Source organism: Bacillus rossius, chromosome 1, assembly GCF_032445375.1.
Source record: "Bacillus rossius redtenbacheri isolate Brsri chromosome 1, Brsri_v3, whole genome shotgun sequence".
NCBI classification, from domain to species: Eukaryota; Metazoa; Arthropoda; class Insecta; order Phasmatodea; family Bacillidae; genus Bacillus; species Bacillus rossius.
In genome coordinates this window covers 331,062,814-331,173,329 of record NC_086330.1, presented here as the reverse complement: position 1 = coordinate 331,173,329, position 110,516 = coordinate 331,062,814, and the positions used below count along the sequence as shown (strand labels likewise).

Below are 110,516 nucleotides of genomic sequence, written 5' to 3'. Positions count from 1 at the left end.
CAGGCGTCCCGAGTGGCCATAATAGCTCGGGAGGCCCTACTGCGTTAACCCCTACCTCTAGCCACAAGGCCGAACCCTCCCTGAGATCTCGAACCCAAGCAATAAATACATAAAAATAGTAAGAGGTTGACGCCGCCGTCAGTGCTCCCTCTGAGAGCACAGGCCGTTATGTGTCCTCAACACCTAATCAGTGCCGCGCCTCGAACGCGCCCGTGCGTGCAATGTAGTGCAGTGCCCCGAACGGCGTGACGTCAGTCACGGCCCCCTACGTGTGCAAAGCGCCCGGCCTGGTGTGGGACTGCGCAACTAAATAATTTGTCCATGCATTCGATAAAACAAGCAAAAACTAATACTTGTAAAATAACTAATAATTAATGTTAATTCAATAATCATTTTGTAAACTGGTATCAATCACAAAACTGGCCAAAATCATCTTACCGCGCTCCGCAGTTTCCCACGGAATTTCCCCCCTCCCTGGCCAAGGTGGCCAGGGAGGTTAGTCAGTCGTCATCGGTGACTCGCCAGGGCCGGCAGCCCCGCGCACGGGAAGCACCCACCTTTCGCGACAATTCATCATTAACTACAATAGGTAATTATAGTCAAACCGTTTCAACAGCTTCCCGGTCGGCCCTAACCGGCCGTATGAGATTTCGTACGGTCTTTAAATATAATGTGTGGCTCGCCACCGAGCCTTTCATGTGATATGTAAGTTAAATAGGCGACCCGCCGTGGCGCCTGCACCTCACGCTATCAAAAAATCCCACGGGGAATTAGTTCATCGCCCACGCGGGGCGGCACTGCGCCAAACGCGAGAATAAGTTTACGGACAATTCATCAACTGGGACGTGCGACGGTCAAGGACGTGATATCCCGCCGGATTCCGCCGTGCCCGTACCCAGCCTAACGTAGCCCTCGCCACCACGGGGAGTAGCCGCCATTGTGTGACCACCTGAGTGGGACACCCGGACCTGGTCCGAACCCGGGACTAGCCCTAGTGACTTTAGTGTATTGCTTCTGTGTTAGTAACTTTGTGTAACCCACCGTAAGCGTACTTCATATCACGCACCGCCCAGACTCTCTCGGGCGCAGAACCAGGCTTGCCGCTCACCTGAGCATTCATCTCGCCTCTCGCCGAGTAACTACCCCTCTTAATGTACTAGCCGCCGGGCCACTGAGCGACCGTAACGAGTACCGCCAAGAGAGGGTGGTGTAGGTGGAGCATAGGTCGACGATGAAGCGGCCAGTTGCGTGAGAGTGTCAAGTGTAACGTGTGCGACGGAATAAACCAGTTAAAAGTACGTGTGTGTTTTTACTAATACGGCGTCCTGGGAGGCCATAACAGCCCGGGGAGCCCTTTGCCGACACGTCCCTGCCTGCAGCCACGAGGCCAGGAACCCCGCCCTTGAGATAAAAATTAATCAAAACATTTCTAATTCACGTAAATTCAAATCAGGCAGCGGGGACGGCGTCAAAGTAGCGGGGACGGCGTCAATAGAATGGGCGAATCAAAGCTAGATCTCAAATAATTAATATCGATACTTTACTTATGAAAAGTATCAGAAGTAAAAATAGTACTTATAAAAGCATCGAAAGAAATATATCGATAACTCAAGGAATGGACACAAATCTATAGAATTTTCAAAAGTTAATTAAAATAAAGGAAAAAATTAATCAGAATCAAAGTTATTTCTATAATCTAAAAATCTGTCTTAGCACAAGTTCTGTCATCTTGGAAAATAATGTTTTTGAATCAAGGGTTTAGCAGTTATTTACAAATATTAATTCGCACAAACTCTGACATCTTGAAAATGAATTGTTTAAAATATTGGGTCTAGCATGCATGACGCCAACCGCCGGTGCTCCCTCTGGTCCGCAAAGGTCGTTATGCCACAACAACACTTGCTCCTAAGTGCATCGAACACGCCCGAGCGTTATGTCCGCCGAGTGTGTGAAAGTGCGCCGCGACAAACACCAAAGCGACGTCAGCGCCCGGCCGGGTGTGGCAATGCGCCTAATTAATTATATAATTATTTTGTCAAATTAAAACAACTAAATTAATAACAATTTAAAAGAGGGTTCATGTAAGGAAAATTATGTCTAATGGTTTTATAAGCATATATTGTGTAACTTGTCTTGACGACAGTCGTCGTGCCCTCATAGACTTAGAGGCCGTTTATGCCCACCGCCGGGTACCTGAGGGGGGGCTATTTCCCCCTAACCCCTCTGTGCAGTGCAGTGAGTGCTCCATGCTAGGGACGCACCCGCGTGCGCCCTATCTTCGCTTCTGGACCGCTCAAGGACGGACATCTTTGTATAATTATTTGTAAAAACTTAACTTGTAATTGTGTATTCAAATAGGGTAGTTATGTGTTTTGTTTGAATTGTGTAGCTTTGTACAGGGGCTGCGCCTGGCCCGCAGTGGACACGCGACCCTCCGTGCCGCTTTCCCCCCTACCCCCGTCCCCCCCTCGCACGGCGCTGCGGCCGCGCGGGGCGGGGAGTCGTCAGTCGCCGCTTGGCTGCCGTCAAGGGAGGTCCTGTGTCGCTGCGCTCCGCGTGTCCGTAGGCCCTATGCCACGCGCGTTGCTAGCGTCGCTACCGTCGTTTCGGTTAGCTCCCACGTTCGACATCTTCAGTCGCGGAGTAGTGCACCTTCGTGGTTGACCTGCAATTTGCGTTCGTTCACGGCGCAGCGGGGGACGTGTCCCGTAACATCGTTGTGGGTCAGGCGCGCTCAGGGAAAAGGACGAAATAAAACATCTTGTAGACTAACAGCGGACGTTTCCTGGTTCAATCTCCACTGCCGTACTCCTGCCCTGTTCATCACCTCCCCCTCTCCCCAGCTGCCGGTCCCAGCCACAGTAGGCACGAACCCCTCCTCTCACTGAGTTAGTCGGCCGAAATAATTACAACCTAAATTCATAGTCGCACGTCGGGGATCGGGAAGGAGCCACGGCCTGGGGACAACAGTCTTTAAGTCCAAAACTGGCCGGGTCGGTTTTCCCGCGTTTCACGTGGTTAGGCGCGAGGCCGCAGGGCAGCCTCGAGCTCAGTTACCGTTGGGAGCTCGCAGGGGTCGGGCGCTCCGCGAACGTCGGGCCATCAGCTCTAGCATCTCTTCAACATTTCAGCAATAGTGTAAGTGTTGTAAATCTTTTAATCTGCTCGGCGCCGACCCCAACCCAGTCGCACGATATTTCGTGCGACTCTTAACTTATTAAATCCTTCCCATCAGGGAACTTTATTTTCATACGTATTTCCATGTCCAGTTTAAGGACCGCGTAGTAGTGGTACGCAATTTTCGGCTCATTAGCCAATTAATCGTCATCGTCGTAGATCCTCCGTAATAAGTGTTGAGAATAATACTGACTAACTTTCGCCTTTTAATTATCATCATTTTAAACATGTAATTTGTAACGTGTGTTTTATCTAAATAACTTTCATTTCCAAGGGACTTTTACGTGTACGTCTCCAGCTGGCGTGTCCACGTAATTTCAGAGACGTTAATATTTTGACGCCACTCCCGCTGCCTGTTTTAGTTTTTTAATTAAATATTAACGTTGTAAAAGATCTCAGGGGTTTTAACGGGGGTTCAGCCTCGTGGCTGCAGGCAGGAGCGCGTCTCGGTTCGGAAATTACCTGGGCTGTTCAGACCACCCAGGACGCCTTGTAAATGAATGGTAAACGAGTTACAGGGCACTGCACTTTATTCAGTATTGATACACTCATTCGTCCCGATACTGGCCGCGTCCGTTTTCGGACCGCTGTGACACGCGTATCCCTGTACGTAACGGCGCGCGCGACCAAGATAGATTGCAAAGTTATATCGATAAGCTGAAACAGTGGATTCTCATCCCTATGAAAGGTTTAGCAGATAAACACGAAACTGGTGTTGCCACAACTTAGGCTGACTGGTAAATACGTAGAAAAGTTCCTATGTTCAGGATTGTTTGCAGTCTAGCCTGTACGAAATATTAACGTCTCTGAAATTACATGGACACGCCAGCTGGAGACGTACACGTAAAAGTCCCTTGGAAATGAAAGTTATTTAGATAAAACACACGTTACAAATTACACGTTTAGAATGATGATAATTAAAAGGCGAAAGTTAGTCAGTGTTATTCTCAACACTTATTACGGAGGATCTACGACGATGACGATTATTTGGCTAATGAGCCGAAAATTGCGTACCACTACTACGTGGTCCTTAAACTGGACATGGAATTACGTATGAAAATAAAGTTCCCTGATGGGAAGAATTTAATAAGTTAAGAGTCGCACGAAATATCGTGCGACTGTGTTGGGGTCGGCGCCGAGCAGATTAAAAGATTTACAAAACTTACACTATTGCTGAAATGTTGAAGAGATGCTAGAGCTGATGGCCCGACGTTCGCGGAGCGCCCGACCCCTGCGAGCTCCCAACGGTAACTGTGCGCGAGACCGCCTTGCGGCCTCGCGCCTAACCACGTGAAACGCGGGAAAACCGACCCGGCCAGTTTTGGACTTAAAGACAAGTTACATAATATATGCTTATAAAACCATTAGACATAATTTCCCTTACATGAACCCTCTTTTAAATTGTTATTAATTTAGTTGTTTTAATTTGACAAAATAATTATATAATTAATTAGACGCATTGCCACACCCGGCCGGGCGCTGACGTCGCTTTGGTGTTCGTCGCGGCGCACTTTCACACACTCGGCGGACATCACGCTCGGGCATGTTCGATGCACTTAGGAGCAAGTGTTGTTGTGGCATAACGACCTTTGCGGACCAGAGGGAGCACCGGCAGTTGGCGTTAAATGCCCCCTCCCCCACCCAACGAGGCCGTTATCCTCATCAACACTGCTCCTCACACGCATGGAAGTGGTGCACTGGTTCGACGCACTCAGGAGGTCAGGCAAGGTGGGAACCTGGGCGTGGCATACCTAGTGAATCTGTTTATAATTGAATTAATGGTGGTTCTGGCATAACCCATCTGGGGGGTGTGAATCGTGAGCTCTGGGGTCTTTTGTTTGTATGAGATTGCGAGCCTATTAACGGGCCGAAAAATGGGTGTAGGACCTCCCTTGCCGGAGCTGGAGACGGCCCTGTCATCCCTCGGGATTCCGCCGCCATGATCTGACCCAGGAAGTAGTCTCCTAAGTGTGTTGGTACCTGTGGAACACGGTGTGAGACTCTGATAGGAAGTAATATTGGTGTTGCCTGTTCCTGTCGCCTCCCTGGTGTGCGCTAGTCACCCCCTGGACACTTGCATTTCCCTGTTTCTGGATGTTTATGGTGACGTAATCCTGCAGATGGACCGGAGGGCATCGTGCCCGCCTGGAAGATACTGCATTTTCACTAACATTAATATCTAAAATTGTCTGGCTCTCCCCCTCATCACTGATCCTGTTAACAGCTGTGCGCCCTTTCCCAGAGCTTGTCGAGCCTCAACTGTCGGCTGCGGTTGTGAGCAGCACGTGCGGGTCATTAACCGCCGCCGCCTCTGCGGATACCGCCTCTGTACCGTCTCCCCCTCCCCCTCTGACGTAGGCTCCTCAATGGACATGGTAAACGTGGACTCACTCAAGCTGACGTCCAGCGGCCACAAGGGCTCGTCGACTTCGTCCTCCCTATTGTTCGTGTCCTCATCGTCCGGTTGCCAGACAAGGTGAGTCTCCTCCTCATCCAGAGAAGTCGGGTCTAGGTTGGCCATTGGCAAGATATTGTCTGCCGCAAGAGGAAGGATGTTGGGTGGGGGGCAGTTGGGGACCGGAGAGTCCATGATGTTTGTGGACCCGGCTGGAGTTCCTGGTGCGGAACTCCCCGCATCTGACACTCGTGTAGGTGCAGTGGAGGTTGCGTGGCCGTCGTGGTGTCCGTGCGGACTAGCCACGTCCGGTTCGGGCGAGCCCAGAGTCGGGCTCGGATGTGTGTCTGGTGGCCTATCATTCGGGGGTCCCACCCCTGCTGGGGCCGGATTAGGTGAAGTGAACATTGTGTAGCCGTTGTGGCGTCTGTGCGGGCTAGGTACGTCCGGTTCGGGCGAACCCTGAGTCGGGCTCGGAGGTGTGTCTGGTGGCCTATCATTCGGGGGTCCCGCCCCTGTTGGGGCCGGGTCGTTTACTGCGAGACGCAGGTCATCTCGGTGCACTTTGGCTGGTCGCCCGCTGGGGGTGCGCACGGTGTATGTAGATGGTCCGGTTCGCCACAGAATTTGGCGGGGTTCAGACCACTTGGGGCCAGCCCTGCGCAGAAGTTATTCTTTCCGGAAGACAAATGGTGTTGCCGCACATACACCCACTGACCGGGTTCAAGCTGAGCCGGAGGGCGGGTGGATTGCGGTGTCTTTTGAGCCAGGAATTGTGTCTGTTTTACGCATGCCTGCTCCCTCATGGCTGCGATCTCCTCCCCCCATAGGTCCTCGGTAGCCGCCGCGGCCACCCGACACTCTCCAGGGAGGGCCAGGTTCTGCCCCAGGAGTAGCTCGGCTGGAGAGTGGCCTGTGACCACATTGGTACGTCGGCGCAGACAATACAGCAATTTGGGCAGGTGTATGTCCCACTTTGAATGGTCCTCCCTGAGGCGGAGGCGCAGCTGAACCTTTATCTCCTGGTTCCTCCGCTCGGTGGGATTCGCCTGAGGGTGGTATGTAGGAGTGGTATGGTGGAAAATCCCCCACTGGCGGCATCCGGCTCGCCAGCGCCCCCCGGTGAACTGGCATCCATTGTCTGTTAGAAGTACCTTCGGGAAGCCGAATCGTGGGTAAACCTCCGTTTCTAGGAGGGACAAGATGGTGCCTGACCTGACGTTGGAGACTGGGAAGGCCTCGACCCAGCGGGTGAAAAGATCGGTAATGACAACCAAAAATCTTTTCCCGCATGACGTGCGGTGGTACGGTCCCATGATGTCTAAGGCTAGTGTGTGAAAGGGTTCATTCGGTCTGCGGGGCTGCTGCTGCTCTACCCCGTCGGCTCGCCGCGACTTGCGCTGCTGACACAGCTGGCACCTCCGCACGTAGTCGCGGACGTCCCTGGCAACACCGGACCAGTGGAATTCCCGACTTAGCGCCCCTCGCGTTTGCTCCGCGCCCGGGTGGCCGGCCAGGTCGTGATCGTGCTAGAAGTTTAGGATAGCTGAACGGGCCGCCGCGGGTACGTACGTTCTCCAGGCCTCCATGTTCCCTGGTACCCGTGTCAGCAGCTACCCGTCCACACATCTGTGGTACGGCTGCACCTGTTCCCCGCACCTGGCCACCCACCCCCTTGCTGACTCGTCGTCGTGCTGCGCCTCCAGCATGACACGATGTAGGGCCGTGAGCGTGTCCGGGGGAGACGTGTCTGGATCTGTGTTGGAAGCGGTGGCGTACAGAACTGCGGGTTCGCCTGTCCCCGGGGTGTGCGCGGGGTGTCCTACGGGCGGTAGCAGCTCCTCCCAGCTGCCCTCGTCGTGATACTCGGTGTTAGGATCGCGGTGTCGTGATAGCTCGTCAGCCAGTTGATTTTCGCGCCCTGGAACGTGTTCGACGTGGAAGTCAAAGTTTTGGAGTGTCAGGGCCCACCGCGTGAATTTCGACTTGCGGCCCTGTGCCGAGTCGAGCCACTTGAGACACTGACTATCAGTACGCAGGGTAAATTGCCTACCCTCCAGGTGGTGTCGGTAGCGCCCTACCGCCCACACGACCGCGAGGCACTCCTGCTCATTGACGTGATAGCGTCGCGCCGCTGGGCTGAATTTGGCGCTCGCGTATTCCACTACGCACCGTTCCCCCTCCAGACATAATTGGTACAGCACCGCCCCCATCCCCTCCTGACTAGCGTCCATTTGCAGGAACACGTGCTCCTCGGTGCGGAGGCGGGCGAGGGTGTAGCACTCCCGGAACAAGCGCTTCACGTCAGCCAGCGCGCGGTCCGCCTCGTCTGTCCACCTGAACCTGTTCTTGGGGGAGAGAAGGGCTGTCATCGGCGCAGTGACAGTGGCGAAGTGGGGAATGAAGCCCCTCAGCCAATTGAGTAGGCCTATGAGTTGCTGCAATTGTTTGCGGGTACGTGGTGCGGTCTTAGACTCAATTAGGTCGAGTTGCGCTGGTAGGGGTCGGCATCCGTCCGCGCTCACAATATGACCCAGGTACTCTAGTTCCGTAGCGCCGAAGTGGCATTTGTGGGGCGCGCAGGTCAGCCCATGTCTGGCCAGCCTGAACATAGGAACTTTTCCACGTATTTACCAGCCAGCCTAAGTTGTGGCAACGCCAGTTTCGTGTTTATCTGCTAAACCTTTCATAGGGACAAGAATCCACTGTTTCAGCTTATCGATATAACTTTGCAATCTATCTTGGTCGTGCGCGCCGTTACGTACAGGGATAAGCGTGTCACAGCGGTCCGACAACGGACGCGGCCAGTATCGGGACGAATGAGTGTATCAATACTGAATAAAGTGCAGTGCCCTGTAACTCGTTTACCATTCATTTACAAGGCGTCCTGGGTGGCCTGAACAGCCCAGGTAATTTCCGAACCGAGACGCGCTCCTGCCTGCAGCCACGAGGCTGAACCCCCATTAAAACCCCTGAGATCTTTTACAACGTTAATATTTAATTAAAAAACTAAAACAGGCAGCGGGAGTGGCGTCAAGCAGTTTTGTTTAATTAACTCTGTCGTAGTCGCTGATATCACCTCCATGCGATGCTGGTCTGCGCTCAGTACTAGGGTCGGGGTTCCGGCCTTGTGGTGCGGGGAAAACACTTCTATCAGCACTACAAATAAAAGTTTGCCAGTTCGGGTACAGCTTGTTTAATTAATTCCTCACACAGTCTCTTTACATGGGGTTACCTGTGGCAGAACACCCGTCCCTCCAAGGAGTGATGCTCGGCTGCACGTGTTTCGGTGGGCAGGCGCCTAATGCGGACTGCCCCCCGTGGTTTCGTGATACGTTCGTACGATACACTAGCTATTGCTCCCTCTCGTTGATAGCTGTGATGAAGATACGTTAAGATGTTGGTGACTGAGGCGTTAAGTCCGTCCCGCTCCTGTGGTGACACGCTCGATGGTATACGCAATGTCTAGACACTAAAACCCTTATTTACAAATATGAATAATTACAATTATGTTTTTGCGATGTATCACACATAATCCTGTACTCCCCACTGCTCACGCTAGGTCTCACCAGTCGCTGCTCCGACCTGGTCCTCCGCGCACATCCGCCTCGGCCTGTCGCCAGGTATGTTCTATGGCCCACTGCTCCTCTACGCGCGCATCGCCCCTCTTTCGCCCGTCCTTCCACCACTCCGCGACATGTGCAGCACTCGGAGTGATTCTGGGTGTTGGCCTCGGCTCAGTCGCCCGGTGGACAATGATGTGTAAATATTTGACATACTTATGAAAAACATATAATTATTATTACAAACGAAATATTACATAAATAACACTAATGTTTATTACATATAGGTATGTTCTGGTTGTCCCGTCGTAATGGTTTTATTATACACATAAACACAATAGCACTTAACACACTGCATGGGGCAGGGGTGGATCAGGGGTTGGCGCAGCATAACGGTCTTTATGAGCAGGGGAGACACTTGGGTCGACATTAACTCCTTTGCTACACTGCTGTCAGTGCTGCTGTCACTGGGCATACTTAAATCTTTGATCTGTGTTTAAGGCAGTTGACCATCGGTATGATTTTGCTTATAGTTATATATTTCTCACCAGACAGTTCCTTGGAACGTATTTAATTGGTTTAAATGTTAAGCAATAGTTTAATATTCTATACTTCTAAAGCCGAGGGAGCGAGCTTTTGTGCTTAGCATCAAAATTTGATATACAATAGGAGACAGTTTCATGTACCTCTAGAGCATGTAATAAAAAGAATTCTAGCGGGTCTTTGCAATGAAAATCAACTTAAGAGGGATCCCTGATTGTTGTTTCCTCAATAAATCACTCTGAATGACACTTGACTTGAAATATTTCAGAATTGATCCTACCTTTTGATCAACAATTTGAAATCACTGACAGTCATTGTCGATTCAGCAGGAAGAATTAGTGTGTATGTGCAAAACAAGGCAAGTGCTTATTTTTATCTAGTACTTTTGTTTTACTTGCTACCATACTGGCACAAACATCATACCGATATTTATATATTTTATTAATATCAATATTCATAATGGATAAAATTTTACATGGGTACCAGAAAATTGTTAAATTATTACCAGAATTTCAGAAATATAAATATATAACTATTTTATCACTAATATAATTATCTATTGAATATTTAATTGAAAACCATTGACACAGGTCCGGCTGCTTCCTCGTCAAAGCTATCAAGTTTTTTTGCGGAATGGGTCTCGGGTGTGGGTCGGCCAAGTGGTGGGAGGCAGGGACGTGTCCGTAGAGGTGATCCTTGGGCTGTTTAGGCCAGCCAAGATGCCTTACACTTCAAATGATACACTCTGCTACATGAAGTGTTTTTTTTTATTACATATCAACCTTTACATGGTGCTATCCATCCCCTGGACGCGACTATTCGATGTTGATGAGCTCTGCGCGGGCATGGCTGTTAAGTGATGACCCCGCTTATAATGGTGCGAGAGGGAGTTTGATGGAGAACAATATGAGGTGGACGTTGCTGCTGTGGTGGCGCTAGGCGTGCTATGGCTGTTAAGACTTGCGCAGTGACGCACGGCCGGTGGGGGTCATAACTCACGTTCTAGATGAGGCTGTGGAAATGGCGCGAAGTTGACCTCTCAACGTTGCGCGAAGACGACCAGCCTCTCCGAGCTCCCGATGGATACTCTCGATTCCATGTAGCGCGGCGCTATAGCGGGCCTACTAATTGCGAGCCAAAAGTGCAGCACGCGTGGAACAGACGCTGCCAAGTTTAGGACATATTCGCACGTTGAACAATCACATTAATAAGTAAAAACATTTGAAGAATTATATATTATATAGTTTATGTCTGTGGGAGAAAACATGTCCCCTTGAATGCAGTAGTCCAGCGGAAGCACATTGCCACACCCGGCAGAAACCTTCCGCCGATGTGGCCGGTAATGGTGCTAGCTGTGGGTCGTTCGGTGCACTCACACTCTTTGCACCATGTTGCACGCGCGGGCGTGTTCGTGGCACATGGATTTGAGAGTCATCGATGAGGCATCGCGGCCTGTGCGACTAAGAGGCGCACTATCGGCTGGCATCACCATAATAGTTATCTAGTAAATAAAAATTGGTTGTCTGTAAAGTCGGTTTATGGACGATAGTTTAACGTGACGTCATAACAAAAAATTGATGAAATTATTGCATACTTTTATTAATAAAACTGAATCATTTTTATTGAATTATCACTATTTTGTATGGATACAAAGAAGGAGTGAAATGAAATCTACAATTTAATTGATAAATTTACTTTTATTTGATCCCATTAATTCAAATACCTATGTTTATTACTTTAACGAAGAGATTATTTTAACTATAACTGTTATACATGTTTGCTAATTCACTTCTTCCAATCTGTGTTATTCTGTTAAGGATAGGACGATGATAGAAAAAGTAGAAAACGAATTGGAGTGTTTCAAGTTTAATGTGTCTCGAAAAAGTCAAATCAATGGTTGTTCCAATCGAGTGGAAGAGAGATATTTACGCTACGGACTCTGCAACAATGCTAGGAGGAACGTGTTAGCAAAGAGCAATGAAAATGTTACATTGAAATGCATGAAAACAGAATTACGCCATGGACTCGGTCACAATGCAAGGAGGTTGAGGTTAGCAAAGAGCAATACAAAATGAGCGAAACAGGACAATGGGTAATGGGACACTTTTTCGTGCGTGCAGCCGGCGTTTATCTATTTATTAGACGTCACGTCAAAATAGCAAACATTTTGATGTGTAGGTGTGACAGCTGACAAGTTGAATATTTAATTCGATATTTGTTGGGAGATGAGTGTTCGATACCTGCCTATATCTGCCAAAACGTACTCATAAGAGTAAAAGTATCAAATTATGAGTATCGAGGACAAACATAACGGTATCGAAAAAATGTACTCGATACAAAAAGTATAGATACTATTTCGATTTCCCTAGCCAGAAGTGGTGAAAACGAGTTGTGGGTCATAAGTGGCGGGTACGGCTAGTAGTGATCAGATGGTGGTAAAAGGGAAAGCAAGAAATCAGGAGTAGCAGAGAGGAGTAGAGACCGACAAAGTGGTGAGCGGTTATCCCTGAACATTTGAAGAGGGGGCAGAGTTCTGGAAGCAGGTAAGATGATCAGTAATGGGTAAGAGAAGTTGGGGAGGGATGATTATGTAGTAGTGAAGGATCAAAATAACACAAATACGTGGCCGTCCGTGAGCGGTCCTTAATCAGACGTAGGGTGCACGCGGGTGCGTCTAATACAAGAGAGGGCGCTGAAGAGGCATAACAGCCTGAAGGAGCCGGGAAGACACTTGGGTCGACGTCAATATGTAAACATCAGGAGGCAGTTAGGCATTTGGTGGATGATATGAGGGAGGATGTAATACAAATAAATCTGAAGAAAAAACAGGTGAAGCTTTCAAGGTTCCTGATGGAAATAGCAATAAAAGAATCTTGGGTGCTTGGAAGAAGGGAATATTATCCGGGGAACAGAGAATTGGTGGACAAGTAGGTGGAGGGAAGGAAGAATTGTTGATGATGGAAGAGTCGGACAGGGCTGGAAAGTGTCTTGAAGGTGACGCCAACCATTAGTGCTCCTCGAATCCGGACAGACCGCTATGGCACGTCGCCGCCTCGCCCCGAGTGTGTGCGACGTGAACGCACCTGGGTGCAGGGTGGTGCAACGCCTCGAACATAAGCTGCCCCGCCTAATCGACTGTCGCCCGCGCGATAGTCGACCACGGGGGGTACCGTGAGGTGACCTCATTATCTGGACATTGTAATTAACTTTCAGCTCTCTTGAAAACAATCTTAATTGTGTAATGACTATGGTTAAATGTTATTGTAATTCTGGACTTTAGCGCGATCAGGTGGCGCGCATGGCCCGGAATTACTTTTGCACACGACACGTTTTCGCGGGAGTGAGGCTGGGGAGTCGTGCGGACACCACAGCCATCGCCAGATGATCACCGCTCTCCAAGGAGACTAGTCGCGTGTCGCCCTCGGAGCCTCTCGACCTCCGCCCTTGCCGTCCCTACCGGAATTGCTTGAGTTTTTAAACCCGTCAGCTCCGAGCCTCACGGACATCCTGGCTAGTCGACCTGAGTACACCGTTAGCCTTACTTAATTTGTGCTCATGACCGGAACTCCCCGTGTTACGTGGATCCTTGAACTGTGTTTAACTTCAATGTAGTGTTAGGGTACTTAAATTCTGGAACTGTTTAAGATTAGTGTAGGGTTAAGTGTTCATGGAACATTAGGGTAGCGCAGCACAAGTCCATCAGAAACATGGCCTGTAGAGCCCCACTCCCAGTAAGCGGGCCATGCACGACACAGCGCATGTATAGCGTGCCTTGTAATAAAACACTCTAAATTGTGCCTCCGTGTATCTGTTACAACGCCCGTAGCATAACGTCCCTGGTGGCTAAAACAGTCGGGGGTAACTCTGGCAGAACGACCCTTACTGCCTGCCGGCCACGTGGCGACGTCACGCCCTGAGCCAAGAATCTCGGCCACGCACTAGCACGATGTAGTTAATATTGCTAGTTGGCCCCCAAAAGCAATACCACACCATTAATATCACCTCGGCAGAAGGCAGAAGGCGTCACAGGGTAGAGAGCAATCTAGAATGGAAGAGCAAAATCTTTAGGGGGTTTATTGGCAAAAGTGCGATGAAGTAGTGAAAATGTGAGTATGGCAGTGATAAACTATAAAAGTGTGTACAGGAAGTTAGATGTGTTTTGGAACATACAGAGCGGATGTTTTCATAGCGGTAGAGACGGGGTTGGATGAGGGATTTGGGGATGGAAAACTAAGGATGTCTAACTATGAGGTATTTAAATGGGACATGAATAGAATTTAGGGATGGGCGCAATTGTGTGTTTGTGGAATGGACTTATTGGTAGGATTGAATGGGTGATTGATCAAACATAAGTGTTAGAGTTGAGGGATAGACGATTGGAAATGCAGATAAGATTGCTGGCAGTGTATATACCTCCTTGGCAAGGGGAGAAACACAGCCTTGGTCTCAGAAATTGCAATCACTTCTGCTAATTGCGAGTTGGTATACGATGCTGATATTTGTGTGATAAGGTGATAAGATAAATAAATAACAAGTGAATTCAACCGCGATGTTTAAATAAAGAATTTATAGTGGGTTTATTCTGATATCTTCCTCAGCCCATAATTCAGCTTGTGCTCAGTGACAAGGAATCTTCCCCCACCTTCATTTTTAATATACCCCCCCCTCCAAAAAGTACATTGCACTCCCACATTGTCCTCATAAAGTACGATTTCGTGCCCCTTTCTGTTCACACTACAGATTAAGGTCGTCGCTCAATACAGATTTTGTATCTTCCACTCATATTGTCTCTATGATTATATGTGTTATAGACTATGGTGTTGACATTCTGACGGCTGACGGGTTTCTCGATTTAATATTACGTACCAATAAAATGGAAGTTGCTGCGGATCTTTATGATAATTTTATGTTGTAAGATTACTAATATGTGAAACTTATTTTATCTCTCCATTTTTTGCCCGAAATATGTTTGATGATGATTTTTTTTTGTTTATTTAGGTACATCACACCAGAAAAATTTTATATCGAAGCTGTCTCGGGATCGGAGATTCTTGTGATTGACAGGGTTAACCAAGAAATTAGTCTTCAAGGTATGGCTTTTGTTTTTCATACAAAACTTAACTACTGTTAAAATACAGAGGGGTGACTATTGAGGGTTAATGGTAGCCGAATTGTCAAATCACTTTATTTGAACAAGAAAGATTTTGATTCCCGGAGAAGTAACATCCTAGTTTTCTTGCTATTAGAAAACATTACTGACGTTGCCATGTGCCTTTGAATATTCTCGTAGCAGTCACGTTTTCATTTCACCATGTTTAATTATAACCTCTTGATAGAATTGAATTGACTATTACGCTTGCAATTGGGCTTTCACCCGTTGGCAAGGAGTTCTCCTGTTTCACTGACCCCCCGCCCTTAGCATTCTCCTCAGATCCTTTGCATCTTTCAGCTCGGTAAATATTTACTTGGGCGGTATTTCCGAAAAAAAATGTTAAAAATCCGAAAATACCTTTATTTTATGCTCTTCAACTTCCTCTTTTCATTAAAAGTGGCGGAGGTAAGAAATTCCAAATACGTTAGGAGATATCGAATTTTTAAATTTCATCATATGTAGTTGAGCGGTAATTGCAAAAAAAAAATGTTAAAAATCCGAAAATACCTTTATGATATGCTCTTCAACTTCCTCTTTTCATTAAAAGTGGCGGAGATAAGAAATTCCAAATACTTTAGGAGATATCGAATTTTTTAATTTTGCAATACAAGACCTGTGGAACCATTCGAGCGGCGCCATTTTTGTTGTTATTTTGCCGTGTGATCGTGAGACGTGAATACGTGAATCGTGAATGCGTAATTAATAAAATGGTTGATTAGGTCAGGTCAGTTACATTATTAATACTTTCAAACTAAGCCGACATTAAAAATTATTTTGTGAATTAATTTTAATGGCTGTTTAGTTTTAAAATATTTATAATGTAACTGACCTGACCAAACAAACCCGGACAAAGGGTGAACAGTAAACTAAAATGGTCGATTAGGTCAGGTTAGTTACATTATAAATACTTTCAAACTAAGGTGATATTAAAAATAATGTGAATTAAATTTAATTATTCCTTAGTTTTAAATTATTTATAATGTAACTGACCTTACATAACAAACCCGTAACAAAGGATGTACAGTAACAACTGACGTAAATTTTTTTGTTACTTATTACTTGCGCAACAATATCAAAATAACAAATAAGACTTTAAAATTAGAAACGTTAAAAACTCACCTAAGTTGGAGGCAGTAATTAAACACTGTTTTAAACAATAATTGAACTAAATAATCAAGTATTAGTTAATTTGAATTCTGGCCTATCACGAACAATCACGTGACATCATTAACCAATAAAAAAAAATACTCGTACGTAAACAAGAAACAATGGTGCACGCACGCCACAGGAATGCGCTGGTTTTGTGCTGAAATTTAAAAATTCAATATCTCCTAAAGTATTTGGAATTTCTAATCTCCGCCGCTTTTAATGAAAAGAGGAAGTTGAAGAGCATATAATAAAGGCATTTTCGGATTTTTCTTTCGCAAATACCGCTCAACTACATATGAAGAAATTTAAAAATTCGATATCTCCTAAAGTATTTGGAATTTCTAATCTCCGCCGCTTTTAATGAAAAGAGGAAGTTGAAGAGCATTATATAAAGGTATTTTCGGATTTTTAACAATTTTTTTTCGGAAATACCGCCCAAGTAAATATTTACCTTCAGCTCTACCATCTCTTCATCCAACCCATTCCACTCCCTTCCTGTCCTGCCAAGAAAAGTGTTCCTACCCCTTTTCGTTTGCCTCCAGACCCTTTGGAGCTTTCATCCGTGCTCCCAGCCTTCCTCTCCCTTTATCACCTTATACAGTCTGACTTTCCTTTCCACCCTTCTCCTCCCTTGTAATGCTTCCCACCCTAGCTCCTTAATTAACTCAGTCGGACTATGCATTTCTCCCTTTTGCCCTTCCCTTCACTTCCACATACCCATTACTAGAGACCTGCAAAATTCACGGATTCATTGACCTCTAAGATAGACTCCACAGTACTTTAAATACTCGCGGAAATGACACCTGTTCATTGGCTACTGATGCGTGAGACGTCTCAACTAGGCTGTCCATAATTCGGCAATTTTTTGGTTAAGTGTTTCCCATTGGCTCACAGTTCCCCGGATAAAATGTGGGCCAATCGCAGAAAAGGTACGAAGGTATAGTTGTTTTGATTCTAGCCTATCGCGAAATGAGTCCGCGAATTTTGCATGTCTCTACCCATCACCTCGTTGCTCTACGCTGCACCTTTTCCAGCTCCCTTACCTCAGTCACTAGGTAGGGGTCCCAGATCACAGCCCCATATTCCATCACTGGCCTGACCATTGTGGAGTATGCCTTCACCCTTATCCTCCTCCCTGACCCCTGCAGGGTCCTGCCAAGCAGCCCCAGTGCCTTCCTACCCTTACTCACTACCTGCTGAACCTGTTTTGCCCATCCCAGGTTATTTTGTAGGGTCACCCCCAGGTACTTATCCCCTTTGGCCTCCTTTATTTTCTTCCTCTTCCTCATATACACTTCCCTTGTTACCTTCTTTTTCCTTGTGAACCTAACCACTTTCGTCTTTTCAACATTCAGCGACATCCCATTCTGCTTCGTCCATTGTTCCAGTATGCTCAAGTCACCTTGCAGAGGAACCCCTTCCCCAACCACCTTGTACACTACGCAATCATCTGCAAATACTCTCACCTTGACCTCTATCCCCTCTCCAGTATCATTCATCATTATTGTGAACACCAGGGGCGCCAACACACTCCCTTGCGGAACTCCTGACATCACTTCCCCCTCTTCAGATCTTTCCTCACCCACCTTAGCCCTCTGCCTTCTATCCTTCAGAAGTCTCCTATCTGACTAACCACCCTCTCATCCTCCAACCAACATCTCTACTTTCTCTATTAGCCTTTTGTGAAGTACTCTATCGAATGCCTTTTCAAAGTCTATGAAAATTGCATCCATCTTCTTTCCCCCCGTCCACTACTTCACCAGATCCTTCAGCAACCCTGCCATCTGTGTTTCACACGAGAACCCTCTCCTGAATCCATGCTGTCTATTGTCTACACAACCTAGGTCATTCATTACTCCCACCATATAACTGCCCACCAGCCTCTCCATTACTTTCCCTACACAGGACGTCAGGCTGACGAGTCTGTAGTTGGCCGGGTTAGTCTTATCCCTACCTCCCTTGTAAATTTGCACCACTGCCACTTCTTTCCATTGATTTGGCAACTTCCCCTCCTCAAGGGATTGTTTCAACATACCTCCTAACCTCCCAACTGAAGGTGACTGTTTCCTATCCCGTCCGGCCTAGGTACTTTCCTCCCTTTCAAACTCCTGACCCACTTTCATCATAAATTCCACCCTGTGTTAAACCCCAAAAATAAATTCTCAGATTGTAGCTATGTTGACATCTATCACAACTTTTCTCATCATTCTACCAAGGAGCTGCCAAAATTGATGTTGAAAAATTTAAACAGTCCAGCTTTCGATAACAGTCTTCACAGTATTATCAACATGACATGCCTGTCTACAATTTGTAAGTTTCTGAAGGCCATGTTTCACCTGTATGGCATTTGGTAATCTGCCTTCCTTTTTTTACTTTGTGAGCTTCGTATTTTAAAGCTTCGAATGTCACATGTTTGGATCTGGCATTCACTGGTTAGTCAGAAAGTACAGCATAAGTTTAATACAAATCTAAAATACTTATTAGATTTCCTAAAAATACACCACAGATTTTGAATAGTATCAAATTTGGTTGCATGGATAATTTGTATAAAAAATTCTAATTTGAATATGGCCTGACACTTGTTTACTGTTATTATTATGGATGCCTGAAGTTATACTGTATTTGAAAATCTATTCTGTTACCTACTTTTTTGTTGCTCTTTATATTTTTAATTTTGTGGGAATCACTATGACAGTTTTTAATATGATTTTTACTAAAATTAATTCATAGAATGTACATAAGTTAATTTTTATGTTTCTGAATATTTGCGTTCATTCAGTAAACTTTTTTGATCCGGCATTTTCGGAACCACAGCCATGCTGGATTATCCAAAGTCAATATAGTTTTAATGGGAATATCAAAGAAAAATTTGTGCTTGGAGTCCACACACAACAGAAGTGAAATTTTTTGCTTATTATATCATTAGATATAGGAAAGATAATTCTCTTACTCTGAGGTCGCAGATCAAAAAATATGTATGCAAGTATGCAAGTGCTAAATTATGCTATTGCGCAAGAATGCAAGTGTACAAGTATGCTGCATCATTTCTACCTATACCTAACTATTCCCCTCATGTGATCGGAATTTTCGTAACACTCAAAAATTGTAGCCCCCTCAACAAGGAAATTTCACTTCAATAATTGATACACAGTCCAGAGGTATTTAAACAAGTTGTAATCAGCTGCTCTTTAAAAATAAAGGAAATGCAGATTCAGATTCAGATACATAATTCAGATCTCTTCTACAAAAATTAATTTTGGAAATGAATCGCTGAAATGTAAAATGCAACCTGATTGAAAACAAGAAACACCATACTGAAATGAAGACCGACTGTAGTGATAAACTCTGAGCAAACTAAAATTGCAGTCAGCTCAGTAATGTCACCTGGCAATCAAAGTGAACATGAGAGGTTTATCCCTTGATCCTGGTGGCATGATCCTGTGGTACATGATGCTTGCAGTTTTACTTTAGTACATATGTCAAAAGATCCTGAATATTACAAAAACTCGAATGTCACAACTAGTGGTGAAGAGTCAAATCCTTATTTTTTCGAATCCAAATCATGAATTCGTATCCCAGAGAGTACCTCGAATATACCTCGCAAATCCAAATTTAGATGTTAAAGGCCAAAAATAAAATAATGTACAATAAATGAAAAAAAAAATTAAATAAGGTGTTGAAATATTTTACTCTTTAAAAATAGTTGTTTGACTAGTTAAGTTGCCGGAATCCATACACATTTTAATTTTATTTAAATATTTACATTTTAAAAGTACAATATCCTGGGGCATGGCAACAGGATAGGTATGAAGAAAGAGATTTACATAGTAAACTTCAGAGGTTTTTATTATGTCCAGGATATTTCGACAAACTAAATTAAAACAGCAAGCATCATGTACCACAGGATTAATGTACATAGGTAGAGACCTGACAGAATTGGTGGACTTATTTCTTGATATGGTAAAATACAAATAATTATACATAAGCTTCTGCTATTGGTTTACTGTTAATTTTGAGGAATCTTGGCCAATTTAAGACGTTCAATCAAAGAAGTATTGAATCAAGGTTATCCAGTTGAGACACCTCACAAGCCAGCAGCCAATAAACAGGCGACGTTTGCCCGAGTGTGCAGAGAATCGTGGAGTCCAACCTGGAGGTCATTGAACCGGGAAATATTTCCAGTCCCTATGTATAGAATAATCCCATCATGATAGGATGAACTTGGATACATGATACATAACTTTTACTATTTTCATCGGATCACAGCACGTGCCAAAACATAGAATGCTGGATTAAAAATATTTTACTGTGTGTTGTTACAAACATTTTTTTTTCAATGTGCATATAATACCATTTTATATATGTTGTTATGGTCTTCATATGATTCATGTATAAATATTAGTTTACCTTTGGCTCTTCGTTGGAAACATGACTGATAGACTAGCAGTCTCTCTATTATAATTTGCACAAAATATTTTTTATTTTTGATGGAAATTTTGGGTCAGCTTCATTGAAAATCTGAATAATTATGTAATAGGTAAGGGATTTATGAATAATTAATTTGTGCATGGAGAATTTGTTATATAGTACTAAATTGTGTATTCTAGGATTTTTTCAAGGAAAAAAATTTTAAGCACAAGTTCTAGAGCCTTAAAATATATTAAGCAATAAACATAGTAAAAAATGGTGTGCAGTGGCATGTATGGTGCATTATTTACATGGATGAGGACATAATAATATTGGCACATTTGGTTGAATTACGACTATGACACGAAAACATATCATAGTTTTCAGGAGCACATTAAGAATATACTGTCTGACAATCAAAATCCAACAGAAATTTTGTTATTGTGAATCAGATTTTCTTTCATGAATGTTGCAGAATTGATAAAATTTTATGCAGCGCTCAGGATATGCAAGATTTTACACTTTTTATTGTGCTTAATGATTTGGAAACATTTTAAAGATGAACATTATTAGTTTACAACAATGTTGTTAGTTTTTTTGGTTGTTTTTGACTTCTCATCCACCATGAGTTAATTAGAGACGATAATGCACTTCACAAAACAGGAATATTGACGAAAGAATCAGCCATTGATCAGCTTTTGCCTGGCGTGATTTTGGGATATTGTGGAAAACCTAAATCAGTGTATTCCGCACCAGTATTGAAACTCGTGTTCTCTGGAATGCGAGTGCAGTGTTACATACCTCCTCATTCCGTACTGGTACAATTACTCACATGATTAACAGGGACGGAGCCAGGGGATAGGTCCGTGGGACCCCTTCCTTCCAGGAAAAAAAAAACTAAGACAGAATAAAAAAATTGTTGCAACTTAGCTACACAAGGTTACAGAGAGAATAGTTTGAAATTATTATTGTAATCCTTAGTAGGCTACTATAATGCAAAGAAAACTTACTCATAAAAAAATTATGAAATGGTTATGCTGGACCCCCTTCTTCACAGAATCCTGGTTACGGCTCTGTGCTTGGTGTACTTGTATTGTCCCCGACCCATTGCAGCCAACCATGGACAGATACCACCAACATCGAGCAGCAAGCCGATATGCGGCATAGTGGGGATCATCAGGTTGGTAGCCGGCCCCTACCTGGTGGTCATCACGAAGAAGACTAGGGTGGGCGTCATCAACGGACAGGCGATATGGCAAGCCACGCAGACGGAAATGTTGTCGTATCCCCGGACCGTCTTGCATTTGACAGAGAAACAGGTGAGTGTTAAGTCATGTCTTCTGGAAAATCTACTAATATCTGAATGAAAGGTTAGTTAGGTAGGATCAACTACATTTATAATAAGTAAAATCTTTGTTGAAACTGTAATTTTTCCATTATATATGTAGCTGTCCGAACAGAACCACTTAGTTATTATTCACTTTATTTCTCTACTCTACTTTACACATTTACCCTCAAAATTGTTTTGTATTAATTGATTTATATATATATTTTTATTTTTTTATAATAACGAAGATATGGGGTAAGCTGATGTTCATTTTTATATTTTTCTGACCTACGTTGTTTTGAAAATGGATAGATATTTCAATAGCTTGTTAGCAGTCAAATGAATTGTAATTAACAGTTAAAATATAAAGTTATTGGTGGTGTTTTTCTGAAAACTATGTAAACGTTAGAAAATGGAAATTCTGTTTTGCAAAATCAAACCATCATAATGATCTCTTAGTTTATTTTTGAAAAATATTTATCTGGAAATCTTAGAAAATTTAAGCTTGTTTCAAAATTATGTGTTACAATGCACCCAACAACATCTGTGGATTGCAAAAATGTTTATTATTTCAACTTAAGAGTGATGGACTATCACCATTGGCCAGCGAAACATGTGCTGTCATCTATTCTCTCGCTCAGTTGGGACAAAAATACAAAACTTTACAAAACCATTAACGATATGATAGACATGAAAACTTGTTACTGATGTTTGTTAACCTGAACCATTTTCACAATTTTTGGGGGGAAATAAATTAGCTGTTGTTTATCCAACCATCTGTTGCATGATTTGTGGTGTAAACACGTCATCTGGCATTCGTGTAACTCCTTTGGGGCACACATTCATCAGTGCCTAAGCTCGTCATGTTGCGATGCAGTGTGTCCAAGCTATTGTGAAACTGCTTGAGGGGCCCGCCTACCCGGACACACATATAGTGTGCTGAGCTTCAGGAAAAACATTGCAATACAAAAACTACTTAAGATGTCCAAGTGGGGACTGTTTAAAAAAAAACAATTAAGAATTCGCTGAGGGCCGATAAGTAGTTTGAATTCCAGATTAAGTTTTTTAACTGTATTTTTAGAAAATATAAAATGTCTTAAAGCTGTGTTTCCAGAGTAATTTTTAGGCATAAAACAACCGGTACAGATTCTTGAAGCACTTTAGGGACTTGATTGCACCTAAAAATTCAAAGTTTTCGTATGCACGACGATAAGACTGCGCGCCAGTTCAGAGCCTTGCACTTAAAGCCAATACTGCGCTAGAAGCACCAGCGAGCATTGTGCTTATCATCCCGCCTCACTATACAATGATACACCCCTGATGAGGCAGGCCCCTTAAAGCTTGTTCTCACAACATGTTGGTTGATATACTTTTTTTTTTTGGTCATCATCTTTATTTACTGGCTTTTTCTAGAATTTAACTCAATACTTCATGTGGATTTCTTTTTGCTACAATTTTTTTCAACAGACATTCACTTAGTGTAATTTCATGGGTGTAAAATGTTGCGAAAGTCTTCATAATTATCATCATATGCACAATTTTTTAATATTCATTATATTGCACTTGGTGAATATCTGTTGAAAATATTTGTGGCAGAACAAAAAAATGCAATTTAAGAATTGAGTTAAAATTTTAGAAAAACCCAGAAAATAAAAGTAATGAAAAAATAAAACTAAAAAAATAACATGGCATGTGCACTTGCATTTGCACTTTTGGAACATACTGATCAGTTTATTTTACTTTTTTTTAGCAATCCTAATGCTTCTCTTTTTCTCTGTAACAAGTGGCAGTGTGAGGGATGTGATGTGTTACAGATGCTGCAGAACAGGCAGTACGAGGCCATGATAGACCTTGTTCTGAAAACGCCACACTTCTACTTCTCGTATTCCTTTGACCTCACCCACACACTGCAGAGGTTGCACAACACAACACCGGAGTTCCTGCAGGTAGGTTTGTTACACGTAACTGGTATTAAGCCTGTGCGAAGCTTCGACAAAACGAATCAGTCAGAGCTCTTTCTTATTCAGTTAAGCTCTTATATTCAATTTGACTTCGCCAGGAAATTTTCCATTAGTTTTATTTGAAGCTTTCTGCAAATCTTCGTGTCCGATGTGAATCTTCGTGTTTGTTGCAAAGCTTTAAAACGTTTGTAGCCTAACATTTGCTCATGAAAATATATTTTTTTTTGTCTTTTGTGTATTGTTGCTTGAATAAAGTTGGTTACTTAAGAAGGCACTCCATTATCTTTTATGAATTCTCAATATTAATATCATGCAATGTTATTTTATAATATTTATTGAATGATTTTATACTTGGATTAATCACTTAATCAGTTCAAAGTTCAAACGATTATTTTTTTACTTCAATCTTGTATTTTATAAAATATAAGTATACAGCTTTGCTGAAAACAATTTTCACAATTTGATTCTGCTTTGCAAATATTTTAAACATTCTATTTGATATTAGCTTTGCATCAAAACACTAGTATTAGCATAGGCCTAACTGGAATGTTTTGTGACCACGATGGTCAAGCAATCAGGTCGCTGTTCTCCCTTTAGAACTGTTAGTTGTCCAGAAAAAAAAATTTACTTTCACAGAAACTCACAAAGAAATGCTATCTACTTTATTTTTTATACAAATAGAGCCAAATAAAACCTACACAATAGTCCTGCTAACCCGGACCCTCTTGTTTGGACATCTGGTTAATCCATATAGGATTAAAAAAGAAGTATTTACTAATTTTCAATGTCCTCGTTTGGATATGATTACGATTATTGGCATGCACATCTTGTTTTCCAGGAACTGACTAACTCTTTACAGCTGTTCTATAAAGTCTCTCTATCTCTCTCTTTTTTTTTTTTTTTTTTCTCTTTGCTTTACTTAAATTACGTGCATTTCAAGGCAAATGCTGTTTAACCTGCTCAGAGGTCTGGTCCTATCTGGTCTGGATTAGCGGAACTCTACTTTACATTTTGTCTTTCTCTACCTCCTAATGGCTCAGTTAACATTTGAGAATTGGGTACGACCCATTGTACCCTATACTAACTGATGGGAACAAAAACTTGTTGTTGAAACAGTACCTACCAATCTGCAGAAAATAAGTAATTGTAGCAACAGATCAACATATTTAGAATTATGTAAATCTATGGAAATTTATCTGATGGAATATATTGATATATTTTTTCCAGAAGATTTCTTGAACAGATAATTTTCCCTCTCATATCTCTATCTCCCACCAAGGCTGGTGAGCTTACATTCTAAGAGCTTGGCTTGATGTTGCTGTTAGCTGTTGGGGAGTTGTCTCAGGGTACTCCTGTTTCCACAACCAATACATTGGTCTCTAATGACCTTGATGTCCGCGAGACATTGGAACAATAATTCATTCATTCATTCATTCATTCATTCATTCATTCATTCATTCATTTAGTTATTCACTGGAACACCCTGCTTATTTTCATAATTTCATTGGGTTAAATAAAGTGCTCTATCTAGAACATGTCTGTTAATTGTTATACTGAGGATTGATCTTGCAAGTAAAACAAATCTGCAGATTTATTTGTTTATTTTGAGCTCTTTGGGTGAATTTTGTTTCCAATAATTTTTGATAACCCAACCATATGGCACTTGGCAGGTTTGTTTTATATTTGTCTTGCAATGATTCATATTTAGAAAAGCTGCTGCTATGAATGGATGTGTTTTATCCTGTTATGAACAAAACTCTATACGTACTGTGATAAAACTCAAGTTGTCGTATTATATGATGAGAATTACATGTCTTTTGTTTTTGAAGGCCATTCTGGACTTCTGGTAAACTGCTTTTGCATAAATGAATATCAGTTGCTAGAATTTATTTTTGTCAGGAATTTTATTTAGTCAGGGAAATTACTACTGTGCTATAAATGAATGAAAAATTCCTCAGAATTTAGTATATTATCATAACTCAAATTCTGAAAGTGATTATGTACCTAGTCGAAAGCGATGGAGGTGAGGCACTTTCTAATTTCAGAATCTTTTTTTCCTTAGTGCAGTTTTTAGTAAGTAGTTAGTTTTCATTGGAACTGCTGTGTGTAGCGAAGAGGCTGAACATCCCTCTCATATTTCAACGAACATTTCAATCCTTTGTCACTGTAGTCACCGGTACAGGTTTGGTTATCTGTCTCACAGAGAGGGGAGAAATGCTTTCCTGTTGTGGTATTTTGACCAGAGTCACTACAGGTCACGAAAGTGACGAAACTTTAGCAGAAATGGACTGGTCAGGAAAGTCCTGGAAAAGTCTCATAATAAACAGTAATGATTTCGGAAGTCACAACACTTTGATTTACAGCAGTTATTTGATAATTTGCATATTTTTTGTTGACAACTCCTATACTGTTAGTAGCCTCTCATTTAGTGTAAATAGTTTCCCATGTATATAATTTGGAAAGTATCTGTATAGGTGAAAAGGTTTTATCTAACATAATTATCATGTTTCTGTGAATAGTATAACTACTTTGTGTTGTGTTAAATCTTGATTTTTGATAAATGTATATAAATGACCCTGCGATATATAAATAAGGTTTTAAGAAATTTTTTTAAAAGGGCCTATGTAAATCCTTAAATTTTTTCGCAAGGTATTTGTAAACATCCTGTTGACACAGTGTCTTATGGGTATGCTTATGACCAGACTTAGTATATATAGTATGTTCATACTGTGTTCTGATATATAGCATATGTTTAAGATGTGTAAGACTGATGCCAAACCTTTGCCATTTTTGTATAAACTGTTGGTTATCAAGGCAAATTTATAAGATTAGTGAACAGGAAATTTTTTTGTACATTGTAACAAGTGGGTTGTTGTTTCCCAGATGCCGCTCCACGAGAGAGCAGACATCAGGTTTGTCTGGAACGCCCACTTGATGCGGGAGCTGTCGAGCAAGCCTGAGCTATATCGCTTCTGCCTGCCCCTTCTACATGGATGTATCCTTTTTCTACACATTCCCAGCAAGTTCTACGAGATATTGTGTGCCACAACAGCCACAGCAGTGGAAAGTATAAATATTTATTTTTAAAATGTTTAAATGTTACCTTTATTTTAATGTGCATTTTGATTCACTTGATTTAAACCATGATTGGTTAAGTTTGGTCGGTACATACATTGTTTTTTTTTTTTTTTTTTTGAGCAAAAATATGAAATTTTATTTTTAAGAGTGTTACATTAAATTACATATGTGGGGACTGGTGGTTTTTTTTTCCAGTGGTGATCTCTTCTTCCTAACCCACTCATTCCATCAATCCTCGATTCTCATCCATCACCGCTCATCCCCGAGACCTGGAGAAGTCTGGGAATTCTGTTCGTGGGTTTTCCTGGATGTTCTGTTGAATTTATTGACTCGATAAAAGTGTTTAACTGAAGATATTTTAGTCTTTAATGTACAATTGCTCTTAGGGCCCTTAAAATGTTTCAGGTACCGGTAGCCCTCCAAGGCTGTACCCGGATGCATACCTGTGAGTGATGATGGCATGGAGCGAGATGGTGTATTGGAGAGACACTGGACTCTCATTCCAGATGACCCGGGTTTGAATCCCGGTCCCGTTTTACAGTGGTTTCTCAAAATCACTCCAGCCTAATGTTGGGATGGTTCCTCGCTATAGGCAGATTCTTTTACCAATATTTCTGGTCCATTTCATTGTGTGTAACCATCTCTAAAGATCTAGCTGTCAACACAGTATGAAGCCCAACTTGAAAAATTTATTAATTATATTTGTTGAACCTGCAAAGATGTTAATGGTTTAGAATGTTTGAACCAGGGTTGGCTGTTTTAAACTTGGGTTTAAAACAAGGGGTTTATATAAAAAAAACTTTGGTATGTATTTTTAAATATCTTTGAGTTTTTTTTTAAATGAAAGGCTATTATTTCACTCTAATAGCAACAAAAGTTTGCTCATTAATTTTTCTTGTGGTTTGCAGGAACAAAAAATTTAATTCTAATCAAGATCTTATTATTTAAATTATCTGAATAAGTTTGTCAATTCTACCCAGTTAAATACTCCTGTAAAATTAAATTAATTAGCAAATTGTAGATAGCATGTAAAATAAAGGAAAAAAGTAAATTTATTATTTAAAAAAAATTCTTATTTTGTGTGAAATCCCTTACTTCTGTAAATTCCTATTCTGTGGGAAGCATCCATTCTATGGAGAATCATTTTTCATCATCCTTCTGTGGTTAAGTCCCAGGCAGATGTGAAGATTTCAGTTCTTTGATGTTATAACTTTTCTGGTTCAACATGAGTAGCAGAAAGTGGGATGTTGTATGACTTTCAATTGAACATGTACCAAAATAACTAACGTACATAATAAAAAACGATGATTTAAACCAAAAAAATCTGGTTCAAATTTAAAAAACCAGGTTAAAAACCTGTTTTTTTTTTCCAACCCTGGTTTGACGGGGAAAAAAATATTGTTGAATTTTGAGTTAATTTGCTAGCTATTTACAGCAAACCAATCATGGACAATACTCTGATTTCTCCAGGTTTGGTAAGAAGAAAATTTTCCCGACTACTGATATTATTCAGTCACTAATAACTATCAAAAATTCAAATTCAAAATTGCAACTCACGGCCATACCACACTTCACTATTACAGTAGGCAAGAACAAATTATTTTATCACACTACTGTTGATAGCACTGAAGTCAATGTGCATGGTCGAAGTACTGATGTAGGTTTTTATGAGAAAAAAAATTAATGGGAGGAAAACTTTTTGTAACACTTAGATACAGGTTGGGAAGAGGGAAGAAAGGCTATGTACATGGAACCAGTTCAATTCTTAAAATGTCTGTTCTGTAATTTTAATTAAATATTCCCTGACTATCTATGAGATTACTTAATTTTTTCCCTGACATGTCCCTGTTATTTAAAATCCCCTGACTTTTCCAGATTTTCCCTATTGCTAAGATGCTAACCACGAATACTATTATTTTTGTACATGCATGCCACCTCAAAATTTTTGTGAGTAAAATGTAATTTGTGCACTGAACATGTTTCCGTTAACAAGCGTCTTAAGTCATCGCCAGCACGCAGGTGTCCTTGAACGGCTGTGTGTTCACTTGGAGCGTTGTGTCGCGCCGATGCTGCTTCCGGGCGGGCACACGCTTCTTCGCGCGCGGTGTTGACTCGGAGGGGAACGTTGCCAACTTTGTAGAGGTGGAGCAGATTGTGGAGTACAATGGAGACAAGGGTTCGTTTGTGCAGGTTGGTAGGATGTGTGTAGTGCCCACACATTTTCTGTTTCATTTCCATAGATTTACAGGATGTCTGCAGGTCATGAGAAAGTTACAAAACTGAAGGAATAATCATGGAAGACCCGTAAAATTCACAAATTAATCAGTAACGACACTGGAAGTCACGAAACTTCAATTACCAGGAACCATTTGCTTTTTCGGAGTGGCCCCCAATCACTAAAATTGGGAAATTTTGAATTAGCTGTGAAGGTTTTTCATTCCGGGAAATCCACGATTAATTGGGAATTTTTGAAAGCCCTCGAAATTATTTGTTTTTCTGGCAAGTTGAAAAGAGTTAAGTTGAAAAACTGCACCTAAGTACCTACAAACTGCATTATTTATTCTTTTTTTGAATGCTTTTACATCTTAGTTGAAAAACTACTCGCTGTGCCTACAGACTGCGTCACTTTTACCATTTTTGAATGGTGTTGCACTGGCTAACTTGGGAAGTGGTTGTGACATGTGATATATGTCCCAACTAGAAGGGGGGAAGGGGAAACGGTCACTCAGTTTCTTTCTTCTCTCATGTTCCTTTTTGAATTATACTTCTGAAGATTTCACCGGTAATAGTAAACGGAAGCTACCACTGAAAACTAATACCATGATTTGATACTTGAAATACTTGAGTATGTCATTTGCAGAATAAAACAAAAAAAAATAATGTTGAACATGAAAAGAAACTAGGTTAGCAGATGGTGTCATAGTGCTTTCCTTCCCCCCCCCCCTTTTTTTTTTATGAGCCTGTAGCTATTCCAAGACAGCACAGATGGGAACGAACATAGAACGAATGTCTGTTTGTAAAAATTTTACCATTACATTCAGTTTTAACTTTCAAGATATATTTGTTGTACAGCAAATATTAAAGTGATTTTCCGATAGTAAATAGCAAATAGTAAAAAAAAAAAAACAGTATGGACAAGTAGGCAGGTATAGTTACAACTCAAAATTCATATTGTGCAGATTACTATGATTTATGATTCCCTATGAAGAATTTAAAGCGATGAGCTAATATTTATCCATTTCAGCTACCAAAATTGCTGATGGGAAGTTTAATTGTTTATGTTTATAATTATTATTATGTGTGAACTTTTTTTATCCATGGCAGCTGTAAAATAATTTTATTTGTGCCTTTATGCTGTGCTGTATTATTTATGCCAATATGGTCTTTTCTTTAAAAAATGTTTTGTCGATTACTACTGTCATAATTTAAACAACATACAAGAGCTGCTAAATTGTGTTCAGGAAAAACACTTACCACAGAAGTAATATAATCTTACACGAACACATTTTATTTTAATATTATTATTTTATATATAATATGACATCGTCCGGGGCTACGCCCAGCTCGATATGCCATCACACCCCACCACTCCACTCCTTCCCTGGCGTTTGAATCTCCCGCCGACATGTGTGTGTGTGCGTGTGAGAGCGCCGCGAACCACAGGAAGAGGGCGCAGTAGAATCAGTGCTTCGTACCCCTAAATTATTAGTAATTGGATGCTTGTAATTCGCTTTTCTTTTTCACCCCTGTTATTTTTATAATATTTGTCATTTCAATAATTAACGTAAAGTTTAAGTGTATTGATGAAATATCCTGCAGGCCGCCAGAGACGTAGGCTGTGTTCCAAATAATCCGCACTCGCACTTGCACTCACACTTGCACTCGTGCTCATTCTCACACCCACAATTCATTGCGTGCAAAGTGCATGCTCCATGCGTGCTCGCCATTTGGAACACAACCATACTCCCAAGTAAACACACCCATGTGGTAGGTTAAGGTATTATTTGTGTATGAGGTTTCCTACAACAATGTACAATGCTAACCGCTTCATTGACATGTGCGTTGGTTTATCCATCACCTAAATGCATGTATGTATATGTTTATGTTTCATCATGTTAAAATTAACTATCCTAACCTGTACCTCCGGGTCAATTTCCGTGCTATTACCAGTATCATACTTGTTAATCTTTGTTGCATTTTTGTTCCACGTCTTACAGATCACATGAAGACATCGCGTGTTGTTTAATTACGAACAGTTACTTACAATGAAACATGCATTGTTCATTTGCCATTGTTTTAGATCAATAGTCCAGATGTAAACGTAAACAAACAATGGTTACGAGAGTACGCAACGAGCATGCATTCAAACGCACTCGATATGCGCACTCGTTCTCGTGCTCGCACTCGACTATATGGAACAACACTCTCGTGACGTCACTTCCGAGAGCGAGTACGTGAGCACGCATTTTTACCTATTTGGAACACAGCCGTAGACTTGCCGAGGCCATAATGCAAAACCGATCTTCATCCTTTATTTAGAACTATATAATAAATTTCTAATGTAATTCTTATATTTTATAATTATATGTAAGAAATTAAAGAATAGCTTTTAGGGTTTTCTTGAGTAAGCCTCGGCGCAATACGGCCCGAATAACGGTACCCTCCGTTTGGCGCGCTGCGTCATTGTCTAGCCACCCCGACGGCCATTGCTCGCCCAGTCGATCTCTAGCGCTCACCGAGGTAGGAAGCACGCCGCACTCCGGGGACTTCAACTTTGATATTCAACTGATCCGGTAATTCTGTCGACTCGTAAGTAATCTAAAACGTTTTCGTATATCCCCGGGGCCTACCTCGGGAGCCGACTGCTTGATTAATAGCTGTTAACTCCGGTAACGGAACTTGAAACCTTCGCGAACATTCTAGCACGGCCACGTGGTGGCCGGCCTCACCTAAGCCTATTGCGCCGTAAGGCTTTTGACTGTTAAACGACGAGACTAGGAGTGTGTAAGGAGTTATCGTGTCTATGTGTATGCAGGGCCAATAAAAACCCGGATCCGTACCTTGTGTTGTGATTGGCCACGTGTGTGTTACCCGAGTACCTAGGGGCGTGTGGGACGCCTTAAGAGCCCACGGTAGGGATTAAAGCGTGCCCGACGCTGAGAGCGGGCTATAGGTCTGGTTATTACATAGGCAGTATTAGGGGGAAACGAGTCACGTCTCCACACGGGCAACGTCACGCCCTGGGATCGGAGTCTTGCCGGGTCCACGTGCCCCTACACGTGGTGGCGCCCATTAAATTACCGCCTAACATCCGAACAACAACCCCCGGCCACGTCAAATACTAAATATTTACGTAGTAACATTTCATGGAATTCTTAAGGGAAAAAAACCTTAAAAATTCTTAAGAAAAGCCTAGAATTTTATTTTGCCAAAAGAGTGGCCTTCATAAACTGGATTTTGTTTTTGGACTTGTTAGCTTTCTTACATAACAATTGACACATTCCTGTAAATAGTATATTTTTCTATTTTTGTATTAGGTTTAATTTTATTTATGTATTTATGTGTGTATATAGTTAATACAATAACCCTTTGATGTTAAAAGTTTTAAGAAAATTTTATATTAAGGTCTAGAAAAAGTCCTGAAATTGGTTGACCAGGTATTTGTAGATACCCAGAATTAGAATAGCTAAAGAGTTGTATACTTTTTGTGCTCTTTGTGTCACACTTATAGTCATATGTTATATTTTATTTGTTATAATTTTAAGGCTATAGCTTGACTTTTTCTTATCGTCTTATGTGAAATGTTGGGATGAATTTATGATCACTTTTGTTTGGATTATTATGTTCATTGGTGTAAATGAATATTAACATATCTCACAAACAGCCATAGTATATGTTTGTTGATACAAACAACATGAAATCACTACCTTAAAATACAAAACAGTTCAAAAAATATTAACAATCAGATCTATTTGGCATACAAAAAATAATAGCAATGCAAATGCAAAACCATAATTGATTAAAAACTTTTAGTTGGAAGCAATACAATATTCTGTTTAATGTGCAACCCTGCCTTAAAATCTATGTTTTTACCTATCTATCATGCGCATATTCAAATGAAACATTTTTTCAAAATTTCAAAGCAACCTGTGAAGACCTTTTGGAGATTTAAGATTTTGAACAAACGTTTACATTTTTATTGATATAGACTTGTGAGATTTTATGTGTATTTTGGTAATGTTTTTAGACTCGAGGCTCCTTACCATTGTTTTGGCAGCAGTTGCCAAACTTGAGGCTGAAGCCTAAACCTTTGTTGATCACCACCGAGAACCATGTTGAAGCTTTTTCGATGCACATGAACACCCAGATATTCCACTACAGCAAGCAGGTCCTCATAAATCTGGTAGGTCACATCTTGACTGTTACAGTGAAACCTCATCAATAAATATCCAGTTTATACAAAACTCTAATACAAAGTGTTTTCAGAGTCCCTAGACATTACTTAGGAGTTACAATGCTAAGTATTTTGTTTAATACAAAAGTATGATTATTCTGTAATACAAAGTTTTTTTTTTGTTCTAAGGGTAGACAATTACATCTAATAAAAGATAGTTAATACAAATATCCCAGAATAATGTAAAGAAACAGTGTGAAATTTCAAATTTTATTCTTCCAATTTGATAGTAGTATGTCTTTTTGTAGGTAATAATCTTGACTTTTGCTTTATTCTTCTATCTTACATATATTTTAGCCACAGGCTAGCCTTAATTTGTATTTTACAATCCATAAAAAAAGTACATTTGGTGCAGCATAAAATTATGTGCAAATTTAATTTTAATTTTAATTTGTTCTTAAAATTGTATAAAAATTGTAATTAAATTTTGTAATAGTATGGTTAATACCAACCTCATAATTGCAAAGAGACAAAATCAGGTCTTTTCAGGTTTTTATTATTGAGATTTGACTATAGTAATTCATAATCTGGACTCACGATGATCCATCTGGTCTGTCCGTTTTACATCCATTCGTCAGTTATGTGACCTCAAGCCAATCAGAAGGCCCAAAAGGTTCTGTCAGCCTGTCGAAAGCTTCCTAAGCCGTATTTTTCGATGGACGCATGGATGAAATTCCAATTTCCAAAATGTTTGCAACATTTTTGATCTTAAAATGTTTTGAATTTATTTTTATTTGTGTAGCTGCTTTCATTAAATGTTTTTAACTTATTTTTGAACATATTTTTAAGTTTAATGTGTGATACTAAAATGGGCCGAGACATAGAAGTATCATTAATTATACATGGTAAAAGTGAATATATATTAGTATTATCAATATCAGAATGAAATAAATAAGTTTGACGATTCATAAGTGTTTAACTTTCATGATAGTATACCTTTTCAACCGCCAAACGAGAAATTTTCACCACTATTTAAGCCCTCTAGTCTGTTGGCAGCATTAAAAATGGAAAACTATTGGTGATGGATGGACAAAACATATCATTGAGTGTCCACCTTTACTCTAACAAATTCTAATTTTTTTTGTTAAATTTCAATTAATTTAAGAATTACCAATGTTGAAACTATGAATGGGCTTGTCAAATTTTTTAAAAGCACCTGTGTCCTGTGACATTAGATACATGAATGGTAAAATTTACGTATTTAATTAATGACAATAAATTTTGTATTTCAGTAATTTGTAGGGTACTTACATAAAGTATCTGGCTTTGTGTATTTATTCTTGACTCAACTTAAGGTTTCAATTATAGTAAAATTATAGTAGGTTCTGGAAGGTGCTGTTATCTAATATTATTCTCGTATTTCTGTGTTACTTAAATTTAATCTTTATGTAGGCATACATGCATCAATTAAACAAAGAGTTTTGCAGGATTATACATTCTCTTTTCTTTAAAAGAAATATTAATTACATTTGTAATGTGACTAAATTCTGAAATTTTTTTATACCCAGCTTGTACATTTAAGGGTGACAGGGAGAGGAAGATGCTATGTTGGTTTCACCAGTTTTTATGTCATTATACATTTTTAAAGATTAAATATTGACAATTCGCCTTCATTAAGATAGAGATAACATTTTAATAGATTTTGAAAGACCATAACTAGAGGCAAGATTTTATGGTTTATTTTCAGGCCAATTAACATATTACTGAACAAATTTACACTTAAATGTTCTATGATACGTACTAATTTCTCCAAAACAAGACTCATTTGGACTATACATGATGCACTTTTACAGTATAATGATTTGTAATAAGCATGTCTTACTATTCGGAATAAACAAAATAAGTCTTATAAATATTATTATTAAAATATAATTTAATTTAATATTAAATATTAAGTATTTATGTGTTTGAAAAATGTACTAATGTTGTAATGTAATAATGAGTAACTAATAACAGTTGCAAGATTAAAAGGAAGTAAACTTTTTTCCAATTTTTATTTTTCTTAAAATGTGGTACAAATTTCAAGCTAAATAAATTACATTCATTGAATGTAATATTCAAAAGATTACGTATTTATCATTAGAGTTAAGTTTTTATTTTAAATGCTGATTAGTTTTATGATTTTAATTGCATTTCAATAATGCTTTTTTGGTGTAATAACTTGAATATCGGTGTTATATGGTTTATTGACTTACTTTCCGGTTTTTTTTATTTTATCGCAATTCACCTTATAATCTTTTCCCTATCCATAACATATTCTATTGGCAATATTATTACAGTAGTAGTAATTCCCAAAAATTATTTTAAAACTAAAACACCAATGACTTCATATGAGAGGAACATTTGTAGCAGCTATTCATTATTAATGTCTGGCATTCTGTTACATTGTACACTATGCTTCAGTTAAGCTAGTTTTTGAAAATTAAATGACAGAAAATTGTTGTGGCCTAAAATCTTTTGAAGCGAAGATGGCGTCTTTCTGTTCCCATCCAGGGTTTATACACATCCTTTATATCCTTAAAAAGACATATATTTGTCTTTAATTGAATAAGAGCCCTTAATAGTCTTTACTTTTCACAAAGAATCCTTAAGAACTCCTTAATAAAAACTGAATGCAAGTAATGGAAAAATGCAGGCATTTTAATGTTCTTTTATTTCTGACTTGACAGTAAACAATGTTTCCGCATGTGCATTACAATTGGTGAATTTCGGGCCACTTGATTAGATGTTATCTATGAAATATGCTTTGAAATCATTTTGTGTATTTTGTATCTCACCTTTAAAATAAAACTGTGTATTTTTACTGTCTTATTTGAACTTATAAGGAAAATTTAATTAGGGATCAAATTAAATGTTAGGGTTGCATAATTAAGGGATTTCCAGAGTTGATACCGTACTGGACAGTGGGGACTTGACTGTAAGAACTGAACTAACCATCAAAACTATTTTTAATTCATAGATGTTTTTTTCTTGAGGGATTTTGTGACTAAAAAATAGAGTTTTCTTTCACTTGATGGTGGTGAGGATGGTGAAGTAAAGGGATCCGTAAGAAATACTTAATATTTTATTGCACAAGAGAGTACGAACCATGCTAACTCTCGCTGTTAATGTTTAACACTACGGAAAGCAGCAACCATTTTTTGTTTTTGGAGCATAGTCAATCCCTCCTTCCGTAAATATTTTTTTGATATGATATGAAGTACGATGTAAATTAAAAACTTGTCAGGAAATTGTTTTAGGTTGACCACAGAGGGGCAGAAGAACCGTTGGAAAAAGCATATGCAGAAGTGGTCAGCAAGTTGAACAACAACAACATAAGGTGAGTTTGGACGTTTGTTTCTATGCTCATTCACAGTCATGCCAGAAGTAGGTACTACCTCATTTGTCACTTTTCAAACACTGGTTATTCAGTACCTTATCTCAAACCAACTAAAGGCAACAGGAAGTCACTACCCGACTGCTAAATAAATTGCAGTCAAACAGGATAACATATTCTTCAAATATTTTATTATTTCGGGGTGTCTTGCATAAAAAAAAAAAAAAACATTAATAGTCAAGGAATATTTAATTCCTTGGAAGACTCTGGAAATTGTCAGGAAAATGCATGCTTGGTCTGGGATTCTAAATTAAATGGTTATACAAAGATTATTCCCATATCACTAACCCACTAGCCAGTCATTGTTGCAATGCTGTTGTGCCAAGCAATTTTGAGCAGAGTGATATTTTATTGCATGCGGGACCTAATTCCATGTTGCAATGGTGCCTCCGAGTGAGATGTAAGAAAAATGACTTTGTGCATAGTTTACCAGGCTTTTTGTTATTTTGTAATTTTTTTATTTTCTTTATTTATTTAAATTTGTAACATGCCTACAGACAGTCGTAAGATCTTAATGGTGGGCATGACATGTAAAGACAAATACATAGTAATCACTGCAAAGGTATGTACTCCAACCACTCACACCACTCCACAGCAAACAGAACATCTGCAGATGGCCTACACACAAGGACAAGATAATAATTATAAAGACAATAAGTGCATAATCGAGAATGACTCTTGACGCAAGGGTAATTAAAAGTATGTTCAAAGTATGTTAAAATGAAATTTCAAGTTCGTTAAAATTAGAAATTAATCTATCTATAAATTGTATCATTCTTGTTGTATGTACAGTATGAAATTGTCAAACAACTATGGAATTATGGAACTCTTAAGTCCTGTGTTATCGAGGATATATTTACAATGAACTTTTGAAGAAGAATAATTTTTGATAAAGATTGCATCTCAGTATGCTCTACTGTCATAAAGTGAAGCTAATTTAGGCGGTGGAAATTGAGATTGACAATTTTTAAACAGTTTTTTTTTTTTTTTTTTTTCTGTATTTTCAATTTTTGCACTATCAGTATTCTAATTTTGATCTGATTTGGGATATATAGATAGAAAGAATAGAATCAGGGTTAGAAGCATAAAAAGTAATACAATTGATTAAGGCTAGAGTTCTTATAGAACTAATGATTATATAATTCACATGCACATCTAAAATAATGCCAAGATCTTTGAAGATTTGGGATTTACAATGTTGTCCAAATTGTAAATGGGTTATATTTCCTTGTGAATTAAATAATTTCAGTTTTGTTGTTATTGAGAGTTACTTAATTAAGTATACACTAATTGGGTATTTCATTTATATCAGTCTGAACACTCTGAAATAATAAATTAATAAGAATTAATGGTCCTACAAATTATTAGATCATCAGCGAACGATACCCTGTGGAATCACTAAGAATATGAGATGTTGCCCATGAATGTATTAAAAAGTTAAGGGGAGAGGGTACCGCCTTGTGGTACACCATAGCTGGCTAAAGAATGGTTAGAATTACAGTTGCTAATAGAAACAAAAAAAAGATCTGTTTCTCATATAGCTGGCAAACCAGTTTACAAAACTGACTCTGAGACTTCTAGATTTCTATCACAACATTGAAGAATCCATAAGTCATAGATACAGCACAGTTTTAAGAAGTAGCGCAAAAATATATAATAGTTATATAGACATATTACGTGTTTTTGTCATCATAATAATTATAAAAGACCTAAAGAAGTTAGGGAATTCTGTTTATGGGTTTCACTGGACACGCTGATATTTAAATAACACATTGATTACCATAGAAGATAGGTGTGATCTAGCTAATAAAATGCTTGGTTTCTTGCACTCATTTTGTGTCACAAACAAATGGCATGAAATCAAGAAGAAAAGGGAGGAATAGTTGGTTTGTTGTTGAAATAAGAAAATCATAGATGATACTGCCCAGATTATTTAAATGTTGACAACTTCTGCTTTAAACATATATCTTTATGAAAATAAATATTGTGGTCTATTAAACCTCTTAAAGTTGACAATATAAATTTTGTTAAATATTAGTACATACATTCATATTCAGTGTTGAGGTTATTACAAGCACTATTCAGAGCCATGAAGAATGTTTTGACAGAAATTTTTTTTGTTTATGAAATGGTTATTTCAAGTCTTTCAAGTCTCAACACTTTATGCTATTTTTGCATGACATGGAAAGTGTTATTTGTGAAATAAGAACTTTTAACATAATGAGATATTTTTCTGATTTGGCTCAATCATTGTTTATGTTAAATGTGTAAGTTTATAAAAATTGGGAGACCTTAAGTTATCGTTATCATATACGACCTCTAAATTTCCTTGTATGTGAAGTTTTTTCTACAGGTTGTTCGAAAGTTCACCTAAAAAATTTTGGAATGAAATTACTTATAAAAATTCAGGAAGAATATATAAAAGTCAATTACAACTTATCATGGTTTTTAACTTTATTTGAGAATTTGCGTTGGTGATCAAAAAATAATATTCTGATTCTTAATATAATAATTGGGTGTGTCGAAAAATAAATCACCATTGGTATGTTGGGATTGTGACAATGGAGTTAGGAATTGTCAGGAGAAGGCATGCTGTGATGTAGTTGAAGTCACTTTGACCTCATCATCATCATATTTCAGGCCCAAAACATTTCGGGTATGATGCTTGATAACATATGATGATGGTTAGTGAGCATAAATCAGAATCTCAGTTGTTAAACAGTCCCTCCCATACAATACAGTCATTTAAAACTGTTTTGTAATGGAAGGCAGAAGCCATGAACTGATAGGCTGCAACCGGTCACCATGTAAATATGCAGATGTGACCACCCCATTATTGTAAGAGGCCATTTTTTCCCCATACCTTTTCTTTTGTTATTCCAAACTTGTTTGGCTTCCATGGGATAGTTGATTGATGTGCCAGGTTTAGTTAATTTTGTAAGCAATATGTCTAAAAGCTTCCACCATTGAAGTATTAATGTGTGGATCAGCATTAGATGAAGCAGCCCTATTACTAGTAAGGGAAAAAAAGTTTTGGTGTGATTTGTTTCATTTTAATAGAAATGTAAAGAATCGTGGAATCTTGTGCAGTGTATTAATAAACAATTTGTTTTGGTATCCATGTTGTGTTGTGTTGTGTTTGACTTCCTGTTGCAACTTCCACAGCATAAGCGAAGATTTCTTACCACGTCCTGATGTAGTAAGAGGTAACGCTTGATTATATTTTTAAACCAAAGTAAAATGCCTCCCATCTTCCTCTGTCACTCCACCATTCCTCCTCCTTCACTCTGGTCCATTCTTCTCTTCTCTCCTACACGCCTATAACTATCTGCTCTTCCCATTTCTTCCTTGATCTACCTTAGGCCCTTCTTCCTGTGTACTTCAACTCCATCATTTTCGTAGGCAGCCTCATTTTTCATTCTCTGCACGTGGCCACACCATCTCATTCTTGCTTTCCTCATGATGTCATTTAAGTCCTGTACTCCCGCTCTTGCTTGCACACCATCTCGTTCCTGCCATACCATAGCCCACGGAGGGTGAACCAATGACACGTGTGCCAGTGGTGGAATACAAAAAAATAATTCGGGCACGCCAATAATTAAAGAATCTATGTACTTGATCAAAAAAAAATTAAATTAAACTTGCCAAAATTTGATTGGTTGGAGAAAGAAATTGAAACGCAGCTTATTGACTTCCAGTCTAGTTCAATATGAATTCAAAAATTTATCGAATTAAGAGTTGGAATTAAATGAATCAGAAAGACAATCAAGCAATATGAGTAAAAATGCCAATACCAAAATTATGGAAACATAGAATTCAATTCCAGACATATTTAGAAAAAGCTGGCTTTTGCTATCTTAACAATATTTTCATCTACCTATGCTTGTAAGTCATTATTTTCAGAAATGAATTACATCAAAAACTTTCAGCAAAACCGTTTGTCAGGTGACTCCAGTTCAGCTTGCATTTTGCTAGAAGGAACTAAGTATGAGCCTAATATAAGATATTTAGCATCATACCTACTAACCTTTACTTTTATTTAAATAAAAATAAAAAAATAAACTTTTAGATTGCTGTACAAAATTTGAGTTGCAAATAAATTGTTTTTAAGTTAATAGCTTCTAGTTTTATTTTTATCCTTTATTATTATCACTAAGTCAAGATTCTTTGATGGCACCTCATAGCCACATTATAATTTTTTTTTTTCATAAAAAAAATTACATGTTTACCAATACAGGTTTGCCAACCGTGCAATAGCTTAATAATTCCTAGATATTCATGACAAACATATCTCTATGATTACATTCTTGTGTTTACATATAGTAATATTAAATAATTTACAACCTTTTTTTTCTTGTTTCTAAAGTTGCATTATTTGTAGGTAGATTTCTCAACCACAAAAACAGCTATTCTGTAAGTTTGAACAAAATCATTAAGTTTAAATAAAAATCGTTTTAGAAAGCTAGTACATACAAAGCTATGTATAATACTTAAGTTTGTTTATTATTACTCATTCAAGGGGGAGAGATAATTACCAAAGAATGCCATATTGGTTTCTGTAATTTTCAAAGGCTGCCAAGATTTTTTTATTTTTGAAATTTGCTTTCATTAAGACAGAGATCTAACACTAAGATATTTATAAGACCATAATATAGTGTCTTTTGAGAGTATTATTACAGTTGTCATTCCCAATAATGACTCCGCAGGGGAAACTGTAGCAGCCAGTACTGTTAACATCATGCATTCCATTTTGTATACTATGTTTAAACGAAGCCAAATCCTGAATATGAAACAATTATCCTCTCTTCTCCTTAATTGTGTGGGATAAAGATGAGATAACGTCGGCTGTGTTTGATCATCGCCCGCGGAGGGAGACCGGGGAAAACCCGGAGCAGATGCAAGCTGTTCCTCCCAGGTACGAGTCGTTCGACTTCCACCACGAGTGCCGCAAGATGCGGTGGGACCGGCTGTCGATCTTGATCGACCGGCTGGCGCACGAGCAGGACGAGTTCGGCTTCTTCCTGATGACCAAGGACGGCACGCTGGTGGGCCAGCAGGACGGGGTGTTCCGCACCAACTGCGTGGACAGCCTGGACCGGACCAACGTGGTGCAGAGCATGCTGGCCCGGCGCGCGCTCGTCGCCATCCTGCAGGTGCCTACCACGCGACAACACGCATCATCAGGGCCGATAAACAAAGTTTCTTTCAAAACAAAACAATCTGGTTTTTTTTTTTTAGGTTCACAAAAACTTTTTTTTAAATTACTCTGGTTATTTTGTTTCTCGGCATGTTTGAATGAAAGCCATACAACTTCCTGCTTCTTTGCCACTCGTGTTGAACCAGAAAAGTTACAACATCAAAGAACTGAAGTCCAAGCAAATCTTCTGCATAGCCGACCAGGACTTGAACACAGAAAGGATACTTCCCCCACACAAAAAAGAGGATTCTCTGTAAAAAAAAATGGGTGTTATCCATGGAATGGGGATTTCCGGTACAGTCAGGGATTTCCCGCTGAATAGGAATTAACTGCTTGATGCAATTTTTGAGGAGTATTTAGCTGGGTATTATAATTGACAACTTATTTAGATAATTAAATTATAATATCTTTATTAGTATATAATTTTTAGGGATGGGGCGACCGAATCCAATATCCGCCGAATCCTAGGGATTCGAAGGTTCGGCGGGTCTGATATAGGATTCGTCAAAGGATTCGGGAAAAAAATACAGTAAAACTCGCTTACAAGGTCCCGAATGGTAGGTTTTTCTGTATAAAGCGCTTAAATTGCCCGAGGTCTCATTATTTACGCCATTAAATGTGTGATATAATGTCCGTTAAAATTTTTTCTGAAACTTCCTGTCTCAAATAATGGCACACGTAAATATGAAGAAAAGACAAATGAACAACAACATACGAAGAAATATGGATGATGTACCATAACTACAGTACAAACCTAATAGTTATTTTAAGATAATTACCATAAAAAGAACTAAAGATTCTTTGTAGAATACCATAATTACTACAGAAGCATGATAGCTACCATATTTGCACTATAGTTACCGTAACAACTGAGATGTATATTTACCGTGATAGTAATGTATTATTTATTTATGACATATTAAATTAAAGAACATTGTTGAAAAAAAAAGGATGTTAAACTTTGATATGTACGGTTGGCACATGTTGCTAAGAAATAATGCGATCTGAAAGAATGCAGTACAGTACACTCCCTATTTAACGCGGTTGTCGGGGGACATAACTTTTACCCGCATTGTTGCATAACCGCGATGTTTCGATGTGACCAAGGTCAAAAGGCATAAAACACCGCCTGTGTTCTAATAGGTCGGCAAGCACGCACAGTATAGACGGCCCGCCGTTGTGCGGACTTTGCATCCGCAGTTTTCACTAAACGCGGGTGAAAAAATAAAAATAATAAATTTTAAAGATAAATATTAAATGTTGAATTGTTTTTATTTTTCCGTGTGCCGCGCACAGTTTGTCGCACGGCCTACGAGCGCGCCAAACGCCGCCAAACACACGTGCGGCACACAAGCTGCTGCCAGTCTCGTGGTGTCAGCCACAGTATCTGCTTCGTCAGTGTCCGTAACAAGTAAGTGCAGTGTGTGCGGTTACACACGATTCTGTGGTCGAAGTCTTCTAAAAAGAAAGGCCGTAGTGATACTTCAAACCGAATATGAATCGCAAAGTACCGAGTTTGATTGACAAAATAAAAATTCTATATTTACTTACAGATAGCTTGTCTTTTGCAGAAGTAGGCCGCAGATACAGGAAGAAATGATTCTAGCATTCGTACAATAAAAAATAAAGAATCGTCTATCGTGTCAAGTGGTTAAACTTTATTATCCATGCTTACAGTAAATTATAAATGGTCACGTGTGGGAAACAAAAATTGCGCCAATTTAATTTTAGCGCAATCAGTGACGCCGTATTAAAAACCGTGTTAAACTATGTCTTTACTTATTTCACCAAATGCTGTGTCGGGTTGCTGAGTGTGTGTGGCTCGGATCGGCAAGTGTTATATTCCCCAGCCTCTGGTTAAAGGTCGGGAGACCGTTACACATAAACATTTCCGGGACTTGTTTACTACCCCACGGCAAAAGTGGTACAGTATGGTTCACGTAAGTATTGGACCACTGGGAATTCCTGGGCAAAGATTAAAAATACGCTAGCTGATTTACTTTACTATTTAATGTTAAAACATTATACCAAAGTAAAAAGATGAACGTGTATAATACAATGAATTACCCAATAATATTACGTCTGTAGGTTTAAGTTGTAACAAAACATTTATATACAGATGTCCAGTAAAGTACCAATTAAGATTCTGTAGTGGAATTTTAAACACCGGACTACCTGATTTTGCCTTGTACGCAGGAACGCTGCTCAGTCAAGTGACTCATGCTCTGCCTGTGTGCTGCGTGAACACATTCCCTCCCCCAATCCCCCTCTTCAAGTTTCTGCCCGCTCTAATCTCTACCTCTCTCCATATTCTCGGCTCGCCTCTCCCTACCCAGCGCTTGCCGACAACCAAGCCTATCCAACATCAATCCCCAGCCGAGTCACGCTGGATAATGTCGCTGGACGGTGGGATTTATCAGGTCCCCGTTCCGATGCTTCATTTGTGAGATAAAGCGACGTTAAGAACTAGTGTTTCAGAAAATATCACTGGGCTGGATTGGACCATAATTTGAAAACCCTACAAGATAGAGGAATAATGTACGGAGATATCTTGTTTAGAATTTCACTGCGGACATTTTCTACGCCTAGGCTTTTTTCTGCCCGATGCTTGGTTTGTTAGTTACAACGCAAAATTATCCTAATCTGCTGTCAACCATTTATTCCATTATTATTCATTTCTGACTGGGGGACATGGTTTGACCCGCGATATACCCGATTCCGCGATCAATCGAGGCGCGATATACTGGGAGTTTACTGTACTACTACGAAAAGTGAAAATGGTACTCGTGGATTTTTAGGTTATGGCAGTCTCTTTCGTTTTTCAGTAATATAGGCCGAAAATTAACGAGCGTACTGTATCGGAAGTCGGCAGAAATGCCGATTCAACTAAATATTGGCAAAATCGGCTTCTTCTATACAGCTATACATTTAATGACATGAGTAAACATATTTCAGACTTAAGGATATTGAAAAAGACTTTAATTTCCATGTAGGTTTATTGTGTGTATGTTTTTTTGCAAGTGTAAATTGAATGAAGTAAAATGCTTTTATTTTTATTACTTTCAATTGATTAAACTTTAATGACCAGTTACAGATATTTATGACACTAATTTTGAGGTTAAGCAATTTTACTAAAGCATTCCAGCCAAGCATGTTGCCAGCGAGAGTCGCTTCTCTTTTGCTGGAAACACTATCTCCAATCGTAGAGCTAATTTAACTCCAGAACGTGCAGAACAAATTATTGTTCTGCATGATAGATTAAAGAACAGAATTTAATACTCTATGACAATCTCTCTCAGAATTATTGTGCTGAAAAGTGGAAATGTTGAAACAATGTGAATGTACTTTTCAAACAACATGATTTTTGGTGCTAAGTTTGTTGAAGCTTAGTAAGGACTCCAGAAAAATTGACAAGGATGAAATTTTTTCAAAGATATGTTACATTTACACAAACATATACTTGGTTATGTTAGTTGGATGATATCAGTTACTAATGAACCAATGGAAACAGGTAAGATTCAATGGAAAAAAATGTTATTTTTTTCTAGCAGTGCAAAATGTAAACACTCTCTGTAAATAGTTACCCAAAATTAATAAGCCCACTTCATTTTAATACTTTATTCAAACATTATACTAAGTTTAAGATAAAAATAATTTCCCAAAAGTGTAACTGTACCACAAAAGCTCGAGCTCGGCTCGAAGTAAAATTCTTAGGCTCGCAGACCTCTAGCTTATTTATAGAAAAAATCCTAACCGCTAATCTGTACTAAAACTGAAATTTCTCAAGAAAAAATTTTTGTCATTATATACACTTATACCAGAAATGTACCAAACTACATGTGATAAAGTCAAGGGACTTTTAGTGCAAGCAGAATACATCTCACTTACATTAGATATGTGGACATCATCTATTAAAAGATTCAGGTTTGGGTTCGAGATTCGGCAATTCCAGTCGAGGATTTGAGTTAGGATTTGGATTCGAGGAAATCAGGATTCGCCCCATCCCTAATAATTTTTTGTTCCTTTCAATTACAAGAAACATTAATGAGTAAACTTTTGTTGTTATTAGAGTGGAATTAGACCTTTCATTAAAAAAAAATATATTCTATTTAAAAATACATTATTATTTTTTTTATACATATAAAAACCATGGGCAGCGCCCTGTTGTGTGGCAATTGCGAAAGTGGCAGCAGGAATGAGGATTGTCACAACACAGCCACAAACCCAAGGTTTTAAATACAATACTACAGTCAATGGTTTAAAACAGCCAACCCTGTGTAAAATGTTCAGAAATCACATTTCAGAGTACTGGTTTATAAACTATGCAAATTTGCAATAGCACAGTGAAAGTTTTTTTCAACTTCCAAATTTCTTACGTTTTGTTTTGCGTTTTTGTCGCTTGTATTTGAAGAGAAGTGTTTCGAGACCATGGTAATTTTGCCTAGAAGCCTGCTATGTGCTTTTTATTATGTACATCACTTGTTGAATTTTCACACAGTGATAAATAATGTTTATGAATCTAATTATTGAAATTTTTACCCCCCCCCCTACAAATGATTTAGACCAAAATTATTATGCCCAGAGTGGTACATTGTCACCTTTGCTATTTAACATATTTATTGATGATATTGTAAAGGTACTAGAGAAGTTGCAAGGTCTTTTGTTCGTCTACGATTAAAAAATTTATAGAAAAATATCATCCTACCAGGATTGTGTTTTATTCCAAAAGGACATTAATGCTCTTTCTGTTTGGTGTTAATTATATCTAGTCCATCTCAACTATGGGAAAATTACTATTATAACTTTTACTAGAAAATTTTATCCTATTAATTTTAATTATGAATTAGAAATCATTCTCTTACCAAGAGCAAATTGGTTAAAGATTTAAGTCTCACTCTTGAATCCAAATTACCTTTTTAATTATTTTATTGAAGCCATTACAGACACTTGCCTTGATTAAATACATTACACAGTTTGCTTCTAACACTAACTCAATCATTTGTCTTTAGATTCCTTAGTAAGATCTAAATTAGAATATAATTCTATCATTTGGAATAATATAAGTAACTCCAACAGTTCCAAAATTGACAAATTTCAATAAAATTAATGAAAACTATTAATCAAAAATTTACTAATCATAATTTAGCACTAGAAGGAACATTTTAGATGCATGATTTGAGATTGTTTAAAACTTAAGTTAGATTGTAATTATTTGTTTTAACATATTCGCTTCAAGGTTCCTACATTCAATAGTTGCAATTATCGCCTTTCATGTACCACTAGTAAAAGTGACATTTTATACAGGTTAATAAGCAATTTTAACAGAATAAATAGTATTTTTCTCATAGTTGATAAAAGAATTCAGTGTTCTTTATCTACTAGCATATCTTCATATACTCTAGTTAATTATAAGTTGATATTATGTCTTAATGACTAGGATCTGTACAATAATTCTACTAAGTATTTTAATTCTTATATAATCGGTTGTACTATATTGCACTGCAATATGTTCTTTTTATAATATTTAAATCTACTCTAACATGTTTTTTTGTCTTGTTTTGTTTTTCATTCTTTGTTAAGTTCTTTTTAGATTATTTTAGTATTTGTCATTGATGTTATTTGTATCTTTGAAAAGATTTGTTTGGTATGGTTTCTACCACTTTTGCTCTTTGCTGTAGGTAGACATGTAACAATTTAAATAAATAATGAAAAGGGTATTTTTGAATTCCTCTTACATTTGATGATTCTATTAAACATCATTGCAATATTTGAAATAGTTTAAAGTTTGAATGGTTTGTTGTTAGGTTAGTTACATTCAAAATGCTTAATGTGGTTTCTTGGTAGAAGTAGTACTCAGAAAATACAATTTTTGGAATTTTTTTTCACTGGAAAGTTGCTACTTTAGAAAATTACAGAAAGTAATTTCATATATACATACTACCTACCACTTCAGACTGACATTTCTTTGGAAAAATCATGTTTTATAGGTCATGCTTGTAAATACGAGTGACTTAAGCAATCTTGTTTGGACATACAATCAGCAGTGCTCAAAAAAAGCTGCTGCCATTGTTCAATGTTCACTACTCCTTATGCATGTTTTTCCAATAAAATCAAAAATGCTAGATGTATAAAAAACATTGTGTAGTGTTTTTTATGCACATTCATTTATGCTACATTTTTTATCTTGTATTTTTTATTTTGCTTTGATGCACTATTATCAAAATACATACAATATAGAATTGATATATTTTCAGTCTGGGAATCTAATTATTCAGCTATTCCAATGAGAATCTTTTTCCATTGTCACTTACTTAGTTAAAAATTTTCAACTCATAACTCTGTTAACTTACTAGAACAGGTTAAAATGTTAAAATTTAAAAAAAAAAAAAAAAAAAAAAAAAAAAAAAAAAACACATGTTTTAATAGTTCTATTGTGTTGTTTGCTAAAATTGTTTAAAGTACCTATATACTAAGGCCTTTTGTTATATATTTCAGTGTATTTGAATATAACATTTTAATGTTGTACACTCTTACCGTCGATCAGTATTGTAAGGTGCAGAGAGGTATTTTTGTATATAATTTTTTTTAGCACAGCAATCTTCTTTTTTTCAAGTGCTGTGTGTGGGTTTTGCGGTTCCAGAAGCTGCACGTGATGAAGCCTGGGGAGAGGCTGGAGGACCACGCGGTGTTCACGTTCCTCTTCAACAAGGTGTGGTCGGACAACGCGGACGTGCTGAGCGTGCAGTACTCGGGCACCAAGGCCCTGAAGACGGACTTCACCCGCACGGGCAAGAGGACCAAGTGGGGGCTCTTGAACGACGGCATCAACACGCTCGTGCGCTACTACAAGAACAACTTTGCGGACGGCTTCAGGCAGGTGGGTCTCCAGGGCTGGCGCGTACTGAAACATTTTGAAACGACGTACAGAGAAAGAGACCTGAGAAATGGGCCAATGGCTTCCTCCGACGTGACACCTCGCTTGTGATCCGTAAATTTTTGGCCGTACAAAAGTTTCCTGTCTGTCCACATCCGCCGTACTCTCCGGATTTAGCACCATGCGACATCTTCTCAAAAATAAAAACCGCACTAAAAAGAAAATGTTTTGACACCATTTCCGAATTTGAGAGGGCCAAGACGGAGAAGCTGAAGATGCTTTCGAAAAACCTTTCACAAATGCTTCCAATCATGGAACCAGCATTGGAATAAGTGCATCGCTAGCCGAGGAGAGAGAGTATTTAGAAGGAGAAGAGTTTTAATTTGATGTAAACTTATTACTTTGTTCATAATAAAATTACTCACCATATTTTTTTATTACAACTCGTAGGTTGTAATTAAATGTAAATAAATTTTTTTTATCTTTGTTTTACCTGGTACAAAGCCATGTTGGCATTATGAAATTAGATGGGAAATAATAAAAAAAACAGCTGCTTCTAGGCTTGCTATTTGCATGTGATATTCATATTAAAAATATTTTGAGATTTGTATTTGAATTTGATTTGAACTGAAAACCTAATATTTGCACAAGCTTAATTCACACAGACATTGATTTCTTTCCATACTGTATTTTATTATGCTTTTTTCCAAATGTGAAATTGTATTTTTAATAATTGTTTGTAAGATTACTAAGTAGGTAATCTAATGTGTTGTTTTCCTAGGATGCCATTGACCTTTTCTTGGGTAATTACGTGATAGAAGAAGGAGAAGGTGTTATCAAACCATCACCGTTGGATGTTGAGAAGGGCTGGAAGTACATAACAGTGAGTAGTTTCTAAAAATCTGGAATTACAGTTTTGGAATATTGCATTTCCATGTTCCATATATTAAAATTAACTTTATATTAATTATTATGCATAAATGTTTAACAGCAGAGTTTATATAATATTTTCTCAAAAAAATTTTTTACTGGAAAAAAAAAAGGGCAAGCCCATGTCCAAAGATATTTTCTTTTGTTTGGTAGAAATATGGAAGAGAAATAAATTTTTTTTTTAAATTTTTTTATTCATATTGTCACAGAGTATTTTTAATGAGATGATTTTGATGAGGGAGATAAATAATAATAATAATAGTAGTAGTAGTAGTAGTAGTAATAATAATAATAATAATAATAATAATAATAATAATAATAATAATGGGATGACTGGGGGTATCAAATAAAATTCTTTAACTCAGAAGTAACATTATATTTAGGATGGATCATGTTCATGATTACATTAACCCTTTGAACTCCAATGTCTAGGCAGGCTTGTCATCTTTAAAGTTAAATTACTATTTCAATTCATCATGAAGTCTAGCTCTCCAATGCCTTGAATTAGGTATGTGACATTGTTCTATGCAACGTGATTCAAGTGGATGGGAGACATATTTCAAGTAAATTTGAAAACTTTGCTGCGACATATCTTTGTGATAACCATGGGTAGGGTTTGGAATTCAACTTTTTTTCAGATTGTAGTAGTAACTATTACTTCCAACAGATTACACAGTGTGTATTAGTGTCGAAATGTGAACAACCATCCTTTAACTATGTTTGTAAGAAATTAGTTTTATATAATATGTGATTCTTTTCCCACTTCAGAACTGCCCTATCTGCCACCCTTTGTGCCTCTCCCTCCTGGATACGCCATTGCCCTGCTAAACCGTTGTATGCTGATAACAATATCACACCCCAGACCACCTGGCTAGCAAATGGTTGGTCTTGAAATGGACATACATAAATAAACACTTGCATAAATAATTTATTTGGGTGCTGAAAATTATTTAAGTTCCAGAAAAAAATGTTATTGTCATTGATTAGCTACTGAAATAACGTCTCTTGATACCAAACTGATATTAACGTATTTTAATTAAAACTTGTAAAAAATTCACAGTCATCGTGGCAGCCATCTTACGACCACAAAAAACAATACATGTAGAGTATGCAACCTTTCTCACATAACCTCATCGTCGACTCAAAAAATCACATACGTCGACTGTTTGCAGGTACACCTCACACACAGACACAGACACAGAGACACAGAGTCAGAATTGTTGTATAAAACACTGCAGAAGACTGCACAGTGACAAATTCTTACCTTACATGTATGCTGACCTTTCGAGAAGCAAGGCCACACATCATCGCTGATGGGGGCGGCGTAGTGTCTAAAAGTGTAAAATAATACAAAATAAAATATTGTAACAATTAGAATAACACAAATTAATAAATAAATTTTTACAGTAATTGGATGTAAACCATGAATAACGGTGTATCTTCTTTTTGATAAAGTTTTTGATTTTGGGACTTCACGTTACAATTAATCATTGGACGTGTGGGGTTTCGTAAATATTGCCATTGGATTGATTTGCTATTCAGTTTATTACGTGTGGTGATCTTCAGTGCACAGTGTATCCTTTTGAAAGTATGGTGATCACAATTTTAATAAAATGAGCTGGGCTGGATGCACCAACCAATGATCAACGTTTTTCTTTTCTGCAGTTTTCTCAAAACAAAGCACAGGTAGGCAACACATCTGGATGGCATCCATCTCGCCACTGGCCCGTGTAGTCTGCATCGTCTTCTGCACATCGAGTTTACACTGTAGCATCTTGTCTGTCCATGTGTTTTGACATCTCAATGGGTCTAATCCTCCATGTGTAACCCGTGTTTTATATGCTCATCTATTACAGGCCTAACTTCCGTATTACAAATAATCAGGAAGAGAGAAAAAAATTATCTGGGAAAACTGGGGAAAAGCTAGGAATATCAAAACTATAAATATATCATTTGTTCGTTGGATGCTGACTTTGAGGAGTCTTGAGGTTGTGTGTGATTCTGTCCTTTCTTTCATTTTTTTGCTGGTTTACCGTTGACTTCAAGCATACCGAAATGCCCGATACAGCCCCTGGTCCAGTCTTAGAAGTCACACTAAACATGAGTGTTTCATTTTCAGCCCGTTGCTACATTTTTTTATTTAGTGATACTTTTTTTTACAGTTCCCTGTGGTTCTACTTGTAGCTGTGGCCATGTTTGGTGCAAATGTCATCACTCCTTCAGGCAAGTAGCCATTTGGCCACGTAATGTTAGAAATCTATTGTGTTAAATGCTATTATATGTTGAATTTGATTACAAATAAAATTCACAGGAACTTTAAGTTCCTTTACAAAGTCAAGACTTTTAATGGCATTTTTCTTTAGGAGGCTTGATTTTGTCTAAACTTTGCATCAATAAATAAAAATACAATTTTATGGATTGACTACCAATAATTTTAATTTCCATTCTATCTTGCATGGATGAGTATTCACTTTTGTTTATTAATTTTCATTCTGAATTAGAAATCAAGCTTCAGATAATTTTTTATTGATGTATTTTTTTCCATAAAAGTTTTCTTGTTCTGCACATACGCTCGCCCCAATCTAATTAAGATCATTGTAAATGTTGCTAGCATTGTATGTTTAGCATTGTGTGTTGTCAAATAGCTAATGTTTGCCATTAGAAAAGCTTTAGATAACAGTGGGAAGTGACTTAATAACCATCAGAGCTAGTGAAAATAATTTCAAACTTCTGAAAAAAACATGTGTTTTAATGTACTTGAAAATGCTATATTTATTAAATCAAAAAAACTAAATTTCAGAAGGAAACTGCTAAAAAAATTAGTTTCTAATTGGTAGTTCCAGTGTTATAAGGAATGTGAGTTGGTAATTGACAAGTGTTACAGTATTTATTCTCCGTTCACTCTTAGCTGAGTTTTGAAATAAACAAACACCGTCGAATCACTGCGCCGCGTCAGCAAGTGATAGGCTGAATTCATCTTGCGCGCCAAGCACTAGTTGCAGCACACACACTTCAGTACAGTCGGTGCTAATAAAATAACGGAGAATTAATATAACAGGAAAATGGTGCCGTTATCGTTCAGGACACAAAAGCAAACAATGTTTATTTTTTGAATAATTGATAAAATAGCACCGTAACGTAAGACAACAATATGATAGTGTTACGATTTGGTACTCACCTAATCACTATCTGGGAGTGTACTATTACACTGTCAACGACAATATCACTGATACCATCCAATTCCCACATTCTTTCCTCTTCTTTCATTATGTGCCGAATACAGTCGTTCCACTTCTCTGGAGTAATCTGAGACAAAGTTGTGGCTACCAAATCACGTACCTCGCTTAGCTTGAATGTTCTGTTATTGCGTGCCACGTAACCTTTATTCTGACTCCACACGAGTTCGATTGGATTCAAGTTGCAATGATACGGCGGTAGCCTAAGTACAGTTTGCCCCGCTTTCTCGGCGATGTTGTCAATCACATATGCAGTAAAAGATGAACGTACTGTCTGAACTAAATTCAGCAACTCTACTTTCACAGACGTTGCACTGAAGGATATATTTTTTGACTGTAACCACTCAATAATATTTTGTTTTCTCCACGAATGATTTGGCACACGATCACACTTTACACTGTGATAGGATGCATTGTCCATAACAACAACACTGTTCTGTTCTAATTTTGGCAATGTTTTTTTCAAACCAATCCCGGAAATCGTCACCATTCATCTCTTTATGATAATTGCCGGATTTCTTTGACTGAAAAATTAACTCACCGTTTTCCACAAAACCACTGTCGCTACCAATATGAAGCAATATAAGGCGCTGCCCCTTACCTGTTGGATTTTTTAGTCCTGTAGACAGTCCTGAGAGAAAATCTTCTCTCTTCTTCTTAACAGTAGAATCTTTCCAAGACTTGTTTGTAGCATGCCCTTCATTCACCCACGTTTCATCTAAATAGTATATTTTGCGTCCTTGTTGTCAGTAACCACGGATTTTGCTTAAATAATTTCTTCGCCATAGTGAAATATCGTCCCTATCAATTATGACATTTGTTTTGCTTCTCTTTACGTACTGAAAACCGATAAGTTTTAACAGTTTATAAAATGTTGTTCGTCTGAAATTAGGAAGTTCAGGGTCGTCGTTAACACACCGTAGCACTTTGTTCAGCGTAGGTGGTTCATTTGCGAAGAAAAAACTATGCACTTTACGCCTAATAGCCATCTTCACAAAATCATCACAAGTTTTGATAACAGGATACTCACATTTCTTTTTCATCCCGGGAATTGTTAATGTCCCAGAGTCCTGTAATTCTTTCCTTGCACGAAGCACACTGCTCTTCGAAACACCCGTAAATTCCGCAGTTAAACTCGCCATAACGTTCACACGACAATCCGGATATTTGTCTGAAAATGTTTTAAAAACATTCAACACATTAGTTTTCTGTGCACTTTTCAAAGGCTTTCCCGTTCTGTGCTTTACAAAACTTGGCCCGGCGTCAGCCATAACCAACTACTGTGCGCGCGCGAATCCGATATACACTGTTGCGCCGGACATCAACTGTACACTGTATACACGGCGTCTGCTAACATAATTGTAAGTAAATACTTGCTGACACAATAAACTGTATTGGATATTAATGGTGAAACACTATAATGCTATATAACAACAATTGTTATAAACAGGCGGTGTAAAAATACTTACAAATGGTACGTAACCAAGGTACTATTTCTTGCGCACTAATAATGTGCGCTGCGGCCGGCAGCCAATGAAAATGTTTTTTTACAAGAGATTTTGTTTATTCCAAAACTCAGGTAAGAGTGAACGGAAAATAGCCATATTAATGCATTCAGGTTTAGTATTCATTAAGGTGTACTTTCTCAAGGATATTAAGAATAAATTTTTATGATGCAGTAAAATTTACTTGCAAAATGTTTTATTGATATTAATTTTAAGATAGATATTTAAAAAAACATGCAAAAAATAAACGGACACCTTAAATTTTATTTCACGTGGTAAACTTCTCTAGAAGTACCGTGTTTTCTCGCATAATTCGCGGGTGCGCGGGAAAAAGGGGATATGTCAAAATTACTTAAATTAAGATATTAAACATTTAAAGTTCTTTCAAGTATGCAGGATTAGTAATTAATCATTCCAAAAGTTCAGTGCCATAGAATAACACACAAGGGTGCTAGACTTAACCCATTTGGACCAATTTGTAGAGCTTGTTCTCCTTTATTTCATACCATAAATTTTTTTTGTCAATATTTGACTTATCCCCTTATTCCCGCGCGCCCGCGAATTGTCGCACATTTTATTCTAAAATCAAGTTTGAAAAGTAGGGGTGCGACGATTATGCAGAAAAAAATTTTTTGTTAAGTAAAGTTATTCATAAAAACAAAATCAGTTCATGGAAAGTACGTTTATTTAAAAAAAAGGTGGAGTATACAAGAGCACGCCAAACAATTTATATTAATAATTCATTAAACAAAAACCTTTCTTCAACTTTAAATAGAAATACCAAAACTCTAACGCGTACGCAAGCCACTTGAATCTGTGACGTGAACTAACGCATAACTATTGCCGTAGTACACATTTACCACGAAAGAATGCGGGCCATCAAATGTAGTTAACTCGGCTCTCGACAGAGGGCGCGCATTGCATGCAATCGGCGAGATATCGATATTCGACTACGTGCGCGCGCTTTATATGGGAAGCAACATAACCAAACACGAATGATGCCAACTAGCGCTGGCTACATGTTCATAAGCGGTACACCGCGGCGACGCAGACAATCAGATAAAGGAAATAACGTTTAAAAACGTCTTTAAAAGAAAATGTACACGTCAGACAACTTCGTATATCCGTGAATTAAATAAGTAAGTGGTAATGACCAAATTAAATTGTAGATTTATACTTTAAAATACATAGTTTTATACGGAAAAGATACCTACATCGGTACACCGCGGCGACGCAGACGATCTCATAAAGGAAATAACGTTTAAAAACGTATTTAAAAGAAAATTTACACGTCAGACAACTTTGTATTTCCGTTAATTAAATAAGTAAATGGTAATGACCGAATAAATATTAGATTTCTACTTTAAAATACATCGTTTTATACGGAAAAGATACCTACACAAAGCGCTAGGCATCTACTAGCGGGACCAAAAACATCATGCGAGTTTACGCGAGAAGTTTTTTTATCTCAACATTGACGGTCTAAAATATGGGTGCGACGATTATGCGATAAAAGAGGGTATGTTCTGCTTCAGGAGAAAGCCACCATGTTGCCCAAAATGAGAGTACTTTTTATTTATTTCTTAGTTGCATGCTATATTTCTATCATGTCTAAAACATTTTCCTTGGTGGAGGTTTGGCATTGAGAATAATTAATGTTTAGGTTTTTTTGGGGATAGTACTATACATCTCATCATCATCATCGACAGCTAAGTCATTTAAGCCATTTGTGATAGATACTTTCAGACAAAACAATGTAGAATATTGGGGAAGGCATCACCCAACCATGGATAAGTATCATAAGAATGGTTGGGCTGGAATTCAAACCAAGATATTCTTGAATGAGTCTTGTGTTATACCATTTCGCTGCCAGGTTTGTGGTCTGTTCTGAGGTTTAGCCAAAATATAATTTTGATGAGCCAAAAAAAATGCTTAAGCACTAGCATATTTTAAATGAAATTATAAATGTATGGAAAGCCTTAAATTATAAATGTATGGAAAGCCTTAGGATGAAGAATTGTTACAACTTTGGCTTTTTGTGAGGATGGTGCTAGACTGTGGTACCCTTAGCACTTCCCCCACCCATTTTTCCCCCTAATTCCCTGAGAAGTCAGTGTAAATTGCAATCTTTCATTTAAGGCTAAGATCCTGAGTTTCTCCTGGGCGCGCAGAGAGAGAACAAAACACACGTAGTTCCACAATCCTCGATAGAGAGCACTAGCTGTACGGATGAGCTATGGAATGTTGGGGGTGGTGGTGCAGGAGTAGGAGGAAAGAAGGCACTTTTCTCAGAATTCCTTATCGCCCAGCAGGGTGTCATGTTCTTCAACGAGCCTGAAAAAGGGGGATGGGGGAAGCCAGCCAACTGCCTGCCTCGGAGAGCAGTAAGATTTCCGCTCGGTCTTCTCTGTCAATTCTCCCCAGACTTCTTCGACCGCTCGACCCTCAGCGCGTAAGAGAATAAATATTATTTTCGATACATTTTAGTTCTAAACCCGTAAGTAACGGTATGCAACCCAGTAGAATTATAATAAATATTAATTTTGTGCATATGTACATATGTGAACAAATGTAAAGAACACTTCACATATACGATAAACATATTGTACGTTTTACCGCGGTGGTTTGGTGGCGAAACTTTCAGATTTTGTCTTTTCTGCAAGTTACGCAAGATCAAGTTTTTAGTTATTTATTATAACATATTCGACTAGTTTAACATGCTTATACTAAATATGCTAATCCATGAGATGACACAAGAACTCTCATGCACAGCTGACCACTACAATCAGGGAGGTTGGCCAGTAATGCAGTTTTCCTTCCCGTAAAAAAAATGCTTTGTTATATACTGTATGATAAAGGTTTTGCGCTTCTACAGGTTTTCTTACTTTACACATTTTGTCACAGATATTTGATTGAATATCTAATTAGGTGACTTTCTGTTGTAAATTGGTATTTTTTTATATATGATTAAAATTTATAGTTTTATGTCTGATGAGTGATGATATAAAAGATGACCTTTCTATACAATCAATTTATATTTGTAGCTGAATATATGTCCACAAAATATTGCAGCTTATTGCACTAATTTTAGTTGTTTGAATGTATTATGCATGTAAGTATGTGTACATGATGACAGAGATAAAGAATTTTTTGGTTTGCTTTTTTAACCACATGAAGCTTGTGACTTTCGATGAGACTTTTTCATTTATATCAGAATCTTTGTTATTAGTTGCTCAATGTCCCTGGCATTCGCCATAATTGTTCTTGTAAAAACATGTAGTTAAAATTTAAAAAATAAGCTATCATGTAGTAATTTATTATTTCAATATAAATACTTGCGTAAGCATAACTTACGGCGGTTGCGTCTAGCGAAATAGAGAGTGCCTTCGAGCTATCACTATTAGTGACGTCAAGCATCAAAGGTATTTCTTCTTGCAGGTATTTTTGTACTGCAGGTCTGACCGGCACGAAATAACATGTGTTGTAATTAATAATTTATATTTCTGTAATTAAAATTTGGTTCTGAAAGGGCCACAGACCTTCACCACGAACGCCTTTGCAACCCAGTTAGAAGTGTCGGAATGAAAATATGTAGAGGGAGTAGACTAATCGTCAAAAGTTAATAGAAGAATATTTCAGAGGGAGATAACCAACGATATTTTAGTGCATTCAGATAAAGTGATACGCGAAGAGTGGTAATTCCCCCTTTCCTACACATGAAAATAATTCTTCAGGGTGGACCTTGATCGTCCCAGTGGGGAAAAAGGCGTGCATAAATTAGACCACCGAGGTTATACACTGAAATCAAATGTATAAGGAATTGCTGAACTCGAACCAGAGTCTAAGTGATTAGGAGTGAGGAATACTAGTACAATAAATATATATCATGATGTAGTTTTATGATAATCTATACTCACGTTTTAGACATTGTAATTGCTGCATGCCATATTTACATTTTCAAATTGCCAAATAAAGAAAAAATTGAGAAACAATACAAATTGCTCAGCTTAGCAATAATTAAATTAATCCTAAGTACAAATGGAAATAAAACATTTGAGGACAAAAGTAATTTACTTAAATAACAATGTATGAAAGGAAAAAAAAACATATGTAAGGAGGAATTACACATTTATTGCAAAATAATAAAAAATATAGTCTTTTTCTTATACATGCAAGTATCATTACATTTCATTTTCGGCCACTGGAACACATAATTAGCCAACATTACAGAAGTACATTTTCACTTTTTATCAAGAATACATAAGGTCCTAAACTTAACGTATGAGGCAGATAACATATGCTCAAGATACTTTTATGGAGAAAACATTAGCATTGTAGTTACAATGTAGATTAAGTATATTAAAAATACTTACTCAATTTTTCGTCGATTAGCTTCCTTCCATTTCCTGCTGAGTTTCATCTTCAAAATACGACTCACTTCACTGACACCAGTTTTATCAGTTGACCGTTTTAAAGCAATGTTTTCCCGCTAGAACTCCTGCGATAGTCGGGGCATCTAGCGGGCTAACTCTAAACTCATCGTGCCTGACGTTTAGCGGTGTAATGCTGAACTAACTTATCATTCGTCCATTTCACGAGCTACACGTGTCCGTTAAATAAAAAGTTTTAAACTCAAATTATTTAATTTCTGTACATTATATAAATGTTATTGTGACAAAGAATTGTTAAGGATACTTCATATACATAAGTAAAAGCCTCGTACAGTTTTTATAAATATCTAATATTTAGTTTTAAAATTTTCTTAATTACAATTTAATAAGAAATAAGTTTTTGGGAGAATATTTTTTATCATATTTGAAATTTCAAAGTTTTCTTTACAAAATTATGTTGGTTACGTTTGTTTATCTACAGTGATATTAATGGGATTAATAATTTCCCTGGTGGCTGCAAAACTATGGATCTTAGCCTTAAACAGCCTGTGTTTATGACACTGTCTAGTTCTAAGATACTCCAGGCAAATAATAGGGCGGTTTCTTACTATGTATAGTACATGGCCAATTCCTTTAAAAAATATGCATATTCTGCGTCATGTGTTTATCATTTCTAATGAGCGTTCAGTGGACAAAATGTTGAGCTAAAGAAAGAAAAAGTTAATGGAAGTTAAAACAAGATGCAGAAAAATTTTATTTTGCATCCTGTGTTTAGATTTAACATTTTTGTGCATTGTTTTTATTAATATGCAGACGACGAGCCATATATGTAGACACTTCTGTTTCAAAACAGCTGTTTCTACCAAAGCCAGTATTGCAATAAGCAGTCGCCTCCAACAGTCAAACACGTGACCTGCAGTCAATCAGATGGCCTGGAATATTCCGTCCGCCCGTCAAAAATTTGGCAAACTCATACTTTCGACAAACTTATAGAATTATGTTCTATGGTTGGTTGCACCTGTCAATTGTTATCAGAATACAAGCCAGTGGAGTTTGTTTTTGTTCGTTCAACAGGTTTGCATAGCATTACAACTCTTGAATTTTTCCAAGAATTTGCTTGTACAACATGAAAGGGAACATAACATAAATATACTAACAACATCAAGATAAATCTTTGAGAGAGAAAACATGTGTTGTTGGCCCTACTGATTTAGGAAATTTTTTTTTGACGGAAAAAGTTGTGTTGTAAATCTCTTGGCTAGGTTTACAGAACTGAAGGACGTGACAGGCTATTGTAATTCAGGCCTAATTTGAATGATTTGGTTTTCAGAGTACACAACAGAAAGTCTGCTGTACCTGTTGTTCTGGGGTGCGATGGTGGCCGTGACGTTTGGCACGATAATGATCTACGGTTCGGAGTTTGTCGACTACCCGAAACTTCGAGACATCAGGAAAGCTATGTTGGTAGAGTGAACGAGTCACTGGAGGAAAGTGTTTTGTTTTTAAAAATTCTCAAGTTTATCTGACGTGCATCGTCAGTGTCCACAGTTGTTAAAAAAATTCCATTTACGTAGTCTGTTACAGTTACGTGATCCAAACTTGACTGTTGAAAGAACAGTTCTTAACTTATTAAATAACTAATAACTGTCCATATTATGGGACAACGGTAGAACCTTGATTTTGCATTGCCCTCAATTACACTAGTATTTTTATTTTTGACTCACACCCTATGTTAATAAAACATTCCATTCCTCCTATTCACACCTCAAGGAAATATGGCATCCCTTTAAAACAAACTATCAATGTTTTATTTTTGATTGTAGATACGAAGGTATACTCTTATAGAAGCCTTAAGCTCTTATGTGTGCCAGTGACAATGGCAATCTCATCATGTAATGAATAATTTTGACATTTCTGCTAGTAGCATAAATATAATATCTACTGTTCTTACAATTTTTTTTTTTATTTAGAGATACAAACAATACTGTCAGATGCAGGAAATTAATTTTTTTTTCCAAAGATATTATTCCAAAACAATGCTGAGATGGTTCAGAATGGCATATAGTTTTATAGAAAAACTGTATTAAAGAAAATAAATTATATGAAAATAAGTATTTTTTCTCACACTGCCCTTTAATTACTCCATTTTACCTCTCACTTAAAATATGTGAAATAGGGGTTCTAAAAATTTTGACTCAACTCTTTGTAGATAAAAGTCATACATCTTCGATACATTTTTCAAGTAGATTTATTTATTTTTAGTGTTTTGTCACATGCAGATTTTAATGCATTTTTGTTTTCTTGGACTTCTGTGCCTGAAGTAAAACTGTGATATACATATTTATACAATTTTTGTTATTAGTGGTTGTATTTATTGATTTTGTTTATGTAAACACAGTTCTATATTGTACATTTATGTACATTAAAGAAAATAAATTATTACTTCTACTTACGGAAAGGACAATGGTTATATATTATACCTTGGTATTTTTTAAGTTACATATTATTTAGATTATGTTTTTGGTGGATAAGTAATGTACAATGATTAGCTTTGGTTACCCAGAATAGTATAAATAGGGTGTTAATGTGATAGGTCATTGTTAGGGCCCCACTTTCATGGTAAATAAAATTAACAGATTTCGTCATAAAAATATCTTGATTTCGTCATAAAAATAGTCTCATTTCGTCATAAAAAACTGCTCTCTAAAATCATGGAGAAAAATGTAAAAATACAAAACCAATACATAAAAATAGAAACCATACTACAATCATAATCCTTAAATTATACGAATGATTTTGAGTTCCATAAAAGTAATTTTAACATTATCAGAGTTTAAAAATCATTAAAAGAATAGGCCTACATGAATAAAAGACATGTTTCCAGAATTGACAATTCAGTCTCCTAAAGTATTTGGAATTTCTTATCTCCGCCGGGTTTAATGAAAAGAGGAAGTTAAAGAGCATAGAATAAAAGTATTTTCGAAATTTTTATTTTTTTTTTTTTAATAAATATCGCCCAACTATGAAAATTAAAAAATTCGATATCTCCTTATAAAATTAAGTATTTGAAATTTCTTATCCCCGCCGGGTTTAATGAAAAGAGGAAGTTATAGAGCATATAATAAAAGTATTTTCGGATTTTTAACATTTTTTTCGCAAATACCGCTTAACTACATATTTACCGCCTTCACTTTAAAATTCGAGTGCACGATCGAAAACAGTCACTACTTTAGGCTTTTTGAGCATACAAGGCTTACATTTACAAAAAATATCTTTCATACGAAAGCGTCACGATCTATGTAAACAATAACATAGACTTGCCTTTGTTCTTATTCTCCTCGTGACATGGCCGTAGTAGTAATCTGTGCAGCCAGAGATTAACTCACACGTTTTACAAAACATTTTTCGCAGGCGGTAATTTCATTTTAAGGTATCGATTCTCATATTAAATAAACCGTAAATGGGACCGAGTCGTATGGAAATGTTAAACTGATGAAATACAGGAAGAAAACTATGATTTTAAGCGTAAACGTGATAGCGAAGTATACAACTCGATTCTTGAATCGATACTTTCGAACTCAAAAAACGTCTCGCAAAAGTCGTATTTATACAGTTGGTACCGAAGCCATTATGTTTGTTTTGATAAATGAACGAAGATGAAAAGTGGTTAATAAAGTAGTCTTTAGGTGGGAAATTTGTGTTTAGGAATCTGTACTGATTATTAAATGTTGTCTATGTTGTTATTAATTTAATTGACCTTTCCAGTCAAAAAATCGTGTACAAGTAAGCAGATTTCGGGTCAATTTCGCGAAAAGGGTTTTTTGTGTGTAATTTCGTGTTTTAATTAAAATTGCTAACATTTCGCGTTATTTCGCTTTATTTCGCGGTTCGTGAAAATTTCAGTGCCCTAGTCATTGTTTTACCACTCAAAGTTATTTAAACTGAAACCTTACTAGTAAAAATGTCATTAGTACAATTTTTGTTACTGTCCCTATAAGAGCCCGTCTACAATAGTCCGAACCTGTGTGTGGTCCGTGTCCTTATCCGAATGTGAGTGACGACACATTGTCTTACCGAAAACTGCCCTGTCCACAATTGCGATGTCCGAATGTATTGATTTTAAAGTTGTTACCAGAGCGCAGTAAATGTGCCAAACCAAATGTTTTTTGTTTATTGTTTTGATGCTTTGTAGTTTGAGATTGATCTTATGAAAGTTGTGGGAGTTCAATATTATATATTTGTTCAATAAGGCAAAATGGCTCTTCTTGACTTACAACACCCTTCCATTTCCTTCAGTAACAAAAACAGACACCACGTTTTCAAACGGGAATCGGAAATTAAAATATCGTGAGTGTTCTGTTCTTTTTTTGTGTCCGAAGTACACAGGTTGGGACAAAAAGTTCAAATTGACGAATGTCTTGGGACAAGGTAGGTTCGGACCTTCGCCCACTTGACGCATGACGTCAGAGGGTCACGTGGACCAATCAGCCACGAGTGTCCTTCGGACACAGTTTAGGACATTGTTATTGTAGACGGGCCTTTAATGACAGGAATAGGAGTGGCAATGCTAAGCAGCTTGATATAAAATATTGTTATGTAATATAAAGTTATGTAATTTTTATCCACAGGGAAACAATTACATGTGTAAAAGAAATATGGGTTATTACATCCACAGAGATGAAAAGAATCAGTATTTAGTTTTAACTAAAATAATATCATCTCCTTGGTTTAGTAGAGCATAGAAATAATGACTTAGGAGTTCATACAAACCAATGGTAATTTTTTTTGAAACTTGTGTATTCTGTGGTGGTAAATGGCTTAAGAGTAACACAATATTTTTTTGGCTATCTGAAGTTTATGTAACTAAAAGTGAACACACACTTAGAACCATATATAATTAAGTGCAGGTTTCCTTAGAGTACATTCTGGCACTTCTTAAGAGTGTTATGGATGTAGTATCCAAAAAAATATGTATTTTTACATTTGAATTTTTGTGTGATATGTAATATTTGAGATTGGGAATTCAATTGTAGGCATTTCCTGGCAATTATTACATAAATTAAAAATAGCCTAACTTTACAAAGCTTATCTACTTAAGAGTTCCCAGAATATTGAAAAGCAGTTGCATATACTTTAAAAATCTGCATATTGATTCATAAAATTACACCTGTTTTGAAACAAATTGCAATCAGAGTTTGTAATAAATCTATAAATAAGGCCACTATTTTTGGATTCATTGGGTAGCAAAGTGGAATGCTTCATGTTCACCATCAGACAAGTGTTCTTGAACTTGAGGCTGTTACATTCAAAGAAGTACATATAGTAACCCACCAAAGGCTGCGATCTTTTAACTGACCAGTGACCACACTCATAATACTTGGATTATACAGGTAAGTTGAGTGTAGCGTAAGAGTGAAATTAATCTGTAAAATAATCAAGACTACCTATGAATTACTGTAAATAACTGTTTAGAAGTTTCTGAAGGTACCTACTTAGAATTAAGATTTACTAACAGGAAGTTTTATTAAAAGGGTAAAATTGTGTTTATTAATTCACCAGGTGCTAAATTTTTTTTTGAACTTATAATCTTGGAAATTTTCTTAACAGGTTTTTACTGGAATTAGTATTAGATGAATAAAATCAGTTTAACCACTAGAATAGCTGATGTAGAACTGTGTGACTATACTTAAGATGGCAGCAGTGACTTACAAGCTGCAAGCGATAAACCTCGTGTTCTCAGTACGTACAATCCAAGAAGTGTTAACTGGAAGATGGACCACCAACGAGCAACTAAGTGGTGCAATATGGTACTTCTGTGCTTGCAGTTTTACACTTGCCACTTCACCGTAGTGGTCATTAATTCGCAAAATATATAAGTAAAATATGTTGTTCTGCAACTTACATCCAATGTTTTCTTTCTTATATTACCTTTTTCATTCACTCTTGGTGCAAACTGTTGCTTATTGCTTACCATCTTTTTTTGTGTAATTGTCGCACCTATATTTTAGGCCGTCAAAATTGTGATAAAAAAACTTTTATCGTAAACGTCGCATGTTGTTTTTGGTCCCGCTATTATATCCCGAGCGCTTTGTGTAGGTATCGTTTCCGTATAAAACAATGTATTTTAAATTAGAAACCTAATATTTATTTGGGCATTACCACTTATTTAATTAACGGAAATACGAAGTTGTCTGACGTGTAAATTTTCTTTTAAAGACTTTTTAAACGTTATTTCGTTCATCTGATCGTCTGCGTCGCTGCGGTGTACCGGTGTAGGTATCTGTTCCGTATAAAACTATGTATTTTAAATTAGAAATCTAATATTTATTCGGACATTACCACTTATTTAATTAATGGAAATACTAAGTTGTTTGGCATGTAAATTTTCTTTTGAAGACTTTTTCAACGTTATTTCCTTCATCTGACCGCTTATAAACATGTAGCCAGCGATAGTTGGCGTTATTCATGTTTGGTTGTGTTGCTTCCCGTACAGAGCGTGTGCACGTAGTCTAATATCGATATCTCGCCGATGCATGCAACGCGCGCTCTCTGTCAGGTGCCGAGTTAACTACAATTAATGGCACGCACTCTTTCGTGGCAAGCGTGTATTATGACAGTTACGCGTTAGTTCACGTAATATTGTATTCAAGTGACTTGCGTTCGCATCACAGATTTTGTTTTTCTATTTAAAGTGGAAGAAAGGTTTTTTTTTTAATGAATTATTAATATAAATTGTTTGGCGTGCTATTGTATACTCCACCATTTAAATAAATGTACTTTCCATGAACGGGTTTTTCTTTTATGAATAACTTTACCTAAAAAAAAAAAAATTTTCCCGCATAATCGTCGTACCCCTACTTTTCAAACTTGATTTTAGAATAAAATGTACTACGATTATGCGAGAAAACACGGTAATAACATGTTAAGTTCAACAATACAATAGCTGCCAGTTAGTTGTGGGCCTGATGCACACCAGTAAAATCAACATGTCAAGGGGGAGGGGGAGAGAGAAAAACAGGTTTATGTAATGTGCATAATGGGAAAAGAACTGCAGAACAAAGCAAGATGGACAGATCCAGGTGGGAAAACCGGCCTTTGAAGTGTATCGAGTGACTTGGATGACTGTTCTCCCTTATAACCTCTGCAGTCCATTACCACTAACCAAGCACTATGACTATCATATTGAAAATGGTTCAGATGCCCATATAAGTTAGTACCTACTCCTCTCCCCCTGTGACTACACAACTTGTTCATGTTTCATAATCTTCACAGTTTGCCTGCTTGAAACTGCTTTTAATCCTTCCCTCCTTCCGCCATTCATAAAAACTGAATGCATCATTTTTTTCAAAACTTTTCCAAGTGGTGGTAATAAACAAACCACATTTGTATTACAGAGTTTGTGGTATGAGCATCAATATTTCAGTTTTCGAGTGTTTCCTAAAACCATTCCTGATCAATGGTTGGTTAGTTTTCCTCCATCAAATTATAATTAAAAATATGTTTCAATGAGCTTTTACTTAAAAATGATTAGCTTTTGTTGCAAATATAGGTCAAGAGGAAATAAATAGATGATTATATTGATTCTTGCATTGCAGATGAAATATAATTTCTAGTTTTATTTTTCCATCACAAACTTAGTAGAAAAATTCAAAGAAATAAATCACAGCAACCTTCTACTCAGTAGTGAAAAAAAAATAACCTCCTAGCAAAGGTGGCACAAAAAATTTTACGAATATGATCCTTGCTCTTAACCACATCAATAAAGTTTCTGTAGATAGTGGTCCTTTAGAAGAGTGGATTGTGCAAGTGGTGGTAAAAGTACTAGAATAGGTGGGACTTCAAGTAGTTCCGTACCACTCGGCCCAAACAGACCTGTTCCAGCACGGCTTGCAGGTTTAGGCATCTAGATGAAAACTGTCTTGCAGAATCACATTTGTTGATTTTATGGAAGAATTTGAACTGAACAGTAACTAATGATATTTATAATAAATATTTATAACCACTGGACTGAGACAGTACCGGTACGTTGAAACAGATTGATATTGGAGTGTGTTGGCCGATATTGACAATATTTATCTGAAATATCTAAAAAAAAAATAATTTCAGATACTTGAACTGATACCACTATTTCTAATCTTTATTCTGGAAAAGTCAAGCTTTTTAATTGAGAAAAAAAAATTAATTTAACAGCAACATTAAGACCTTATTTCAAAAGAGGTAAAAAAATCAGTAAAAAATAAATTTGAGCCCACGCCGCTTTCAATTATAAAAATGGTTTTATTTTAAAAATGGTTCACCTCCACAAAATGGACGGAGATATTTCAACTGTCTCAATTGCAGAAATATTCTAACACTCTATATTGAACACACTGCATCTCTAAATGAACATATTTGGAAGCGTACCACTAGTGACATGAGGCCATTGATAACGCAAAGATAATTATTTTCGTGGCCAGCTTCTTTCAAGTAAGGTGGTCTCAAAATATTATGTAGTAGACAGAGTAACAGCGGAAATCCTAACTTTTTTTGTGATGCGTGGTTCGACAAGTGCAAATACTATGGGAAAACTAGCTCGTGACATCACTGGTGACCTTCAGCCCGTGTGTAGCTTATGGAGTCCATCAAGCATTGTTCCCTTTTCTGTGCACCTCGCGTTTGTTCGTTCTTGTGAAAAAATATATTTGTAAATTACCAATATTGTAAACATTATTAAATACCATCTAGACTCCTCGTGCAATTATGAAGTAGTATCCTTCTGTTTGTCTGTTCTGACAAGGGGAAGCTACAACGTTTGGATCGCTGATTTTATTCTAACTTTGTGCACTTTTAATAGTCCATTAGGACAAAATAATTTTCAAGTAGTAAGGTGTACTACTTGGATGTTTGAGAAAATCGCGAGAGAAGTTTTACGGGTTGAATATGTACTGGTGCATTGTGACCATGAATGCAAGATCATTGGATCTCTGGATCATATTTTTTTTATATATATATTACATTTCAGAGGTAATATAATGAAAACATAAGTTCATGCCAATACACACTTTTACCTTTGAATTGTAATATATATATATATGAAAGAATATGACCAGTGGTGAAAAAAATATGAATTAAAAAAAAAACATGAGCTGCACTCAATCCAGAGATCCAGCGATTATGGAGCTTGAACGCTAACCACTTGCCCACCGCCATCTCGCGCTCATGGTCACAATGCACCAGTACACATTCAACACATAAAACTTCTCTTGCGATGTTCTCATACACCCAAGTAGTACGCCTTGCTACTTCTACATTATGTTGTCCTAATGGACTACTAAAAGTGTACAAAGTTTGAATAAAATCAGTGATATGAACGTTGTAGCTTCCCCTTGTGATAAAAATCAGTACTTCGTTAAAAGCAGCAGGTGCAGCCAAGATTCCTTTGTGCCAAAAAAAATTACAAGTATTTTTTTTTACTTTCAATATAACGATTTTATCTGTCCTTTGGGTACAATTATTTCTTTGAATCATGTGTTCCAACCTTTATTAGTAGAAACTAATTCAAAAACTGCAATTTTATATACAATGAAAAAAAAGTAAAATAAGCTTGTTTCTCTGCTTTATGTTCTTGTATTGTAAATTTTGATTGAACAGGAAATTCGCTGCACATTGTACATCTGAAAGCCTGGCGACAGTTGAAAATTTATTTTTGCACACAGTCAGCAAACAGTTATTAGTATTTTGTGCATAACAGCTATAAAATCCCAGGAATTCTGAGAATAAATCACAAGATAGGTAACACATTGCCCTTGTTCAAGTAATTTTAATTGTTCTTAAGATATCTTGTGCTGACGTCGGCCGGGGCTTCGCCCTGAGCCTGGACAGGCTCCGCTCCCTTCCTCACTTTTCCCTCCCGGCATTTCACCGCGAACGTGTGTTTGTTTTGAATTGCGCGCCAGGACCTCCCTCATGAGGGCGCTGTAGAAGCAGTGTGACGGCCCCTAATTATGTACCTAATTAATTATTGTAACCTTTTATTTTTAGCCCCAGTGTTTTTATGTTCAAGCCAACGTGCTCTTTTACTTAATTTAATAATATATTCTAGTTTTACAGACGTTGCGCGGACGAATCCGCACGGACCGGAACTTGACCTCAGTTGTGATTCTTTTAAGTCTCACGTTAAGTATTTACAGAAGTGTTAATGGTTTTTAATTAAGAGTATTTATTGTGTTTTGTAATTAAATGATGTGTTTTGTAATTATCTTCACTTTCGCCGGGGCACGAGATCATTAATTAACGCAACGGTTTTTGTACGGCGGAAGTGCGCCATTGCGAGGGTAGCGTCGCCAGTTCCTCTTCAACAGCCATCGAGAGTAGACGCGTCAGCACCCCGGGGGCCGCAATCTTTGTGCATCTGATCAAGTATTTCTGTTTTATAATTTGTTCCTAAATAATTTCAATCTCTAGCCCTCGGGGCCGCTCTCGGTCGGTGGGACGTTTAACTAAATATTTATATAACTCATTACGAGCTTCTTTGTCGCAGTCCACAGGAGACTGATAGCGCATGGCCACATGGTTGGCCCATGCTTTACCTAAGCTGATCCGTGCCCAGGCTTTTTACTGTTTTAATGGAGAACGTGTAGGGAGGCGTGAGTTATGTCATTAAACCTAAATTTTAACTGAGTCGTGAGTTATATTTTACGTAATGAGAATCCAACCTTTGTACGAGAGTGGCGTGCCCGACGCCTAGAGCGGGCCAGGTTTAGTGTAGATCGACATAAGCGAATCAATAGGGCTGGTAACTCGTCCCACATGGGTCACGTCACGCCCTGAGAGAGAGGATCGGCCGGGTCCACGTGCCCATTTCACGTGGTGGCGCCCATATAAACATCTTTCCCCGTGAAGCAGTGGAGAAGATAGTCCTCAGTGCCTACTGTACTGCTGCTGAAATAATTTTTCATAATAAAGAGGAATAGTCTATGAATAAGGATACTATATTCAGTTTTAGATGGGTAACTTCTTTCACAGGGACAGATTCGCAGGACAGAGAACTAGATGACCTTTCTGAGAGTTGGGGGAAGAAGACTCAAACCTAGTCTGTCTTGCGCTTATATTTCAGCGTAGAGTTAATAGCATCCACTGTTGCCAGATTGATACCTCCTAGCTTGTTATTAAAATTTTTATTTAATATGTTGAAATATTTTTTTCAATTTAGTATTTATTTTTCCAAGACCATAAAATTGTGTTCAACAGTATTATTGTAGTTTTATACATTCTGAAAGAAATATATATCTATTTTAAACACCAATTATTATTTCACAGGAAAAACTATATGTAACAGCTGGTCACTATTAATAACAAGACATTCAATTAATTATGCACTTTGGTCACACACAGCCAAAATTTGTAATAAAACATTTTATGGAAAAAACTGTTTAAAACAGGATGGCATCATGCGTCACATTTTCTTAAATAAATATATTCAGGTGACGCTTGATTAAATACAAAAATGAAGTGTTTATACAAAATTTTCATTCCAAATTTTTCATTTAATTGTAAATTTGTTTTTAAAACTTTTGTACTCTTGACTACATCTGGCAACAGAGTACACCAAAACAAGAACAGCGCTAATAGCAGATATTGTACTTTGAAAAAAGAGTAAATGCCCATCAAAATGCACAGTGCAATCTAAGGGTGAGATTTACTATAGGATCTCACATTTCCCATCAAATTCTTCTTTGTAGATTCCTGCCAGTGTTAAGTTGACTGTGAGGCAACCAATAGTGTAAATTTAATTATTTTGCTGTAATGTGTGCAAGGTGTAAATAAAATAATGGAATAATTTATTAGTTAATGATTAAATACTTGCAGTTATAAAATTTGTATGCTACCTTCTCAATGTAATATTTTGTTATTGTTCTAGTGTACACAACTATCATCTTAGTATTACTTTGTGTTATTATATCGTTCTCTCTCTACTATGACATAACACCTTCCAGAAGGTGGTAAATCTATTAAAAAAAATTTAATTTCTACCTTACCACAAAGGACCAAACAGAATTTTTTTAGTTTAAAAAACCAAAATGTACTATTCATATTTATTAAACTACAATTCACACAGGGTTTTAAGTACAAATAAATTAATTGTCTTGTGCTCTGTAAATCCGATTAAATGATAAAGACATTTCTTAAAGTTATTAGAATACTGTATTCATTCACTGTATCTTAACTTAAGCCTTTTTTTTTTTTTTTTGACTGTGTGGATATGAAAATTCTTGTGTCCAAAAATATGTACGACTATAACTGCATCTTCTACTCGTACTCTTCCTTTCCCCGAGTGGTCGTGATAGGAGCGGAGACGCCGGCACGTCTAGTGCCGCGTCCTGTGGTCCATTGATCGCTTGTACACCCGGTACGCCCACTTCTTGCGCAAGGTGTTGACCAGCTTGTCCTGCAGGACATCCGCGTACGGCTCCTCGTAGTCCGGGCCTTCTTCGTCTGGCAGCGGTGCCATCTGCAAGGCACAAGTCACAGTCTCACTCTCACGCCTCTCACGCAACCAGCCAATCTATGTTTGGAAGTGAAACTAACTTATTTTACAGCCATAGAATAAGTTGAGTCATTGATGTCGTTAGAGCATAATTTAAAAAATAAAAGTGGGGTGGGGGGGGGGGGTTAACGCTCGGAGCAATTAAAGGAGTGTCATACAACTACCTAGTTTTTCATCCATGTTTGTTACAATTGTAAACCTCCATTGTGTACGATACTGGATAAAAAAAACAGGTGATGGTAGTAACACACTTTCATTCATTCATACACACTCACATACCTGTGAAATCTCCTGCAGCCTTGTGCACTTGTTTAAAATATATGTGTGTATCCTTGAAATTTCTTAACACCTTGTACCCATTAAGTTTTACTTGTACAGTGCATAGTGCCCATGCAAACTTTATTTTTAAGTCGTGGAGGAAAAAAAATGCACAAGTCAAGATTGGAAGGTTCCATTGCTCTTAACAGCTAGGAGCTGGATCATTTCACTGCCCAATGGACACACAACACTAGCTCTCCCATTCCCAGATAGCCTCCAGTGTGTGTAAAGCATGCTAACTCGCTGAGAGGCAGCATGAAGTTGGTTTAGTACACAGATTTTTTTTTTTTTTCATTTGAAGGCACGGTCTTGTACCCCATGTAGATTTTTTTTTATTACTTGTATTTAAAGGCTATGCATTTTTTAAATGATAGCTCAATACCTCCCTTGCATTTGTTCTGCAACAAATATTTTCTACAGAGTTCACTTAGTGTTTTGTCACGAGTGTAAAAAAGACGTCCAAGTCTTAAATCACTCGCGCACCTCTTTACACTCGTGATATTTCATTAAGTGAATATCTGTTGAAAATATATGTGGCAGAACGACAAAAGCAAGGGAGAATTCGAGTTAAAATTTTATAAGAAGCCCTTAAATACAAGTAATGGCCATAAAATCAAAATAATTGACATATATGTGAGTCCCAGCTTTAACTCTATGCCACTTGTGGCAAGCACCCTCAGAGAAAATTAAAGCTAAGGAGCTACAAATGGAACAATACCAATATTTCTCGTTGCGTAGGAACATGTTGGCAAGACCCAATTCTTTCCATCAAAATAATAATAGAGGTTTGTGGGTGGTGACTGCTGGTTAGCTTAAAAAAATGATTTTGCATCGTAGCCAAAAATCAATTTTTTTTAGAGTAATATCCCCATACAGCACACAAGAGTTTTAGATACAATTCTGGAATATGACTTTACATTATTGGAACATTGTAAAGTTCCTGTTAGAAATAAAAATACTTATTTGGACACAACATTTAATTCCGTATAATATCACAAATTTTTGTTCGCCATTATAAAACCAGACTAGATAACCCTACTTCAAGCCAGAAGAGAAAACAAAAACATGCTTCAGCTTGTGAATAGTTCCACCCAAAACAAACAGCTGGTGTATAATTCATGATTTCAACACCCATTAGATTATAGAAATGTATTGCAAACACCGTCATGGGTTCTGTTTTAAAATGGTCATTCACGTGAAAAGTAAACCAGCAAATCTCATATCTAATGCCTGTTCTACAATGACACGGGAATGGAGATGGATCACGTAAACATAGATGGATCTCACGGAACGAAGTATCTACAATGGCACTCATGTGGACTCATACCTGCACATATTAGCTCGGTAATGCTTGGCTCTTTCATTTACGTAACTCAGTGCAACCAATAGAAGCAAGGTATTAAGCCATGGTGGTAGCTTTTTTTTTTTACTTAAAAATATATTAACAATTGTTTCAAGCTCAAGCATATCTATTGTTCTATCTTTACTATAAATTTAAATACTCAAGTAAATTTTTTTCTTCAATTAAATTAATTTTTCGTAATCGTGAAGTTACATCTAATTGGTTGCAGTTTGATAAGATTCCGTGCATTTTAGTAGCGACAGACTGATAGTGAAATGTAGGGCCGACTCTTCAGTTTCAACCATCTCCATGTCGCCGTAGACCAGGCCTAGCGATAAGTGCCGTGCAATGAGGTTGGCTCGTCGCGGGGTCGAACTCACCAGCATGCTGGCCGGCTGCAGCTCGAAGTCCAGTCGTGCTGCCTCCTCGTGAGGGTTGTTGACGACTGTCACCCTGTGGCTCTCCGGCCGGTAGTCGTCTCTGTACGCCGTCACTACATACTCTCCCGGCGTCAGCAGGCGCCAGTAGTCCCCGTCGTGAACTGCACATCAGCACGAAAAGTAACGGGATTTGAAAGTGGTCTGGTTAACATGTAAAGGTTCTGGAAACGATCACTAAAACCATAAATTTTAACCTTAAATACGGTGTAGCCTAAAATTTTCTTAAGGAACGACAAAATTTTCTTACCCTTCATAGAAAATATCCATGGGTATCATTAAAATAATTTGGATTTTGAAATAAGTTACTTTTTAGGCTTATCGGAAAAACTGGGTTTTACCAATTTTGAAACGGTATATTAAAAATAATTTTATAACAAAGATAACACATAAAAGTTTTATTTAAAACTACGCCATATGATTAAGTGCTCTAGTTCATGCTAAAATCATGAGCGAAAACAAGAGTTTATAGAATCATAATAATTTAGGATGCTAGGGAAGGATCTATCTTGGCCACATTTATTGAGTGAGATTTCAGAAAGAAAATTTTTTTTAAATAAACTAGGGGCAGCCATACTGAGCCCAACTTGAGACTAGGAACTGCGAGTGCAACGCGTATTTTTGCTATCTTCTTCAGTGTTCTAATAAATATTTTACAAAAATCCTTGCAGAAGTCTTTTTCTTGCAGCTCAGTTGGCTTTGACTTACCTGAAGTGACATCGTGCTGTATGTCGTCATCTCTACCGTCCGTTACGTTCTTGACGTGTATCACGGCGTTGGCGATCGGTTTGCCTGTCTGGGCGTCTCTGACCTGCCCCTTCACTCCTATGTGAGCCTATCGTAATCAATCAATACAATCAATTGTTAAGCACCAACAATAGTTGCAGTGGGCCAGCCAACATCATTACATGGTAACAATTGATCACTCATGAAGTGAGCAGCTTAAATTCTTTATAAAGCTGCTGATAACATCAAATTGCAATACAATTTCCACTGGCTAAAATGTGCTTGGTTTCAGATATCACCTTTAAGAACAGTATACTATGGTTTTGAAAGTCACTGCAATAACACAGAGTGTATGCAAATGAAGACAGAAAATCTTGTCCTTAGCTCAGTGTGCAATATAATTACAGACATATTCATGCTGCGTTTATTTCGGCCACGTAGGAAAATAAAAAAATTGTTCGGATTAATTTCAGTTATGCTTAAGCTCAATTATAAGTCTGTAACCTCACATTTCTTTTTGTACAGTGGAATCTCGCTAATCTGATCTAATTGAAGTCAAGACCTGTTAGGATTACCATATTTTCGGATTAGTCAAAACACTGCAGTAATGCAATAGCATGTAGTAAAATACATCTCTATAAGTGTTTGGTTATCATGTAACATCACCTATAACCTTTCTACAATTACGAAATTACTAATATGATGACAATTGGGTCAAAATTTAGATAATAAAATTTTAAAATACAAGAATTTAAGTTTTTATTCAAATACTTTTACCCTTAACTTGTTTGGACTAGCCGGATTTTCGGAATAACGAGGTAAAATTAGCAGGATTCTACTGTAGTATGTGACAATAATTGTACCAAATTTGTTTAGCAATTCTATGTTTAAATATACTGGTTTTTATCATACTTTTGGTAATAACATTTTACTATCTATTAAATTAGTGATGAAATGGATAGCTGTTTGACCAGATATCAGACGCCAGATAGCCTGATATTCTGCTAAACATTGCCAATTGGCGCATTGTAACGAGCAAGCTCACGTAGGTGGTGCACAAATTATTGGGTGGACTGATGAATTAGGTCTTTTCGTTCACGAGCAAAGTTAGGAAGTGTTTCATTGACTTGTTGAATTGACTGCAAAACAAAATCGTTTGTGGTTATTAAAAAAACATGCTGTTGAAGTTTGAGGTTATTGTAAAAGTATATTTTAATATAATTCTAAACCGATTTAGTGACAAAAAATGATATTTGTAAAGAAAAGATATCTTTTTAAGGGAATATTTTGATATAAACAATGACGATCAAAAGTTTTCTGTTTGTTATGCAATGTTAAAATTTCTCATGGCAGAGAAGGAAAAAAAAAAAGCATGTATGTACCAAAAAAATTGGACTTATCTTTTCTCTTTAGTAGCAGGTACGTACATAATATGAAAAAAATATATGATTCAAGAATATTTTCTAACATTATTGGTGTAAATTTTATATGCTTTTATAGAAAATATAGTTTTTGAATAAACTTCTGACTCACCCATACAATACGATAACAACAAAATCATTTACAGAGTTTTTATTTTTAATCACTTTTCGTAAGGCAATTTCTTAGCAGAGTTTTGTTGACAGTATTCTATGTTTCTAGGTACTTCTGCCATAAAAAATCACAAAAACAAAACATCCAGACAAATTCCGTACACTGAATAAAGATTCAACCGCTGTCGTATCTACTACATTGCCTTTAGCCATACCGGGGACAAGTTCGTCTTCAGTATTGGCAAAAAAACAATTCAGACAGAATCATTCGAAAGGAAGTTGCTTTGGGACGTAAATGTCGCAAAAGCCAAGATATTTAATAGCAAAAATGATTGCACTAGACAATGAACCATTATCCAAAGTAGAAAGAACCGAATTCACCAGACTCCTAGAACAAGCTTGACCCCGCTACAAATTGCCAAGCACCCTGCAGCAGCATGTACAGTGAAAGACTTTTCTGAAGCTGGCTGTGTCTATGAAGACAAATGAAACCGTTTGTTGCCTCTTAATGCAGATAAATTGGTATGCATTCACTGTAATTTGCCCGTAGTGCTGTATGAGTAGTAACTTCTTTGTTGCAAAATGAAAATATGTTGATTATATTAAGTACTTAAACTTTATATTTAGTATTTTTCTTTTATATCCAGAATCCGGCAGGATACTCACTCATGATCTGGAATTTGGCCAGATGGTAAATTTAGGCCGGATACCGGATAGTTACCGAATATCCATTTAATTACTAATTATAACTACTGCTCTATTTGTTGCCTAATGTGAATGACAAATGTGATGTCATTATAGTATCACATATTGTAATATTCTGTACAAAATTAGGAGGATGTCTATTTTTCTTCTTATCTCCCTCGTATGTAGATTAATTTAAATTTACCAGAACTACTGTTGAATGGAACATTTTGTTTAGCTTCTCCTTTTTCCCCCTTTAAGTCTCCCAAGACCATTTTACTTAATGCAGCGTTACTGTAGTAAATGACGGCTATCAAAATATACATTTTTTTATGTATCTCAAAATATAAAAAATACTTATAATGATTAATTAAATACCTCTAAGTTAAAGTTATCTTTTTGGTAATTTTTATAAAGGTTTTTATTGACTATTTGAGCTTTAACTTGTGCTTATAATGTTTTAAACTAATTGTATGCCGAAAACCTAAAGTAATATATACAAACAAACAGAACATGATTCCGAAGCTAATGGATGTAGAGACACACGTTGGGATGCCGATGCATCCCTTGGGAGAATTCGGAAGCAACGGAAAGATACCCGCGTCCACTACGATGCACTTCCAGTGGATTCTTTAGCCAAGGGATCCATTAGGCTGGTATTCAGATGCTGCTATGATAAGAAGTCTTGCACCCACCTGCCAAATGTAGTGAAGCAAGGCGTCTTTGTTGTTCTCCCACTCCTCCTGCAGAGTGTTCCCCGCCGGGTACTTGTCGCAGCCCAGCTCCAGCGTGATCTCAAAGTCGTTGGACGACAGGTAGTTGAAGTCCTGCATTCCTGCAAGCAGCCAGCTCCACGTTCAACACTGCAAGGCTGTCTACTAGAGCTGTAGCAAACCGTATGTATTCGGTACTGAGTAACGGGTGTGCCATCCAGTAACGAGTAACGAAACGTTACACACGAATGCATTTCGTTACTCGAATTTTTCGTATGTTTTACGCATGCGCTCACATATTCGAGGAATTTACGTTACAAAGAACGATGTTTGTTTATTAATAAGTAAAGTATAATTTGGAAATTCGTCGTCCAAGTTTTTTACTGTTTATTAAAGATATTGTGTGTGTAGACAAAGTTTGAGATTGGAACAGAAACAACATAAGAAAGTATTTTTTACAAATTAGAAATATGTATGTTTTTGTTTTTTATTACCGCGTATTTCCACGTTTTTTTTGTTCTTATCTTAAAAGAGATAATATGATAAAGCCGCTCTAATGAGATTTACTTGTTTCTTGGTTAACAAAATCTGTTAACTATCAAATATTTGTTTATATTCTATTTATTATTATTTACGCCACGTCATACTGTACGCGTACGCAATACGACTCAATTCGTTGCTGCAACATAACATAGCATGTTATGCGGTATCAGAAGTAACGAGTACTAATTGTTATAGTAATGAATACATACGGGTACACTTTTTTTCGTTACTTTTACACCTCTACTGTCTACAATGACACGGTAGCGGAGACGGATCCCACGGAACAAAGTATTTACAATGGAACGTACGCTGACATGTACCCGTACGGACTAGACCAGCTCTGCAACGCTCAGGTCTTGTTTGCGTTACTCTGTGCAACCAATAGAAGCCAAGTATCAAGTATTTGGATGTGGTGGTAGCCATGTTTGTTTACGTTTTAAACACTTTTAAAATTGTGTGAAGTACATGCATGACTAGCTTTCTATCGTTACTCTTTAGATTATTTTTTATTATATACATAAATCCTGATGGTGTTATGTTCTCAGAGTTCAAAATTGTATTAAATTAAATTGATTATTTGTAACAGTGAAATTTAATCTCTCTGGTTGCAGGCCACCTCTGGAATCCTACAAATTTTTGCCCATGCAGGCAGCATTATAAAAACCTTTCAAAAACCCTGATAAAAAATATTTACTAATAAATGTAGTAGTTTTTACATAGAACTAAAAGTTTTACTTTACATGCAAAGATATTTCACCAGTAAGATTTTTCATCAGGAACTATTGCAACACTGACACACATGTGATTAATTATTCTTTTCATCCTTATACAAATGTCTTTACTCGAGCATTCTGTTTGAAACACTTTGATCTATCGCAAATACAAATGCATGCTGTGTGTTTTAAAGTAGTATTGTAAAAGGATACAAGTCAACTTAATTAATATAACCGAAAAAGAAGAAAAGTTTCACCCTTCCCAAGAATTCTTATTTTATGTAGTTTGAATTGTTCTTTTAAAGTGAGTTACATGTGCGATTGAAACATTTTAAAATTCACGTACATTGGTAACATTTACCTTAGATATATGCGTTTAGAACAATTTACTTCCTCAACATAGGAACCCCTCACTGAGGGAGCCGCCCAACCTGTGCTTGCAAAACTGTAACAGTGAAAGGTGAATGATAAAACGTAATTCCGCAGGCCCCCTGGGAACACTACAGATTTTCGCCCCGTTCCACCTTACGGGCTTAACTCAAAATTATAAACACCTTTGTTTGCAGATAGTTGAGCAGAGGTGCTGGAGCTGATAGCACTCACCCCCTTGCACACTGTACCAAGCCGCCCCGTTGGTGATGCCGCCCTGCTTGCCGAAGTTGTAGCCGTCGTAGCCGCAGCCAGCCCGGTTGGGGTCCGACATGGTCTTGTGCAGCTTCGCGTACGACTGGGCCAGGTGCCTGCAACAGACACAGACTCGTGTAACCCATCCCGCCGCACGAGACTGGAAGCAGACTCCCGCTTCGCCCTCACACCAGCTCTGTGGCAGCCAGAAGACTGGTTTTGGTTCGTCCACGAGTATAAAAATGCAGTTACTGTATGAATTCTCCTCAAAGTAGGTAGAAATTTTTTTTTATTTAGTATGTACCATTTTACATACAGTTTCAAGAATAATTTTTCTGAAAGGCAATCACACATGTTTTGGTAAAAATTTAGACACACTACTAAATGCTTTTTATGGTAAAGACACTTATTATTAGAGGCAAAATTGTATGGTAAATAGTGATAAAACAAACAACAACGAAATTGAAGTCAATACATTACAAAACACTGAAAATGGAAGTCAATAACCTGCATAACTACCTAGATGTAAAACAAAATGCAGCAAAATTCACATTACATAATTTTGTCCGTTAAAATATGGAATTAATTTAATAAATCTTTAGGTTAGGCTATTATTAAAAGCCTTAAATATAATGTACTAAATAAACTAATTTATTTTTTTCATTTTTTTTAAGTGAATTAAATTAAAACAGTCTACAGCTTATACATCCAGACATGGCTAAAGACCTACAGAGACAAATTTTATTTTGGTTATTTGACATTGCATTTTTTTATTCATATTTATAGAATCAAAATAATAAGACTGTAACAAAAAAATAAAATTTAAATTAATTTAAATTGGAAAATATGTTGAACTTTTCTTTTGTTCTTTTGAACTAAGAAACATTACAGAAGAATATTGAATGTTCAGTTGCAGAATTTAACTTATTCCTATCAATATATGTAGTATTGTTTTATGTACACATTTTAAGTGTCTTACTGCGGATATTTGTAGCAGTAAATCAACGTCATTGTGCTTAAGATTTTCTTATTATTACATATGTTTATTCTTCTATTATTATAATGATGAAATTCAATATTTTTAATGATGAACTTTGCATTATTATAACACCATAAAATCTTGGCTCTACTAATTATGACTGAGATTCCATAGCAGTGAAAAGTAACAGTTTGCAAATGTGTTTTTATTTTAACTCTAGTAATTTTATTATCACACTCAGTGCCGGTCCTATCAAAATTTTTAGGTGGTGCGAGATCTAAAAATGGCGCCTCTCTAAATAAAAAAAAATTGTTAAACTGGTTGCTTAATTTTCCACCAAAAAAAGCAGCCGCCTCAGATTATTAAGCCGAATTACTGCTGTCTAAAATGTCAAATCTTAGAAATGTTCGTTTGACCAGTTTGTGCGATTACCTATATGTGATAGATGTAGTGGACAAATGACAAATAATAATAATAAATATAATGATTGTCAACTTTAATTTATTCTATGTTCCATGCAAACATTAATCAAAAAGTATGTAGACATGTAGTAAAAATATTAAAAAAATACCTAGATAATCACTTTTCTAGCTTCAGCACTTGCAAATTTTTTTATCAAGTCAGAATAATTCAACTTTTGGGCAATAGCATTTTCTATAGACAAAATTCTTTCCTGACACATAGTAGACCGTAGGTAGGTTTTTATAAGTTTTAATTTACTGAAACTTCGTTCTCCTTTGGCAACAGTTATAGGCACAGTTAGCAAGATACGAAGCACTGTCCATACATTCGGGAAAATATCTTGCCAATCATTTTTTTTTATAAGTCGAAGTACTTTTATTGGCTCTCCTGACTGAAGATCTCTTAGTAATGGGTTCAGGCTCAAGTTTTTCAACCAATTCATGACCAGATATGTCACACTTTTCTCCATCGGTTAAAGTGATTTGCAATTCAGCACAGGCTTTTTCCAACATGGATTTTTCTGGAATTATTTTAATGTCGTATAAAAGTGACCATGTATCATTGAATTTTGACAGTTGTTGAAAACGTGTAACCAATGTATTCTCAATTGTGTCTATCATCGGGTAAAAAACGTTCATTTTATATAATTCCTCCCAATCAGTTGGTGTTTCATCTAAGGCTTTGTATTCAAATAACAGTTTTTTTCTTCGCGATCGGACTGCCTTAAAAACTTGGTTTATTTCGGCTAGAGACGCTATTTCTTTAGCTGTAATTAGAGTTGAGGAAAAGCTACGGTACTCTTTCACGAATTCCGAACAGTTTTTCAGTAATTGCGATGCATTTGGTAAGTCTATAGTTTCAGAGTGCATAGCTTTACTTACAATGTTTACTTGAAACAATATATCATACCAAGCCACCATTGTAATAATGAACTCAAATTGCTCCATATTCTGAATAAGCGACAATGCCTCTGATGCTGCAACTGAGTCATTAGTTTCTTCATGAAGATTTTGAAGGGCTTCACGAACTGAAGTGTAGTTAAAGCGAACAGCAGCAAGACTAGAAACTCTACTCTCCCAGCGAGTTCCGCAAACTTTTTTTTAATGATAATCCGTCTATGTGCTTGGATATCACTTCCCATCGTTTGGTTGATCCAGAGAAGAAAACAAATAGTCTTTGGAGAAATCCAAATAAAGAAATAGATTTAACGGAACTTTTGGCTGCATCTGCTATCACCAAATTCAAGCTGGGGCAGCCACATGGATTAAAAAATGCCCGAGGATATAGGTTTAAAATTCTGGTTTGTACACCTTTGTTCACTCCTATCATATTCGCTCCATTATCGTAGCCTTGACCTCTACAATCGTTTATGTCTAAATCAAATTCTTGTACAATCGAATCAAGAAAGAGGCCAGCGAGTTCTGCTCCCGAAGAGTCACTTACTGGCTTGTAAGCAACAAACACTCTCGCACTTCCACTTCTTCTTCATTAACGTCAACGAACCGGAATGTTAGTGACATTTGTTCAATGTGGCTTACATCAGGAGTGCAGTCCATAATGATGGAGAAGTATTTAGCTGACTTTACCATATTCACTATATTATTTCGAACTTCACTTCCAAGTAAGCCAATTAATTCGTTTTGAATGCATTTGCTGAAATAGTGGACATTAGTCTCTTTGTTTACAACATGGCGGAGGTGCTCCATAATCACATTGTCAAATTTTCCTAATAATTGCACCAAACCCAAGAAGTTGCCATTATTAGGGGTGTATAATGTTTCAGAGCTCCCTCTAAACGCCAAATTATTGCCTGCCAAGAAGAACACTATCGACACCATTCTTTCGAGGATAGCAACCCATCTCGATTTCTCATCTTCAATCTGTTTTTGTAATTGTTTGTCTATCCCGCTACAGTTCTTCAACCTAATCGATGCTTGTATCCAACTGTTCAAAGCACGTCGGTGATCTGAGGATGTTTCGTGTGTTTTGAGACGCGTTGATAAGTGCCGCCAGTCGTCAAATCCTTCTTTTCCCAAATTAGAGCTGGGGTTTGTGTTGAGTAAACGACAGCAAAAACAATATACTTTATCTGCAGATTTAGAGTACACGAGCCATCTTCTTTTAAAAATCTCCCCATTTGGCATTACTTTTTCAAAATGCGAATTTGAAAAATGACGGCTGTCACAATTCTTGGGTAATTTTCGTTGTTCATTTCATTACAAACAGGGCCTCGAAGAAGGATTTAATCTTTTGTTGCAGAGTCAATAATAAGCGGCCATTTTGAAATATCATCTAGTTTTCTCTCTTTAAAAGATGATGATAACGATTCATCTGTTACAACTTCTTCTGTAATATTTTGAGATGCAGATGAGGTTCCAGGAACAGCTAATTCTTCTTGAAAATGGTGCTGTGTATCTTCAAGATCAGAACTTTTTTCAAGCGGGTCTTCTTCTATTGCTTGTTGATATTGAAGTTCTGGTGATGAAGGGTCAGATAACTTTTCGACTCTCAAAAATTTTGATAGCAAATTTGCAGATTTTTCAGTTTCGGCTTGCTTTATCCGTTTCCTTTTTAAGTTTTGTGCACCAGACAATTTTTTTGAAGACTGTGACATGTTTTTTAATCTGTAAAAGACACATTTAACCATCACTCGTTACATACATGATATCAGGAAATCAGTGACATAGAATAGGACATACTTGATTTAAAGATTCGTATGTTAACATTTAAATAAGTTAAGATTCTTATCGGAAAAGAACTGTACTAAAATAACGGAGATAATTTCAGAACGATTGTGAACGTTTAGAACAAGTAAACGTTAATAACATTTCAATGCAATGTATATGTATGGAAATTAAGTGTCGCCAACGTCTTTATGTATTTCTTATTCGTTAAAACAAACATCGCCGAACATGCACGAAGACGCCATATTTACAAAACTTTGGATACATTGCTGATAATATGCGATTAATCGGTATCCGCATCTGTGCTCCTCTACTAGAAAGGAACTTATATAAACAATACTTACCTACTTCTGTTTTCTATTAAGAATTCTTCTGTAATAATCTAACGACACATGCACTGTTCAACACAGATATACACTCGCGCATGTTTGAACGACTTGGCAATTCAATAGACAATGCTTGCCTAGCGAAACAAGTGACGGACGAAAGTTAACCCCGCGCCCCATTTGCCCCTAATGAACGACTGGAAATTGGAAGACTCAGGCGCCAAGCAGTTCAAGTAACGGGCGGATGAAGCGCCACTGTAAACTGTGGGACACAGGATGTAAATAAACAATTGCTAGTAATGTAATACGAATGAACCACGTTAAAAGAGCTGGCGTACACATAATCATTATTAATTTGGATTCATTCAATTTGGAGATCTGACACCGTGACTTAGGAGGGCGGGTACCTCAATTCGTCCATTTTCCCGTGAGACCGATCATCACCGTCGTTCGTCTCATGTGTCGGTTGATTTTGGCGCCCCTCCCTTGATGGCGCCCGGTGCGGTCGCACCGCTTGCACCGCCCTAGGACCGGCCCTGATCACACTTGCTTTAATGCTATTTGGTTAATTGAGGAAGTAGCGGGAGTAAGATTACGAACTAAACTTAACCTAATCTTAAAGTTAAAAATGCTATGTACACACCCCTTGCTCTACCCAGGATTTGAACCCAAAACGCAACAGTGCCTGAGGTGGCGCTTCAACCAGATGCGCTTCAGAGACTGTCCGCAGCATGTGGAAGTGATTGCGGATAACCCATGTGGAACAGGAGCGCATGAAGAATTTAATTTGCGGGGGGGGAGGGGGGGGGGGCGCAAAACCACTGTGCCCACTGTTTGCTTTCAAATTCTTTCCTTTTGTTGGTGGGGTTAATAGATTTTCATAAATTTTTTTAGGATTTTAGGGAATAAGGGATGTACATGTCCCCCTATCCCTCCCTAATTTGTTTGGAATGAATGGCTGGCAGTGCTGCGTTGGTGCTTCCCTGCAACTTGCTGCCACTGTTGGGAGGCCAATTGTCGAGAGGACGTACATGTTTGTGTGAAGCTCCACGCGATTAGACCATGCTGTCTCCTCCTCCCCTGAATGCTTGATTTCAGTTTCACTCGGACCTAACATATTTCAACGTCTCGTCTGCATCTCGAGGTCATTTTGAGACAACACACGAGCACAAGGCAGGGACATTGGGAGAATGTATCAACCAGAGGTTGGCTCTAGGAAGATATTTCGGGAGAGGCTATCGTACAAAGGAACTATGCAGTTGAATAGCATGACTTTAAATAAGCCGGAGATTAGCCTTATTTTAATATTTAGGTCTCATACAACTTTTAGTAAAATAAAAATGCAATTAATGAATTTAAGGTTTTATGAAAATATATACACACACACATATGTAAACACTACCAGTGGCGTAGCCAGGATTTGTGTATGGGGGGTGTTAAGAAGCATGGCCCCCCCTTATTAAGGTGGGGGTCCGGGGGTCCTCCCCCGGGAAAATTTGGATTTTAAGGTGTAAAATAATGCTATTTTAGCAGTTTTCGGTTCTTAAATTTAAATATTGTAATGGTAAAAATTTTATTAATTTTAATATGAAATTTGTTTGAGTGATGAATAAGAAATTAAATAAAGATTTGGTGCTAAGGGAGGGGGGGGTTGAACCCTTAACCCCCCCCCCCCTGGCTACACCCCTGCACACTACACATATATATACATATATATGTACACACATATATGTACACACATATATGTACACACACGTACACATGTATACACACACACATACAACCTCCAAAATAAAAAATAAATCAAATCTGAGCTTGGGGAGGGACCCGTGTCACGGCCTGCAGCGAGGAAACAGCCCAGATGTGTCCCAGTGGCTTGCCTGAAGGTGTGGTCGTCCGGGCTGCGAGTGTACTCCGTGACGGCCCCGGAGCGGCTGGTATCGTAGGGGTAGTTGGCCACCAGGTCCCCGCCATGCAAGTTGGCTGACAGCACGAACGGCACCGACATTATCAGCTTCATCACGGCCCGCGTCTCCGGCTGAATGGGCTCGGACAGCCGATCCACCTGCCGTGGGAAACATCATGATGCTATAATGGTAACATCTTCGGGACCCGGTAGATATTAGGGATTTTTTTTTTAATGTATGTACTGAAACAGGAGCACTCAAACATGACCGGGCGCGGAAAGGGCGGAAAAGGTCTGGGGAAAGGTGGCGCTAAGCGTCACAGGAAGGTGCTGCGTGACAACATCCAGGGCATCACCAAGCCGGCCATTCGTAGGCTGGCCAGGCGCGGTGGAGTGAAGCGCATCTCGGGCCTCATCTACAAGGAGACACGAGGCGTGCTCAAAGTGTTCCTGGAAAACGTGATCCGCGATGCGGTCACCTACACAGAGCACGCCAAGAGAAAGACCGTCACCGCAATGGACGTCGTGTATGCCTTGAAGAGGCAGGGCCGCACTCTGTACGGCTTCGGAGGGTAGGCCAGCTGTGCCACACCTTACAATGTATGTGACAGTAGGATGAAAATATAAAGTCTGTTGCCAATAAAATTAATTGTAAACCTTATAAGTCATTCGATGCATGCATATCACGTTCACAGTTATGGTCCTGGTAACACTTAGTTATACTAATGGTAATGTGTACAGTCTAGATTATTTTTTATATTGTTAAATTTGAAAAAAGTGTTAAATAATGCAAAAATAAATTTTTAGCCCACTGGCCCTTAACTTCTCTCGATGGCCCTGACAATGATAGGCAGTACCTTAATGGCACAGCATAGAATAAAAATATTTCACAAGTTGAGCGGTAATTAAGTCTACCTCTTGATAAACAAGAGTTAGCAAGCATAATAATCACAAAATAAACATAATTCGTACTGAAAGTAGGTTTCGTGATATGCATTGGCAAGCAGTTACAGTAATCTGCCTTATTTCCTTGCTCATAACAGGAATAAAATTTACCTAATTACAGAGTATAGTCCACTTGTAATGTTTAATAAAATCAAATATTTGTGAAACATTATGCTATCATTTGACATGACTTTCACTTTATAAGTAGATCAATTTGTTTACCAAATATTGTGTTGTTTCTCATCACAAAGAATCTGTAAGAAGTTAAAATGTACTTCTGCATTTATATGCTATGAAATTATAAAACAATTATGCATATGAGGTATGTATATGTCACCTGTAATAGTCTGGAACCTTTTCGTGTAGATATTTGTGTGTTCCATACTAGTGATGTAACGAATGTCAATTTTAAGCATTCACGAATGCAAATGTGAATACCTGTCGCTGATATTCGCAAATGTGAACATTCAGTTTTCAAATCCTGAGTTGGTATGAACTGTTGGCACGACTTACACTTGCCCTTCCTCACCTGTTTTTCAGTTCCTATGAATAACTATTTTATGGGTTTTTAAAAGAAGTTAATTTATAACTAAAAGTAAAAAAAAAAAAACTTTAAAGTATTTGCATAAAAGTTTTAGAAGACAACTTTTTTAATTTAATATTTTTTTTTGTTTCTTAAAAGAATTTTATTGTAGAACACTAAAATTCAAAATAATATGGAAGTAAAGAATATGTTTTTGTTTGTTTAAATTATAAATATTTTTTGTTTTCTAGTTTTAAGTTGAATTTTTTAAGCCTAAAGCTTTATTACCTACTAGCTGCTCGACCCGGCTTTGCACGGCTATACTAATGGAAAAAAATTAAGCCATATCTCCCATTTACAGTAATGGTAAATAAAAAAAAAACAGTGAAAATTTATTACAATGCTGTATAATGTACCGGAGAGAAAATGAATAGCACCGATGGTTTCCCGACTCGTGCACGCAACGTACAACTGATGTACCCGTACTTCGCTACGGCAGTCTCTTGCGCCGCTCATTATACATGCCCCTCCTTGTGGGTACGCCACTGCCGCGCAATGCCCGTTGCCATGGAGAAGCAGAAGGCATGAACAATGCAAAATCCTGTTCTCATGCAGACAAAGTACCCACTGTTGCCTGGTTTTAACCACCCATGGGATCTAATTTTCGGAAAATGTCATCCTGCGTAACATAAGGAACATTACTGTGAAGTTTCAAGTCTGTAAAATATATATACTTGAAAAAAAGGGCAATAAAAAAACAAATTAAACACAGAGAGAGGAAAAAAAACAATAGTTTAGGTTTGCGATTTAAAGTGATAAAAAGTATTTAAATACTAATTGAACTCTTATGAGGGTACTGATTGCTTTGTTGTTAATATCACATGGGTGTTTTTACTTGTATGGGAAAATTAAGAATGATAAGGCATCTAATGTGTGGCAACAATGTTAATAGGCAATAGGAAATAAACTTCTAGCGCCTGCGGCATTGTCAACACACACTTCGTACCTGTAGTGCATGTTGTATCTAACCCCCTCCAACGCATTTGATTCTAAATTGGACTTTTAGTTAGGATCCCTAATGTTATTGATAGTATAATATAGCCTATAGTCTTCCTCGATAAATGTACTATCCAACACTGAAATAATTTTTCAAATCGGACCAGTGGTTCCCGAGATTAGCGCGTTCAAACAAAAACTCTTCAGCTTTATAATATTAGTATAGATTACTTAGCGTTAAAGTAAAGGCTGATAAAACATTTAATTGCAAATGTACCTTTTTTTTTATAAAAGAAAAAGTAAGTTTCTGAAGAAAATGCTAATAAATTAATATTTTTTTCCTATTTAATATTTTTTTACCTTAAAAAGATATGATTTTTTCTGATATAAATGTGCATGAATTTGGCAAAAGCGAATATTCATTACATCATTAGTCCGTACTTGTACCTTATTTTATGGGAAATAACTTTTTACTCTTTTAAGCCTCAATGTGACACCAGACGACACTTGTCCTTTGTCCTGACCTGTTCCAGCAGGTGGTTGTTGTGTTGGATGTGCGATAACTCGTTGCCAAACATGATGCGATCCAAATCTGGGAAGTTCCGGTTCAGGTCCACGCTGTTGTTATTTGTCCGGCCAATCAAGTAGCCCTTTCCACCCTGCAAACCAACGACAAACTAATTATTATTATATTATTTTTTCATTCAATCATTAATGCCATTTAAGTTTTAACTCACAAACTCTTTGGCCAGTTGTGTTATATTTTCACTGTAGTATCGTTCTCAGTCTGAGGTATTAACATTTTATAAGCTAAGATACATACACAAAACTGATGCACAGTGACATTGTGTTCTTAGAGGAAAATATGCTCAATGAAATACAACAATGGTGAGAGAAGGCCAGCCCACCCCACAAACTGTTGGTGATAATGAGCTTATCTCTCAAGAATCATAATCTAAGCAGTACAGGGAAATTAAATATGTACTTCGCTGCAGATTCAGACAAAGAGTCTTTCAAGGGGTTCATGGGAAATTGTGACCTTGAAGAAACCTCCAGTTCTCAACAGTTAAGAAGATCTCATCGCTCCCCAAGGCCTAAAGCTGCTGATCCAGATTTTGTGACTTGCTTCATTGCAGAAAACAACGAGCCCCTCATACCAGAGGAAGCTTTGACAAGTCCATGAGCTGCAAAGTGGAGGGAAGCAATTGATGAAGAACTATCTTCATTTGTTAGTAATGAAACTTATGAGTGGTTATAATTGCCAAATGATGCAAAGTCAAAATTAAATATTCTGACTCCAAGGAACCTAAATACAAGGCTATACTAGTAGTGAAGGGTTGCGGACAGAAGCTTGGCATAGACTGTGAAGAAACCTTCTCCAAGATACACTTCACTAAGATACCTCTTAGCACTGGCAGTAAAGGAAGACCTTGAGCTAGTGCTTATGGATATGAAAACTGCTAATATACATGGCCATTTAGATGAAGTCATATATGTGCAACTTCTAGAAGAGCTCGAGAGAAGGCCTCCTTGCAAGGTTTGGTGGCTCAAAAAGGCTAAAGTGGAAGGTGCTATAATCGTCGTCTAATGTAAGTCCTTACAGGGATGGAGCTAAGGCAGTTCAAAGCAGATCCTTATGTCTATTTTTAACGTACTAACAAAGGTGACTTCATATGTGCCATAAATATGTTGACGACCTTAAAATATTCACGAATGAAACACAAATTCAGGTGTAAAGTCCAGAGAAAATTATAAACGGAATTCTGACATGATAAACCTCGGTCCTATAGAAAATTGTCTAGGTATGAAAATCAACAGAGACAAAGAAAATGTACAAGTCTTCATTGAGTAGAGGAACTATGTTGACAGCATGCTTCAGAGTTTGGCATGTCGAACTGCAACCCCGTCTCAACCCCAATGGAGGCTGGAACTACCCTCAGGGGGACACTTAGCCAAACGGAACAAATGTAACAGTAACAATGTGAATAATGTGAATAATGGGAAGACCGTAACATACCAGCAAGCTATTGGCAGTCTCCTCTACCTGTCCCAAGTTTCTCGCCCAGACATATCTTGGCCTGTTAATTGCTTATGTCAATTTAACAACCATCCACAAAAATGCCATTGGCTTGTTGTTAAGAGGGTGTTCCGATACCTGAAAGCGACTAGAGACTTTCAATTAGCGTTTCATAAAAAAAAAGGAACCATGAGTTACTTAGCTACAGCGATGCAGATTTGGGGAGTGACAATAATAACTGACACTCAATTACTGGCTGCAGTGTCAAGTTCATGGGCCGACTGGTTTCATGGGCTAATAAGAAGCAAAGAGCAGTTGCCTTTAGCACAGTCGAAGAAGCTGAATACATGGTGCTCAGCTTCACTTTTCAGGAAGTCTTGTGGTTTAGAATATGGTTTGGTGAACTGTAACCCGAACATGAATACAAGCCATCCATTGTGTATTACGACAACAAAGGGGAATACATCTAGCTATAAACAATGTAACCAGCCAAAGATCCAAACAAATAGATATCAGACATCATTTTGTTTGGGAGCATGTCCAATACAAAACTATTGACGTTAATTATTTATCAACAGATGACAATTCAGACATCTTGACAAAGCCCCTAACCAGGGAAAAAAAACATAACCACTTAATCAATATGTTAGGTCTTGAATAATGTCCATTAATGTGTTAGGTCTTAAATGATGCCTATCAATGTTTTAGGTCTTAAATGATGCCTATCAATGTGTTAGGTCTTAAATGATGCCTATCAATGTGTTAGGTCTTAAATGATGTCTTGTGTTTATTGTTTGCCTTTTCCTATATTGAGAGTGCGTTTTTTTTAATGTAATGAATTGAAAGTTTTTTTTTTTGGTACCTATGTACTATCAAACAATTTAAAGGGAAGTGTTGGTTTGTAAATTGTTTAAACCTTTACTTGACTAGTAGTGTATCCGCACTCCTGTATTTTTTTCTCTCTCCCGTATCCGGTTAGTGTGTGTGTGATGTCGCAGCTATTGGCGTTTGTGTGATGTTTATCACGTATAGTAACAGAAAATGAGTACTTTATGACCAATGCATTATTATCTAAACTGCATATACCCAACAAACTTCAGTTAGTTTGCTGAACTATGGTAAGGAATTCTTGTGTATCCCCGTGGGGGGAGTGTGAGGGAGGCAGGAAACAGAGTGCAACACGACGTGCGCGACGGTACCTACCGTGTCTGTGGCGGTCTGCCAGCCGTCCGGGTTCATGCTGGGCAGCAGGTGGATGCGCGTGAGGTCGACGAGCCTCGCTATGTCCGGGTCGCCGGCGCGGTGTCCCTCGCACAGGTGGTCGGCCAGCTTCAGCAGCAGCTCGCGCCCCAGCACCTCGTTGCCGTGCATGTTGCCGATGTACTTGAACTCGGGCTTCACTGCCGGGCAGTAACAACCACCAACACTTCTTGCTTGGACCACACAACGAGCCCGTTCCACAATAGACACCGGATCTCACGGAACAATGCTGAGCTCTTCCTTTCGCGTTGCTCCGTGAGACCAATAGTCGATTACTTGGCGGCAGAGGTAGCCATGTTTATTCATGTTCTGATTACGTGAAAACTGTTTCAAGTACAAGAATATGTAGTGTTATATTATTGCTTTGTGGTTTATTTATAATATATACTAGCTAATGACCGGCATGCGTTGCTATGAGACTCAATTTTTTATTTTATTTATTTGAAGTAGGTACACATAAAAAGCATTTCTATATATTTTCTAAATATTTCTATAAATAGATTTATAGAAACACACATATATATGCATATATGCTTCTTTAAAACTCATATTTATATATATCTACGTTTATATATCAATCCATCTCATCTATATCTTTCTACATAAAAAATATCCCGCATCGTCCTGTCCGCATCGTCCTGTCATTTATCTGTCACAGGTTTTGAAAAACATGCAACAAAGCAATTTGTGAAGAACTTTCGAAGATTACGAACAAAAATTTACCTTTTTTTATTTCTATAGATTAAATAGTGCCTGTACTTGCAATTTTTTTATTGAAATTAATTTTACGTACTCTTGAAATGCAATCTCATTGGTTGCCATTTGTTACGTTTTCGTGCACCGAAAGCAGCAGACGCCATAGTGAAATATTTCGGTAGATCGTTCTCGGTTTCCGTGACTCGTTCACTTTTCCGTAAAATTGTAGAACGGGCCTAAGTTGTAGAGCAAATACATCTGCAAGATGGTGTTGGGCTGCAAACATTATTCAGCAGGAACTTAAGAATGAACATTTCACCGCGAACACAGGCCAAAACTAAATTTGTATGTCAATCTAACACCAAGTGTAGTTTGTAGGAGGTTGTTCGGGGTATGCTGAACCATGCAGGGAGAGGGTCTCATGCATCGTGTGCTCTGTGCAGGGATTGGCCAGCTTTGGCAACGATATGTGACATGACAAACTCCCATTTTTTTAACACTAGACTTAAATCTATATGTGTGTGTGTGTGTAAGTTCGCTTATTTGGCTTAAGTCCGGACATTCTTAGGTGGTGTCGGACAATCATGCTTTTAGGACCATATTATTCCACCTAAAAGTCGACTGTAGTTAGCAAAAAAAAAGTGAGAACTTTACAATAAATAAAGGGAGAACATAGTACAAAAAAGGAGGGTTCACACTTTATAAAACGTTTTGGGGGGGGGGGGGGGGGGGGAATTTGAATAAAATAATGGGGACACAATGAAAAAAAAATACATTTAGCAAAAAGGAAGGTAAGTACTTTTCAAAAATAAACCACGAAATTAAAACTTTTTTTAGGTGAATAGCTGAATTTTTTTTTATAATAGCTTACAAATTCAACTGTTTAACACTAAAAATGTCAACACTTGGGATTGTCAAGGAAGGGGGGGTTGGAGTTTTGGATATTTGGATAGGTTTTTAAAGGCTCTGTGTGTGTGTGTGCGGTGCGTGTATGAACGGATCCTCCAAGTTTTCCACGCTTATAGCTTGCGTGTCCTGCTGTCTGCGACGGTTTATTTAAATGGGCAAAGGATGGATGCTAAGGTCTCATCTCAATTGAGGATTAAAGAAGTTATGATAATGAAGCATTGATGGAATTGGTGGGAGGCAAATGTTCCTACCAACCAACCTCTGTGGCCACTGTGGTCTGTTGAGGGCTAGAAGAATGCAGGCAACTTTTGAGCCGGATTTATAATCTACGCAATGTTGCAACAACGCAGGTACATCACAGTGATTTATGAAGCGCACAAGTCGCAACACGTCACCGAAACTACAACTTGAAATTGTAAAGCAGTAGAAAATGACTGTTTCCGACATTATTTCGTTTATTCATGTTTATCATAGAAATACGTGAAATTTGTCAGTAATTTAATTTCAAAGCAAGGGTTGATGCAGGGACATGTCTCCCCCCCCCCCCTTCCCTTCTGACGAAGTAAATCCAGGAACACCCGTTGTAAAAGCATTATTTTCTTTCACTATGTGAAAGTTAACAAGTGAAAACGTCATGTATATAATAAAATCAACACCGTGGCCTTCTGTACATAAAACGTCTGCGTCTTTTAAAAGTTTGGGAACACTCCACTTAAAACAAGGAAAGCGGAAACGCAAGCTGAAATGCTAGAAATTGAAAGTTGGGCGATGTTTGTGTTGCGTACTTTATAAACTAGTATTTGAAAATGTCGTTGAACCTTTTTGCGTCTTGCGTTATTACTTTTCTTGCGCAGTTTACAAACCCGGCGTATCTACAGCGGCACGCATACGGATACGGACCCGTACGGATTAGCTCGGCAATGCCCAGCTCTTCCGTTTACGTTACTCGTGCGACTGAGGATTTGACCGCGGTGGTAGCCATGTTTGTTTACGTTTTAAATACGTTAAAAATTGTTTCAAGTACAAGCTATCTATACAAGGTCGTCGACAGAGAGGGGCAGAGTGAGCTATGCCCCCCCCCCCCCCCTTTCTAAAGCCAGATTTGGAAGTGAAACTTCTTTGCTGAGGAGAATAGTTAGGTACGCGGTGAAGGAACAGGTAGAGCAGGAGAATGCGTCAGCGGCGACGCCACTCCAACGCATTCACTAGCGGTCGAATGGGAAGATTTCAAGGGGGGGGGGGGGGATAGGTACGTAGCGTAGCATGCTATATTTTAGTTTTAACGCCCGAAAGGTAAGACGACAGGGAGAGGTAGAAATTACTCAGCAGTGATGCTACGGAATTCTCGTAACGTTGCTTGTGTGTGTCTATACTTCTCAGTTTTCGTAGCTGACGTTTTATGCTACCATATGTATTTCATTTTAATTGAAGTTTCTAAAATGTATTCGTGTGGAAAACAGATAGGTACTAATTAATGCGATTAACTTGTATCATTCCATATTTATTTGGCTGAAAATGTTAAGAGGTTGGCTTTATAAGTGAAATTTATTTTTGGTATGTGAACCCAGATTTGAAATATTAGAACGATTTATAGACATTAGTTTAATTTATGTTTGATTGGAGTGTTTTTTTTGTCCTTTAATTTAATTCAACTGGAGATCGTGATATAACATCATGCTTAAATAATTAAACGGCAGCAGCAGGTAAGAATTACTATCAAAGACAACTAGGGAATAAAACGTCAAAAATGGCGCCAAAAAGTGCCAGTGAACTGTGCAAAAAAAAAGGCATTTTTTTTTTTCCATTTGAGATCATACCCGCATCCTTTCTCAATTATTATCTCTTGTTCAAGTAATACTAATAATTTGTCTCTAGCTTTACCCAAAAAGCAAGAAGTTTTACTTCTGTCGCGCGTTGGGCTACCCGTACACATTTTTTTCTCTCGATAATAATGCTACTCATTAACCAGACTAAAATGACTAGTACGGCTCAATTTTTATCCTCTGAAAATGCAAACTGGGATAAACCGTGTCTTTAAACATGTATTAAGAGGACAATTATAATCGTAATCGGTGGTACAAGTGTATAGATAAAACTTTCATAAGTTAAAATCTTAATCTAAGAATGTCAGATTTCGAAGCAGGACTTAAAAGAGTCATCCAGGTAGCCTAAAAATGAGCAAGGATCATCTCTTTATTCTTCCCTGGTGGGTATTCCCCCCCCCCCCTTTTTTTCCCAAAAAAAAAACATGTCTATTCAAAATATATTATAACTTGACCAAAAAAGAGGGGGGGGGGGGGGTTGTTAAGTTATCTTGTAATCTTTTGAGAGATCTTACAGGTTGTCGTTTTTATTACTTTTTACCGATGAGCACTAACGAATTTATTTTAATTTTAGAAGTGTTGAAATACCAACAACGGCCTGTTTTAGGGGACCAGGTCCCGTCATTGTGGATTTTTTCATCTTTATGCTACGAATATAATTTCGAACTATTTATCCTAATGTTTTGTCATGTCATGGCATAAATCATATCTCCTAGGCCTTATATACCTTGTTGTAACCACATATGTGCTAACAGGCTCTAGTCTGTCAACGCCGCGAAGAAAATAACTTATTATTTCACGCGGACGATTACAAATGTCGTGATAATCACACCAGTCCACGAGTGTTGACTTCAACAAGTAGTCAAAGCTAAATGATATTTGTTATTTATTTTTTTGTGTCTGTTGTAATTTTTTTTCCCCCACTTTCGAATGAGAGACTACACCAACATCCTGTATACGCCTTTTATCTGAAGTACGTTTGAATTTTTGATAATTATTGATGTATATTGAACTAAGGTAAGTTTTATACAATACTTAATTTTGAACACGAAAATACTTAACCACCGCCAAAAAATAAAACAGAGAAAAATCTATCATGAATACTTGCCCGATAGACGTGTTACAAATTGCAAAAAAAACTTTGTAAAAACGCATAATATGCATTGCTTGTACAGTGCTACATTCGTAATTGCGACAATCACGATTTCGACACACGGTGCGCATAGCTTCAGAAAAAAAAAACACGTAATTTAAAAACTATTCTAGTAACGGAACGCTCTTAAGAATACGCTCAGAGTGGATGAGTAGGTGTGTTGGTTTTAAACTGTATATTTAGAAAAGTGGAAATGGCTAAAACGTGTGTTTTATGAACATGTTTTAGGCATGAAATGAGTTCAGATCCTTGAAAGCTCTCAAGGGACTTGCATTACATCCGTGAATTCATTTCTCCGCCATTTTATTTTATGGTCACCGCTCAAATCTCATAGTTGCCCAGTCCAGAGGAGATACCTCGCTAGAAGCAACAGCGAGCGTTCACTTTAACTGGCGTGGAAAAGCCCTGACCCAACCACGGGTTATATTCAAGCAGTTCCCAGTGTCCGTTGAAAGAGAGGAGTAACACACTCGGCGAATACAGGCGTGAAGAGTCGTGGGTGGTGCGCTCAAGCAAACACCCCCCCCCCCTCCCCCTCCTTGTGGGGGCGCTGCTTAATGACCCGCCCACGCTGGTCCGCCGAGGAGATAACTCCGTCGCCATGGAGACGAGTGACGCTCGACACGGCCAGAGAGACTGCGGAACCGCCCGGAAAAGCCGACGTAATCAGAAATTAAGTGACGGCAAGAACGCGACGACCCCATTCGCCCCGGACGAGAACTATACGTCAAGCCAAATTCCCCCCCCCCCCTCCCTCCTCCTCTCCAACAACCCTATCCTGGTTCTGCTTGTGCCTTCCGATCCGCCACCCACTCGCTTCTCTTTTCACAAACACCACGGAGACTAGCTCCTACTACACAATCCACGTGATTGTTTTATTGATGCGCGACATCTTAGCTCTCGGCATACGGTATTTGGTAGGAGCGATTTCTTGAATGGAACGGAAGTCGCGTTTAACAATTGCGTGACCACGGTGCTGCCATCTGTGGTTTATGGTGCGAACCAAAGTTCACAAAGTCCAAAGAAAACTTTATGGCATTAACTGTTTAGTCAATTTTAACGAGATGGCCAGTATTTTATATAATTCCTTGTCGAAAATCAGGTCAAAGCTGGTGTTAAGTATTTTTTTTTTCAAGTATTCTTCTCTTTTATCGGTTTCATTATACCTATAGTTTAAACTTTCGGTCTGCAAATCGAATTATTCAGTAGTCGAGGTTGCTGCTCCTGGAACGAATTCTAGTGGCGGGTGCGGAAACTACGTGTGATTCGCGTCAAGAAATGTAGTTGAAAACACAATGTGCGTATATTTATTGCGCTCGGCATTATTTTAAAGAATTATACTTTAAATTTCGTGTCCGAGTTTGGAATTATAAGAGTATTTGCAAAATGATAACACACGAATTTGCTCGTTACCGAGGTTAGATGTTACACTTCTCTGGCGAGTACTGAAAGACTCGTTCGCGTGTATTATTATTATTATTATTATTATTATTTTGCAGCATCCCAGTGCCAACAAACAAACCTTTAAGACGGTTTGGGGCGTAATACTAATTGGACAACGCTGGTTACAAATTATGTAGAGATCTTCATAAATCGACATATTTCTTCGTAAATTTACAGGCACTATGTTAACAACTTCGAACATGAAAACACAAAAAATAACTTTGGGATATTAGGGAAAAAAATCCAAAAACTTAAAGACTCCTTTAAAAACATTCTTATTTCTTCTACGCTTTAGCTTACCCTAAAAGAACATAACTTTAAAGTCTAAATACGGCGTAGTTTCTACGAAAGTCCAGTTATCTGAAATCATGAAGATCTCTGTTTATCCGTAAATCTACCTTAATTTCCAAGAGTGTAGCTAAAGAAGAATGGACAGGTCTCCGACCCCCCATATACTGTACATGTCTATCTACCTAATAAATGTCTTGACACTGACTGACAAGACAACTCACAGCTTAAACCTGTGGGTCTAGAAGAATGCGATTTTTCAAAGGAGTTTCTTAAATAACGTAGGTGAGCACTAAGAAAGGATTTTTGAAAATTCATCCCCTAAATGGATTAAATAGGGGATAAAACTTTGGGAAATCTTATCGGGCACACGGTTAGTTGTGTGAGAAGTTTTGAAATTATTTGAAATAATATATTCGAGGCATCGATTAGCGTTTCAGAGAATTTTTTACGTCAGACATTGTGTATGTATGGATCGTGTGCTTTCGTGCGGCCAGTCTTAAACCACTTATTGGCTCCTCCGTTTACATGCGTTATTCAAATGTTTTTTTTTCTGGGTGTGAGTTTATGCGCAATAAGAAAAATATATCGCTATACTCCTGAACATCTTAATAAAGCAGTTATTTATCTACATACTTGTATTGGTCGTTTGTCTTACAGTACAATTAACTTTTTCCTTAATGAATGTAGGTAAAATGCCATGGATTCATGCCAAAAATATATCTACCCCATTTATAAACTGCACCAGAACACAAAAAACGCGTGACGCAAACATTATAACCACGTTTTCAAAGACCCATTTGTGAACTACGCATTATGCAAAAACGCAACGTAAGCATCGGCCAACTTTCAACTTTTTGCCATTCGGCTTGAGTTTCCGCCTGCCTTATTTGAAGAGAAGTGTTCCGAAAACGTTTAAAGATGCAGGCATTATGTGCATCATTGAAGGCCACCGTGTTGTTTTTAAGCCCACCCCCACACGATGCACATTTTCTGCTATATCGTCTGTTATACCCATGGGAATAAAAGTGGGCATAAAGTTGTTTAGCAGAAAATAAAGATAACTCCGTACACACGATACCTGGAATGTAAACAGAAAACCAGCCACCGCACGCTTTACCACTACGCTACCGAGACATTCAGGCTTAGAGATGGAGGTTGCAATATTTTTTCTTTACGTATTTTAAAATTTGCCATTACTTATTTTTACGATTATTTTAGTTTGCCAAATATATTCTAGGGTAATTTTATTATCATAAAGTTTCGTTTGTCACACCATTACGTTTGTTACGTCCCCTAATGTTTACAAAAGGATCTATATACGGGTTTATATTGCTACACGTGGGTCCGCCATCTTGATGACTTCTGCTTGCGGCTATAACAGAATAAATAAACACGTTCTATTACGGTTTTGGCTAAGACTTCAAGTATGAAAACTTTTACACGCAGAGCCAGACGTCTTGGAAGGGTGCTGGAATGATACCTGCATGGGAGCAGGCGCGCTAACAGAAAATAGGTATGAAAACTGCTAAGGAAATTGGTATCGTGTGGGGCTGGCCTTATTATTCACAAAGTTTTTACTTATTCGTTTTTCAACACAGTGAAAGAAAACACTTAAATAAAAAATTGACGATTTCTTAAGTTCTCATGATAAAAATGAATACTCAAAAGAAGACCGGGAATATAGATATATTTTTTTTTTTTAGTGTGTTCCAATTAAATTTCAATTTGTAGGGTTGGTTAAGTCTTCTGACTTTAGTGATTTATAAACAACCGTGATTTTCTTGCGTTGGTTGCGTGCTGCGTTGTGTAACGTTGCGTCCATTGGGTAGTTTATAAACTCGGCCTAATACATCCATTATATAATGCTCGGTCTCGCACGCCGTGTTGATTGGTTCATTTTCTTTTCATTTCTATTGGTTGAGGGATTTTCCTGGAAATTTATTCTCCACAGCTCTCTTGCATTCTATTTTTAGTTTTTTTTCTCAACAGGTTGTCTAATAACGGCAAGATTTCACACTTATTTATAACAACGATTACTTTCATGACCTATATAGCTCGAAAATAACGTTTAGGAAATATCTGGTCAGCAATTTTGAATTTTGACTACTTCAAATGTAAGAGAAAATTACAGGAAAATACCTCAAAATTAAATTAATGACAATAACCTAAAATAACCGTCTCGATGCGAGAGGCCGTAAGAGGATAATTTATATCTTAATGCTACGTGGATTAATTGTACTTAGAATGTATGGGTCATAGTGTAGACTACATTCTAGTCGATATCGTTCTTAGGGCTGTGAAAAAAATTGATGTTATATAAAGTTGTGTTATAATATAAAAAATAACCATTGATATGTATTATAATTAGAGCTTAGATTATTACTACATATAATAAGAAAAAATAATAATTTTAAATGACAGTTAAAATGATATCTTAGGAAATGACAAAGTGTGTCTGGCAGGGGCTGAGGCTATGTCACGTAAAAAAAAAGTCTCTTGGACTGAGGCTGAACGTGACACAGAGCACGCGTGTGCACTGTGGTGTAGCCAAGGGATTGCGCGCTGTGATGCTGTAACTGGGTCGCGCGGGGTGATGTATGAGAGGAACTCACTACTACTGCTACGCCTGGCAGCGCTGCTCGACGCAACCCACGTCGCAGCGCCGCGCGGCGGGTTGCTCACGCAGCTCAACTGGGGGCGCCCGCTCCGCTCGATATCCACAGCACGCATCGCTAGTTTGCTGTGGGAGGAGGGGGTCGCAGGTAGCTGTGACGTCAGCGACTGGGAACAGTTGTTAGCCGGCTGTGTGACGTCAACCGACGGCTTACCTACACCTGCCAACAGCTGCGCCGCGCGGCCCATTTTTAAAAGCCTCCTTTACGTTCTTCGCCAACGCGACGGTAAAAATGTATTGATGTTGATACCGGTTTAACACAGGGACGTTGGATCGTTTATGAAAATTCCAGGGGGGGGGAATCTTCTTTATTAAAAATTTAAAATGTTAATAGTTATATTTGCTATCGATCTAATATAGATATGTTACAGCACAACACATTGTTTAACTTCAATGTCGAGATATCTTAAAACAAAATTTAAACCAGTTAATGATGGCTAAAAATTACAAATATTTTTGAGGCAAAGCGTGAACTTTTTGAGCTCAGTTCGTCCACCAATCTTAAAAAGTTATTTTCACGCAATGCGTTTTGTTGAAAAAAAAGTGCAGATGCGAATTTAATTACTTCCCCCGCACATATCAATGCGCGGGCGAATTCTCGAACGGCTGCCTTTGTCCCTCCTGCTTTACAGTCTGTTTCACATGCGAAAGTGTGTTTGAAAGGGAGAGTAAAACTTACAATACTTTTGACTAACATTAGCTACATACAGGTGTTAAGATTCACAGAGATATGTCACTGGGATAAATTTAAAAGTATGATAATTCAGTGGTAAACCAGTTGCGCAGTCATGCGCATGGCCTGACATACACTCGCCATAAACTCTTGGGGGGGGGGGGGGGGAAGTCCGTTGCTTTCAAAACCGTAACTGTGAAAGGGAATGGTGAACGTAAACCCCACCTCCTTAAAATTATACAGCTTATCGCCCCTGCACTCGCGTAAGTATTTCAACCAAATAGTGGACAGCACTATTCAGACACATGCGAGGGTGTGAAAAATAACCTAGTACAAGAGGTGTCGTTACAAAAGTATTTTTTAGCTAAAATGTTAAATTATTTATTACATGGGGTCAGACATCATTGATTTAATTTCTTTTTAAGGAATTTGAAGCCCTGGAAGTGGAAGAAAGTTATTTCTTTGCCATAATGTTGGTATCATATGTATTAAACAGATAAAAGTTAACCCTAGACATACCGTATGTCAACTATCTGACTGACTTACGTATTTAATTATTAAATAAAGTGTCAAATATAAGTGTTTAAACTTTGTCTGTTTTGAAGTGTTGGTATAAGACATTTGGTAGGAGTGAGTTCGTGAATGTAACGGAAGTCGCATTGAACGGAAATGTGTAACCACGGTGCTGCCATCTGTGGTGGATGGCGCGAACCACAGTTCACAAAGCCAAATGGAGAATTTATAGTTAAATTTTTGGAGCTGTCCTGTATAGGTATCTAGTGCGCGCAGCTTCAGAAAAAAAAACTTGCTACTTGAAAACTGCTCAACATGTCGACTGGTTTTGTTTCCGAAAATCACGTAAGAATACTTTGAGGTCCGATAATTAGTTGTGTTTCCGGATTTAGTTTTTAAACTGTATTTAAGGAGAGTGAAAACGAAGATGCTAAAATACGTGTTTTCAGAATAATACTTTAGACAACCTAAGTAAAGATACATGAAAGCACATACGTGTCTTAATACATCTTTGTCCTCATTTATAAACCATAAATTATCATTGTCACCATTCAAATCTCACAGTTTCCCTATTCAAAACGAGAGAACAACGCGCCAGTCCACAGCCTCGCTCTTAGAGGCGATACTGAGTTAGACTCACCCCGCCGCACTAACACTAATCAAATACGCCCATGAATAGACGGATCCCTTAAACTATAAAGATGCGCGGACAAAGACCGGGTTTATAAACAGCGCAACGCAAGTGTTAGTAAATTTCCAATTTTCTTACGTTCTGACTAGAGTTTACGACGGCTACATTTGAAGACTAAAACGTTATGTACATGGAAGCCCAAGATATTCTATTTATTATATACATTTTATACTTGTTAAATTTTCACACAGTGATAAAATAACTTTTGTTATTCAACATAAGCACTTTTTTTTTGTTTCCGTGATGAATATAAATCATCAAATGAATATCGGATAGAACAATGTTTTCAAATGTTTTAAGATTTTTAATGTTTAGGGTTGTAACGTATTGTGACTTGCGTGGCTTATAAACTACTTGAGTTTCCTGCGTCGGTCGCGAGTCGCGCAGTTGCGTTGCTCGCGTGGGTCACAGACGCGGCGCAAGGGCACTCACGCAGCTGGTGGCGGCCGGGCGTGGACGAGAACTCGATGACGTAGAGCGGCACGCCCCGCACGGACTTGCCGAGCGTGTAGACGCGCGTGATGTTGGGGCAGCGCCGATGCACGGCCTCCAGCACCTGCGGCAGCTGCTCGTTGTCGTGGTGCTGGAACTGGAACTGCTGCGGCACGGACATGGCCGCCGCCTGCAACACGCGCCGAGAGCTCCACTCGTGCGGCCGAGCACCGCCGGCGCCGGCAGCACACACCGTGCGAGTCGTGCGGCCGAGCACCGCCGGCGCCGGCAGCACACACCGTGCGAGTCGTGCGGCCGAGCACCGCCGGCGCCGGCAGCACACACCGTGCGAGTCGTGCGGCCGAGCACCGCCGGCGCCGGCAGCACACACCGTGCGAGTCGTGCGGCCGAGCACCGCCGGCGCCGGCAGCACACACCGTGCGAGTCGTGCGGCCAAGTACTGCCAGTGGTAAGTGTTCTCAACGAGCGAGTCGTGTGGTCACGCCTTTCGGGCGCTAGCAGTACACAGCTTGCGAATCGCGCGGGCAAGCACAACTGGCACATACTGTAGGTATTCACAGTGCACATTGCACACTATTAAAATTTTTAAGTTATACGGCCTTCATTGAAATTATTATAAATGTATGTAGAAACCAAAGTGTTAAAAAAAAATTTAAGTGAAAAACTACTTTGAACCTACAACTTTGAACCTACAACACAACCACTGTTAATCATTTTGTTTGGACAAAAAAAATTCTCCTTTAACAAAACAAGTAATTCGTTGTAATCTTTTTTCTTATTTGACTGGCCCTGGCATATAAAATTAATGGCATAATACCGACAAATGATATAATACCATTCTGACATTATAGAATGGCACTATGGCAAGTGTGGCATTTCACTAGGATGACATTCATGGCGAAATGTCATATCCCTTATACGTAGCAGATATTTTTAGCATATTCCCAAGTTTTCTCATCAAATATAGATACCTGTACTCGCTTAAAATTTAAATACTCCCTAATACACGCTAGTTCAACAGGAATTTTCGTGTGGTTTACATACTAAACACAGATAAGCATATTCTTCCTGTTATTACCGTACTGCTTTATCTGGAATTAATTTTATCAATATAAGCTTTAAATGTAATACGGCGGCAAACACAAAATCAGTTATGTCGATTCATTTAAACAAGTAGATGATATTTAGCAATTACGTACGTGCATATAGGCCTACGTTACATGCTGTACTCATTTATCTCCAGTTTTCATTTGCGTTTAGATTTTTGGATTTGAATGGTATGTTTATCGCAACAGGGATTTAATAGCATTGCCACGCTTCTACTACAAACTGTAATTTCATTTTTTTTTAATTAGCTTACATTTCACACAGTATATAAAATGATTTTCATAAATTAAAATGGAAATTTAACAAGTATTAAATACCACAAATTAAAAAAAACACACACACACACACACAACAAAGATATCGAGACTGCTATGGCGAAAATCTGACGAGGAACGTACATGATCCGAACTAGATTTTTTAAAACTTTTCCCAGACATTGGAGATACACGTTATACGCCTCATATCAGATTACAGTGGGTGGTAATTGGCACGATTCAAATGTAAAACTTCGCTTATATCAGCAAAACACGTTTTCAAGAGGCTCGTTTTTTTTTTTAAATTCAATTCGTTAACTTAATTATCCACTTCCATTAATTAACCATGCGCACGAGTTCCGCAAGTGTAAATTTTTTTACGGTAGAATATATGCAATTTTATTTTGTGTTTAGGTATTAGCATATTCCATTATTATTATTATTATTATCATTTTTTTTTTTTTTAAGACTTTGATTTTAATTTTATTTTTCCCCCGCGTTTCTCCGTGTACTCACCGCTGCAAAGACGCAGGCCAACCAACCACACAGGGCAGAGATGCGGAAGGTCGCGCGAGCCATCTCGCGGCGTGTCTCAGGCGACTGGGGGTTGAGCGGAAGCAGTGACACCCTCGTCCCCCTCCCTCGGCCGCTGCGTCGCGTCGGGTCGAAGCTCCGATCATCAACTGTCGCCCGCAGCTGCGCTCTGGGCGGGGCGGGAAGGTCTCCCCCCAACCTTGATGCGCGCGCATCCCTGACCCCGCTATAGATTTTCCCAGCCGTCTCTCTCTCTCTCTCTATCTCTCCCCCCCCCCCCCACCCAAACTAATCCAAAGCGAAAACCGGCCCACTGATTGTGACGTATGTTGGTACGTCACACGACGCTAGTCGACGAAACTGAAGCCACCTACGGGACGTGAAAATACCCTATGCACTTCGCGATGTAAAAATTACTGGTAGGATTACAGCAGGAAATATCTGCGAAGAGTCCTAAAACGCCATTTTGATTTTTTTGTAATAACTTTTTTAATGGCTATTTCTAAAATTTTTACTCGACACCTCCCTTCCATTTGTCGTTCTGCCACATATATTTTCGACAGATATTCACTTGGTGTAATATCATGAGTGTAAAAAGTCAAGAAAGTGATGATCATTGCGAAGACTTGCGTACTTTTTATTACACCCATGATATTGCACTTCAATTACATCTGTTGAAAAAAAAAAAGCCTGTGGCAAACAACGAACGCAAGGAAGGTTTGAGTTAAAATTTTAGAAATAACCTTTAAATAAAAGTAATGACAAAGAAAAAACGAAGTCTAGTGGCAAATAAATATAAGGGTTCAACTTGCAGTGATAAAACGACATTTTCTGTGGAATACTGGGCGGAAGACGCATAAGTTTTTGAATTCCCCTTCATTATTTTCTCATTTTTATTCCTTCACGAACTTTTTAACCACCACCGCATTTGACATACACAAGCGTTGATTACAGATTGCAAGCTGGTCGCCGCTCTATCGTGACACGGAAGCGGACATGTTTGACGTACGCATGCGTACACGGATTAGTCTCTTCCGTTTGTTACTCCGCGTGACGAATACATGCCGTTGATGTAGCCATGTTTGTTCGCGTTTTAAATAGGTTGGAAAGGTTTTAAGCTCGTTAAAAATCTTATACTGCCAGTGTTTTGACATTACTTTGTGGTTTAATTTTGTTACATGCATGCCGTGTTACGTTACAAACCGTGCTACGTTCTCGTCTTTCAAAATTGTTTCGATTACATGAATGTTTCGTAACCGCGGTATTTCAAATTGTGTTTATTGCTTCAGTAACTATACTTGGCCTTTTTTTTTTTTAAATCATTGCCTTCTACGTTAGGAAAAAAAAAAAGCTTGAATTTTAAAACATGTGTTTAACTTTGTTGTGATTGTGTTTGGTCACAAATTGCCAAAATATTTCATTGGTTGCCAGAGTTGGTTCTTGACTTTGCAGGGCCTTGATGCATGGGTGAGTGGCTTCACCACAGGTTCCCCCTCACCTTTTTGGTGGCCATAAAAGCCTTTATAAAAAAATAGGGATCCCGAAAATATTTTAAATTAAACTCTTTAAATCAAAGTTTTCATGCCAACCATGAACTTATATTTTTTAACGATGGTTTTATTATTTTATTTATAAGTCGAAAGCACAAAAATTAATAAAAATAAAGATCGATTCAAGATTATTAAAATCAGAATAAATTATATTTCCGCAATGTAATTAATAGGATTCAACAATTTAATGAGGAAAACTGTTCTTTACACGAAAGCCAGCAACAAGGTATGCTAAACATTACAATACAGAGGCAGGCTTCAAGATTACCGTGGACTCATTTAGTTTGTGTTTGTTTATATATATCGTTTGGACCGATATATAGTTTGTATGTGTTATGTTATAGGACATGTCAAAAACTGAATAAGTACATTATGACTATTTTATGGATTATACACTGAGTTCACATAAAAGTCAAATAAAAATAAATTCTCTAAAAAGTGATAACATCCTGATTTTCTTTCTCTATTATATATATATATATATATATATATATATATATATAGGATGTTGGTATGTATGTCTGAGACTGATAAACTCCAACGCCGTTTGACCGATCGCCATGAAAGTTGACACATCGAAAAGTTTTTTTTTCATGGAGAAGGTTTTTATGATATTCGTTTTTTGTACCTCGCCACTAGATGGTGCTACAGTGCATCAACTTCTAAACCGTTCAACCTATCACCAAGGGTAAACAGAAAATCATAGGTCATATACATACAATAAACAATTGTGTGTCATTTCAATATGTCCACCACACCGTCATATAACGCTATCCCTTTTGCTTTAACTCGCGGACAATATCACCCTTTGTTCAGCCCGGTCAACGCCGGGTACTGCAGCTAGTAGTATGTATAACAAACACTATGGTAACGCCTACAATAGGTAGTATTTCTTTCGAAATCGACCTAAAAGACAATGCAAAATCATTAATAAATGCATGCTGAAACTAAACAATAACTGTTACCAAAACATTAATTTATTAAATTTAAGTCAAATCTAGTCAGTTACAAGTTTGGTTATTTTGGCAAATATTATTTTTTCCTACACTTGTCCACACAACTGAAACATTTACTTGTTAGCGACATCTTTAAAAAAAAAAATCTATGCAAAACTGCTGTTATTGCAAGAGCGTATTTTTTTACAGTTACTAATAACTATAGTTGTAGCTTTGTGAAACGAGCCCTTGCATGTACTGAAAGAGTAGAAAAACAAAATCAAATAATGTGTGAAGAAATGGAAGTACAAATCCGAACAACCACTTCAGTCATAGTCGAGGTTATAGTTCTGTTAATAGTCGGTGCTTATCCCCAGGATCCAAATGTTAACACCTCAATTTATTTATTAAAATTAATTTTACTGCGGTTTTTGTTGTTAGCACAAATCCTGATACGGATTAGTTTACTGCCCCACATACGTCTACACGCTGGTTTGCAATAGGCCAAAAATTTAGTCACGGGTCGAGTGGTTTAGTAAATTCGCCGTGTGTCTTAGAAAAATGGCGAGTGAGCTTGACACAGTAAACTGAAGGGATCCACATACAACATAGACCAGTTATAACTTAGAATTCTCGAGAAAAAAATCCACATAACTTAGAAATTTTATATGTTATAGCGATCATAACTTAGAAACACATAACGCCGAAACACACAACTAAATGTCGTAACTTAGACTATCATAGCTTGTAACTGTAACTTAGAAACACATAATGACGAATCACATAACTTAGAACTGTCACAACTTAGGAAACCGAAACTTATAACAGGCATAACTTAGAATATTCTATGGTGTGTGTTTATAAGTTATGACAGCAATTCTAAAATGAATAGTGGACGGTTGAGTATCCCCCCTCCCCCAAAATTCCAACTCACTCGCCACTCGCCCTTTGCTGGAAAGGTATGAACGGCGACGTTTTGGTAGAAATCTTTAATAGATTACATAATTCTTCGAGACATCTCGCTTCGAGGTCATGGCTCGTTCTAGTGACGAAACCACGTCCTAAAATTACCTACGACATCAGGAATTGAATATAGGCCATGGGAACAAAAGGGTTTGGCTAAAAGGAGATTAAACAGAAATTAAAAAAAAATTAAAAAAACTGCGAGTCTGTCTTTTAGAACTCGCCAGAGCTGTGTAACGTCTAGAGCAAATCCATGTGTTCGCATGTTGCAAACCAAACTCCGACACGAAACTTAACTTAATTTTTTTCTTAAAAAAAGCCGAGCGTGATAAATATATACGGAAATAGTGTTTTTAACTACATTTCTTGACGCGAATCACATGTAGTTTCCGCACCCACCGACAGAAGTCGTTGTCCGACAAGCTACGTTGACTATCGAATCATTCGATTTGCAGAGATAAAATTAAATCTATATAATGAAACGGCTCCGATTAAAGAGAAAATATTTGAAAAAATTACTAAAACACGACTCTTCACATGATTTTCGAAAACGAATTTTATTAAAATACTGCCCATCTTGTTAAAATTTTCTAAACCGTTAATATTTTAAAGTTTCCTGTTGACTTTTTGAACTGTCACACATGGCAGTTACACATTTCATTTCCATGCGAATTCCATTCTATTCACGAAGTTCCCGGATCTTACAGCATTCTTTCAAGCCGCACCCCTTTGGTTATGCCATTGGTTCTTCAGGATAAGCAAAGGCCTTTGAGACCCGACGGCCTGAGGGCCTGGCAGTGCTGACCCCAGGAAAAGTATCCGAACCTCCTGCCGATGCCTGCAAAGAGGGTTTTTCAACTTCACCAGATACATCTTTCCAACGTGTGAGGACGTCGAAGAACGAGGACTCCCCGGCATAGCTCACTTTAGTAAACACCCTTGGCACCACGACGAGGGAGTTAGTTGCTTTGGTGCGGTGAGGCTATTATTCGTATCCATGCACCTTTCCCATCACCCTGTTTGATTCAGCCTCGGATGATAGTGCTGGCAACAGCTCCGAAGCCTCAAACAACAAGTACCTTCTCCCGAAGGAGTCAGGACCACTCTCGAGACATGAGCACTGTTTTCCGGCCCGTATGCCGGCTCGCTCTCCACCTTCCCTCCCAAAGCTTCACCCTTTTAGGGTAGGTTGGAAGTCAACTCACAGTTACATTTCTAATCCAGAGCAGTAGATTTGTTAACCCAGCCATCACCAGCCTGGGGCCCCAATGGGCAAGGATACGCAATACGCCATGTACACGATTCGGGAAAAGTGTTAGAGCTTCAGCTATGACTAGAGGCTAGGGCTACCCATCCCAGCATAGTCACCTCGGCCCCGTGCCTCACTCAGCTAACATGACTGAGCTGTAAGCGCTGATCGTCAAGGTATGTATGTATATATCATAATATTGAAAAAAATTTCCTATTAAAATTGTATTTTATATTTAAGACTCACCCAATATCTTTCCAGAATCGTTAACCATTAAGATCTAATGGAAGGGTCCTAGACAAAAAGAACGGAAATGTTTTTTTTTTTAAAGCAATTCAATTCTTTATTGAGCTCACTGATCTTAAGAAGTTATTTATGATTTATATTTTCTATTAACTTGTCTCATCATTGCTGTTGTTATTATTATTTTCAAAAATGGATGTACCTTTTAGTTGAAGCGATAGGTAAAGTACTGATTAAGAAGTCATCTTAGGCTTTGCATATTACAAACAATGTTTTCAATTTGGAAGTGGCAATGTTATAACTAATCCAAGAGCCTAGCTGTTCTCATCAATATTAAATGAGTGATTGTAATGCATTTTCCTACATTTTAGCTTATACTTATTATGATGTTAAGGGAGTTTCAATATACCGATTCATCTACTGAAGCAGGTAACAGGTAAAAGTTTGAGTTTACTTGATTTTTGAAGAGAGCAAAGTAAGAACTTGAAAGGTAATTGTGGGTTCTGGACTACCAAGGCACTGATTGAGTTTCCAGAATTTGAGTTATGCTAGGGTTTTATTAAAACCTCCATTGCCTAATTAATGTGATGTATTAGTGGACACTGCCACTAAGGATCCCTTTTGGAGCGTATAAATGTAAAAATAAACATATGTGGATACATCCAGTGGTAGATCTATGATTTTGGTTTAGGAGGGGCTTGGCCCAGTTGAGGGCCTTCTTATAGAAATTTTAAAATTGAGAACATACCACAACTACATAAAATGGATTAAGTAAGTATAAGTTATGAAGACTGCACTGTTGGTAGTTTAGTACTGAGAAAGTACGATAATATTAGATTTAATTTAAGATTTATCAGGGGAGGACCTAGATGAATGGCGTGGGGGGAGCCCCCCCCCCCCTTTGAGACCCAAAAACCTCCCCCCCCCCCCACGGATCGGTCACAGGGTACATCACTATAACTTTAAGAAGTATAAGGGATCATTTAGTGTGATTACTGTCAACTGTTATTGCATTAAAACATCATTCAGCCTGTTGCAAATTTTTGTTTAGAGAGTCATTTTGGAAGTAGGGCTCTATTTATTACTAGCGACAAACAGATGCTAAACTTATTAAGCTGAAATTTGTTTCTAAAAGTGTCATATTATTTAATCCACTAATTTTTGCTTAAAAAATTGATTAAACTGGAATGGCATTATCTTAGATGTGTAAAAGAAGAATTTGTTTTTGTATCCTCTATATGCTGACATATAAATGCAGGCATCGTTAATATATATATATATATAACTAGCTGACCCGGCGAACTTCGTACCGCCTTAGCGTAGCAATGATGCACTACTTTATTTTGTATAGCTGACCTATCTTAGGTATGAGTACCTATTCAATTTGAACT

At 38.0% G+C, this 110,516-nt stretch overlaps 2 protein-coding genes across 2 annotated transcripts; one reads left to right on the top strand and one right to left on the bottom strand.

The window, feature by feature from the left end:
• Positions 1–14,476: 14,476 nt before the first annotated feature.
• On the top strand, positions 14,477–67,529 carry LOC134528046 (phosphatidylinositol-3-phosphatase SAC1-B). The gene is made up of 13 exons (XM_063361247.1): positions 14,477–14,589; positions 14,677–14,768; positions 21,500–21,705; positions 23,528–23,659; positions 26,558–26,669; positions 28,755–28,942; positions 33,000–33,155; positions 36,446–36,525; positions 41,498–41,735; positions 48,420–48,656; positions 49,435–49,536; positions 51,746–51,806; positions 60,046–67,529. Exons 1-13 carry the CDS (start codon positions 14,552–14,554, stop codon positions 60,186–60,188), a joined length of 1,785 nt encoding a protein of 594 aa, XP_063217317.1. The 5' UTR covers positions 14,477–14,551; the 3' UTR covers positions 60,189–67,529.
• Positions 67,530–70,775: 3,246 nt separating this feature from the next.
• Positions 70,776–104,409, bottom strand: LOC134528045 (carboxypeptidase E-like). Its single transcript, XM_063361246.1, has 10 exons — positions 104,168–104,409; positions 102,270–102,459; positions 90,915–91,111; positions 88,219–88,353; positions 85,205–85,389; positions 78,853–78,989; positions 76,976–77,115; positions 74,047–74,173; positions 73,282–73,442; positions 70,776–71,205 (listed from the first exon to the last, which is right to left on the bottom strand). The coding sequence occupies exons 1-10, from the start codon at positions 104,228–104,230 to the stop codon at positions 71,062–71,064; spliced, it is 1,479 nt and encodes a 492-aa protein (XP_063217316.1). The 5' UTR covers positions 104,231–104,409; the 3' UTR covers positions 70,776–71,061.
• Between the last annotated feature and the right edge of the window lie 6,107 nt (positions 104,410–110,516).

Excerpts from the sequence above, each read along its gene's own strand:
- LOC134528046 (XM_063361247.1), top strand. The coding sequence starts at position 14,552 with ATGGAAGTTGCTGCGGATCTTTATGATAATTTTATGTT. Across the intron at positions 21,706-23,527 it reads TGCATTTGACAGAGAAACAG|ATGCTGCAGAACAGGCAGTA; the intron begins GTGAGTGTTAAG and ends GATGTGTTACAG. Across the intron at positions 26,670-28,754 it reads CCTGCCCCTTCTACATGGAT|TCATCGCCAGCACGCAGGTG; the intron begins GTATCCTTTTTC and ends AAGCGTCTTAAG.
- LOC134528045 (XM_063361246.1), bottom strand. The coding sequence starts at position 104,230 with ATGGCTCGCGCGACCTTCCGCATCTCTGCCCTGTGTGGTTGGTTGGCC. Across the intron at positions 85,390-88,218 it reads ACAACCACCTGCTGGAACAG|GTGGATCGGCTGTCCGAGCC; the intron begins GTCAGGACAAAG and ends TTCCCACGGCAG. Across the intron at positions 77,116-78,852 it reads TTGGTACAGTGTGCAAGGGG|GAATGCAGGACTTCAACTAC; the intron begins GTGAGTGCTATC and ends GGCTGCTTGCAG.